Source organism: Oncorhynchus masou, chromosome 21 (assembly GCF_036934945.1).
Source record: "Oncorhynchus masou masou isolate Uvic2021 chromosome 21, UVic_Omas_1.1, whole genome shotgun sequence".
Taxonomy (NCBI): Eukaryota; Metazoa; Chordata; class Actinopteri; order Salmoniformes; family Salmonidae; genus Oncorhynchus; species Oncorhynchus masou.
Window position 1 is genome coordinate 9,879,838 of NC_088232.1, and position 144,179 is coordinate 10,024,016.

Here is a 144,179-nt window from a genome sequence, read left to right on the forward strand (position 1 = left end):
AGGAAGAGTTTTGGTGGTTCCAAACTTTTTCCATTTAAGAATGATGGAGGCCACTGTGTTCTTGGGGACCTTCAGTGCTGCATGCATTTTTTGGTACCCTTCCCTAGATCTGTGCCTCAACACAATCCTGTCTCAGAGCTCTACGGACAACTTTACTGTGTTAAATACGTGGTCAACCATACATCTGAAGCGCTACTGGGTATGCAGGCTTCTGATCCAGCCCTGAAAAACACCCTAGTCTGCTTATCAAGGTCATGCTGAGCAGCTTGATTTGTAGAATGTGCTGTGTCAGAGGACTGCTGGAACAAAAGCCTGCACACTCAGTAGCTCACTAGGAGGATGGTTGGCCACCCTTGAAATAAAACATTGCAACATTACAACCAATACAACAATAGATCATTGAGTAGTAACGTGTGTAGAAGTAAAGGGAGGATGGCAAGAACAGGTTGAACTTATTATCCGGTCGTAGCAGCTGTCCTCTGTCTCCATCAGCTGCACTCACATGTTTGACCTTTCATACATTTTTATTGCTGTTTAGGTGTTGAGGCATCAATCAAGAATGTGCAGGTACATGAATATGAATCTAATTTTGGACTCAAGTTCCTAGTGACTGCCGCCTGTGATGAGTGACTGCTTTTGTTCTTGTGTCCTCACTGACCCTTTCAGACAGCCCAACCTAAACTGGTCTTTCTGTGGGAGGTTTGTTGGGGAATGTGCACTCTGTGAAAAAGAGCTCCAGCTAATGAACTGAGATGATCGTTCAGATAGTGCAAGGCATTCCAAATATGCAAAAGGTGTAAAGGTAACGGAACTAATGATGCTCACAGCACAAAAATGCGAAATAATATTCTAGGTCTAGGACAACACATACAGTACGCACTGTATGTATCGACAGAATTGCTTTCTGAGGATACATGTTAGCTAATTCAGGATTGACAGGGTACATGACATTTTATGGTAGGAATTTCTGTAACCTGAAACCATATGTCAAGTCTTCTTTGCCTCGGGCAAATGGCCCATATTTCTCCCTTGCTGAGGAGTGAACAGACAGAATTGTCTGGATCAGGACAATGTCTTTCACTGAGTGGAGAAGGTTGTGCAGCTCAGTGAAAAATTCCAATGAAGGCACTGTAAGATGTTGATCTTTCTCTCTGTCCGTCCGTCCGTCTCTGTATGTGACTGTCCACCTGTCCGTCCGTCTATTTTTATTCTGTGAAATACAAGTGGACTACTGTAATATGAAGCATTGTAGGAAGTATACAGTATACTGCTTATATACAGTAACATTGGTGGACATATCTGTTCTCTCTTCGAAACGTTTGAACTATTGAGGACACGGTTGATCTCCCAATATTGGGCTGCACCCTTCGACCCGCCTCAGCCATTGTAAGGCCATGATTGACAACATGGTTTACAATAGTGGCCCTTATGTCATCAGATATGCGGCTTATGTCCTCTTCTGCCTCTTCCTCTGTTTTGCCTTCCACCACGCATCCTTGCTCCTCTTCTTCCTCCTCTTGGCTGTTGACCATGTTCATTTCCTGGTCCATCCATTATTGGAAAATTGCAACTCTGTGTTGTGGTCTGTCTATATATGCTTGCCAATTGATTCTTCATGAGATGCACCTTTGAGCAATTTAGACAACTGGTTGATTGTTGGTTGAACTAACACTTTACATTCCTTCATGGGTGAGGGTCAATTTCACCTGCACAATTCATCAATTCACGTTTTTGTACAAAAGGTCTAATAGAAATGTGCAAAACCATGCTTGACAGTTTATGACAAATAGTTCAACAATTTTGCATGTAATGGCTTATGCAAGGAACTAATGCCTAGATGTTTTGAGGGGTAAGACTATTCAACAGAGAACCATCTACTATATTTTGATCAACATGACATGAGCAATTGATGTGGAAAAAAGCTGACACTTGTACATTATTAATTGCAATTTGTTCAAAGGAATAAGAAATTGCTTTAATGATGTGCACAAGTGACTAGATGATTTGGAATTTGTACAAGTAGTATCAAGAATTGCACTTTTAATCTAAGAAATGCACCAAAGCGACTGAGGAAAACTGTAACATATGGAATCATGTAGCAATCAAAAAAGTGATAAACAAATCAGCACATATTTTATATTTTAGATTCTTCACTATTATTTTAGTGAAGCTTTGCACACTCTTGGCATTCTCTCAACCAGCTTTGCCTGGAATGCTTTTCCACATATGAGTCCCACATATGATGAGCACTTGTTGGCTGATTTTCATTCACTCTGTGGTCCGACTCATCCCAAAGCATCTCAATTGGGTTGAGGTCTGGATGGCGGATGTGGATGGCTGCAAACTTTCGACTTTTAAACTCGGACAAAACAGAGATGCTTGGTCTCGGTCCCAAGAAACAAAGAGATCTTCTGTTGAATCTGACAATTAATCTTGATGGTTGTACAGTCGTCTCAAATAGAGCTGTGAAGGACCTTAGCGTTTCTCTGGACCCTGATCTCTCTTTTGATGAACATATCAAGACTGTTTCAAGGACAGCTTTTTTCCATCTACGTAACATTGCAAAAATCTGAAACTTTCTGTCAAAAATAATGCAGAACACTTACTCCATGCTTTTGTCACTTCTAGGTTAAACTACTGCAATGCTCTACTTTCCGGCTACCTGGATTAAGCACTAAATAAACTTCAGTTAGTGTTAAACACGGCTGCTAGAATCTTGACTAGAACCAAAATATTTGATCATATTACCCCAGTGCTAGCCTCTCTCCACTGGCTTCCTGTTAAGGCAAGGGCTGATGTCAAGGTTTTACTGCTAACCTACAAAGCATTACATGGGCTTGCTCCTACCTATCTTTCCGATTTGGTCCTGTCGTACATACCTACACGTACGCTACGGTCACAAGACGCAGGCCTCCTAACTGTCCCTAGAATTTCTAAGCAAACAGCTGGAGGCAGGGCTTTCTCCTATAAAGCTCAATTTTTATGGAATGGTCTGCCTACCCATGTGAGAGATGCAGACTCTGCCTCAACCTTTAAGTCTTTATTGAAGACTCATCTCTCCAGTAGGTCCTATGATTGAGTGTAGTCTGGCCCAGGAGTGTGAAGGTGAACGGAAAGGCACTGCAGCAGTGAACCGCCCTTGCTGTCTCTGCCTGGCCGGTTCCCCTCTTTCCACTGGGATTCTCTGCCTCTAACCCTATTACATGGGCTGAGTCACTGGCTTACTGGTGCTCTTCCATGCCGTCCCAGGGGTTCGTCACTTGAATGGGTTGAGTCACTGACGTGATCTTCCTGTCTGGGTTGTCCCCTTCTTCCAAGGTTCTGGCATTTCTAGGGAGTTTTTCCTAGCCACCATGCTTCGACACCTGCATTTGCTTGCTGTTTGGGGTTTTAGGCTGTGTTTCTGTACAGCACTTTGAGATATCAGCTGAAAGGCTTTATAAATGCTTTTTAAATCAATTGGATTTGATGATTAGAGGTTGGGTGATTTGAGGAGGCCAGGTCATCTGATGCAGCACTCCATCACTCTCCTTAACACAGCCTGGAGGTGTGTTGGGTCATTGTCCTGTTGAAAAACAAATGATAGTCCCACTAAGCCCAAACCAGATGGGATGGCGTATCGCTGCAGAATGATGTGGTAGTCATGCTGTTTAAGTGTGCCTTGAATTCTAAATAAATCACAGACAGTGTCACCAGGAAAGCACCCCCACATGATAACACCTCCTCCTCCATGCTTTACGGTGTGAAATACACATGCAGAGATCATCCGTTCAACCACACCGTGTCTCACAAAGACACGGCGGTTGGAACCACCCGAACAGGGAGAGGAGCCACCTTCGGTAGGAGTCGTAACAGTTGCTCTTGCTGCTGGTGATTCTCTGATCCACCTCCACGCAGACGACACCATTCTGTATACTTCTGGCCCTTCTTTGGACACTGTGTTAACTCACCTCCAGACGAGCTTCAATGCCATACAACTCTCCTTCTGTGGCCTCCAACTGCTCTTAAATACAAGTAAAACTAAATGCATGCTCTTCAACCGATCGCTGCCCGCACCTACCCGCCCATCCAGCATCACCACTGTGACCTGTATGCTCTTGTTGGCTGGCCCTTGCTTCATATTCGTCACCAAACCCACTGGCTCCAGGTCATCTGTAATTCCTTGCTAGGTAAAGCTCCTCCTTATCTCAGGTCATTGGTCACCATAGCAGCACCCACCCGTAGCACGCGCTCCAGTAGGTATATTTCACTTGTCACCTCCAAAGCCAATTCCTCCTTTGGCCGCCTTTCCTTCCAGTTCTCTGCTGCCAATGACTGGAACGAATTGCAAAAATCACTGAAGCTGGAGATTCATATCTCCCTCACTTACTTTAAGCATCAGCTGTCAGAGCAGCTCACAGATCACTGCATCTGTACATAGCCCATCTGTAAATAGCCCATCCAACTACCTCATCCCCATATTATTATTATTTTTTGCTCCTTTGCACACCAGTATCTCTACTTGCACATTCATTTTCTGCACATCTATCACTCCAGTGTTTAATTGCTACCTTGTAATTACCTCACCACTACAGCCTATTTATTGCCTTACCTCCCTAATCTTACCTCATTTGCACACACTGTATATAGATTTTTTTCCCTTTTGTGTAATTGACTGTATGTTTGTTTATTCCATGTGTAACTCTGTGTTGTTGTTTGAGTCGAACTGAATTGTCTTGGCCAGATCGCAGTTGTTCTCAACTGGCCTACCTGGTTAAATAAAGGTGAAATAAATGTTTTTATTTTTTATTTTTTTTAAATAGGTCATAAATAACATCAGTACCACCAGTATTTTTTTTTCTTGAATTGCATTCTGAAAGTTGACCATTATTGCATTTCTGTATTGGATATTGATTTGCTTTATTTGTTATGTATTTGTTATATATATATTATATGATATCATTTATTTGTTACTAAATGTACTATTCCTATTGTTGTTGCTGTTGTTTTCATAATGTTTCACTTCGCTTTGACAACAGTGACCTTGTCATTACTGCCATTAAATCATATAGAATTTCAGAGTGTGAGAGTGAGAGAAAAAGCGAGAGAGAGAGAGAGAGAGAGAGAGAGAGAGAGAGAGAGAGAGAGAGAGAGAGAGAGAGAGAGAGAGAGAGAGATGTAGGGTGTGGTCACCACAAGGCACACGTGTTTGTGGCGGTCACATCTTAGATGTTGAGAAACCAGCCCTTCCCTGGGAACTTCCAGACATCAGAATGTACACTGCAATCAATGTGTACACCAGTGACGGTCGGTGACATTAAGATGATGGAGGACAATCATTTTTTTTTCTATTACAACATATTGGATTACTGTAATTCCTATTCCATTCACCCAGCTCAATGTAACATCGATAGGTTTAGGCTCAAGTTTCCCTATACCCACTATGAGGTTGCTACAACCTAACCAATAAATGAAAGTTTACAACGTAGGTGCACAGGTCGAGATATACATTTTAGTAATCAAGGTGACAGACAGTGACACATTCAATAGCACTGTCTTGTCTGCATCTATACCTGACATAGGGTGTAATCATTAGTCCAACAGTTGCAAACGAGAGTTTCTACTGAAGGTATGATAATCCCCGTTTCGTTCTGTTTGCTTCCATTTAAGGAACGTTTTTCAACCGAATCGGTCGAATGAATACACCCCTGATAACAAGCAAACACAGTTCACATATTAACAGCATGATCATTTTCCAATATAATTTATTTATAAAGACCTTTTACATCAGCAGTTATCACAAAGTGCTAATATAGAAACCCAGCCTTAAACCCCAAACAGCAAGCAATGCAGATGTAGAAGAAAGGTGGCTAGGAAAAACTCCCTAGAAAGGTAGGAACATAGGAAGAAACCTAGCAAGGAACCAGGCTCTTAGGGATGGCTAATCCTCTTCTGGCTGTGCCGGGTAGAAATTATAAAAGTACATGGCCTATAAGGCCAGATTGTTCTTCAATATGTTCAAACGTTCATAGATGACCAGCAGGGTCAAATAATAATCACAGTGGTTGTAGATGGTGCAACAGGTCAGTACCTCAGGAGTAAATGTCAGTTGGGTTTTTTCGTAGCCAAGCATTTAGAGGTTTAGACAACAGGTGTGGTAGAGAGAGAGCGTTGAAAACAGCAGGTCCGGTGAACAGGTCAGGGTTCCATAGCCGCAGGCAGAACAGAAATTGGACCAGCAGCACAACCAGGTGGACTGGGGACAGCCAGGAATCATCTGGCCAGGCAGTCCTGAGGGATGGTCCTTGGGCTCAGGTCCTAAGGGAGGGAAAGAGGGAGAGAGAGAGAGTTAAAGGAAGTATACTTAAATTCACACAGGACACCAGATAAGTGCTCGTTGTATAATTGTTTCTAGCATCTACTCGCTCTCCTCCTCTCACCTTTTCCCTTCGCTTGTGGACTTCAGTGCAGAACACATCAGATGTCTGTGACCAGGCGAACAAAAACATAGTTGTCACCATATGTGACCCGTTTCAAGAAACTAGGCGTATGTCGCACTTCACTTCAAAGGAGAGGCTTTTGATTCAATTAGATTTTTTTTTACCAATCTGGTCAACTGCAACCAATCTTCATTAGCCACAAGTCACAACTGTGGGAAACATTTGAGTCAACATGGTCCAGCATCATTGTGGAACATTTCCGACGCCTTGTAGAGTCCATGCGTCGACAACTCAACTAATGTTTGGTTTACTCAGTGTTTTTCAGCTATCACATCAATTATGAAAAATGGCAAAACAATACTTCTGAAAAATGAATTGTGACCAAAACTCAGCCGGGACTTGCTTTAAATGGTGTAATCCAACTCCTGCCTGAAACAAATGTAGTTCATCACAGGGGTACCCTATTTGGGACTCAAACCCTGTTACCTGTGACTGCCATTCTAAAACCATTATCAAAAGGCAACATTTTCTTGGTGAAGTCGTTAGGTGTTGTTCAAATGTTACTTAGTTTTTTTACAACAGGTTCAACCTTTATTTCGTTTTTTTTTATTCGCTTGCTCGCAATGCTATCAATAATAATGTTAACGAAGATAATCCCACTTATGACGATAAAAACTTTTTCAAAACATCAACATAGCAATTTCTCGTCTCCAGTCCAGACCCCATCTTGAATAATAGGTCTGACACAGATTTCCTGAACACATGTGACAGTAAGCGGCCAACTTCCCTGTTCTGTGAACATCATCATAAGGCAAACAGTGGTGAACAACACACAGAACTACACAAAGCCCGAATTATCCAGACCGAAAACCCCAGAGGCACGTCCTCCAAAAGCATCTCAGAACCACTTGCATCCTGTTTAGCCACCTTGCTGGGGAAAAACGAAAGTTTCCCAAAGAGGTACCACCCAATTGGCTCTACCCTGTAGGTGTATAACTCAGTGCACGCAGGAAGAGTGTGATCAGAAGAGATGAACCAACACCGAGGCTCAGTGCAGATATCGAAACTATGTGCCGAAAGTTCAAAATTCTTCAACAACAAAAGGAGCTCTGAAAGGTCTCGAAAGAAAATAAAAGAAAGGTTGTACAAACACATGACGTAGTTTGTAACCTGAGAATAAAAGAACATTTGTTTGATTCACAGTCATTAAGCAGGTGGCATTGTCTGCAGTGCCACCTGCTACCAGAGTTGCCGAGAGAGAGAGAGAGAGAGAGAGAGAGAGAGATTATGTGTTGCTACATAAGACACAAATGACCCTCTCTTTAACTGATCCGGTTCTAACCCTGTCTTTAACTGATGTGGTTCTAACCCTTTCTTTAACTAATGTGGTTCTAACCCTCTCTCTAAGTGATGTAGTTATAATCATCTCTGTAACTGATGTGGTTCTATCCCTCTCTTTAACTGATGTTGTTCTAACCCTCTCTTTAACTGATGTGGTTCTAACTCTCTCTTTAACTGATTTGTTTCTAACTCTCTCTTCAACTGATGTGGTTCTAACCCTCTCTTTAACTGATCCGGTTCTAACCCTGTCTTTAACTGATGTGGTTCTAACCCTTTCTTTAACTGATGTGGTTCTAACCCTCTCTCTAAGTGATGTAGTTATAATCATCTCTGTAAGAGATGTGGTTCTATCCCTCTCTTTAACTGATGTTGTTCTAACCCTCTCTTTAACTGATGTGGTTCTAACTCTCTCTTTAACTGATTTGTTTCTAACTCTCTCTTCAACTGATGTGGTTCTAACCCTCTCTTTAACTGATGTGGTTCTAACCCTGTCTTTAACTGATGTGGTTCTAACTCTCTCTTTAACTGATTTGTTTCTAACTCTCTCTTCAACTGATGTGGTTCTAACCCTCTCTTTAACTGATCCGGTTCTAACCCTGTCTTTAACTGATGTGGTTCTAACCCTTTCTTTAACTGATGTGGTTCTAACCCTCTCTCTAAGTGATGTAGTTATAATCATCTCTGTAACTGATGTGGTTCTAACCCTCTCTTTAACTGATGTGGTTCTAACCCTGTCTTTAACTGATGTGGTTCTAACCCTCTCTTTAACTGATGTTGTTCTAACCCTGTCTTTAACTGATGTGGTTCTAACCCTTTCTTTAACTGATGTGGTTCTAACCCTCTCTCTAAGTGGTGTAGTTATGATCATCTCTTTAACTGATGTGGTTCTAACCCTCTCTTTAACTGATGTGGTTCTATCCCTCTCTTTAACTGATGTGGTTCTATCCCTCTCTTTAACTGATGCGGTGCTATCCCTCTCTTTAACTGATGCGGTTCTATCCCTCTCTTTAACTGATGTGGTTCTAACCCTGTCTTTAACTGATGTGGTTCTAACCCTCTCTTCAACTGATGTGTTCTAACCCTCTCTTTAACTGATGTGGTTCTAACCCTTTCTTTAACTGATGTGGTTCTAACCCTCTCTTTAACTGATGTGGTTCTATCCCTCTCTTTAACTGATGTGGTTCTATCCCTCTCTTTAACTGATGTGGTTCTATCCCTCTCTTTAACTGATGTGGTTCTATCCCTCTCTTTAACTGATGTGGTTCTAACCCTGTCTTTAACTGATGTGGTTCTAAACCTGTCTTTAACTGATGTGTTCTAATCCTGTCTTTAACTGATGTTGTTCTAACTCTGTCTTTAACTGATGTGGTTCTAACTCTCTCTTTAACTGATTTGTTTCTAACTCTCTCTTCAACTGATGTGGTTCTAACCCTCTCTTTAACTGATGTGGTTCTAACCCTGTCTTTAACTGATGTGGTTCTAACTCTCTCTTTAACTGATTTGTTTCTAACTCTCTCTTCAACTGTTGTGGTTCTAACCCTCTCTTTAACTGATCCAGTTCTAACCCTGTTTTTAACTGATGTGGTTCTAACCCTTTCTTTAACTGATGTGGTTCTAACCCTCTCTCTAAGTGATGTAGTTATAATCATCTCTGTAACTGATGTGGTTCTATCCCTCTCTTTAACTGATGTTGTTCTAACCCTCTCTTTAACTGATGTGGTTCTAACTCTCTCTTTAACTGATTTGTTTCTAACTCTCTCTTCAACTGATGTGGTTCTAACCCTCTCTTTAACTGATGTGGTTCTAACCCTGTCTTTAACTGATGTGGTTCTAACTCTCTCTTTAACTGATTTGTTTCTAACCCTGTCTTTAACTGATGTGGTTCTAACCCTTTCTTTAACTGATGTGGTTCTAACCCTCTCTCTAAGTGATGTAGTTATAATCATCTCTGTAACTGATGTGGTTCTAACCCTCTCTTTAACTGATGTGGTTCTAACCCTGTCTTTAACTGATGTGGTTCTAACCCTCTCTTTAACTGATGTTGTTCTAACCCTGTCTTTAACTGATGTGGTTCTAACCCTTTCTTTAACTGCTGTGGTTCTAACCCTTTCTTTAACTGATGTGGTTCTAACCCTCTCTCTAAGTGGTGTAGTTATGATCATCTCTTTAACTGATGTGGTTCTAACCCTCTCTTTAACTGATGTGGTTCTATCCCTCTCTTTAACTGATGTGGTTCTATCCCTCTCTTTAACTGATGTGGTTCTATCCCTCTCTTTAACTGATGTGGTTCTAACCCTCTCTTTAACTGATGTGGTTCTAACCCTGTCTTTAACTGATGTGGTTCTAACCCTCTCTTCAACTGATGTGTTCTAACCCTCTCTTTAACTGATGTCGTTCTAACCCTTTCTTTAACTGATGTGGTTCTAACCCTTTCTTTAACTGATGTGGTTCTAACCCTCTCTTTAACTGATGTGGTTCTATCCCTCTCTTTAACTGATGTGGTTCTATCCCTCTCTTTAACTGATGTGGTTCTATCCCTCTCTTTAATTGATGTGGTTCTATCCCTCTCTTTAACTGATGTGGTTCTAACCCTGTCTTTAACTGATGTGGTTCTAACTCTCTCTTTAACTGATTTGTTTCTAACTCTCTCTTCAACTGATGTGGTTCTAACCCTCTCTTTAACTGATGTGGTTCTAACCCTGTCTTTAACTGATGTGGTTCTAACTCTATCTTTAACTGATTTGTTTCTAACTCTCTCTTCAACTGATGTGGTTCTAACCCTCTCTTTAACTGATCCGGTTCTAACCCTGTCTTTAACTGATGTGGTTCTAACCCTTTCTTTAACTGATGTGGTTCTAACCCTCTCTCTAAGTGATGTAGTTATAATCATCTCTGTAACTGATGTGGTTCTAACCCTCTCTTTAACTGATGTGGTTCTAACCCTGTCTTTAACTGATGTGGTTCTAACCCTCTCTTTAACTGATGTTGTTCTAACCCTGTCTTTAACTGATGTGGTTCTAACCCTTTCTTTAACTGATGTGGTTCTAACCCTCTCTCTAAGTGGTGTAGTTATGATCATCTCTTTAACTGATGTGGTTCTAACCCTCTCTTTAACTGATGTGGTTCTATCCCTCTCTTTAACTGATGTGGTTCTATCCCTCTCTTTAACTGATGCGGTGCTATCCCTCTCTTTAACTGATGCGGTTCTATCCCTCTCTTTAACTGATGTGGTTCTAACCCTGTCTTTAACTGATGTGGTTCTAACCCTCTCTTCAACTGATGTGTTCTAACCCTCTCTTTAACTGATGTGGTTCTAACCCTTTCTTTAACTGATGTGGTTCTAACCCTCTCTTTAACTGATGTGGTTCTATCCCTCTCTTTAACTGATGTGGTTCTATCCCTCTCTTTAACTGATGTGGTTCTATCCCTCTCTTTAACTGATGTGGTTCTATCCCTCTCTTTAACTGATGTGGTTCTAACCCTGTCTGTAACTGATGTGGTTCTAAACCTGTCTTTAACTGATGTGTTCTAATCCTGTCTTTAACTGATGTTGTTCTAACTCTGTCTTTAACTGATGTGGTTCTAACTCTCTCTTTAACTGATTTGTTTCTAACTCTCTCTTCAACTGATGTGGTTCTAACCCTCTCTTTAACTGATGTGGTTCTAACCCTGTCTTTAACTGATGTGGTTCTAACTCTCTCTTTAACTGATTTGTTTCTAACTCTCTCTTCAACTGTTGTGGTTCTAACCCTCTCTTTAACTGATCCAGTTCTAACCCTGTTTTTAACTGATGTGGTTCTAACCCTTTCTTTAACTGATGTGGTTCTAACCCTCTCTCTAAGTGATGTAGTTATAATCATCTCTGTAACTGATGTGGTTCTATCCCTCTCTTTAACTGATGTTGTTCTAACCCTCTCTTTAACTGATGTGGTTCTAACTCTCTCTTTAACTGATTTGTTTCTAACTCTCTCTTCAACTGATGTGGTTCTAACCCTCTCTTTAACTGATGTGGTTCTAACCCTGTCTTTAACTGATGTGGTTCTAACTCTCTCTTTAACTGATTTGTTTCTAACCCTGTCTTTAACTGATGTGGTTCTAACCCTTTCTTTAACTGATGTGGTTCTAACCCTCTCTCTAAGTGATGTAGTTATAATCATCTCTGTAACTGATGTGGTTCTAACCCTCTCTTTAACTGATGTGGTTCTAACCCTGTCTTTAACTGATGTGGTTCTAACCCTCTCTTTAACTGATGTTGTTCTAACCCTGTCTTTAACTGATGTGGTTCTAACCCTTTCTTTAACTGCTGTGGTTCTAACCCTTTCTTTAACTGATGTGGTTCTAACCCTCTCTCTAAGTGGTGTAGTTATGATCATCTCTTTAACTGATGTGGTTCTAACCCTCTCTTTAACTGATGTGGTTCTATCCCTCTCTTTAACTGATGTGGTTCTATCCCTCTCTTTAACTGATGAGGTTCTATCCCTCTCTTTAACTGATGTGGTTCTATCCCTCTCTTTAACTGATGTGGTTCTAACCCTCTCTTTAACTGATGTGGTTCTAACCCTGTCTTTAACTGATGTGGTTCTAACCCTCTCTTCAACTGATGTGTTCTAACCCTCTCTTTAACTGATGTCGTTCTAACCCTTTCTTTAACTGATGTGGTTCTAACCCTTTCTTTAACTGATGTGGTTCTAACCCTCTCTTTAACTGATGTGGTTCTATCCCTCTCTTTAACTGATGTGGTTCTATCCCTCTCTTTAACTGATGCGGTTCTATCCCTCTCTTTAATTGATGTGGTTCTATCCCTCTCTTTAACTGATGTGGTTCTAACCCTGTCTTTAACTGATGTGGTTCTAAACCTGTCTTTAACTGATGTGTTCTAATCCTGTCTTTAACTGATGTTGTTCTAACTCTGTCTTTAACTGATGTGGTTCTATCCCTCTCTTTAACTGATGTGGTTCTAACCCTCTCTCTAAGTGATGTAGTTATAATCATCTCTGTAACTGATGTGGTTCTAACCCTCTCTTTAACTGATGTGGTTCTAACCCTGTCTTTAACTGATGTGGTTCTAACCCTCTCTTTAACTGATGTTGTTCTAACCCTGTCTTTAACTGATGTGGTTCTAACCCTTTCTTTAACTGATGTGGTTCTAACCCTCTCTCTAAGTGGTGTAGTTATGATCATCTCTTTAACTGATGTGGTTCTAACCCTCTCTTTAACTGATGTGGTTCTATCCCTCTCTTTAACTGATGTGGTTCTATCCCTCTCTTTAACTGATGCGGTGCTATCCCTCTCTTTAACTGATGCGGTTCTATCCCTCTCTTTAACTGATGTGGTTCTAACCCTGTCTTTAACTGATGTGGTTCTAACCCTCTCTTCAACTGATGTGTTCTAACCCTCTCTTTAACTGATGTGGTTCTAACCCTTTCTTTAACTGATGTGGTTCTAACCCTCTCTTTAACTGATGTGGTTCTATCCCTCTCTTTAACTGATGTGGTTCTATCCCTCTCTTTAACTGATGTGGTTCTATCCCTCTCTTTAACTGATGTGGTTCTATCCCTCTCTTTAACTGATGTGGTTCTAACCCTGTCTGTAACTGATGTGGTTCTAAACCTGTCTTTAACTGATGTGTTCTAATCCTGTCTTTAACTGATGTTGTTCTAACTCTGTCTTTAACTGATGTGGTTCTAACTCTCTCTTTAACTGATTTGTTTCTAACTCTCTCTTCAACTGATGTGGTTCTAACCCTCTCTTTAACTGATGTGGTTCTAACCCTGTCTTTAACTGATGTGGTTCTAACTCTCTCTTTAACTGATTTGTTTCTAACTCTCTCTTCAACTGTTGTGGTTCTAACCCTCTCTTTAACTGATCCAGTTCTAACCCTGTTTTTAACTGATGTGGTTCTAACCCTTTCTTTAACTGATGTGGTTCTAACCCTCTCTCTAAGTGATGTAGTTATAATCATCTCTGTAACTGATGTGGTTCTATCCCTCTCTTTAACTGATGTTGTTCTAACCCTCTCTTTAACTGATGTGGTTCTAACTCTCTCTTTAACTGATTTGTTTCTAACTCTCTCTTCAACTGATGTGGTTCTAACCCTCTCTTTAACTGATGTGGTTCTAACCCTGTCTTTAACTGATGTGGTTCTAACTCTCTCTTTAACTGATTTGTTTCTAACCCTGTCTTTAACTGATGTGGTTCTAACCCTTTCTTTAACTGATGTGGTTCTAACCCTCTCTCTAAGTGATGTAGTTATAATCATCTCTGTAACTGATGTGGTTCTAACCCTCTCTTTAACTGATGTGGTTCTAACCCTGTCTTTAACTGATGTGGTTCTAACCCTCTCTTTAACTGATGTTGTTCTAACCCTGTCTTTAACTGATGTGGTTCTAACCCTTTCTTTAACTGCTGTGGTTCTAACCCTTTCTTTAACTGATGTGGTTCTAACCCTCTCTTTAACTGATGTGGTTCTAACCCTGTCTTTAACTGATGTGGTTCTAACTCTCTCTTTAACTGATTTGTTTCTAACTCTCTCTTCAACTGTTGTGGTTCTAACCCTCTCTTTAACTGATCCAGTTCTAACCCTGTTTTTAACTGATGTGGTTCTAACCCTTTCTTTAACTGATGTGGTTCTAACCCTCTCTCTAAGTGATGTAGTTATAATCATCTCTGTAACTGATGTGGTTCTATCCCTCTCTTTAACTGATGTTGTTCTAACCCTCTCTTTAACTGATGTGGTTCTAACTCTCTCTTTAACTGATTTGTTTCTAACTCTCTCTTCAACTGATGTGGTTCTAACCCTCTCTTTAACTGATGTGGTTCTAACCCTGTCTTTAACTGATGTGGTTCTAACTCTCTCTTTAACTGATTTGTTTCTAACCCTGTCTTTAACTGATGTGGTTCTAACCCTTTCTTTAACTGATGTGGTTCTAACCCTCTCTCTAAGTGATGTAGTTATAATCATCTCTGTAACTGATGTGGTTCTAACCCTCTCTTTAACTGATGTGGTTCTAACCCTGTCTTTAACTGATGTGGTTCTAACCCTCTCTTTAACTGATGTTGTTCTAACCCTGTCTTTAACTGATGTGGTTCTAACCCTTTCTTTAACTGCTGTGGTTCTAACCCTTTCTTTAACTGATGTGGTTCTAACCCTCTCTCTAAGTGGTGTAGTTATGATCATCTCTTTAACTGATGTGGTTCTAACCCTCTCTTTAACTGATGTGGTTCTATCCCTCTCTTTAACTGATGTGGTTCTATCCCTCTCTTTAACTGATGAGGTTCTATCCCTCTCTTTAACTGATGTGGTTCTATCCCTCTCTTTAACTGATGTGGTTCTAACCCTCTCTTTAACTGATGTGGTTCTAACCCTGTCTTTAACTGATGTGGTTCTAACCCTCTCTTCAACTGATGTGTTCTAACCCTCTCTTTAACTGATGTCGTTCTAACCCTTTCTTTAACTGATGTGGTTCTAACCCTTTCTTTAACTGATGTGGTTCTAACCCTCTCTTTAACTGATGTGGTTCTATCCCTCTCTTTAACTGATGTGGTTCTATCCCTCTCTTTAACTGATGCGGTTCTATCCCTCTCTTTAATTGATGTGGTTCTATCCCTCTCTTTAACTGATGTGGTTCTAACCCTGTCTTTAACTGATGTGGTTCTAAACCTGTCTTTAACTGATGTGTTCTAATCCTGTCTTTAACTGATGTTGTTCTAACTCTGTCTTTAACTGATGTGGTTCTAACCGTCTCTTTAACTTATGTGGTTCTAACCCTCTCTATAACTTATGTGGTTCTAAACCTGTCTTTGACTGATGTGGTTCTAAACCTGTCTTTAACTGATGTTGTTCTAACCCTGTCTTTAACTGATGTGGTTCTAACCCTCTCTTTAACTGATGTGGTTCTAACCCTCTCTATAACTGATGTGGTTCTAAACCTGTCTTTAACTGATGTGGTTCTAACCATTTCTTTAACTGATGTGGTTCTAACCCTCTCTATAACTGATGTGGTTCTAACCCTTTCTTTAACTGATGTGGTTCTAATCCTCTCTCTAAGTGATGTAGTTATAATCATCTCTCTTTAACTGATGTGGTTCTATCCCTCTCTTTAACTGATGTGGTTCTATCCCTCTCTTTAACTGATGTGGTTCTAAACTTGTTTTTAACTGATGTGGTTCTAACCCTGTCTTTAACTTATGTGGTTCTAAACCTGTCTTTAACTGATGTGGTTCTAACCCTCTCTTTAACTGATGTGTTCTAATCCTGTCTTTAACTGATGTTGTTCTAACTCTGTCTTTAACTGATGTGGTTCTAAACCTGTCTTTAACTGATGTGGTTCTAACCCTCTCTTTAACTGATGTGTTCTAATCCTGTCTTTAACTGATGTTGTTCTAACTCTGTCTTTAACTGATGTGGTTCTAACCCTTTCTTTAACTGATGTGGTTCTAACCCTCTCTCTAAGTGGTGTAGTTATGATCATCTCTTTAACTGATGTGGTTCTAACCCTCTCTTTAACTGATGTGGTTCTATCCCTCTCTTTAACTGATGTGGTTCTATCCCTCTCTTTAACTGATGCGGTTCTATCCCTCTCTTTAACTGATGCGGTTCTATCCCTCTCTTTAACTGATGTGGTTCTAACCCTGTCTTTAACTGATGTGGTTCTAACCCTCTCTTCAACTTATGTGTTCTAACCCTCTCTTTAACTAATGTGGTTCTAACCCTTTCTTTAACTGATGTGGTTCTAACCCTCTCTTTAACTGATGTGGTTCTATCCCTCTCTTTAACTGATGTGGTTCTATCCCTCTCTTTAACTGATGTGGTTCTATCCCTCTCTTTAACTGATGTGGTTCTATCCCTCTCTTTAACTGATGTGGTTCTAACCCTGTCTTTAACTGATGTGGTTCTAAACCTGTCTTTAACTGATGTGTTCTAATCCTGTCTTTAACTGATGTTGTTCTAACTCTGTCTTTAACTGATGTGGTTCTAACTCTCTTTTAACTGATTTGTTTCTAACTCTCTCTTCAACTGATGTGGTTCTAACCCTCTCTTTAACTGATGTGGTTCTAACCCTGTCTTTAACTGATGTGGTTCTAACTCTCTCTTTAACTGATTTGTTTCTAACTCTCTCTTCAACTGATGTGGTTCTAACCCTCTCTTTAACTGATCCGGTTCTAACCCTGTTTTTAACTGATGTGGTTCTAACCCTTTCTTTAACTGATGTGGTTCTAACCCTCTCTAAGTGATGTAGTTATAATCATCTCTGTAACTGATGTGGTTCTATCCCTCTCTTTAACTGATGTTGTTCTAACCCTCTCTTTAACTGATGTGGTTCTAACTCTCTCTTTAACTGATTTGTTTCTAACTCTCTCTTCAACTGATGTGGTTCTAACCCTCTCTTTAACTGATGTGGTTCTAACCCTGTCTTTAACTGATGTGGTTCTAACTCTCTCTTTAACTGATTTGTTTCTAACTCTCTCTTCAACTGATGTGGTTCTAACCCTCTCTTTAACTGATCCGGTTCTAACCCTGTCTTTAACTGATGTGGTTCTAACCCTTTCTTTAACTGATGTGGTTCTAACCCTCTCTCTAAGTGATGTAGTTATAATCATCTCTGTAACTGATGTGGTTCTAACCCTCTCTTTAACTGATGTGGTTCTAACCCTGTCTTTAACTGATGTGGTTCTAACCCTCTCTTTAACTGATGTTGTTCTAACCCTGTCTTTAACTGATGTGGTTCTAACCCTTTCTTTAACTGCTGTGGTTCTAACCCTTTCTTTAACTGATGTGGTTCTAACCCTCTCTCTAAGTGGTGTAGTTATGATCATCTCTTTAACTGATGTGGTTCTAACCCTCTCTTTAACTGATGTGGTTCTATCCCTCTCTTTAACTGATGTGGTTCTATCCCTCTCTTTAACTGATTTGTTTCTAACTCTCTCTTCAACTGATGTGGTTCTAACCCTCTCTTTAACTGATCCGGTTCTAACCCTGTTTTTAACTGATGTGGTTCTAACCCTTTCTTTAACTGATGTGGTTCTAACCCTCTCTCTAAGTGATGTAGTTATAATCATCTCTGTAACTGATGTGGTTCTATCCCTCTCTTTAACTGATGTTGTTCTAACCCTCTCTTTAACTGATGTGGTTCTAACTCTCTCTTTAACTGATTTGTTTCTAACTCTCTCTTCAACTGATGTGGTTCTAACCCTCTCTTTAACTGATGTGGTTCTAACCCTGTCTTTAACTGATGTGGTTCTAACTCTCTCTTTAACTGATTTGTTTCTAACTCTCTCTTCAACTGATGTGGTTCTAACCCTCTCTTTAACTGATCCGGTTCTAACCCTGTCTTTAACTGATGTGGTTCTAACCCTTTCTTTAACTGATGTGGTTCTAACCCTCTCTCTAAGTGATGTAGTTATAATCATCTCTGTAACTGATGTGGTTCTAACCCTCTCTTTAACTGATGTGGTTCTAACCCTGTCTTTAACTGATGTGGTTCTAACCCTCTCTTTAACTGATGTTGTTCTAACCCTGTCTTTAACTGATGTGGTTCTAACCCTTTCTTTAACTGCTGTGGTTCTAACCCTTTCTTTAACTGATGTGGTTCTAACCCTCTCTCTAAGTGGTGTAGTTATGATCATCTCTTTAACTGATGTGGTTCTAACCCTCTCTTTAACTGATGTGGTTCTATCCCTCTCTTTAACTGATGTGGTTCTATCCCTCTCTTTAACTGATGAGGTTCTATCCCTCTCTTTAACTGATGTGGTTCTATCCCTCTCTTTAACTGATGTGGTTCTAACCCTCTCTTTAACTGATGTGGTTCTAACCCTGTCTTTAACTGATGTGGTTCTAACACTCTCTTCAACTGATGTGTTCTAACCCTCTCTTTAACTGATGTCGTTCTAACCCTTTCTTTAACTGATGTGGTTCTAACCCTTTCTTTAACTGATGTGGTTCTATCCCTCTCTTTAACTGATGTGGTTCTAACCCTGTCTTTAACTGATGTGGTTCTAACCCTCTCTTCAACTTATGTGTTCTAACCCTCTCTTTAACTAATGTGGTTCTAACCCTTTCTTTAACTGATGTGGTTCTAACCCTCTCTTTAACTGATGTGGTTCTATCCCTCTCTTTAACTGATGTGGTTCTATCCCTCTCTTTAACTGATGTGGTTCTATCCCTCTCTTTAACTGATGTGGTTCTATCCCTCTCTTTAACTGATGTGGTTCTAACCCTGTCTTTAACTGATGTGGTTCTAAACCTGTCTTTAACTGATGTGTTCTAATCCTGTCTTTAACTGATGTTGTTCTAACTCTGTCTTTAACTGATGTGGTTCTAACTCTCTCTTTAACTGATTTGTTTCTAACTCTCTCTTCAACTGATGTGGTTCTAACCCTCTCTTTAACTGATGTGGTTCTAACCCTGTCTTTAACTGATGTGGTTCTAACTCTCTCTTTAACTGATTTGTTTCTAACTCTCTCTTCAACTGATGTGGTTCTAACCCTCTCTTTAACTGATCCGGTTCTAACCCTGTTTTTAACTGATGTGGTTCTAACCCTTTCTTTAACTGATGTGGTTCTAACCCTCTCTCTAAGTGATGTAGTTATAATCATCTCTGTAACTGATGTGGTTCTATCCCTCTCTTTAACTGATGTTGTTCTAACCCTCTCTTTAACTGATGTGGTTCTAACTCTCTCTTTAACTGATTTGTTTCTAACTCTCTCTTCAACTGATGTGGTTCTAACCCTCTCTTTAACTGATGTGGTTCTAACCCTGTCTTTAACTGATGTGGTTCTAACTCTCTCTTTAACTGATTTGTTTCTAACTCTCTCTTCAACTGATGTGGTTCTAACCCTCTCTTTAACTGATCCGGTTCTAACCCTGTCTTTAACTGATGTGGTTCTAACCCTTTCTTTAACTGATGTGGTTCTAACCCTCTCTCTAAGTGATGTAGTTATAATCATCTCTGTAACTGATGTGGTTCTAACCCTCTCTTTAACTGATGTGGTTCTAACCCTGTCTTTAACTGATGTGGTTCTAACCCTCTCTTTAACTGATGTTGTTCTAACCCTGTCTTTAACTGATGTGGTTCTAACCCTTTCTTTAACTGCTGTGGTTCTAACCCTTTCTTTAACTGATGTGGTTCTAACCCTCTCTCTAAGTGGTGTAGTTATGATCATCTCTTTAACTGATGTGGTTCTAACCCTCTCTTTAACTGATGTGGTTCTATCCCTCTCTTTAACTGATGTGGTTCTATCCCTCTCTTTAACTGATGAGGTTCTATCCCTCTCTTTAACTGATGTGGTTCTATCCCTCTCTTTAACTGATGTGGTTCTAACCCTGTCTTTAACTGATGTGGTTCTAACCCTGTCTTTAACTGATGTGGTTCTAACACTCTCTTCAACTGATGTGTTCTAACCCTCTCTTTAACTGATGTCGTTCTAACCCTTTCTTTAACTGATGTGGTTCTAACCCTTTCTTTAACTGATGTGGTTCTAACCCTCTCTTTAACTGATGTGGTTCTATCCCTCTCTTTAACTGATGTGGTTCTATCCCTCTCTTTAACTGATGTGGTTCTATCCCTCTCTTTAATTGATGTGGTTCTATCCCTCTCTTTAACTGATGTGGTTCTAACCCTGTCTTTAACTGATGTGGTTCTAAACCTGTCTTTAACTGATGTGTTCTAATCCTGTCTTTAACTGATGTTGTTCTAACTCTGTCTTTAACTGATGTGGTTCTAACTCTCTCTTTAACTGATTTGTTTCTAACTCTCTCTTCAACTGATGTGGTTCTAACCCTCTCTTTAACTGATGTGGTTCTAACCCTGTCTTTAACTGATGTGGTTCTAACTCTCTCTTTAACTGATTTGTTTCTAACTCTCTCTTCAACTGATGTGGTTCTAACCCTCTCTTTAACTGATCCGGTTCTAACCCTGTTTTTAACTGATGTGGTTCTAACCCTTTCTTTAACTGATGTGGTTCTAACCCTCTCTCTAAGTGATGTAGTTATAATCATCTCTGTAACTGATGTGGTTCTATCCCTCTCTTTAACTGATGTTGTTCTAACCCTCTCTTTAACTGATGTGGTTCTAACTCTCTCTTTAACTGATTTGTTTCTAACTCTCTCTTCAACTGATGTGGTTCTAACCCTCTCTTTAACTGATGTGGTTCTAACCCTGTCTTTAACTGATGTGGTTCTAACTCTCTCTTTAACTGATTTGTTTCTAACTCTCTCTTCAACTGATGTGGTTCTAACCCTCTCTTTAACTGATCCGGTTCTAACCCTGTCTTTAACTGATGTGGTTCTAACCCTTTCTTTAACTGATGTGGTTCTAACCCTCTCTCTAAGTGATGTAGTTATAATCATCTCTGTAACTGATGTGGTTCTAACCCTCTCTTTAACTGATGTGGTTCTAACCCTGTCTTTAACTGATGTGGTTCTAACCCTCTCTTTAACTGATGTTGTTCTAACCCTGTCTTTAACTGATGTGGTTCTAACCCTTTCTTTAACTGCTGTGGTTCTAACCCTTTCTTTAACTGATGTGGTTCTAACCCTCTCTCTAAGTGGTGTAGTTATGATCATCTCTTTAACTGATGTGGTTCTAACCCTCTCTTTAACTGATGTGGTTCTATCCCTCTCTTTAACTGATGTGGTTCTATCCCTCTCTTTAACTGATGAGGTTCTATCCCTCTCTTTAACTGATGTGGTTCTATCCCTCTCTTTAACTGATGTGGTTCTAACCCTCTCTTTAACTGATGTGGTTCTAACCCTGTCTTTAACTGATGTGGTTCTAACACTCTCTTCAACTGATGTGTTCTAACCCTCTCTTTAACTGATGTCGTTCTAACCCTTTCTTTAACTGATGTGGTTCTAACCCTTTCTTTAACTGATGTGGTTCTAACCCTCTCTTTAACTGATGTGGTTCTATCCCTCTCTTTAACTGATGTGGTTCTATCCCTCTCTTTAACTGATGTGGTTCTATCCCTCTCTTTAATTGATGTGGTTCTATCCCTCTCTTTAACTGATGTGGTTCTAACCCTGTCTTTAACTGATGTGGTTCTAAACCTGTCTTTAACTGATGTGTTCTAATCCTGTCTTTAACTGATGTTGTTCTAACTCTGTCTTTAACTGATGTGGTTCTAACCGTCTCTTTAACTTATGTGGTTCTAACCCTCTCTATAACTTATGTGGTTCTAAACCTGTCTTTGACTGATGTGGTTCTAAACCTGTCTTTAACTGATGTTGTTCTAACCCTGTCTTTAACTGATGTGGTTCTAACCCTCTCTTTAACTGATGTGGTTCTAACCCTCTCTATAACTGATGTGGTTCTAAACCTGTCTTTAACTGATGTGGTTCTAACCATTTCTTTAACTGATGTGGTTCTAACCCTCTCTATAACTGATGTGGTTCTAACCCTTTCTTTAACTGATGTGGTTCTAACCCTCTCTCTAAGTGATGTAGTTATAATCATCTCTCTTTAACTGATGTGGTTCTATCCCTCTCTTTAACTGATGTGGTTCTATCCCTCTCTTTAACTGATGTGGTTCTAAACTTGTTTTTAACTGATGTGGTTCTAACCCTGTCTTTAACTTATGTGGTTCTAAACCTGTCTTTAACTGATGTGGTTCTAACCCTCTCTTTAACTGATGTGTTCTAATCCTGTCTTTAACTGATGTTGTTCTAACTCTGTCTTTAACTGATGTGGTTCTAAACCTGTCTTTAACTGATGTGGTTCTAACCCTCTCTTTAACTGATGTGTTCTAATCCTGTCTTTAACTGATGTTGTTCTAACTCTGTCTTTAACTGATGTGGTTCTAACCATCTCTTTAACTTATGTGGTTCTAACCCTCTCTATAACTGATGTGGTTCTAAACCTGTCTTTGACTGATGTGGTTCTAAACCTGTCTTTAACTGATGTGGTTCTAACTGTTTCTTTAACTGATGTGGTTCTAACCCTCTCTATAACTGATGTGGTTCTAACCCTTTCTTTAACTGATGTGGTTCTAACCCTCTCTCTAAGTGATGTAGTTATAATCATCTCTCTAACTGATGTGGTTCTAACCCTCTCTTTAACTGATGTGGTTCTATCCCTCTCTTTAACTGATGTGCTTCTATCCCTCTCTTTAACTGATGTGGTTCTAAACCTGTCTTTAACTGACGTGGTTCTAACCCTCTCTTTAACTGATGTGGTTCTAACCCTCTCTTTAGCTGATGTGGTTCTAACCCTCTCTTTTACTGATGTGGTTCTAACCCTCTCTTTAACTCTCAGTCATGTATTTCTGTCACACAATATGGGATTAGGTGTACAGATGTACACAATGCAGCCATGGTGGGTCCTACAACTTTGTATCTACCAATCTCCATTTTAAAAATCACTGTACTAAATTGAATTGCAGCCAACTCACATCTTCTTCAGATATTCTGCAACTTTTGCTTTGTGGCGTTGGGCAGTCACTGTTACAGTACCTTCAGAAAGTATTGACACCCCTTTACTTTTTCCACATTTTGTTGTGTTTCAGCCTGCATTTAAAATTTATAAAAATTCTGATTTTATGTCACTAATCACACAATACCCAATCATGTCAAAGTCGAATGTTGTTTGTAGAACATTTTCTAAATTAATACAAATTAAAAGCTGAAATGTCTTAAGTCAATAAATATTCAACCACTTTGTTATGACAAGCCTAAATGAGTTCAGGAGTAAAAATGTGCCTAACAAATCACGTAATAAGTGCATGGACTCATTCTGTTCAATAATAGAGTAGCGAATTTCAAACACAGATACAACCACAAAGACCAGGGAGATGTTTCAATGCCTCGCAAAGAAGGCCATGATTGGTGTGTGAATATAACCCAAAAAATATATCCCTTTGAGCATGGTGAAGTTATTAATTAAACCCAGACCCTACAAAGATACAGGAGTCTTTCTTACTCATTTGCTGGAGATGAAGGGATTTCACCATGAGGCCAATGGTGATTTTAAAACAGTTATGGTGTTTATTAGTTGTGATATGAGAAAACGGAGGATGGATCCACAACATTGTCGTTACTCCACAATAGTAACCTAAATGACAGAGTGAAAGGAAGGAAGCCTGTACTGAATAGAAATATTAGTAAAGATGCATCCCGCTCGCAACAAGGTACTTAAGCAATACTGCAAAGAATGTGGCAAAAAAATTGACTTTTTGTCATGAATACAAAGTGTGGGGCCAATCCAACAGAACACATATATCACAGTATCGCTCTTCCTATTTTCACGCATGGTTGTGGCTGCATCATGTTGTGGGTATGCTTGTCATCGGCAAGGACTAGGGAGTTTTCTTGGGATAAAAAGAAACGGAATACAGCTAAGCACAGGCAAAATCAGAGAGGAAAACCTGATTCAGTCTGCTTTCAGCCTCCCTACCAAGATGGGCTGGCCCGGTTTTTCTGATAGTATGTGTGACCTCAACTCAGCCTCACATTCAAAATCAAACGCGACATCAGAAAAGAGACCTGCTACAATATCTTGAATCATGCATTCCCTCACTCAAAATGTCCTATTTTTTGGGCGTCTATAACCATGATTTAGTCAAACAGTAAAGTGAAATATACTCATGATTCCTGTAATGAAAGTGTCTGCCCTGCCCAATGTGCCTGTGCCCTTCGCTGGGGGCTGCTGCTATGATGATGGAGCCACTCTCCTCTCTCCCTATGCGCTCGAGAGAAAATGCGTTCTGATCATATAACATTTAAAAATGCAATTGCAGGAAATTCTGGAGTCCTATTTTGACAGTAAAATATAGCAACAATAGTCTAATTGTCAACCCAAAATTCCTCACAAATTCAATCACTGAATTAAGTTGCACATCAAAATATCTTGAATCATGCATTCCTGCTTGGACGTGTTAGATGAAAACGTATTTCTTGAATCAGTAGTTTATTTATTATAGTTCTTAATAAAGCACTATGAATGACTTTATAAGATGATTCCAAATCATGATTTGGGTCCAACCAAATCATGGGCTGCTGCCACCAACTGTAAAAGTTTGTGTCACCAGTGACACCAGGGGAAAATGTTAGACTGGAGCCCTGAAATAATAATTAACACTTAAGATCAATGTGGTCTCAGGCCAATTTGTAATATTATGTGTGTAAATCCGTGGCAGAACGAATCTTACAGCGGGACAAAAACCCCAAGCCCACATCAAAATCCACAAAATGGTTAATTGACCACAAAATCAAGGCGTCACCAGGAGTCACTACAGACCCTGGTTCGATCTCGTGCTGTATCACAACCAGCTGTGATCGGGAGTCCCATAGAGCGACGCACAATGGGCCCAGAGTCGTCAGGGTTAGGGGAGGGTTTGGCTGGGGTAGGCCTTCATTGGAAATAAGAATGAGTTCTTAACTGACTTGCTTAGTTAAATAAAGGTTAAATAAATAAAATAAACATTTGTCAGAAGAGGCAGTTGCCTCAGGCATCAGCATTGCCAGCAGCATACCACCCTGCATACCACTGCTGGCTTGCTTATGAAGCTAAGCAGGGTTGGTTCTGGTCAGTCCTTGGATGGGAGACCAGATGCTGCTGGAAGTGGTTTTGGAGGCCCAGTAGGAGGCCCTCTTTCCTCTGGTCTAAAAACAAATATCCCAATACCCCTGGGCAGTGATTGGGGACACTGCCCTAGGGTGCCGTCTTTCAGATGGGACATTAAAACAGGTGTCCTGACTCTCTGAGGTTATTAAAGATCCCATGGCACTTATTGTAAGAGTAGGGGTGTTAACCCCGGTGTCCTGGATAAATTCCCAATCTGGCCCTCAAACCATCACGGTTGCCTAATAATCCCCAGTTTACAATTGGCTCATTCATCCCCCACCTCTCCCCTGTGACTATTCCCTAGGTCGTTGCTGTAAATGAGAACATGTTCTCAGTTAACTTACCTGTTAAAATATCTGATAAATAAAATAAAAATCATATCATCAAGGGGCCTCGTTTGTGAGCGCAGCATAATTGAAAAAATAATACAGGTAACCTTTTATTGTTTTTACATAATTTCTCCACTTGAGTATCCCCATGATCCACTCGAGGCACCCCCAACCCTACATATAGTGAGACAGAGGGGTGCTGTTTTGCTCGCTCGGATGCTTTCTCCGGTGAGATAGTATCAGCCACTTGCAAATTGAAGGAAAGTTTGCCCCCGGACCGGCCTTTGCTCAGGCCTGGGCTGGAGGCAGAACTGAATCAGCTTCATGTAGTACACTGCTCCAAAAATGTTCTATTGTATTTTCTTGTATTGACATGCCACCAAGTGGCTGTGAAATGTAGAAAGGTGAGTCATCCATTCAGCATTCCAACAGGTGCCCTTTGTTGAAAAGCATCATACCGATCTCTCTCTCCCGACGGGTTACCAAAGCCGCATAGTGATAAAGATGGTGGTCAACACCGCAGCCCAGTGGTGTTCTTTGGGAATTAATAAGTTATTTATCCAGCCCTCCAACAGGTGCATGTCAGCTCTCATGTCAGAAGATTTCGGATTGATTTAGAATAGTTTATTTTAAGGGAAACCAATTTTAATATTAATTTGGAAGATTCTGATATTATGTTTTATTTTGACCCAACTGATATGGACCCCAATTCAATTGTTAATTTACTTATTTTTCTAGGAAGATTATTCAGAAGATTGAAGTGGGTGGAGAACAAACCGTTTTTTAAGATGCTTAAGGTGGAACTGAAACATTATTTTTGAATTGATCAGAAAATGTATAAACTAAAATGCAGTACATACCAAACTGTTTGACAAATGTACATTTTCTTTTGACATATAATACCCGTCTATGTTGAGTTTATGTACTCCTCTCAGTATATTTCAATGTTTTTATTTTTTGTTCATGTTCATGTTCAATATGTAAGCTAGGCGGGACCAGTGCTTAATTTGTAAATGGGGAGGTCCTGGAACACATTGAGAGAAAAAAAGTGTCAAACACAACGTAGCATCGCAACAGACAGAGTAAACAACCTACTATCTATGAGGGTGAAATGGACAGCACTCTCCAAGGTGCTGATTAATTCAAAGCATTTTAGACATCACTGCAGTATGCCTACATACTTGAATATAGCTGCTGGGCTAACACAAGTCTGACTTTCTTATAGCCTCATTTTCTAGATATCAATATACAGCAGCATTTTTAGACCTCACTGCAGAACACCGGCCATATGTATATGCACACATACTCCGCTGTGGGGCTCACAAGATCCACATTTCATATCATTTTCAAGACATCAATGTAGCAGTAGAACAAATATCACAATATCGGAATGTAAAACTTCAAACAAAACAAACCAATGTAGGCTACAGCAGAACACACATATGAGAATATATAAGCCTATACAGTGCCTTGCGAAATTATTCGGCCCCCTTGAACCTTGTGACCTTTTGCCACATTTCAGGCTTCAAACATAAAGATATAAAACTGTATTTTTTTGTGAAGAATCAACAACAAGTGGGACACAATCATGATGTGGAACGACATTTATTGGATATTTCAAACTTTTTTAGCAAATCAAAAACTGAAAAATTGGGCGTGCAAAATTATTCAGCCCCCTTAAGTTAATACTTTGTAGCGCCACCTTTTGCTGCGATTACAGCTTTAAGTCGCTTGGGGTATGTCTCTAACGTTTAGCTGTTCGGAAGACTCTGGCTGTGGAGTCTATTTTTTATTTTTTTTCATTTTGAGCGTTAACTATAACCTGGGTGTCCTCTTTAGCCTATTCTACAAGGCTTGCTGCCACCAAATGCGCCTTGGTTCGGGCATGTTGCAAAACCTTTTTTCTGAGGGCTCTTTGTTCGTTTCTTTTGTCTGAGGCAGATGATTTTACTGTACATTTCACCCACTTTTTTGCAAGTTGATTCCCTCCAGTCATCTTTTAGACCCAAGCTCCCTCCCTTTTTGCTTGCTGCACAGCCCAGCTTGGAATTCTACATGACAAGCCAGGGGTTATACATTTGCTTGTTCTTGATCTACAAATAGCACCTGCTCCGAGCACTTCGTCAGTAGATGAGGCACTGGCTCCCCGTCTCCCTCTCCCACTGAGTCAAGCTCGCCAGTAGGCCTACTAGCTAGTGGAGGTGCCGGCGGTGATGCTGAACTAGTGGGATTAGCAGCGCTGCTTAGCTAAGGCATCACCATCAAGAACAGTTTGCCCCTCACTCTTCTCCTCCAGCACTGACAGTTCTTTGGCTCGTTGTGGGTACGATTCACAATCTTTCTCTGGATTCTGGACATGAAACATTTGATTAAACTCGATTGCCTTTTCTTATACATTTTTTTTATTTGGCTTTCCCACATTTCAAATTCAGTTAGGGACACAACTAGCCTAGGCTACGTGTCGTGATTACATAGGGGCCTCTTCACGAGCTGACCAACACTACCAAGATCTGTGTCAAGAGCAGTTACTTACCCCACTGGCCCTCCCCAAAACCTCTATGTACAAATAAGAAAGTAGGTCTAGAATCAGGGAGGGAGGATAGGATGATTACACAGATCACCACGCTTTTACATCATGGTCTTTCTGGGGAGTGGGCGGAAGAAATAACAAGGAGCCAACTTAATTTAACGCTGATAGCTTTAATTCGAATATTTACAGTGTGAACAGTAAAACGATGAATAAATCATGACGCGAGAGGTACCTCAAATCTGAGAGGGCTCAAATTAAGCACTGGGCAGGATGCTAGATACTGTAGTGTGTGCAGACAGTATCGTCAGTTGAGGAGGAGGAGAGAGTCGAGTGGCGCACACAGCATTTGAATTGATTTTAGCTGCCGGTGATAGGCAGGACTCGCAGGAGGTATGCGGACGGCCCAGCGTATCACTGGGGGTGAGCTCCCAGCCATCCAGGACGTACATGCCAGGTGTTGTCTGAGAACACCCAAGACATAGACTGTTCTCCATGCTACTGTACGGCAGGCGGTGCCATCAAGTACCACACACACACACAAACACTCACCACCACGCACACTCACTGATGCCCTGATGACAGCTTTGCGCACTTTTGGCATTCTCTCAACCATCTTCACCTGGAATGATTTTCAAACAGTCTTGAAAGAGTTCCCACATATGCTGATTTCCCTTCACTCTGCTGTCCAACTCAATCAAATGTATTTATAGAGCCCTTCTTACATCAGCTGATATCACAATGTGCTGTACAGAAACCCAGCCTAAAACCCCAAACAGCAAGCAATGCAGGTGTAGAAGCACGGTGGCTAGGAAGAACTCCCTAGAAAGGCCGGAACCTATGAAGAAACCTAGAGAGGAACCAGGCTATGAGAGGTGGCCAGTCTTCTTCTGACTGTGCTGGGTGGAGATTATAACAGAACATAGCCAAGATGTTCAAATGTTCATAGATGACCAACAGGGTCAAAAAATAATAATCACAGTGGTTGTAGAGGGTGCAACAGGTCAGCACAACAGGAGAAAATGTTAGTTGGCTTTTCATAGCCGATCATCCAGAGTATCTCTACCACTCTTGCTGTCTCTAGAGAATTGAAAACAGCAGGTCTGGGACAAGGTAGCACGTCCGGTGAACAGGTCAGGGTTCCATAGCCGCAGGCAGAACAGTTGAAACTGGAGCAGCAGCACGGCCAGGTGGACTGGGGACAGCAAGGAGTCATCAGGCCAGGTAGTCCTGAGGCATGAACCTCGGGCTCAGGTCCTCCTCCTCCTCTTCCGAAAGAAAGAAAGAAAGAAAGAAAGAAAGAAAGAAAGAAAGAAAGAAAGAAAGAAAGAAAGAAAGAAAGAAAGAAAGAAAGAAAGAAAGAAAGAAAGAAAGAAAGAAAGAAAGAAAGAAAGAAAGAAAGAAAGAAAGAAAGAAAGAAAGAAAGAAAGAAAGAAAGAAAGAAAGAAAGAAAGAAAGAAAGAAAGAAAGAAAGAAAGAAAGAAAGAAAGAAAGAAAGAAAGAAAGAATTAGAGAGAGCATACTTAAATTCACACAGGACACCGGATAAGACAAGAGAAATACTCCAGATATAACATACTGACCCTTGCCCCACGACACAAACTATTGCAGCATAAATACTGGAAGCTGAGACAGGAGGGGACAGGAGACACTGTGGCCCCATCCGATGATATTCTGCCTTATTTGGCCCTGTCCGGGGTTATAACCCCACTCCGTCAATGTAGCACTCCTAGGTTATGCTTAGGGAGAGATAGAGAGGGGTGTGGTCGACCCAGAAGAGGAGAAAGAAACAGATTGGACTCACTTCCTGGTATGATTAATCAGGTTCCAGGCCTGCTCACTTCATTACACAAAAAAAATTAACTACCATTACTCAAAGCCACAAACGAGATATCTTTTTATTTGCAGCTATCCAGGATAACAAATGCCGAAAGCTCCATTTGTCACCCAGTTTTCCCAGAGGGTAAATTGCAAGTTAGTCACAAGGTTTGCACGGCAAAATCAAAAGAACTTAAAGAATTCGATATTTTGTGCAGGGGGCTGGTCTAGTACTTGGTACTGCTGCGCCCACACTACACATTGCTCTTGGAGGCATTCTATACTTCTTCACTGTACTATCTATATAGTGCCGTTTACAACACAGGTTTGGGGAGGAAAGCTTTAAGGTGGCTACAAGCTCCGCTCAGTTGATCTACATGCGTGCGTGTGGGTGGAGTCGTTTTTTTTGGGGGGGGGGTGACTCTTTTCGTTGAAGAGGAAGTCCACCATGTGTAGTGTATATCCACTAGGGGGCTTGGGAAGCCAGAGGAGCTTACCAAGCAAGAGGGACCAAGGCATTCTTTTTGACTCCAGCTCGCGACGACATTTGAACTTCCACATTCGGTGTTATGTGTCTGCTAACAAATACTAGCTAGCTACATGTCAACCTAGTCAGGTGTTCTATGCTTTACGACACTACTTTTTAGCCACATAAGCAGAAGCAAACATGTCCCTCTGTGAATTGCAATTGCTAGAGCTTGAACAGTTAGAACTGCTCTTAATACTCACGAGGAGAAGAAAAGAAATAGACTGAGAAAATGGCAAGTTCATCCACTAAACACTACAAGAGTGGGCGGTGGAGAATACACATCTCTTGTCCAACCAATGCGAAGCATTGACAAGGAAACACATTGTCAAATTTCTTTTGGATGTCAGTTGCCAAATTTGAAGACCTGCTTCAGCAGCTTGCCCCTCACATCTCGCACAAGCGAACGCACAGCTTGCCCTTAAGTGCTGCAGAAGGACTGTGACCCGCCAGCTTTTGGCGAGCGGCAGCACACAGCAAAGTATCACGGCGAGTTATAAGCTAGGAATCTCCACAGTTTGGGCCATCATCATGGAAGTGTGCCTGTCCTGAAGGAGGATTTTGTTTGCTTATCCCTCCCCGGCAAAATTGGCTTCGCCGTGGACAACGTGGGCGCATGTGGTCTGGAGGGAAATGCGGGAATCTTCTCATTGAAGCAAGCTCAGATTCCAAATCATTGCAGGCCAGCTGCCGCTACCAAGGCCTGAGTGCTTGCCGGGGACCCAAACACCACACCCATATGTCTTTGTGGGAGACGAGGCATTCCCTCTGACGGTAAACCTGATTTGACCATATCCAGGTAAGTTATGCTAAATATATGTGACTATACATATGATGTGAAAATTATACCAACGTAGACGTGGTAATTATATGCCTCACATGAGTAATCTGGCATTCCAGTAAGAGGATGGGGGCCTATGTGCAAAGCACAAGCATAGGCCACACAGTTGTTACGGTGCACATTTGATAGCCTTCGTGTTCCTGTTCAATACTAAATAGCTCATGTACAAAGCAAGTTTACTGAGTGACTGAACAGTAATATTTCGTGCCAAACTACAACGAACCAGACAAATACATTTGCAGATAGATATTAATTTAGGAAAATAGTGCAATGTGAAACACAATGTAATAAACATGTGAGAAGTGTGAATTAAAGGGGGAAAAAAACAACAACAAAAACAAAGTAACGTGAATTAGTAAATAAGTAAATGCAAAAACATGCAAAGAAAAAAATGAACACAACGACAGTTTTTAGGGTGAGGCAGAGGGCTCTGTCTCACTCGAGAGTGGACGGAGCGGACACACAGTACTGAACGATGGTCCTGTGAAAGTACATGGCCATGTCCCTGAGAAAAGAGAGACATTGATCAGGAGTAGACGCCATCCATGGTGCCATGACATCATAGCCAACCTTTGCTGGACACTGCTGCTGGGTTTGTTTTAAACTCATGCTGCCGTGTCTTTAAGTCGTCCACCCACTGCGTAATGTCAGTATCCAAATGATCCTCAGCCGTCTTCCTCTTCCAGCCATTGGTGGAGGTCGATGGGGTTGCAGGGCAGAGAGCAAGGGTGCGCCTGGATGGTGCGGTGCGTTGGGTGTCGATGCATTGGGTATTGGTGAGAAAGGGCCTGGGCGTTGGGGAGATGAGCCGGGGAGGTGATGAACCAGGCCGGAGAGAGAGCTGATTAACCAAGGGGCGATAAACCATCTGTAGATGGGCCCTCTGGGCTTAGCGCGGTCCCTGGGTTGTCCAAAAAAACGTACAATCACTTACCTACACCACTTACAAGCAGATAGCCAATACATGAGAATACATTGCAGGCAATCTTAAAACATCTCCATGGGTTCCAGTGAGTTAAAATGCTTACGCAAAATAACTGATTTCATAAACAGCTCAATCTAATTAGCACACACACACACCACAGTGTCTGTTTCCAGATGTTTGAACTAGCCCTGCTAATCATTATGACAACACAGGCACATAATGCTTCCCACTCACAATTTCTCCCATCCAGAAAAGAGCTGGTTTCACATGTTCTAACTACGTCTGCTAAACATGAGATCACAAACACTGTACAAAAGGACTCTGCTGCATGACGAGTACCATACCATATCTGGCATATTGGTGTGTTTCTAACGATGTTTCACGTGATCACAAAGGCAATCCAGTTATTGCACAATCGGTGGGACACACACACACCAGCAGCAGCCTCACTCCTCATCTCATTCACCCTTTTCAGATTGAGAACATACCGGTCCCAAATTGTTCTCCATGTTTCTTTGATACAGTATCAGTATCGATTTTCAAATTTCGTGATATCTCCCTCCAGCTGTTTGTCACACCAGCCTTCGCTTTGGCTGCCCCCTCCTGTCCAGCTCAGGCGTTCGGTGTCACCGGCCGGCCTTCTAGCTGCTGCCGAACCTGCTGCTGGCAAACGTCCTTCACTCATCAACTCCAGACTGGCCATCATTACACACACCTGGTTCCAATCCCCACTCTATCACTGTATATAGTCCCTCTGTCATTTGTCTTTGCCGGTCATTGTAAATGTTGCTTGTTTTTCCTGCAAGGAATCTCTCCTACTATTTCCTGGGTACTTTATTATTTTGCACTTTGGGTTTCGTCCTGCTTTTATAATTATAGTGCTTTAGTAAACTCAGTAGTTCTAAACCTGCGACTGCCTCCTCCTCACTACACTTGTGACACTGTTGTATTTTGCGCGATTCTCCGAATACAACCAAATTGCACGTATCAAATGTCAAAATAAAATCACAAAAAAGGAAGCTTACAAGCAGCAGAAGTGAAGTCGCAGAACATTGACCTCTTCTGAGTTTATACCAGATGTGATGTAGAGACAGGTGCAGGTCTTCCTTTGCAAAACTCATTCAATACTACCCCTCATTCTTCACAAGGAATGATAATTATGATTATAAATTAAATATAGTCTACTCGAGAAATGTTTAATTGCAGGAGTCAGGTCTCAGATTCCAGGTAGAAAAAAAACATTGGATGATGTAGCTGCAGTACGCTCCCTGTTTGTGTATTCTCTGTAGACCTCTTTAGGCTTCAGACAACCCATCTAATCCACAGCAGGAACGTGCATATATGGGCATTGACTGCCGTATTGGAATGCAGCCTTGGCGCAAGAACTCCATATATAGGCATAGACTTTAATTTTGGAATGTGGCACTGGAGCAGGAACTCCATATATGGCCCCAGACACAAATATTGGAATGCGGCCTATTAGTAAGGAATTCCATATATGGACATAGAGCGAGCCTCGACCATGCCAATCTGCTCAACTGCATCCAATCTTCATTATCCACAAGCCACAACTGTAGGAAGCATTGGAGTCAACATGGGCCAGCATCCTTGTGGAACGCTTTCAACACCTTGTAGAGTGCATGCCCCTATAAATTGAGACTGTTCCTAATGTTTGGTGTACTCAGCCAGCACATCAATCTTGAAAAATGAATTGTTACTAAAACTCGGCCAGGACTTGCTTTAAATAGTGCTATCCAACTGCTGAAACGAACGTAGTTAATCACAATACTCTGACTGGGACTCAAACCCTGGTACCTGTGACTGTCATTCCAAAACCATTCCCAAAAGGCTAAAAACTCTTGAAGTTGCTAGATGTTGTAGGAATGTTGTTTAGCATGTTTACAACAGATTCAACTTGTATTTTTATTTATTTTTTATTCGCTGGCTCGCAATGCAATCAATAACAGTGAAGACAATGATAATCCCACTTATGACGATAAAAGCATAATTGCTTTCAAAACATCAACATAACAAACTCTCGTCTCCAGTCCAGACCCCATCTTGAATAATAGGTCTGACACAGATTTCCTGAACACATGTGACAGTAAGCGACCAACTTCCCTGTTCTGTGAACATCATCATAAGGCAAACAGGGGTGAACAACACCCAGAACTACACAAAGCCCTAATTATCCAGCCCGAAAACCCCAGAGGCACGTCCTCCAAAAGCATCTCAGAACCACTTGCATCCTGTTTAGCCACCTTGCTGGGGAAAACGAAAGTTTCCCAAAGAGGTACCACTCCCTTCCTCTTCCACCCACCACCCCATTGGCTTCACCCTGTAGGTGCATACCTCAGTGCATGCAGGAAGAGTTTGATCAGAAGAGACAAACCAACACCGAGGCTCGGTGCAGATGTCAAAGCCATGTGCCGAAAGGTCGAAATTCTTCTACAACAAAAGGAGCTCTGAAAGGCCTGTCAAAAATGTTAGGAAAGGCTGCTCAAACACGACATAGCGTGTGACCTGAAATGAAAACATTTGATTCACAATCATTCCGTCCTGTTTCCTCATCTCAAGTGGTTATACTTGTATTGGAGCCAGGATGACATTTGTCTTGTGATGTAAAGATGGTTGCCTTTTCATTTGTTTTCTTTGACAGTCTCTATTGTTTTTCAAATACAATTCCCTAAAATGAATGCACTCTGTTTAATGTGATTTTCTCTGCATAGTAAAATACAGATTGGAGCTGCGCAAACACATGATGTAGCAGGTGACTTGAGAATGAAACAACATTTGTTTTATTAACAGTCATTCATCCTGTTTTCTTATCTCAAGTGGTTATAATTGTATTGTCTTGTACGGTGGCAGTGCCACCTGCTACCAGTGTTGCCAAGAACAAAAGGTAGCCTAAGCTACTGCTACTGTATGTTAGAGATGAAAAACTATGTTTTAAATTACATAACATGAGGGAAAGATTGAATAAAATGTAGAGGCTGAGAGAGAGTTAGAGAGAGAGAGAGAGAGAGAGAGAGAGAGAGAGAGAAAACGCATTTGCTACATAAGACACAAATGACCGGTGAACTGATGTGGTTCTAGCTCTCTCTTTAAAGAGCAGGTTAGAACCACATCAGTTAAAGAGAGGGATAGAACCACATCAGTTAAAGAGAGGGTTAGAACCACATCAGTTAAAGAGAGGGTTAGAACCACATCAGTTAAAGAGAGGGTTAGAACCACATCAGTTAAAGAGAGGGTTAGAACCACATCAGTTAAAGAGAGGGTTAGAATCACATCAGTTAAAGAGAGGGTTAAAACCACATCAGTTAAAGAGAGGGTTAAAACCACATCTGACTGTGGCCCGTCGCTGGAGACCCCGGACTGTGGCCCGTCTTTGGAGGTTCTGGACTGTGAAACGTAGCCGGAAGCTCTGGACTGGGAACTGTCGCCGGAAGCTCTGGACTGGGAATTGTCGCTGGAAGCTCTGGACTGGGAATTGTCGCCGGAAGCTCTGGACTGGGAACTGTCGCTGGAAGCTCTGGACTTGGAATGGTCGCTGGAAGCTCTGGACTGTGGAGGCGCACTGGAAGCCTGGTGCGTGGGACCGGTACAGGTGGCATCGGGCTGAAGACATGCACCTCAGGGCGAGTGCAGGGAGCAGGCACAGGAGGCACATGACTGTAGAGGCGCACTAGAGGCCTGGTGTGTGAGACCGGTACAGGTGGCATCGGGCTGAAGACATGCACCTCAGGGCGAGTGCAGGGAGCAGGCACAGGAGGCACATGACTGTAGAGGCGCACTAGAGGCCTGGTGTGTGGGACCGGTACAGGTGGCACCGGGCTGAAGACACGCACCTCAGGGCGAGTGCAGGGAGCAGGCACAGGATGTACTGGACTGTGGAGGCGCACTGGAGATCTGGAGCGTAGAGCTGGCACAATGCGTCCTGGATGGATGCTCACTTGAGCCCGGCAAGTGTGGGGCGCTGGCAGAGGACGCACTGGGCTGTGCAGACGCACCGGAGACACAGTGTGCAGAGCCGGCGCAGGATATCCTGGTCCAAGGAGGTGTACTGGAGATTAGGAGCGCTGAGCTGGCACCATCCGTCCTGGCTGGATGCCCATTCTAACCCGGCAAATGCGAGGAGCTGGAATAGAGCGCACCGGGCTATGAATGCGAACTGGAGACACCGTGCACATCACTGCTAACACAATGTCTGACCAGTCACACGCTCCCCAGGGTAAGCATGGGGAGCTGGCTCAGGTCTAACCCCTGACTCTGACAATCTCCCCGTGTTCCCCCCCCCCCAAAACATTTTTGGGGGAGCTGCCTCTCGAGCTTCCGTGCTAGCCTTGTCCCCTCGTATCGTCGCCATTTTCTCCACCTGCTTCCATGGCAGGGTCTTGTCCCCTGCCATTACCTCCTCCCAGGTCCAGGATGTCCTCCACTCATCTTGAAAACTGAGTCATGTACATCACCCTGTAGTGCATTTAAGTAAATCAGGATTAGATAGTCTCTTTTAGTACATCAATTTGGAGATTTAATTGAACTTAACCAAATCCCTACACACAGGGGAAGATTGACAATGGGGCAATGGGGCAAATGCCAGATCGGCTGGATAATTTCTTTGACACACACAAAATATTTTTTTATATAAAAATAAAATGATACAAAATTTGACATTTGTTAAGATGCATTTTGTAAAGATTTGTTTGCCATTTTTAATTTATACTAATCTATAATGAACCTTTGCCTGATCCGTCGGTAACGTCCTGCCCCCTTATTAAGATGGGCTGGCCCGGGTTCTTCTGATAGTTTGTATGACCTCAGCCTCACGTTCAAAGTCAAACATCAGCAAAGAGACCTGCTCTGACTCTGTCATCGGTTAGACAGCCAGGATCATTAAAAACGGAAAGGGTGCTTATTAATGTAAAAAGAACATATTCTACATTGGCACCTCACTCAAAACGTCCTCTTTTATGGGAGGCTAAAACTATGTTTTGGTCAAACAGTAAAGTGCAATATCCTCATGATTCCTGTAATGAAAGTGTCTGCCCTGCCCAATGTGCCTGTGCCCTTCGCTGGGGGCTGCTGCTATGATGATGGAGCCACTCTCCTCTCTCCCTATGCGCTCGAGAGAAAAATGCGTTCTGATCATATAACATTTAAAAATGTAATTGCAGGAAATTCTGGAGTCCTATTTTGACAGTAAAATATAGCAACTATAGTGTAATTGTCAACCCGAAATGCATCACAAATTCAATCACTGAATTAAGTTGCACATCAAAATATCTTGAATCATGCATTCCTGCTTGGACGTGTTAGATGAAAATGTATTTCTTGAATCAGTAGTTTATTTATTATAGTTCTTAATAAAGCACTATGAATGACTTTATAAGATGATTCCAAATCATGATTTGGGGCCAACCAAATCATGGGCTGATGCCACCAACTGTAAAAGTCAGTGGCACCAGGGGGAAATGTTAGTCTTGAGCCCTGTAATAATAATTAAAAATTTAGATCAATGTGGTCTCAGGCCAATTCGTAATATTATGTGTGTAAATCTGTGACAGTACGGCCCCCCAACCCTACATATAGTGAGACAGAGGGCCGCTGTTTAGTTAGCTCGGATGCTTTCTCCAGTGAGAGAGTATTAGCCACTTGCGAATTGAAGGAAAGTTGGCAGGTGCACAGTGCACTGTTCGGATGCTGGAACTTTTTGGGCTAAACGTGAAGTGATTTGTTTGACAAATCAGATGAAAACATAATGTTTGGTTGTGTTCATGGCACATTCAAATGTAATACATTTTTTGTCAAATTACATGTATTTACTCTAAAACCCATTTAAAAATGTAAGAGGGGGGGCCTCAGACTGGCCTCTGCCTGGGGTCTCCAAATCATTATGTCCGTCCCTGTTGAAGAGGGCAGTCCATAATTGCAGATGAAGGATATCAAGGATCTGAAAATATGATTTATGTAAGAATGGTCTAAGATCCCTCCCAATGTGTTCTTCAATCTCATAAACCATTTTAAAGTTGGCGGTGTCTGCAGTGATGTGGGCTGGTGTGGATAAACTACCAGGGCCAAATTCTTGTCTAGGTCAGCCCGTGCCCAAGCACATTAAGAGGCTGGAGGCAGCACAGAATCAGCAGCATGTAGCGTTCCACTCCAAAAATTCTATATTGTATTGACATGCCACCAAGTGGCTGGGAAATGTAGAAAGGTGAGTCATCCATTCAGCATTCCAACAGGTGCCCTTTGTTGAAAAGCATCATATCGAGCTCTCGCTCCCGACCGGTTACCAAAGCCGCATAGTGATAAAGATGGTGGTCAACACCGCAGCCCAGTGGTGTTCTTTGGGAATGAATAAGTTAATTATCCAGCCCTCCAACAGGTGCATGTCAGCTATCATGTCAGAAGATTTTGGATTGATTTAGAATAGTTTATTTTAAGGGAAACCACTTTTAATGTTTCTATGGAAAATACTGACATTATGTTTTATTTTGACCCCAACTTATATGGACCCCGATTCAATTGTTAATTTACTTATTTTTCTAGGAAGATTATTCAGAAGATTGAAGTGGGTGGAGAACAAACCGTTTTTTAAGATGTTTAAGGTGGAACTGAAACATTATTTTGAAATGATCAGAAAATGTATAAACTAAAATGCAGTACATACCAAACTGTTTGACAAATGTACATTTTCTGTTGACATATAATACCCGTCTATGTTGAGTTTATGTACTCCTCTCAGTATATTTCAACGTTTGTTTTTTTGTTCATGTTCAATATGTAATTAAATAAATACATTTAATGTAAAGTCCATTTTAAAGATCCAGTGCAGTCAAAAACGTGAATTGTACTTTATTTTTATTATTTGTATTGCAACAATAATAACAATATTACACATCAATGCAGGGACATTGTTGTGAATACAATGAAAAAAAAATCAATCAAATTGAACAACAGGCAAACCTGGTGGGATTGAGTTTGGGCCTGCCTGGTGATGTCACCAGGTGGTAAATGAATTAATAGACCAATAAGAAAGAGAGTTCCAAACCCCTCTGCCAATAACAGCTAGTTTTCGGTTTTCCCCTCCACACTCAGACCACTTCCAGATAGTCCTAGCAACCTTTTTGCTTGAGAAATCACTCTTTGCTAAGAAGCTATTTTTGTTAATGTTTTACCATTTTAATTGAAACCATCATAGTACTTAATTGTTACCCAGAAATTATTTGATATTGAGATAAAAACGTCTGCATATGACCTTTAAACAAGAAAATGTTACATCACTGGACTGAGGATGACATATGTCATTAGAGATGAAGCCAGCATATAGGCTTTATAATTCACTGTATTAAAGTGTAATACACGTTGTGTAAATGAACCCTTTTTTCGACTGATAAATTACAGATGTAATTACAAATCCAGCAATAGAAAGTTGTTTGATATGTTTGTTTCAAGTCTAACCTTTCCTTAAACATTCGGAGTTAATGCCTAAACTTAACCTTTGAAATGTTATATGTTTGAGAAACATGGATGAACGTCTAATTCTGACATAAAACTGTGAGAGGTTGTTGGTAGTGGCTTCCGGACAGCGCCCCCTGTCTGCTACCCACTCATTTTAGAACAGTCGTTCCACTTAAGGCTACACAGCCATCTAGTGGCGAAAAAACTTGAAAAACATACAATAATAAAACATTGTATAATTTACAAAGAAAGGACTGGATAACACAATGTACTATTCTTACATTCACTGTACTTTGTGTTAGACTTTACACTCAAAATAAAATAGCATGTATGATGTTTGCAGCCTACATTTCCCATGACTAGGAAGGCTGTCTGTGCGTGCGGACTCTTTGCACAGCTCCTGCTCGTCCGATTTCACAGATCTGTAAACACTCCGGATGGGACCAACACGTGCTATGTGTTCTGTATAGATAGGTTTTGGGGTGATGATGCTGCGAACGTGTGCAACTGCTGAACAATATGTTGCTTATGCATTTAACCTTGGTTTTATTTTGGCTTAAAGGAGACGCAACAAAGTGGTAACGCGACATGGCCCGTGCAAATAGTTAGGTTTACTATAGCTTTAAGAATGCAAAATCGTGTCTGGTTCTTTAAAAATGGATATCGGTTTATTATTATAGTAAGAATTAAGAAAGTTTTTTATTTATTATTATTGATCAATAAATGAATGCTTATAATTTGCGGACAAGGCCCGAATTCTGTGAATTATGTCACAGTCGGATTACGGCCTTTAGCTAGCAATCCAAGCGTTTGATCGATGTATCAAATGTAATAATTTTTTCCCTGTCAGTACAGTATCAGAGAAAGTCATAAATACGATCCGGGGCAAAAGGGTAGGAACCAGGAACACGCGGTGATGGAGCCGCAAATCGGCGATAACAATAAAAGGGAAGAGCCCGAAGACGACAAGGCCACGGTCCAATCCCCGACCTCGAGTGCAGCGGTCACCCCGCGCAGGACTTCGAGAGACCGCGGTGTCGGCCGGAAGAAGGGGGTTTCTCCTTCGCCGTGTACGAATGGAGCAACACCAGGCACTCCGAGTTCTGGACGAGTGTTACGAGACCGGTCTACACGAACGGTACCAGCTTGGTTGCAGAGCGAGAAGAGTGACGATGCAGAAGAATCGTGCCCCGACAAAGCCGTAAACCGCCGGAGGAAGGCTGCTTGTCCACGACCCAGGAAAAATGCCTCCTCCGCAGCTCCAACAGAGAGTACAGAAGAGGTCGGGAATGACGACAGTAGTCAAGCTCATGAGTACGTTCGTATACGCCTTTAGAACACCATACATTGCAATATAGCCGTGTCCTCTGCAATACACGTAACATCTTTAAATGCCTGTGAAATTGTTAGCCAGCAAAGTTTGCTTATCAACATTTTAATGCCATAAAACCGGTTGAATGCATTGCTGCTAATTGTATTATCTGAAATGTACGTTTTCCAGCACAGTTCCTTTTTATATAAGGGACGAGGAATGGGGAGGGGTAATACCTGGTTTTAATGTCTAATGTACTTTACCTGTTCTCTCCTCATTCCTGGTGCGAGCGGTTTTTGTCAAATTGTGACCTGTATGTAGCAGTCTTGAACAACATCAACTCATGATGATGTCACATTGCACATAGCTAGATTAACAGAGTTTGCAGAGAAGTTCACTACTTTGATAACTATCTTTCTCTGCAGCTCAGGGAACCCAAAGAAACCCACTGTTCAAGGTAGGTGACCACCCTCATACATTGCTTGATAAAACTAGACAGACATGTGTCTACAGTAACAAACGAATAAGACTTGTTGCAGTGTTCTAATTCAAGGTGTGTATGATGGCACTCACTTTGCCCCTTCCAGCCCCCCCTTACTCACAGAATGCTCAGGCGCGTGCCAAGGCCCCTTCTGCCCGGGGTGCCAAGGGTTCTGCCAAACCTGTGTGCAAGAGTGAGCCTGGCACCGACACCCCAACCGGTAGGCACACCAACCAGCTAAATTGTGTTTGGGATTAAACTGGGTGGGGCTAACAAGGTCTTGGGTTGCATGGACACCTGGGGTTCGATTTCTGGTCGGTTACCTCTTCTGTGGGGGTTGGGTCGTTCCCGAGACAGAGAGGAGTGTGGGATCCTGAAAAGCCCAATTAAATTGTAATTGTTGTATTCGCATTATGTGATTTATTTTTCCAGTGGAGGTGGAGGCAAAGGTAGTCGAAAAGAAGACAGTTGGGATGTGAGTATACACACACATTCTTACTCTCTCTGTGTGTGTGTGTGTGTGTGTGTGTGTGTGTGAGAGAGGGGCTTGGGGCTGTCTCTCTGTGCTACCGTAGTAACACTGCCTCCTCTCGCCTCAGTGAGAAAAAAGAGGAGGATGAGGAAGATGTTCTCTTGGGAGGAGAAGATGAGCCTCCTTTCCAAGATGACCCGAAAGACCTCAGCTTCCAGCCACGGTCACAGAGGTAATGTTGGTGAGACAGCACTGTGTGTTGATCAGAATAGGCAATAAGCAATGGTCCACAAATGTTTAGCTAGTGGAGGTGTGATAGGATCATTGTGTGTGTAAGGCTATGAGTTTGAGCACTGTGGTTGTTGCAGTGGGGAGGAGGTAATCAGCAGTGACGATGACATTCCCTTCAGAGATGACCTCAACGACCAGAGCTACAACCCAGAGGCTGAGACTACTAGGTGTGTGTGTGTATATGTGTCTGTCGTAATGCATTCCATTTGTGAGTGTGTGTATGTCAGCTTCAATGAATTATTCCCTTTTTGTGAATAGGGGTGTGTGCGTGCATATAAATGTTTGTTTTACCCATGTGACCTGACTGTTGACCTTCCAAATGGATCCTCCGTCTCTCAGGGATGTCCCCAAACCGCGGCGCAAACCCCCTCCGAGACAGAAAGAGAAGGAGCCAGGAATCAAGATAGAGGGCACAGATGTGAAGCTGGAGAATGAGTTCGGAGAGGGTGATGTGCCCAGAAAGTAAGCCCCCCCCCCCCCAACCTTCTCCCAAAGTGTGTACTTTCTCTCCCCATCATGTATTTAAAAGCTTTGGAAGTGGCTGGCGTTTCCACCATTGTTAAATCCATAACGGAGAGTGTGCAATTTCAAAGGAAGGGTGTGCAAGGGCAGACTTCTTTCACGTTAATGGACATTTTAATTGGATCTGGCATTGGTTTGGTCTCTTGATTTAACTACTTGCTTGAGTAGAGTTCTCCAACTTCTCTCCATTTCCCTCAGAAGAGGCAGGCGAAGGAAAGATGATAAAAGTCCCCGGCTCCCGAAAAGAAGGTAAAGTTGACATTGCTGTTCAACTGCAACAATACGCTTGATATATTTTTTTTACAGTCAACTAACAAAACATTAGTGAAATCATATGTATAAAAGCCAAACCCTCACCTCTGACATACATGATGATTGACAATTCTGTCATGTCCCGCCCCCACAGAAAGAAGCCCCCGGTGCAGTACGTGCGTTGTGAGATGGAGGGGTGTGGCACAGTCCTGGCTCACCCTCGCTACCTGCAGGTCTGCCATAGCAACTGTAGTGGTCGCCATGGCGACGATTAAGCACCCAAGCTATTCTAAGATTGCGTTGTGCACGTACGGGGTTGGGGTCGATTTTAAATTCAGAATTTTTTCAATGCATGCAATTGAATTTCACTTCCTGAATTGGGTGTGGAAATGGAATTGACCCCAACACTGGTGAATAGTATTTAGCTTTTTTTCCCCCATCCTTCGTCTCTCTCGGACTCTCTTTTTCCTGTAATTCCCAGCACCATATTAAGTACCAGCACCTGTTGAAGAAGAAGTTTGTATGTCCTCACCCATCCTGTGGAAGACTCTTCAGGCTGCAGAAACAGCTACTTCGCCATGCCAAGCACCACACAGGTAAACACACACGGAGAGATCCACATACACCCACACTGAATACTATGTCTCACTATCCTCACTTAACATTTACATTCACACACAGGTACATTATATATATACAATCACACATAACCAGGGCTTGACCTGTCATTGTTTTCTGTGTTGAGCTACTGCTAACTCACTCTGTTCCCTCTCTCAGACCAGAGAGACTACATCTGCGAGTTCTGCGCCCGCGCCTTCAAGAGCTCCCACAATCTGGCCGTGCACCGCATGATCCACACCGGAGAGAAACCACTGCAGTGAGTTTCCATCTCCAACCTCATTTACTTGGTTGTTCATTAATTCCATTTATTTACAGTTGAAGTTTACATACACCTTAGTCAAATACATTTAAAAAAGTTTTTCACAATTCCTGACATTTAATCCTAGTAAAAATTCCCTGTCTTAGGTCAGTTAGGATCACCATTTTATTTTAAGAATGTGAAATGGAGAATAGTAGAGTGATTTATTTCAGCTTTTATTTCTTTCATCACATTCCCAGTGGGTCAGACGTTTACATGCTACCAAATACTAATCAAGTGTATTGCCTTTAAATTGTTTAATTTGGGTCAAACGTTTCGAGTAGCTTCCCACAATAAGTTGGTTGAATTCCGGCCCATTCCTCCTGACAGAGCCGGTGTAACTGAGTCAGGTTTGCAGGCCTCCTACAAATGCTTTTTCAGTTTTGCTCACAAATTTTCTATAGGATTATGGTCAGGGCATTGTGATGGACACTACCTGACTTTGTTGTCCTTAAGCCATTTTGCCACAACTTTGGAAGTATGCTTGGGGTCATTGTCCATTTGGAAGACCCATTTGCAACCAAGCTTTAACTTCCTGACTGTTATCTTGAGATGTTGCTTCAGTATATACACATAATTGTCCTCCTCATGATGCCATCTATTGTGTGAAGTGCACCAGTCCTTCCTGTAGCAAAGCACCCCCACAACATGAGGCTGCCACCGCCGTTCGGATGGTGATCTTTGGCTTGCAAGCCTCCCCTTTCCCTCCAAACATAACTATGGTCAAACAGTTCTATTTTAGTTTCATCAGACCAGAGGACATCATTTTCTGGCATTTTCCAAGCTGTTTAGAGGCACAGTCTACTTAGTGTATGTAAACTTCTGACCCACTGGAATTGTGATTACGTGAAGTAATCGGTCAGTAAACAATTGTAAAAATTACTTGTGTCATGCACAAAGTAGATGTGCTAACCGACTTGCCAAAACTATAGTTTGAACAAGACATTTTTAGAGTGGTTGAAACACTTAGGTTGGAGTCATTAAACTAGTTTATGTAAACGTCCGACTTCAGCTGTAAATGTTGCACCTGTCTGCACCTGCACCTCATCTGACCCCCTGAATGTACCCTCCTCCTTTTCTCTCTTACATTCTACTTCACTCTCCCTCTTTCTCTCCCTCACTTCCTGTAGATGTGAGATCTGCGGCTTCACCTGTCGCCAGAAGGCCTCCCTCAACTGGCACATGAAGAAGCACGACGCTGATGCCACCTACCAGTTCTCCTGCTCCATCTGTAACAAGAAGTTTGAGAAGAAGGACAGTGTGGTGGCCCACAAGGCCAAGAGCCACCCAGAGGTGCTCATCGCCGAGGCCCTGGCGGCCAACGCAGGGGCCCTCATCACTACCCCCGCCTCCCTGCTGGAGGCCTCTGGAATGGGTTCTGTCGGGAACCAGGGGGAGCTGGTACGACTGGAGCCCGCCCAGCAGATGACTCAAGTGGGGCAACAGGTGGCTCCGCTGGGGCAGGTGACCCAAGTGGGCGAACAAGTGACCCACATGGGGCAACAGGTAGCTCAGATGAGTCAGGTCAGCCACCAGGTGGTAGTAGTGAGTCAGGACCAAGGCCTCCATGCCATGCAGATGCCCCTAACCATCGCCCTGTCTCCCATTGACCCCCCGTCGCCCTCCGACACCCAGCAGCAACCCCACCACACCCTCCAGCTCCAGATGCCCCTTCATTTTGTTCAGCAGCAGCAAGCCCAGATCCAGCAATTGGCCCTTCATTCCAGCTCGGTGGTAACCCAGCAGCATCAGCCCCACCAAATGACCCTGCAGTCTTATCAGCAGAATCAGCAGCCGCAGATTCTCCACATGACCTTCCAGAACGTCGACGGGTCACAGACCCATCTCAAGCAGATCCCCCTGTTAGCCACCCCCCAGCAACTCCAAACCCTCCAGAGTAGCTCCCATATTTCTACTGCCAACCTCCCTCTCATGGCCCAGGTCCAACCACAACCTCAGGACATTCAGCTTCAGGACCCAACCACTGTGGGTTGTAGCGAAAGCTATACTCTGGACGATTCTGTTCCCCCTGCCTCCTCTCCTTCCCCTAACACCCTTCAACAGTGTGAGACTGTAGGGGAGGGAGAGGTAGTTTGGGAAGGGGGCGGAGAGGGAGATGGAGTAGAAGAGGGGGATGTCTTGACTGATGCCACAGAAGTACACATGCAACATGTACTTATCTAGACTAGTCTGCGTGGGTGGGGGGGAGACTAGTCTGGAAATTCAAACTGAATTCAGCTCTTTTTCACTGTACTATCACTAATTAGGAAAGTGAAATAACATGATTCAGTCTGGATTGAGGTTCGGGGAAACTGCGAACGATGTGGAAAGACAGTAATTAAGGGAGAGGTCTAGCTATGTCCCTCCTAATGTATTGTGGCATCATTTGAAATATATAGGATCACAGAAATATGTATTTATAGTCACTTTTGGTAGCTTTTTAGATCTACCCGCATCAGGGCAGTTGTGTGTGAGTTGTTGCCTTTGTACATAAAGTGATGTAGCCATCTATACCCATCAACTGGTCTTCTGTGTTTGTTAGATTCGTGTTTTCATCAGGGGCTGGTGGGAGGAGCTATAGGAGGATGGGCTTATTCAAATCAAATGTATTTATATAGCCCTTCTTACATCACCTGATATCTCAAAGTGCTGTACAGAAACCCAGCCTAAAACAGCAAGCAATGCAGATGTAGAAGCACGGTGGCTAGGAAAAACTCCCTAGAAAGGCCAAAACTTAGGAAGAAACCTAGAGAGGAACCAGGCTATGAGGGGTGGCCAGTCCTCTTCTGCCTGGGCTGGGTGGAGATTATAACAGAACATGGCCAAAATGTTCAAATGTTCATAAATGACCAGCATGGTCAAATAATAATCACAGTAGTTGTCGAGGGTGCAACAAGTTAGCACCTCAGGAGTAAATGTCAGTTGCCTTTTCATAGCCGATCATTCAGAGTATCTCTACCGCACCTGCTGTCTCTAGGGAGTTGAAAACAACAGGTCTGGGACAGGTAGCACGTCCGGTGAACAGGTCAGGGTTCCATAGCCACAGGCAGAACAGTTGAAACTGGAGCAGCAGCACAGCCAGGTGGACTGGGGACAGGAGGGAGTCATGCCAGGTAGTCCTGAGGCGTGGTCCAAGGACTCAGGGCCTCCTCTGAAAGAAAGAGAATTAGAGAGAGCATACTTAAATTCACACAGGATGTCATTGTAATGGCTGGAATGGAATTGAGTCAAACACGTTGTTCCCGTGTGTTTGACTCTGTTCCAATATGCCATTACAATGAGCCCCTCCTCCCACCATCCTCCCCTGGTTCTCATGATACCAGTATCACAATACTACAGTCCTAAATTTTCCATGGCAAACAGAAAACAGGAACAAAACAGCCGTATGCACTGACATTAGGGCCTAGATTCTATCAGATCTGTGTTAGCCAACACCCTTATAGCGGTGTTGGAACTGCGTTATAGCTGTCCAATCCACAAGCGGCTTACGGCAATATACAAAGAGTTAACACTGGCTGCACAGAGTCACATTGAAAGAAATCCCCGTTGCAGCCTTGTTTACAAGTTCGAACACTGGAACTTGAGATCTAGCCCGAACCATGATCAGGTTGATAGGAATTCTCAAATTTGTTGAATGATTTTCAATCCAAGTCTCATTGTTTCTATATACCCTCTACACTTTCTCAGTCGGAACATCTAATGCAAGTGTGTCTTCGTGACAATGACCCCGCGAGCAGCTGCTCACTGACTCGACAGCTCTAACGCAGTTACACCACCGAAACACCAGCTGTGCGGGTGTCGGATATCACTTGATCTGATCGAATCAAGCTCGTAGATCAGGCATGAGATGTTTATGGCAGTTTATGGCGATGTTACAAAGGTTACCGAAATTACAAATTCAAGGTAAATGCTGCATATGTCGGCTCAATCGGAAATGACAACCACTTTCGAGAACTTCCATGGTCCACTCTAGATTGAATCCTGGCTTTATTTATCCACAGTAATCCAACTAAAAACATTATCTTACAAATGGTCAATATAAAAGGTAAATGATTAAGTTGATATGTTGTATGACAGCTATCCCCAGCTTCTGAGCAGCACAACATATAGAGGAATGTTCATGTATGTCTGCCCTCTTGTGGCCACATTGTGTATGGCATGTATAAGATTTCAGGAAGGCCTGCCTCCTTGCTTCAGCAAGGAATTGGGTCAAGTACATCGTAAGTCATTTGAATCTCAGTTTCGTGTCCGGCGTCTACCAGTGGTCCACAAATAACACCCTGTGGGACCCCGAGATAAGGTTTAAAGGACACTAAGCTACATCTTCTCATAGGACAGTTCGTGTCCACAGGTGTTACAGACCTTCCTGTAGAGATCCTCTTCATCCACCACTTCCTCAGGTCCGTGCTTGGTGAGCACTGGTGTCCTTTGTCTACACACTGGTCCTCACTGCACGACACATCTCTGTTCACAACAGAGTAAATAACAATCCAATCCATTTAATATGTACTGTAAGCTGAATAAACACAAGTGATACTTGGCAAACTTAGTGTGCAGGTGCTTTTAAATCAGTAAAGAAACAAAAACAGCATCACCCAATTCCCACAATCCACTGGAGCTGGTAGGTACTTATGAGTGTCCGAGTGAGGATCAGAAGAGTCGTTCTATAAAGCCTATTGTCTGTCCCAATACCAGTATTCAACTCGTGTTTATTAAAGAAAATTCACCAAAAAAAAAGTGTTACTGACCTTTGACCTTTTTGTTGAAGCGCTTCTGCACCTCCCTGGTCTCTCCGGACTCCTTAGCCTCCTCGGAACACCACTCCTCTAAGGAGGGTTTCTGCTCTCTAGTCAACTGCTTGTGGAATTGTCAGACCAAGAAGACATGGCGCCCAGGCTAACTCAACACGGTCTACGCTACTAGTACATTTACATGTGATATTTTAGTAATTTAGCAGATGCTTGTATCAAGAGCAACTTCACAATCAATGCAGAGAATGCTGGGAGTAAGTCAGCCAAGGTGCTTTAGTAAAATAAAAACATTATTGATTATTGTTGTTACTGATTGTCCTGTTTCTTGTGACAACCTTGATCATTTTTGGATGTTATCGATATTGAGGGTTTGTGGGTTCATCCCAAAAAGGCAGGAGCTAAGTGTGTGTGCTTACATTGTGACTGATGCCGGAGTGGGTTGCAACTGATCCAAAAAAGTAACCCTGTGCTGCCTCTTCTTTCAATCTTTCTCTAATCAAAGCAAAACCGTTTAAAATCCACTTTAAAATCAATAATTCTACATTTTCCTAAACTCGATCCATAACTTTATTCGTATCTCCAGTTCCTATTCATCATTAAGTGATCACAAACACAAGTTACAAACATTTAAAGCATTTATTTAACAATGATAAATTGTAGCTTATATTTCCAATGGACAGTTTCTGACAGAAAGGAATACGTTTTCAATGAAACTACAAAAAATGTTTCATGTAGAAACTACCAATCTGAAGTATATGTACTGGACTGAACAGAAGTTTGCTATAGGTATCCTATAGAATGCTCTCTGGCTGTGGTCTGATTATCTTCTCTTCTAACAGAAGGTTGCACGTGCTCACCCCATTACAGTGATGTAAATCATGAGTAGGGAGAAGTTTAAACCCTATTTTACACCAGTCCATTCCTTTTACATCCATGAGGGGGAGTAAATGAGTGCAGAATAAGGGTACAAAAATTGGAACACATTCCCATTTTCTCTGTCACACACTAAAACGATGTGACACACACACACACACACACACACACACACACACACACACACAGTATTGCTGCTGACAGTATTCCTTTGCAAGTCACTCAGTTCAATTTGACCTGTTCTCTCTTCCTCTGCATTGCATAATTCTTCATTGACCTTTTAGGAGGCACTAGGGTGTTACTCAGCCCTACTCTCCTCTTCCTAGACTGCTGACCCTCCTCTTCAGGGTCTCCTCCCTGGTTGTGGTGAAAGTTCTGGCGACCCATGTATGGAAAGCCGCCCGCGTTGGGGTCAGCTTGGTCCGATCCGGGATCGTCACCCGCAGGGGGGTCATAGTCATTGGGAATGATGGAGCTCTGGAGGTCGCTGTCATGGGCAAACTTGCATTTGATCCCGAACCTGCAGCGTCCGTCCTTCCTGTACGCCACGCACATCCTCTTGCCTCCTATCTGGGAGGGCCGGGCCAGCAGAGTGAGAGGGACGTGCTTCTGCAAGACGTTGAGCTTCTGGTCGGCTTGCGCCTTGAAGGGGTTGGCGAATACGCCACTCTTGGACGAGGCCCCGAGGGGTGGAGGGGGGAGTTTGTGGGAGAGGGAACTAGGGGGTGCAGGGAGGAGAGGGGTCCGGGACTCAGAGGGGGGTGCCATACAGGCAGGAGGAGGGCGTTTAGGTTTTAGTTGAGATACGGGGTCCCCCTCTTTCTCTGGGTCACAGTCACAGTCTGACTCACTGGAGGCTGACCCGGACTCTAGGAGGAAATTGCGGCCCTTCTTCTGGGTCTCTCCATCCACCTTGCTCTCAGTCCTTCAAATAAACAACATGTATAAATGAGCTGGTATACTAGCTGTAGTGTAAAGATCTTAGCCGAGAATTAACAAAGGATTCAAATATTTTAGCGGTTAACTGTATGGATAAAAGGCAACCTTGTGCTGCCCTCTTCATTGACCTGTCAAAGGCTTTCCATATTTGCGGTCACTCACTGCTAATCCAGAGGCTTTCCTCAAAATGGTCTAGACCAGGCTGCATGTAACTGGTTTAAAAATAACTCGTCATGTGTATCTACTTAACGGTGTTAAATCAGGTTTCCCGGATATTAAAGAAGGTGTCCCGCAGTTGTCGATTTTGGGTCCTGTACTTTTTACTGTTTACATTCAATTACAACCTGCACTTAATATGACGATGATGTGTTGGTGTTGTGGTGTTGGGTACGCTATACTGCCCCCACGGTTGAGCAGGCTCTGTCTGAACTAGTCTGCCTTCATTGTACTACAGAAAAACAAGATTGACCTAAAATGAGTAATGAATGCAGGTAAAACTAAACTTTTCTAGAGCGCATAAAAATAACTCTGATGATCAAAGCATATGTACTTTGGTTGGTGCCCATATCGCTCGTGTCCCGGCTTACAAATATCTAGGCGTCTGGATAGATGAGAAGCTGTCTTTCAAAAAGCATATCGACAAATTAGTTCAGAAGCGGAGAGTAAAAACGGGATTCTTCTATAGAAATGCTGATAGTCTAGGACCGACAGGAACAGCATCTATTGGCGACGTCATCTATAGGAACACAGCTGCCACTTCATTAAAGCCGTTCGATGCAGTTTATCATAGCGCACTACGCTTTACTACGGCCCGACAATTTTAGGACTCATCACTGCATTCTCTACCAGAAAGTTGGCTGGCCCTCGATTGGTGTCACGTAGGTTGATACATTGCTATGTTTTTGTTTATAAAAGCTCTTTTACAAAAAGTCCCACTGTACCTAACCTCTTTACTAAACTTCAGACATGCGAGTTACCACACCTGGTCTCAGGGCTGGTTAACCCAGGAAATTCCTTTGGTCTCTACGGAGTTAGGTGAATTAGCTTTTAGTTAGTAATCTTCTAAAATGTTCTTAAAATAATGTTTTGGTGCCTCGAAGGCAATTCTGAAAGCTGATTGAGGACCTTATTACTGATGAATATGTTTGTTTTTTATGACCATGTCTTTATTTCTGCTTGCATTTTGTGTATATTTTTTGAAGTGTGTATTTTCTTTAATTTATGTAATTCTGAGAGATCTTGGTCTCAATATGACTCCCTGATAAAAATGGTATCAGGGAGACATATAAAATGGTAAAAATCAATAACTAATTTACTGATTGTCACAGAAAAAGAAAAATAGATATGGTTTATTCTATAAATGTCTAGCATACTTTTACAACCTTAGTTTTGAATAAACATTCCAGTTTTGATTTGATATAAATACATAAAATCTATAAAATGCCATTTAAAGCAGTATAAATCAATAACTAATTCACCATTTGTCACAGAAACATCACACTATGCATGATTTACTCTATAAAATGTCTAGCATACTTTCACAACTTTCGTTTTAAGTAAAAATTCAGTCTAGAGGGCATGTGGTCAAAGTTCTAACGACTGTTATACCCTATTAGAAGGGGCCTGGCATAAAATTCTGCATCTTCAGTCATGTTAAATTAGATTACAGGAAAAAACTACAGGATGAAGGGGTCAGGTCTGACTAACAAAGACAGGTGGTTGGATCAAGAGGACCAAGACAACCAAGAGGATCAACATGGACATTCCATAGTGGAGATAAGGATAACTAAGAGTGAACCATAACATACTCCACCGTTCAAAAGTTTGGGGTCACTTAGAAACGTCCTTGTTTTTTTGTCCATTAAAATGACATCAAAATCAAAAACATTGTCAATGTTGTAAATGACTATTGTAGCTGGAAACGGCTGATTTTTAATGGAATATCTACAAAGGCATACAGAGGCCCATTATCAGCAACCATCACTCCTGTGTTCCAGTTGTGTTCCAGTTGTGTTAGCTAATCCAAGTGTATCATTTCGAAATGCTAATTGATCATTAGAAAACCCTTTTGCAATTATGTTAGCATGGCTGAAAACTGTTGTTCTAATTAAAGAAGCAAAAAACTGGCCTTCTTTAGACTACTTGAGTATCTGGAGCATCAGCATTTGTGGGTTTGATTAAAACTCAAAATGGCCAGAAACAAAGAACTTTCCTCTGAAACTAGTTAGTCTGTTCTTGTTCTGAGAAATGAAGGCTATTCTGTGCGTGAAATTGCCAAGAAACTGAAGATCTCATACAACGATGTGTACTACTCAAACCAGAATAGAAAGGAGTGGGAGGCCCCGGTGCACAACTGAGCAAGAGGACAATTACATTAGTGTCTAGTTTGAGAAACAGACGCCTCACAAGTCCTCACCTGGCAGCTTCATTAAATAGTACCAGCAAAACACGGCGACTCTGGGATGCTGGCCTTCTAGGCAGAGTTACAAAGAAAAAGCCATATCTCAGACTGGCCAATAAAAAGAAAAGATTAAGATGGGCAAAAGAACAGACACTGGACATGGCTTTTTCTTTGGATCTCTGCCTAGAAGGCCAGCATCCTGGATTTGCCTCTTCACTGTTGACGTTGAGACTGGTGTTTTGTGGGTAATATATGAAGCTGCCCTCAATCAAATCCAAACTGGAATTTCTCATTTAAAAAAAAAAGATTGTAAAAGTATGCTAAACATTTATAGAATAACTCATACCTAGTTTGATGTTTGTGACAAACGGTGAGTTAGTTTATACAGCTTTAAATTGCATGTAATAGATTATGTATTTCTATCAAATTAAACTGGAATTTGTATTCAAAACAAAGGTTGTAAAAGTATGCTGGACATTTATAGAATACATCATATCTAGTTTAATGATTCTGTGATAAACGGTAAATTGCTTTTGAAGAATGTCAATGTGTGAATACAAAAACCAACTTTACCTCGGTCTGAACGAACCAGAGGTAACTAATTTCCGGGTTTAGGACAACTTGGCGAGCTCGCGTCTATCTTTTCAATGATTCTTCCACAAAGAAATATTTGCTCAATTGTATTCCTGAATTGTAACTTACTTCTTGTTGTTTCCAATATCCCCATCGCTGTCAGAATCAGAGGACACGCCATAGCCAACGAGAGAATTCATGTGTCAGCCTGCTGCTAGCCTTACGATAGCTAGCTAACTGGTATCTATATTTTTTTCCGTCTCTTCGTCCTTCTTTCGCTTTAATCCAGTCACAATTTGCGGTCTGCGTCTTATGTTTGATTGAACGAGCACTTATACTCCGTATGAAGGTATTTGTTGCTCAATACATTTATGAATTGTTGTAGTTCTGTTGTTGTAGCTACAACTTGCTAATCCAAATGAAAGTGTAAGCACCTCTAGGTCACCGAATTTCGAAAAACTTCAAAATAAAAGTTCCCCGCGTACTACTACTTCTTATTCGATTAGGTTTAACGGCGGTTGGCATCCAGTTAATGATGCATTGCCGCATCCTACTAGACTGAAGTACAACTCCCTTGTACTTTATTTGAAAAAACACAACAACAAAAAATAACACCTCCCTACTCCACTAATCAAATCTATTTAGTCCTACCTCAGGCCAACAACCTGAAAGGAAGGGGCACCACCACCACCTAAGACACCCTGTAACTCTTCTGATGTCAAGTCTAGGGCACCCAAATACCTCTCTGCAGCTGCCGCCACAACCTCAATTTTCTGCGACTTTACGTTCCATCCCTGCAGTACAGTTGATAACCATTGCTATAAAATTTTAAAAATCCAATCTTACTGAAAGTTATATCACTTGTTGGCCTATCCCTCTTTACTAGTACAGATCTACTACTCACACCACTCCTCTTAGGATTCCTTGACCCGACTTCCTCTACTTTCTTCACTGCCTCAGCATATGACAACTTCTGCACTACTCTAACCCAGGAAATCTCAACCTGCCTCTCTCGCACGGGACATTTCAGATCCCCAGCCCCATGGGCACCCCTTCAATCAACACATACCACTACTTTCCCCAATGCTACACATTCCTTTGTCTCATGTCCTTCTGCACACTTCTCACACCTAGGAACCTCCCTCCTACACACTGCTGCCACATGCCCATAAGCTTGACACCTGTAACAATGTAATGTATTCGTCACAAAAGCTCATACAAGATAACATATATCCTAATATCACTTTGTTGGGCAAAGACTGGTTTGGGATGTTTTGGCAAGTGAAGGAAAAGCAGGAAAACTAGTGCTCAGCATATGTGGGAACTCCTTCAAGATTGTTGGAAAAGCATTCCAGATGAAGATGGTTGAGAGAATGCCAAGATTGTGCAAAGCTGTCATCAAGGCAAAGGGTTGCTACTTTGAAGAATCTCAAATATAAACTATATTTTGATTTGTTTAACACTTTTTTGGTTACTACGTGATTCCATATGTGTTATTTTATAGTTTTGATGTCTTCACAATTATTTTACAATGTAGAAAATAGTAAAAATAAAGAAAAACCCTTGAATGAGTAGGTGTGTCCAAACTTTTGACTGGCACTGTGCACACACACACTCATCACCACGCACACACCCACCCACCACTAGTGATGTGCACCTTGATCTTGTAACATCTCATTTGGAGGATCACATTGTATTTATGTGCTTCTTGTTCTTTTGTTAGCCAACAGTTACAGAATTTCTGTTCTGAGAATATTGATGCTCTGCCTAAGGTACCTAGAATAGCAAGCAATTGGTGGCTTTTAAAATATTTAATAATACCTGTGAATTTAAAAGCACTTTGGATGGCCATAGCAATACAAATTAAAAAGAAAGTAATGTGCTCGCAATAGTATTACATTGAGTGTTAAAATAATGCACTCCATAAAGCAGTATGAGAAGGAAATGGAGAGCATTCTTCACGCACAACAGAAATATCTGTCTCTACAGTATTTGGCATTACATGGAAAGGTTTGTGGACATTGTTCTGAAATATGAATTTTCAAATATTTGTGGGAATTTCAAAGCTCGGGTAGAGGATGATGATAAAAATGATAATGCTTAGTGCTTTTCAAGGACCCAAAGTCACTACAATTATAGAAATGAAAAGACAAATAAATAGGAGTCAAACATCAGACTATACAATACATGAATGAAGACGGCAAGCAAAGAGTGATGTATGAGTGTATGGGGAGGGTAGGGTCGGGGTTTTTGATACGAACCCAGTTTAGGGTAAGGGGCAGGATTGGGGTTAGGACACGAACCCGGTTGTGGGTCAGGGTTTGGTTTTGGTGCGGCTCAGTATGGTGAAGAGAGGAGTAGATGGAAGTAGTTGTAGTCCCTATGTGTGTTTGTTTACGTAAGCAGTCCTATTTGGAGATAACATCAATGAATTCATTCACAACAATATGAGATTTTGTATGAATTATCAGGAAAAAAAAGATTATTGCATTAATGTTATGTAAGAATGTGTATATCATGTTCATTGAGTATAATGGTGACTCCAGGCACTGAGATCAGCTAGGAAATAGACCGTGAGTGAGGATGGCCAGCTATCTGCACTGACTATCTGCACTATATGCCACTCAGGGGTCTCTAACCACACACTCACACATGCACGTACTGATACTCCTGCACACACACTGACACCAACACTCACACACTCATCACCATGCACGCACACCCCAGCACCCACACCCACCACTAAAGCCTGTATTTATCTTTGATTGATTAGGAATATTTTGAGGAAGTGGTATGGCAATGTTATTGCTGCGGTGTCTCAAGAGGGACAAACTATAATATTGCATTTTTTTTCTCGTTTTGCAAGCAAATGTATATTTAAGGGATTATGCAAAGCACACACGTTCGCTTCAGCTAGCCAAGTTCTGGTAGGTGCAAACCGAACCTCGTATTAGGGCTCCTTTATGCTGCTGCTATGTTGAATGTTATTATTATTTATCCTGCTACCAGTCACTTACTCCTTACCCTTGCCTACATGTACCCATCTACCTTAACCATGCCAGTGTCCCTGGTACTGACCCTGTATATAGCTTACTTTCTCATCTTTTTCTTGTTTCTTGTGTGTTAAAAAAAAGACTTTATACTATTTGTTATTTGAATACTGCATTGTTGGGAAAGAGCTAGCAAGTCAGTGTTTCACTGTACTTGTGTACATGACAATAAAACTTGAAACTAATTTGAAACCTGTGTAATTGTTGATGATCAATTAGATTAATTAATAACGTCATTGTAATATTTTATGAATAAAGTATACTTTTATGGACCTAATTTACTTGCATCTCTCTTGATCTTCTAAATAAACATATTGTATGTTGTATTTTTTTCTTAAGTTTCCACCAAAAGGAAGTTTGTAAGATATTTGTATTTTGCGTTGTACAGTATTTGGGTATGACAATATACTATATGCATCCTATGTCACTGTGCTATATTTGAACCGTATAGTGTCCAGGCACCCCATTTTAGCTGTTTGACCTGCTAAAAGTCCAGCAACACTTCTTATGACATAGCTTTTTGTACAAACTCAACACTATTGAGTGTTTTCCACCCCACTTTAGCTGAAACAGGTAGTAGACAGTCCAATACAGGGAATTGCATAGGAGGCTATGAATGGGGCAGAGTAAAAAGCTAGCAACAGCCTGTAGGACACAGTACCCTTGAAAACTTAAGCATATTCGGTTAGTAGAGACCCTACTGAGTCTTTAGGTGAGACAGGTAGTAAACTTTTTCCTCTAAAGTCAAATATGTATTCCAGTCAATTGCTATTTTCTGTTGCATGGGTAAAATAGTCACAAGATTACATTTTCCCTGATGTAGTTTTACATGTGAAACATCATTTTAATATTATGCACAATGTGAAGCTGCATTTTTTTTTTCGTTATCATACACATTGCGTTTTACTGCAAACTTTGATTTTGAAGGCAAAAGCGGAAACGCTGTAAGTCTTAATGTTGCTGGCGGGACGCTAATGTTGCTGAAATGACGCTAATAAGGAACTTGTCCGTATAGTAACATTAAGTAGCCTAGGTTAATTTAGCTGACCTTCAATTGTGGGAATTCAGCAGAGTTCTCTGAGACATTTTTACAACTCATCCAAACTCTGAAAATAAATACATGGGCAAATGCTATCAAACATGGTAATAATAGGCCTGCATTACGGTAGGCAGCTAATTGTTACCTTGGAAGGCCACTGTCTCTGCGCTGAATAGCCGGGCGTAGTTTTGGCTCAACTGCGTTGAGAAAAAGAAAGACGCGTCCATATAAACCAAAATGGCTTCTCTGTGAATTGGACACTATGTCACCTGGAGTATCGAAGTAGTATTACACTTTGGAACATACCTGAATGATGCAAGTCGAGACACATCTGACATTTTGGAAGGAATAAACCGTCTGACATTTTAGCTAATATATTTAATCCTCAAAATTTCCCATTGAACTGTTTTTGCGTGATTTTAGCTTAAGAATTACACTGAAATAGCCGCCCCTCGAGGTGTTATATTTCACACTCAAGGCCTCAAGACAATATATGCATTTATATTTTTATTATTGAACCTTTATTTAACTCGGCGAGTCAGTTAAGAACAAATTCTTATTTACAATGACGGTCTATATAAAGTCGATATCACCCCTGGCCTACCAAAACTACATAATCAACTGTTCCATTATTAGAAACTATTTATCACCGAGCATTTAAAAAATGATTCGTTTGTTTCTGGCTGTAGGCTATTATTGCGAACGCATTCTAGATGTTTACAGACCTTGAGCCCTCGTTATTTCTCTAATGCATTGACACAACAGGCTTCCTCTATCCTCCGCGATTGGACACTATGTCACCTGGAGTATCGAAGTAGTATTACACTTTGGAACATACCTGAATGATGCAAGTCGAGACACATCTGACATTTTAGTTAATACATTTAATCCTCAAAATTTCCCATTGAACTGGTTTAGCGTGATTTTAGCGTAAGAATTACACTGAAATAGCGCCCCTCGAGGTGTTATATTTCACACTCAAAGCCTCAAGACAATATATGCATTTATATTTTTATTATTGAACCTTTATTTAACTCGGCGAGTCAGTTAAGAACAAATTCTTATTTACAATGACGGTCTATATAAAGTCGATATCACCCCTGGCCTACCAAAACTACATAATCAACTGTTCCATTATTAGAAACTATTTATCACCGATCATTTAAAAAATGATTCGTTTGTTTCTGGCTGTAGGCTATTATTGCGAACGCATTCTAGATGTTTACAGACCTTGAGCCCTCGTTATTTCTCTAATGCATTGACACAACAGGCTTCCTCTATCCTCCGCGATTGACAACAATGTTACTAATCCCGTCCTAGCAGCAGTATAGAACGTTCCGGGAAAGGGAAAAGAAAAACGCGCACCCAACGGTTCAGAAATGTTATTTTTTAAGCCTATGCAAATTAGCCTATGATAAATATTGCAAGCCATGAGGCCCGATGCTATGGTTAAAAACCCACTTTCCCGCCTATTGACAAGCAATAACTATAGAGCCACACAATAACCTAATAATAAAGACTACTTGATCATCACATCAGCTGAGTTACTAATTTAGGCAGTAACCTGTGACGGACTTTCCCCTGACGTAGCCTATGCCTAGTAAACAAAGGTTTATAAAAAAAATAATGTCGCGTTCGAGTGCTTGTCGGAACTAGGAAACTAGGGGAAATGCCAGACTTGTTAACTGGTTGAACGCGGGACGTGTATAACTACACCCAATTAGCAAGTCTGACATTTCCGAGTTTCCCAGTCCCGACTAGCGCGTCAACGGGTCACTAGTCTTGTTGAATAGATTCGTCATTATGTCAGGCTCATTCGTTTAAACTCGTCATGAATAAATAATAGCTTACCAACGTGCGACTCCTCCCATTCCCACGCCTCCGCTTGAGTTATCCCGTTAAATTCCACATGCCTGCCTGACATAAGCCTACCGGGGCAAAGGGAGGTGTGGCACTCGACAAGGATATTTAATACTGTAACATAGTAACACAACGGGTAAAGTTGTGGAAGTAAGGGAAGGAATTCGTACACAGAAAGGTATTGAATTAACGGGCTTGGTTGAAGCCTGAGAAAGGGCGGAGACTCGCTTCTTTATGGCTGTCTAACTTTGAGCACTATGAAACGGGAAAACTAGCAGACATTAGGGAAAGTTAAAAAAATATATATATATATTAAAAAACCTTATTGCTATTCGGTGCCTGTCTGTTGCTTCTCTACTGAATATGGCAGGGACACGTACAAGAAGAGTGGCTGGTTCGGAACAGTCCCGAACTGCGAGGGCAGCTGCTCTTGCTGAGGAGTTGCACCATGAATGCACTCTCTTATTGGAACTTTATGTAAGTATTTCGTCTAGTGTTGAGTCTGGACAGGCTATTGCATTCTGCTTCGCAGTAATTAACCTGTTATTAGGCCTACTGGTTGCTTGACAAAACATGTTATTTAGCCAGTAGCCTAGCCTTTGAAAGGGATATGGAAGATTGGCATATGGAAATGTGTTGATGCACATGGATTGCGATAATGGACATGTATTGATGTGTTTGTGTGTGTGTGTGTGTGTGTGTGTGTGTGTGTGTGTGTGTGTGTGTGTGTGTGTGTGTGTGTGTGTGTGTGTGTGTGTGGCATCCGATCCAGGAGTGAGGGTCCAGGAATGTAACTAGATAAGGAGGGGGTGAATATGTGAATACTAATGTACGCCCCATATAACAAGAATGACAGAGGTGGGGGGGTTTCTGGCGCACAGGTCGATGTCCGGACATGCACGTTTTTTTCCATGTGCATCTCGTTCTCACTCAATTAATGAACTATGTAAATGATGGGGTGCGAATGATGAAATTCTTCTTGGTTTTCCGCCAAATAGCCAGATACAGTATGTCCTCCCTCTCATACGCACACATCTCAACCTGCAGCTCCCTTCCTCTTTTGCTGCGAGGACGGGAGTGGTTAGGAATGTAACCTTTGTCTATTAGCCGACTAATTATACGGCCATTAACCGAAAGATTGCTGGATCAAATCCCCTAGCTGGCAAGGTAAAAATCTGTCGTTCTTCCCCTGAGCAAGGCAGTTAACCAGCTGTTCCCCGGGCGCCAAAGACGCGGATGTCAATTAAGGCACCTCTGACTTAGAGGGGTTGGGTTAAATGCCGAAGGCATTCAGTTGTACGACTGACTAGGTATCCCCCCAGTGGCGTTTCTAGCTGATATGGCTCCCTTTGTGAACCACCACCTCAGCCCCCTCTCGCCATTCTGCACTAACTGTTAGTTTTATTCAGTCATTTGGATCAACACAAATAAATAATCATAACATTTAAAAGTATATAAATATAAAAATGAATACAAAAACAAGACTCATAAATATCAAAAAGAATTAACAAATACAAATAGAAATAAATTGTAGTATATAAATACAAATAAAAAATACAATTGAATTATTACACTACCTTATTGCTAACAAAATACACACACAACACACACAACACTAAGTTGCACAAATCCTATAACACACAAATACACACATAGAATAACACACGTATAAAGAAGAGAACCTGATTATTACACTATTGCACTTCAAACAAGAAACACACAAACTAAATTGCACAACTAATTGCATTAGTACTGTAAAAAGTTAGAGGTGCTCTATTTGATAGATTTCCCCCACTCCCCTACCTCGGGCTTCCAGTGGGGAGGACTGAGGTCAACCTACCCCCACCCCCTCCCCATCTCGTACTTCTGAGTGGGACACGTTCCCAGGCAGTAGCCTGCCTAGCTCACAAACTAGAATCAGAGCGCCCACTCCGACAAGGTTAATTGACCCACAGTCCCACGCGGTGACATGATATCATTGATGTGATGTGCAAATGAAAAATATAAAATAATACTTTTTAAATATTTTTTATTTAAAATATATATATATATATATTTTTTTTTTTGTGCGGGTGCCCCATGCCGCCCCGGCAAGATGCCGCCTTGGGCGGCTGCCCATGTCACCTGTGCCAAAATTTGTCACTGCCCCTTTCCCAATAGCCTGCAAAATATTAGGCAATAAGATATCTGCTAAGGTTATAGTGGAACTGTGAAAGTCTAACTAATCATAAAAAACTATAATAAAATAATTAACAAACCCATTTGAAAAATGTTGGACGCACTGCCAAGTTCTCTGAAATGACATTGGAGGTGGCTTACGGTAGAGAAATTAACATTAAATTCTCTGGCAACAACTCTGGTGGAAATTCCTGTAGTCAGCATTGCAATTGCATGCTCCCTCAAAATTGTGGCATTGTGTTGTGTGACAAACTATTTATTTCAACTCATGAAACATGGAACCAACACTTTACATGTTGCGTTTTGGGCTTTCACATTTTTCTTATGGGAGTGTCAAGCTTCTGAATCTGACGGTTCACATTGAGATTGAATTCGTAATTGAAAGGTATTCTCGGCAAGATGACACAAACAACACCATATCAGGCGTTTTTGAGTTGTACGGCTAAAGCACCCGACAGTAGACGAAAGTCGAGGAGTTAGTCTGGGGGAGGTGCATCTGTGACAAATGAAAGTCGGACACTAAAGTGATTTTCCAACAGCAAGGCTCAAATCAACATGACAGTGTTGCCATTTATTATAAAAGGTTTTCTTCGTAATGATGAAATAAACATGTATCTAACCCCCATATCACACAAACTGAAATCATAATATAATATTGTGTGTTTACACATTGTACAATCAATTAGTGAGAGAGAGATTCAAATATCCCATTGATTTTGTATATCCACTGTACACATAAAGCAAATTGGTTCTTGTTTTTGGTCACATGGGTCAAACAAAAACCACCTAATGATTGGTTGACAATAGAGCCTTCACAATGCAGTCAATGGCTGCAGGATGAACTTGGTGAAGAGCAACTGCAGCAACTTGCATTCGATTGCAGTCAAAATTCATGCCCCTTGAACACATGATTTTTGTCAAGTTTATGCAGGCTCAAGTCAAAAAATTCTTTACCTCAGAAAGCAACACAATTTGAAAGGCGGTGAACAACGATTGTCACCAACTTGACAAAAATGATCCACTCAAAAGTGTCCATTGAGATGAGCATGATGCAAGACTAGTGTCACGCCCTGGCCATAGAGAGGTTTTTATTCTCTATTTTGGTTAGGTCAGGGTGTGACTAGGGTGGGCATTCTAGTTTCCTTATTTCTATGTTAGTGTGTTCGCCTCCACTGATGATCCATGGCACGGAGCCTGCAGTGATGATCCATGGCACGAAGCCTCCAGTGATGATCCATGGCACGAAGCCTCCAGTGATGATCCATGGCCCGGAGCCTGCAGTGATGATCCATGGCCCGGAGCCTGCAGTGATGATCCATGGCCCGGCACCTGCAGTGATGATCCATGGCCCGGAGCCTGCAGTGAGGATCCATGGCACAAAGCCTCCAGTGATGATCCATGGCACAAAGCCTCCAGTGATGATCCAGTGATGATCCATGGCACGAAAGTGATAACCCAGTGATGATCCAGGCACGAAACATCCAGTGATGATCCATGGCACGAAGCCTCCAGTGATGATCCATGGCACGAAGCCTCCAGTGATGATCCATGGCACAAAGCCTCCAGTGATGATCCATGGCACGGAGCCTCCAGTGATGATCCATGGCCCGGAGCCTCCAGTGATGATCCATGGCCCGGGGCCTCCAGTGATGATCCATGGCCCGGGGCCTCCAGTGATAATCCATGGCCCGGAGCCTCCAGTGATGATCCATGGCACAAAGCCTCCAGTGATGATCCATGGCACGAAGCCTGCAGTGAGGATCCATGGCCCGGAGCCTCCAGTGATGATCCATGGCCCGGAGCCTCCAGTGATGATCCATGGCCCGAAGCCTCCAGTGATGATCCATGGCCCGGAGCCTCCAGTGATGATCCATGGCACGAAGCCTCCAGTGATGATCCATGGCACGAAGCCTGCAGTGAGGATCCATGGCACGAAGCCTCTAGTGATGATCCATGGCCCAGAGCCTCCAGTGATGATCCATGGCACGAAGCCTCCAGTGATGATCCATGGCACGAAGCCTGCAGTGAGGATCCGTGGCCCGGAGCCTCTAGTGATGATCCGTGACCCGGAGCCTCCAGTGTTGATCCGTGGCCCGAAGCCTCCAGTGATGATCCATGGCCCGGAGCCTCCAGTGATGATCCATGGCCCGGAGCCTCCAGTGATGATCCATGGCCCGGAGCCTCCAGTGATGATCCATGGCTCGGAGCCTCCAGTGATGATCCATGGCCCGGAGCCTCCAGTGATGATCCATGGCACGAAGCCTCCAGTGATGATCCATGGCACGAAGCCTGCAGTGAGGATCCATGGCACGAAGCCTCTAGTGATGATCCATGGCCCGGAGCCTCCAGTGATGATCCATGGCACGAAGCCTGCAGTGAGGATCCATGGCCCGGAGCCTCTAGTGATTATCCATGGCACGAAGCCTCCAGTGATGATCCATGGCACGAAGCCTCCAGTGATGATCCATGGCACGAAGCCTCCAGTGATGATCCATGGCCCGGAGCCTCCAGTGATGATCCATGGCCCGGAGCCTCTAGTGATTATCCATGGCACGAAGCTTCCAGTGATGATCCATGGCCCGGAGCCTCTAGTGATGATCCATGGCCCGGAGCCTCCAGTGATGATCCATGGCCCGGAGCCTCTAGTGATGATCCATGGCACGAAGCCTCCAGTGATGATCCATGACCCGGAGCCTCCAGTGATGATCCATGGCACGAAGCCTCCAGTGATGATCCATGGCACGAATCCTCCAGTGATGATCCATAGCACGAAGCCTCCAGTGATGATCCATGGCACGAAGCCTCCAGTGATGATCCCTGGCACGAAGCCTCTAGTGATGATTCGTGGCCCGGAGCCTCTAGTGCTGATCCGTGGCCCGGAGCCTCTAGTGATGATCCGTGGCCTGGAGCCTCCAGTGATGATCCATGGCACGAAGCCTCCAGTGATGATCCGTGGCCCGAAGCCTCCAGTGATGATCCATGGCCCGGAGCCTCCAGTGATTATCCATGGCCCGAAGCCTCCAGTGATGATCCATGGCCCGGAGCCTCTAGTGATGATCCATGGCCCGGAGCCTCCAGTGATGATCCATGGCACGAAGCCTGCAGTGAGGATACATGGCACGAAGCCTGCAGCGATGATCCATGGCACGAAGCCTGCAGTGAGGTTACATGGCCCGGAGCCTCTAGTGATTATCCATGGCACGAAGACTCCAGTGATGATCCATGGCACGAAGCCTGCAGTTAGGATCCATGGCCCGGAGCCTCCAGTGATGATCCATGGCCCGGAGCCTCCAGTGATTATTCATAGCACGAAGCCTCCAGTGATGATCCATGGCCCGGAGCCTCCAGTGATGATCCATGGCACGAAGCCTCCAGTGATGATCCATGGCACGAAGCCTGCAGTAAGGATCCATGGCCCGGAGCCTCCAGCGACGGTCCCCGGTCCGGAGCCTCCAGCGACGGTTCCCAATCTGGAGCCTCCGGCGATGATCGGTGGTCTGGTTTCTCTGGCGATGATCTGCTGCCCGGTTCCTCCAGTGAAGGTCCATGCACCAGGGCCGCCACCAAAGAATAGGGATCTACGGGCGGAGGGGGGTATACGTCCCGCACTGGAGCTGCCGCCGTGAATGGATGCACACTGGACCCTCCCCTTTAGAGTCAGGTTTTGCAGCCCGAGTCCGCACCTTTGGGGGGGTACTGTCACGCCCTGGCCATAGAGAGGTTTTTATTCTCTATGTTGGTTAGGTCAGGGTGTGACTAGTGTGGGCATTCTAGTTTCCTTATTTCTATGTTAGTGTGGTTCCCAATCAGAGGCAGCTGTCTATCGTTGTCTCTGATTGGTGATCATATATAAGTTGTCATTTTCCGTTTGGGTTTTGTGGGATGTTGTTTTCTGTTTAGTGTTTTTTCCTTACAGAACTGTTCGCTTTCGTTTTCACCTTTTGTCATTTTGTTTGAGTGTTTTTTGAACATTAAATCATGAACACTTTCCACGCTGCGCTTTGGTCTCATTCCGACGACAGCCGTTACAACTATGCTCATACACAGTCACACATAGTATCTGCGTATTGGCACAGGTGCACTTCACGCTGCTACAACATGGCAGCTACGGGACTAAAACAGCAGAGATGTTTTGCCTCACTCTTCAGTGCTCTTGGTTGTTGCAAAAATGTTTACTGTTTACTTCGTGCATCTATATTATCTCACTGAGTCTACTTTTTAACCTAACCTATGACCTGACCCATCACCTTAGAGCATATCCATCTTAACGGACCCATGAGCACCAACATGTGAAGTTCATAGGAGCATGTCAAATTGGGTGTCAAATGAAAGCCAAGAGTTTTTTTAAATTAAGGTATATATACATTTTCCAACCTAAAAATTAGGCAAAAATAAGCAAAGGCTTTGATTTCTTGTCAAATAGCTGGAAAACTGGTCTTAAACAGCGTCTAACATCTTACAAAAGGTATTAGAAATACACAAATCTACTGTGATCTGCTGTGCTGTACTGTGACATAGACGTCTATGATTGGTTCAGATTTGGTCTGGTCCGGAAAAAACAAACGTGGTCTTGTTTGGGGGCAGAATTCTATATATTTTTTTAAATAAACAAGTTTATGTACAGAGTCAATGTGCGGGGGCACAGGTTAGTTGAGGAAATTTATGTAATATGTACATGTAGGTAATATGTACAAGTAGGTGACTATTCATAGATAATTAACAGAGTAGCAGCAGTGTAAAAATGGGGTGGGGGAGGGGGGTGTCAATGCAAATAGTCTAGGTAGCCATTTTGTTACCTATTCAAGAGTCTTTTTGCTTGGTGGTAGAAGCTGTTATGAAGCCTTTTGGACCTAGACTTGGCGCTCTGGTACCGCTTGCCGTGCGGTGGCAGAGAGAACAGTCTATGACTTGGGTGGCTGGCGTCTTTGACAATTTTTAGGGCTTTCCTTTGACACCGCCTGGTATAGAGGTCCTGGACGGCAGAAAGCTTGGCCCCAGTGATGTACTGGGCTGTACACATTACCCTCTGTAGTGCCTTGCGGTCGGAGGCCGAGCAGTTGCCATACCAGGTGGTTATGCAACCAGTCAGGATGCTCTCGATGGTGCATCTGTATAAATTTGAGGATCTGAGGACCCATACCAAATCTTTTCAGTCTGCTGAGGGGGAATAGGCTTTGTTGTGCCCTCTTCACGACTGTCTTGGTGTGTTTGGACCATGACAGTTTGTTGGTGATGTGGACACCAAGGAACTTGAAGCTCTCAACCTGCTCCACTACAGCCCCATCAAAGAGAATGGGGGCGTGCTCGGGCCTCCTTTCCCTGTAGTTCACTATCTCCTAATATTAAACAAGAGTTTTTGGAAAATTTAGTTAAATTCTTTGGAAATGATTCAAACTAGTCCGTGTGCGTAGAATCGTATGGTTTGTTCAACTTTGAGATCAATATTTTGTTTGGCATGTATTTTAAAGAGAATAATCTGAGTCAAAGCATAATTCCTTTACCATGGAATTGCCCCTTATATAAGGGCACAAGGCAAGACCAAATTTCAGACACAGGAGGCAGATGGTTGAGCTCCAATATTTATTATACCAAAAGGGGTAGGAAAAAAGCAGGTCGGAGACAGGAGAGATTTCATAAACCAGGTAAGAGTCCAAACAGTACCAGGCGATAGGCAGGCTCGACAATCAAAAAAGACAGGTGAAACAGATCAGGGTGTGACACCTTATGCATTACTTCCCCACAGTTGCAAGAAGTTACATCCCAAAAAACACTGAAACTATACAACACATACATGTCTCCTAGCCTCCAACACATAGGCTTCTTTCTGTCACTAACACACACACACACAAAAAAATATGTTTTAATAAAACAAGTAAGGTTTATGTAAAAACAAACTAAACTGAATATAAAACACAAATCTTAAAGCTACTATAAATAAAAATGAATATAAAAACACAAATCTATAATAATCTTTGTTTAGGCAGATTACTCAACATAATACACACATGCGGTTTACATAAATTCACTCAAGATATAGCCCACAATTTTCAACTTATCTATTACCACGTAGTCCTTACTCATAATAAGGTGTTGAAATAGATCATGACAGTCAGATCAAGAGCTTGCTGTCTCCGGTTTGCCTTACCTCTGCCTCTCCCTCTAAGACAGGCCTATCTATACAATATAGGCCTATCCCTCAAAGTTCATAACCCACTCCACTGCTCCCTGTCTAGTAGCCTATTACAAACCAATATACACATTTACTTGACCATTGCTCTTGTATAAGCAGGGCTGCCTTGTCAATGTTACACAGTAATCATTCTACCACACAGGCACAGTATAATTTTCACAGTGGTCAGAATGTCAGCACCTTGGTATAATGTCCTGACTGGGGGTTAAGTACTCGAGGGAATCTCAGCTCACTCACTATTCTCTGATCTAGATGCAATAGAATATAATAACTTCCTACCACACACACACACACACACACACACACACACACACACACACACACACACACACACACACACACACACACACACACACACACACACACACACACACACACACACACACACACACACACACACACACACCTGTGATGTCACACATCCTGCCTGTTTTTCCCCCTGGAGTGGTTGGGGAAGGTTGGTTCTGGTAGTTGAACCAGCCATCCCTTTGAACCACTAACCCCCTCTGTTCCAATGGGGCCAGGGCGGATGTTGTCCTAACCGCAATAGGGTTTAAACATTTGCCCGTTGTTGCTCATCAAGGAAAATTGCTAGACTATCATCGGAAAATGGTCAAACATGCTCTTTACTGCACAGTCTCTTAGGTCAGCTCTTTTGTACTTCCTTGAACATCCCACGTGCAGTTTGGTTTCAATACTAACTCGGAATGAGTGACTTATTCATATATGATTCCTCATGGCCACAGCTTCCCATTACTACGGTGTCCGTATTCAGACAGACTCAGGAGCAGTTAAACGTGGTGTCCATGATGGTATTTCAAAATACAAAATAGTGGTGTCTTAGAAAGGCTTTTCCAAATGTGTTAAGGCTGTGACTAGCACTTTATATTTTATGAACAAAATACAGTAGTGGCCGTAAACCTTTGTCAATGCCTCGTCTCTTTTAGAGAAATGGATTAGCAGTGCTGCCTTTGAGTTGCATTAGCATATTGAGTTCGGTTGTGCACTAATTGTTGTGTTCTGCCTGACTTTGGTCATCTGTGGTGATTCCTTTGCAGTGTAACCGTTTCGTTGTGCAAAAAATATATTTTTTTCTCCACTCACTTTCATGGAAATGTACTTTTAAACACTGCTAATGTGTTTTTTCTTTTGCACGGCATCACCCACCTCTTCCTCTCCACCTCCATACCTCCTCCTCACTCCCCACTTCAGAGAAAAAAGGAGACGTTTGCAGTGGAACTCACCGTCGGCGGGGAGCGCCTGGTGACCGTGCCGCCGCTCTCCTCCCAGCTCTCGCCGAATGACAGGTTGTGGCGCCTCTACTCCGCCCTGCAACAGTGCCGGAACCTCCTGGAGCGTGCCATTGGCCTGGAAGAGGGGGTGGGAAACGGCGGGGACAGGGCCGAATACGAAAGCCTGAGGAAAACAGTGAGGGACCGGCTGGGGCACCTGCTAGCGAGCACACTGCTCCTCCTGGAGGACGGAGCTGGAACTACAGCCTTCACTCCTGATCCGAAGAATACTGAGGTACAGAATCACTGGTGTACGGTAAAGTTGCCCCTAGACACTAATCTGGGGTCAGTTTTGAATTTCCCCCACAGATGTTTAAGGTTAAGATACAGTACCTACTGGAAACCCTCAGTTAACCCAGCAGGCCTCATTTCAGTACTTGAATACCTGTAAAATCCTACCTCCTTCCTCCTTACTTGGAAGTCATCCTTGATCTGACATGGCTGGTGTGGTGAACATAATGTAGTGTAAACCCTGATGAAAGCTACTGGCCGAAACATGTTGGTTTTTAACAATAACAAAGCAGTTTATCAACTGACATGTATAGAAGACAGATAAGACTGGTGGAAACATTTTGCTTTCAGATATCCCTAATATTTCAGATCACTGATGAGTTCAAGGAGGAGAGGAAGAAATTAGGCTTTTGTTATTCAGAACTTATGATATGCCTATAAACTGTTTATGCAAGGACAATACTTTTTACTGATTATATTGTATTGTTTATTAATCATAGTTTGTTAATAATTATTTATATAGGATTCGGTCAAATCAGTTGTTTATATGTAGTGTATACAGTTGAAGTCGGACGTTTACATACACCGTAGCCAAATACAGTTAAACAAAGTTTTTCACAATTCCTGACATTTAATCCTAGTAAAAACGCCCTGTCTTAGGTCAGTTAGGATCACCACTTTATTTTAAGAATGTGAAATGTCAGAATAATAGTAGAGAGAATGAGTTATTTCAGCTTTTATTTCTTTCATCACATTCCCAGTGGGTCAGAAGTTTACCTACACTCAATAGTAGTATTGTAGTAGTATTTGGTAGCATTGCCTTTAAATTGTTTAACTTGGGTCAAACATTTCGCGTAGCCTTCCACAAGCTTCCCACAATAAGTTGGGTGAATTTTTGCGCAATCTTCCTGACAGAGCTGGTGTAACTGAATCGGGTTTGTAGGCCTCCTTGCTCGCACACGCTTTTTCAGTTCTGCCCACACATTTTCTATGGGATTGAGGTCAGGGCTTTGTGATGGCCACTCCAATACCTTGACATTGTTATCCTTAAGCCATTTTGCCACAACTTTGGAAGTATGCTTGGGGTCATTGTCCATTTGGAAGACCCATTTGCAACCAAGCTTTAACTTCCTGACTGATGTCTTGAGATGTTGCTTCAGTATATACACATAATTGTCTACCCCATGATGCCATCTATTTTGTTTAGTGCACCAGTCCCTCCTGCAGCAAAGCACCCCCACAACATGATGCTGTCGTCTCGGTGCTTCACGGTTGGGATGGTGTTCTTCGGCTTTCGAGCATCCCCCTTTTTCCTCCAAACATAACAATGGTCATTACGGCCAAACAGTTCAATTTTTGCTTCATCAGACCATAGAATATTTCCCCAAAAAGTATGATTTTTGTCCCCATGTGCAGTTGCAAACCATAGTCTGACTTTTTTATGGCGGTTTTGGAGCAGTGGCTTTTTCCTTGCTGAGCGGCCTTTCAGGATTTTCTCGAAATAGGACTTGTTTTACTGTGGATATAGATACGTTTGTATCTGTTTCCTCCAGCATCTTCACAAGGTCCTTTGCTGTTGTTCTGGGATTGATTTGCACTTTTCGCACCAAAGTACGTTCATCTCTAGGAGACAGAACGCGTCTCCTTCCTGTGCGGTATGACTGCTGCGTGGTCCCATGGTGTTTATACTTGCGTACTATTGTTTGTACAGATGAACGTGATACCTTCAGGCATTTGGAAATTGCTCCCGATGATGAACCAGACTTGTGGAGATCTACAATTTTTTTCTGAGGTCTTGGCTGATTTCTTTTGATTTTCCCATGATGTTGTCACACCCTGGCCATAGAGAGGCTTTTATTCTCAATTTTGGTTAGGCCAGGGTGTGACTAGGATGGGCATTCTAGTTTCTTTATTTCTATGTTTTCTATTTCTTTGTTTTTGGCCGAGTGTGGTTCCCAATCAGAAGCAGCTGCCCCACCTGTGTTTTGTGGGCAGTTGTTTTCTGTATAGTTTATTTGCCTTACGGAACTCTTTGTTTTTCACTTTGTTATTTTGTTTGAGTGTTTTGATCAATAAATATCATGAACACTTACCACGCTGCCCTTTGGTCGATGCCTTCCGACGACGAGAGACGTAACAGATGTCAAGCAAAGAGGCACTGGGTTTGAAGGTAGTCCTTGAAATACATCCACAGGTACACCTCCAATTTCCTCAAATTATGTCAATTAGCCTATCAGAAGCTTCTAAAGCCATGACATCATTTTTTCTGGAATTTTCCAAGCTGTTTTTAAAGGCACAGTCAACTTAGTGAATGTAAACTTCTGACCCACTGGAATTGTGATACAGTGAATTATTAGTTATATATTCTGTCTGTAAACAATTGTTGGAAAAATTACTTGTGTCATGCACAAAGTCCTAACCAACTTGCCTAAACTATAGTTTGCTAACATGAAATTTGTAGAGTGGCTGAAAAACGAGGTTTTAATGACTACAACCTAAGTGTATGTAAACTTCCGACTTCAACTGTATATACAATGGGGTTTGAAATTATTGACACCCTTAATAAAGATGAACAATAATGCTGTATAAAATAAATAATTCAAACACTAAGCTATATATTATGCTACAAAAAATGGGAAATTATATTGTTTTATACTAATACAATTGCTCAGAGAAATAGTTTTAGTGTAAGATTTTTATTTTATTTTAAAAAGGTAAGGTTCAACATTTTTGACACCCCTTTTTCGAAACCTTTCAATACCTCAGCTTATAACAGCACTTAACCTTTTTGAAAATGTTTTATGAGTTGGAGATCCCATTGGGAGGGATCTTAGACTATTCCTCCATACAGAATCCTTCCCAATGGGTTTCAAGTCCGGAGACATAACTCTCTGCATTTATAAAAGGTACTTCACAGGTGTTGCTCTGTTGGAAACAATATGAGGGTTTGGAGTGGATGAGGCACAGTAACAGTGGATTTTTTTTTATATTGTCACACCAGATAGGTGGGGTGAAACAAGTTGTTTTATGGGGTCAGCCATAGTATTACAAACAATTTTACGGCCAATGAACAATTTCTGTGGATTTTCAAATCAAATCCCATTTTATTTGTCACATGCTCAAAATACAACAGCTGTAGATAGACCTTACCGTGAAATGCTGACTTACAAGCCCTTAACCAACAATGCAGTTTCAAGAAAAATAGGAGTTAAGAAAATATTTACTAATTAAACAAAAGTTTAAAAAAATAAAAGAGTAACAGCAAAATAACAATAACGAGGCAAAATAAAGGGCGTACCGGTACCGAGTCAACTTGAATTTGATGTGTGCTTGGGGTTATTGTCTTGCTGGAAGATCCACTTGCAGCACTGGTGTGCGTGGCCAAAGACCTCATTTTCATGTAATCTGACCAAAACAGTGGCTCGAATACAAGTGGCAATTTGTTGGACATTTGCTGGATGACATGGAAATAGAGCTCTTTGGCCACACACACCAGTGGTGGGGTTGGCATCGAAATGAGAATGTCTGAGCAGAAAATCCCATACCTATTGTAAAAATATGGTGGGGGATCTTTGATGTTATAGGGCTATTTTGCTTCCACTGGTCCTGGGGTCCTTGTTAAGGTCAACGGCATCATGAACTTTACCAAGAACCAGGACATTTTAGACAAAAACTTGGTTGCCTCTGCCAGGAGGCTGAAACTTGGCCACAAGTGGATCTTCCAGCAATACAATAACCCCAAGCACACATCAAAATCCACAAATAAATTGTTAAATTGGCCATAAAATCAACATTTTGCAATGGCCATCTCAGTCTCCGAACTTGAAACGCAAATCAAATCAAATTGTATTGGTCACATACACATTTTTAGCAGATGTTATTGCAGGTGTAGCGAAATGCTTGTGTTCCTAGGTACAACAGTCGTGTAGTGTCTAACAATTCACAACAATACACACAAATCTAAAAGTTAAAGAATGAAATTAAGAAATATATACACTACCGTTGAAAAGTTTGGGGTCACTTAGACATTTTCTTGTTTTCCATGAAAACATACATGAAATGAGTTGCAAAATGAATAGGAAATATACGGTCAAGCTGCTCCCACAGCAGCTCAATAGGGTTGAGATCCGGCGACTGTGCTGGCCACTCCATAATAGACAGAAAACCAGCTGACTGCCTCCTCCCTAAATAGTTCTTGCATAGTTTGGAGCTGTGGTTTGGGTTGTTGTCCTGTTGTAGGAGGAAATTGCATTCAATTATGCGCCATCCACAGGGTATGGCATGGCATTGCAAAATGGAGTGATAGCCTTCCTTCTTCAGGATCCCTTCTACCCTTTACAAATCTCCCACTTTACCACCACCAAAGCACCCCTAGACCATCACATTGCCTCCACCATCTCACAATGTTCATCTTTGTGAACCGAACACCTCAAACTTAGATTTGTCTGTCCATAACACTTTTTTTCATATCTTCCTCTATCCAGTGTATGTGTTCTTTTGCCCATCTTAATATTTAATTTTTATTGGCCAGTCTGAGATACGGCTTTTTCTTTGCAACTCTGCCTAGAAGGCAAGCATCCCAGAGTTGCCTCTTCACTGTTGACGTTGAGACTGGTGTTTTGCTGGTACTATTTAATGAAGCTGCCAGTTGAGGACTTGTGAGGCGTCTGTTTCTCAAACTAGACACTCAAATGTACTTGTCCTCTTGCTCAATTGTGCACCGGGGCCTCCCACTCCTCTTTCTATTCTGGTTAGAGCCAGTTTGATCTGTTCTGTAAAGGGAGTCATACATAGCATTGTACGAGATCTTCAGTTTCTTGGCAATTTCTCACATGGAATAGCCTTCATTTCTCAGAACAAGAATAGACTGTCAAGTTTCAAAAGAAAGTGCTTTGTTTCTGGCCATTTTGAGTCTGTAATCGAACCCACAAATGCTGATGCTCCAGATACTCAACTAGTCTAAAGAGCGGCAGGGTAGCCTAGCCGTCTTTGTATCTAAGTCAATTGTTTAGCCTAGAGCGATTTTCTAGGTTAGCTACATCGCAGCCACTACCAGCTAGCCTACTCCAGCAGTACTGTACCATTTCAATCATTTTAGTCTATAAGATTCTTGCTACGTAAGCTTAACTTTCTGAACATTCGAGACGTGTAGTCCACTTGTCATTCCAATCTCCTTTGCATTAGCGTAGCCTCTTCTGTACCCTGTCAACTATGTGTCTATCTATCCCTGTTCTCTCCTCTCTGCACAGACCATACAAACGCTCCACACCGCGTGGCCGCGGCCACCCTAATCTGGTGGTCCCAGCGCGCACGACCCACGTGGAGTTCCTGGTCTCCGGTAGCCTCTGGAACTGCCGATCTGCGGCCAACAAGGCAGAGTTCATCTCAGCCTATGCCTCCCTCCAGTCCCTCGACTTCCTGGCACTGACGGAAACATGGATCACCACAGATAACACTGCTACTCCTACTGCTCTCTCTTCGTCCGCCCACGTGTTCTCGCACACCCCGAGAGCTTCTGGTCAGCGGGGTGGTGGCACCGGGATCCTCATCTCTCCCAAGTGGTCATTCTCTCTCTCTCCCTTACCCATCTATCTATCGCCTCCTTTGAATTCCATGCTGTCACAGTTACCAGCCCTTTCAAGCTTAACATCCTTATCATTTATCGCCCTCCAGGTTCCCTCGGAGAGTTCATCAATGAGCTTGATGCCTTGATAAGCTCCTTTCCTGAGGACGGCTCACCTCTCACAGTCCTGGGCGACTTTAACCTCCCCACGTCTACCTTTGACTCATTCCTCTCTGCCTCCTTCTTTCCACTCCTCTCCTCTTTTGACCTCACCCTCTCACCTTCCCCCCTACTCACAAGGCAGGCAATACGCTCGACCTCATCTTTACTAGATGCTGTTCTTCCACTAACCTCATTGCAACTCCCCTCCAAGTCTCCGACCACTACCTTGTATCCTTTTCCCTCTCGCTCTCATCCAACACTTCCCACACTGCCCCTACTCGGATGGTATCGCGCCGTCCCAACCTTCGCTCTCTCTCCCCCCGCTACTCTCTCCTCTTCCATCCTATCATCTCTTCCCTCTGCTCATACCTTCTCCAACCTTTCTCCTGAGTCTGCCTCCTCAACCCTCCTCTCTTCCCTTTCTGCATCCTTTGACTCTCTATGTCCCCTATCCTCCAGGCCGGCTCGGTCCTCCCCTCCCGCTCCGTGGCTCGATGACTCATTGCGAGCTCACAGAACAGAGCTCCGGGCAGCCGAGCGGAAATGGAGGAAAACTCGCCTCCCTGCGGACCTGGCATCCTTTCACTCCCTCCTCTCTACATTTTCCTCCTCTGTCTCTGCTGCTAAAGCCACTTTCTACCACTCTAAATTCCAAGCATCTGCCTCTAACCCTAGGAAGCTCTTTGCCACCTTCTCCTCCCTCCTGAATCCTCCTCCCCCTCCCCCCCTCCTCCCTCTCTGCAGATGACTTCGTCAACCATTTTGAAAAGAAGGTCGACGACATCCGATCCTCGTTTGCTAAGTCAAACGACACCGCTGGTTCTGCTCACACTGCCCTACCCTGTGCTCTGACCTCTTTCTCCCCTCTCTCTCCAGATGAAATCTCGCTTCTTGTGACGGCCGGCCGCCCAACAACCTGCCCGCTTGACCCTATCCCCTCCTCTCTTCTCCAGACCATTTCCGGGGACCTTCTCCCTTACCTCACCTCGCTCATCAACTCATCCCTGACCGCTGGCTACGTCCCTTCCGTCTTCAAGAGAGCGAGAGTTGCACCCCTTCTGAAAAAACCTACACTCGATCCCTCCGAAGTCAACAACTACAGACCAGTATCCCTTCTTTCTTTTCTCTCCAAAACTCTTGAACGTGCCGTCCTTGGCCAGCTCTCCCACTATCTCTCTCAGAATGACCTTCTTGATCCAAATCAGTCAGGTTTCAAGACTAGTCATTCAACTGAGACTGCTCTTCTCTGTATCACGGAGGCGCTCCGCACTGCTAAAGCTAACTCTCTCTCCTCTGCTCTCATCCTTCTAGACCTATCGGCTGCCTTCGATACTGTGAACCATCAGATCCTCCTCTCCACCCTCTCCGAGTTGGGCATCTCCGGCGCGGCCCACGCTTGGATTGCGTCCTACCTGACAGGTCGCTCCTACCAGGTGGCGTGGCGAGAATCTGTCTCCTCGCCACGCGCTCTCACCACTGGTGTCCCCCAGGGCTCTGTTCTAGGCCCTCTCCTATTCTCGCTATACACCAAGTCACTTGGCTCTGTCATAACCTCACATGGTCTCTCCTATCATTGCTATGCAGACGACACACAATTAATCTTCTCCTTTCCCCCTTCTGATGACCAGGTGGCGAATCGCATCTCTGCATGTCTGGCAGACATATCAGTGTGGATGACGGATCACCACCTCAAGCTGAACCTCGGCAAGACGGAGCTGCTCTTCCTCCCGGGGAAGGACTGCCCGTTCCATGACCTCGCCATCACGGTTGACAACTCCGTTGTGTCGTCCTCCCAGAGCGCTAAGAACCTTGGCGTGATCCTGGACAACACCCTGTCGTTCTCAACCAACATCATGGCGGTGGCCCGTTCCTGTAGGTTCATGCTCTACAACATCCGCAGAGTACGACCCTGCCTCACACAGGAAGCGGCGCAGGTCCTAATCCAGGCACTTGTCATCTCCCGTCTGGATTACTGCAACTCGCTGTTGGCTGGGCTCCCTGCCTGTGCCATTAAACCCCTACAACTCATCCAGAATGCCGCAGCCCGTCTGGTGTTCAACCTTCCCAAGTTCTCTCACGTCACCCCGCTCCTCCGCTCTCTCCACTGGCTTCCAGTTGAAGCTCGCATCCGCTACAAGACCATGGTGCTTGCCTACGGAGCTGTGAGGGGAACGGCACCGCAGTACCTCCAGGCTCTGATCAGGCCCTACACCCAAGCAAGGGCACTGCGTTCATCCACCTCTGGCCTGCTCGCCTCCCTACCATTGAGGAAGTACAGTTCCCGCTCAGCCCAGTCAAAACTGTTCGCTGCTCTGGCCCCCCAATGGTGGAACAAACTCCCTCACGACGCCAGGACAGCGGAGTCAATCACCACCTTCCGGAGACACCTGAAACCCCACCTCTTCAAGGAATACCTAGGATAAGATAAGTAATCCTTCTCACCCCCCCCCTTAATGATTTAGATGCACTATTGTAAAGTGGCTGTTCCACTGGATGTCAGAAGGTGAATTCACCAATTTGTAGTCGCTCTGGATAAGAGCGTCTGCTAAATGACTTAAATGTGGTTAGAGCGTTGGACTAGTAACCGGAAGGTTGCAAATTCAAACCCCTGAGCTGACAAGGTAGAAATCTGTCGTTCTGCCCCTGAACAGGCTGTTAACCCACTGTTCCTAGGCCATCATTGAAAATAAGAATATGTTCTTAACTGACTTGCCTGGTTAAATAAAGTTAAAATAAAAAAATATATAAAAAAAGGCCAGTTTTATTTCTTCTTTAATCAGGACAACAGTTTTCAGCTGTGGTAACATAATTGCAAAAGGGTTTTTTAACAATCAACTAGCCTTTTAAAATGATGAACTTGGATGAGCTAACATAACGTGCCATCTTTATGCCACGGTTGTCATAAAGAGGAGAACAAGGCGCAGCGTGGTAAGCAAACATAACTCTTTAATTAAAGAGAGAACACTGAACAGAACTAAACAAAACAACAAAATGAGCCGTGAAACAACATGGCTAGTGCAGAACAGTCAACTAAACAGAATAACAACCCACAAAATAACCAAGGAATATGGCTACCTAAATATGGTTCCCAATCAGAGACAACGATAAACAGCTGCCTCTGATTGAGAACCAATCTAGGCAACCATAGACATAGACCCCCCCCCCCCAAAAAAAAAAAAAATGTGCGGACTCCCGGCCGCAAACCTAAACCTATATGGGAGGGTCTGAGTGGGCATCTCATCGCCGGATGTTCTGGACCAGGGGCCGTCGCTGGAGACCCCGGACCATCGATGGAGACCCCAGACCGGGGACCGTCGCTGGAGACCCCGGACCGTCGCTGGAGACCCCAGACCGGGGACCGTCGCTGGAGACTCAGGACCGTCGTTGGAGACCCCGAGCTGGGGACCGTCGTTGGAGGCTCCGGACTGTGGCCCGGATGGCTGATGTCCTTGATGATCTTTTTGTCCTTTCTGTGACATCGGGTGCTGTAGGTGTCCTGGAGGGCAGGTAGTGTTCCCCCGGTGATGCATTGGGCAGACCGCACCACCCTCTGGAGAGCCCTGCGGTTGCGGGCGGTGCAGTTGCCGTACCTTCTCCACTGCAGTCCCATTGATGTGGATAGAGGCGTGCTCCCTCTGCTGTTTCCCGAAGTCCACGATCATCTCCTTCGTTTTGTTGACGTTAAGGGAGAGGTTAATTTCCTGGCACATCTCCGGCCAGGACCCTCACCTCCTCCCTGTAGGCTGTCTCGTCATTATTGGTAATCAGGCCTACTGCTGTTGTGTCATCTGCAAACTTGATGATTGAGCTGGAGGCATGCATGGCCACACAGTCATGGGTGAATAGGGAGTACAGGAGGGGGCTGAGCATGCATCCTTGTGGGGCCCCAGTGTTGAGGATCAGCAAAGTGGAGGTGTTGTTTCCTACCTTCACCACCTGGGGGTGGCCCGTCAGGAAGTCCAGGACCCAGTTGCACAGAGCGGGGTTCAGACCCAAGGCCCTGAGCTTAATGATGAGCTTGGAGGGTACTAAGGTGTTGAAGACTGAGCTATAGTCAATGAACAGCATTCTGACGTAGGTATTCTTTTCGTCCAGATGGGATAGGGCAGTGTGCAGTCCGATGGCGATTGCATTGTCTGTAGATCTATTGTGGTGGTCTGCAAATTGAAGTGGGTCTAGGTTGTCAGGTAAGGTAGAGGTGATATGATCCTTAACTAGCCTTTCAAAGCACTCCATGATGGGAGTGGGAGATAGTAATTTAGTTCAGTTACCTTTGCTTTCTTGGGTACAGGAACAAGGGTGGATATCACATGTCTTGCCCTTGTCACTGATGTCTCTCTGGAAGCAGATCCTCATCCTGAGCTTGTCTACTTTATTGTCATGAGACTGAACATTAACAACTAATATACTCGGAAGCAGTGGATGGTGTGCACGCCTCCTTATTCGGACTAGAAGTCCACTCCGAATACCTCTTCTCCACCGGCGGCGTCTTGGAGCAGCCTTTGGGATAAGTTCAATTGCTCTGGGGGGTACAATCAAAGGATCCAATTCTGGAAAGTTGTATTCCTGGTCGTAATGCTGGTGAGTTACCGCCGCACTGATATGCAAAAATGATTTCCGTCTGTATGTAATAACACAAAAAACATTCTGATAATGTAATAAATAACACACAAACAAATCATAATACTGCAAAGTTGCTTAGGAGCTAGAAGCAGAGCTGACATGTCTGTTAGCGCCATCTTGCTAAACCATTGAAAACCTGTGGTTTGAATAGAAGAGTGCAGTTTATAAGTGCAGATGAAGGATATCAATGAGGAATGGTCTAAGATCATTCCTCATTGGAGGAAAAATATTACTTGTAAAGCAAAATCTCTTTCTCTGAGCAATTGTATTATTATAAAAAAATGTCTTTTCCCCGTTTTTTTGAGGTTACAATATAGCTCAGTATTTGAATTATTTATTTTATACAGACATGTATGATCATCTTTATCAATAATTTCAGACCCCACTGTATGTTCTAGTGCAGTGTTTCCTAATCTATTCATGGTGCATGTCCCGGGGTTGACCAGGCGTTAGTTAGTCCACCAGCTTAATCGAGTGTGCTAGTGCTAGAACAAAAATATTACAGCCCTCGGGATCTCCGGAAAACAGATTGGGAAATACTGTCCTAACACATCTTTCTCTTCCTCTCTCTTCCTCTCCCTCTCTCTGTCTGCTCCCCCCCCCCTGAGTAGACAGCTAGTCCGGTGAACGGCAGCCCGTTTGCGCTAAAGCTCTGGATCTACCGCATATTCAGCGAGCTGGTGCACTGGACGCTCACCACCTCCAGGACCCTGAAGGCCCTGCACCCCGATGGAGCCACCCCCAAGGAGAGCAGAACGAGGGGGAGGCCAAGAGGGAGGAGGACCCGGAGATGAGATAGTAGAGATGGGAAAGAGTAGCCTGTGAGTGAGGAACGAGAGAGCAGGGGAGAGAGAGGGAGAGAGAGAGGTAGCGATGGAAAGAATGGGAGAGAGATAGAGAAGTAGCTTGAGAAGATGAGGTAGGAGGGTCTGATGTGGAAGAAGAAAGAGTGAAGGCAGGCAGGAGTCTGAAAGTCTGAGAGAGAGATGGAAACAATAGGAGAAGGAAAAGAGTGACAACAGCCAGTATAAAGATTCTGTGAAAAGAGGGAGAGGAGTATATGTTTAAGTTAATAAATAAATATATACAGTGGTGACAAGGGCATAAGAGAAAGCATGAGAAAGTATATTACTACATACTGTACAACCAATGTGTGACTTAACAGTGTTGATTTTGAAGCAATTTTGGTCATTCAAGACATACTTTTCTAACAAGGGCCCTGCGCTGTAGCTCCGCTTGCTGCTAGCAGACATAGGACACTGGTTGGCACGTAGCCTAGCGGTTAGAACATTAGGCTAGTAACTAGCTAAAATGTGTCAATAACAAACAAAAAAATCGCTGTAGTTCAACACGGTTTGATGCAGTAAAAATCAAGTAAAGTTATTACAGAAGAAGTTCGCTGTTTACACCTGGTATCAAGATGTGTTCTCTGCCTGGTTTTACAGCCTACAGTCAAAGTATTCAACCATGACCTTCCTTTGGCCTACGCCAGACATACAAGGACCAGTATTTCAGAACATTTAATTTAGTCTCCTCCCACTGGGCACACACTAGTTGAATCAACGCTGTCTTCACGTCATTTCAATGAAATTACGTTGAACCAACGTGGAATAGGCGTCGAACTGACGTCTGTGCCCGGTCGGCTGTTCTCTCTTTATGCTAACTGAATGGCAATATTCATATGTCATGTGGTCATTAATATAAGCATGATCTTGATTGTAACATTTGGTGTGGTTATTGTAAGAGATTTGGTTTGGCATTGCCTTACAATTTCCAATCTGATTAGGGAAACAGAATTTTATACAACACAGGATCATTTTGATATGGATTAAATGTTCTGATAAACTGACCCCTTGATCCCAAAACAATCCCACAAATGAGATGTGTTGGTGACAGCTACAGGATCCACTTTGATAATGGAGTGTAGATTTCCGGTTCAAGACGATGGTTTATGTGATATCAATTTCCAGTCCTTGTGAGCCGGTACAAGGACCAGCATTAGATGGAAATCACCACAAATTGTTTCACATTTAAGATGCATCCCAATAGTCTTAAATGGCTTCCTACCCATTTAGAGACTACAAAAAATGTAACATTGGTCATTTTGGGGTTATGACAAGGTATGAGATAGGGTAGGCTATTTCATTGGGTGTATTCGCCCTTTAAAGCAGATCTTGGGTCAGTTTTGCATTTTTCCCCACTAATGGTTAAGGTTAGGAATGGGGAGCGGAAGTTGATCCTAGATCTGTACCCAGGGGAAACTTTGTCCCAGAACTTTTCATTACTGGTGGATGGTAATCTCACATATTGTGCCTTGAAGTGATGTGATGAGTTCAGCTGTCCAATACAGACTGTGCCTTGCCCTCTAGTGGTGAGTAGAGGAACCAAAACAAAACATCCCAGCTGTGCAGCTCCTCCTACTGGAGAACCACTGAGAATGCAGGCTTTAGCTCCAGCCCTGCTCTAACACCAGACTCTGCTAATCCAGTTCTGAACCTGTTAAAGCTATAAAAAAAAACGACTGTCTGCATTCAATATATATATATATATATATATATATAGTACCAGTCAAACGTTTGGACACACCTAATTGTTCAAGGGTTTTTAATTATTTTAGTATTTTCTACATTTTCTACATTTAGAATAATAGTGAAGACATCAAAACTATGAAACAACACACCAACAAAGTGTTACACAAGTCAAAATATAGTTTATAATTGAGATTCTTCAAAGTAGCCACCCTTTGCTTTGATGACAGCTTTGCACACTCTTGGCATTCTCTCAACCAGCTTCATGAGGTAGTCACCTGGAATGCGTATCAATTAACAGGTGTGCCTTGTTAAAAGTTAATTTGTGGAATTTCTTTCCTTCTTAATGCTTTTGAGCCAATCAGTTGTGTTGTGACAAGGTAGGGCTGGTATGCAGAAGATAGCCCTATTTGGTAAAAGACCAGGTCCATATTATGGCAAGAACAGCTCAAATAAGCAAAGAGAAACAACAGTCCATCATTACTTTAAGACATGAATGTCAGTCAATGTAGAAAATGTTAAGAACTTTGAACGTTTCTTCAAGTGCAGTTGCAAAAACCATCAAGCGCTATGATGAAATGGGCTCTCATGAGGACCGCCACAGGAAAGGAAGACCCAGAGTTACCTCTACTGCAGAGGATGAGTTCATCAGAGTTAACTGCACCTCAGATTGCAGCCCAAATAAATGCTTCACAGAGTTCAAGTAGCAGACACATCTCAACATCAACTGTTCAGAGGAGACTGCATGATTCAGGCCTTCGTGGTGGAATTGCTGCAAAGAAACCACTACTAAAAGGACACCAATAATAAGAAGAGACTTGCTTTGGCCAAGAAACATGAGCAATGGACATTAGACAAGTGGAAATCTGTGCTTTGGTCTTTCGAGTCCAAATTTGAGATTTTTGGTTCTTAGTGAGATGCAGAGTAGGTGAACGGATGATCTCCGTATGTGTGGTTTCCACCGTGAAGCATGGAGGAGAAGGTGTGTTGGAGTGGGGGTGCTTTGCTGCTGACAGTCTGTGATTTATTTAGAATTAAAGGCACACTTGACCAGCATGGCTACCACAGCATTCTGCAGCGATCCACCATCCCATCTGGTTTGCGCTTAGTGGGACTATCAATGGTTTTTCAACAGGACAATGACCCAACACACCTTCAGGCTGTGTAAGGGCTATTTGACCAAGAAGGAGAGGGATGGAGTGCTGCATCAGATGACCTGGCCTCCACAATCACCTGACCTCAACCCAATTGAGATGGTTTGGGATGAGTTAGAAAGCAGAGTGAAGGAAAAGCAGCCAACAAGTGCTCAGCATATGTGGGAACTCCTTCAAAACTGTTGGAAAAGCAGTCCAGGTGAAGTTGGTTGGGAGAATGCCAAGAGTGTGCAAAGCTGGCGTCTAGGCAAAGAGTGGCTACTTTGAAGAATATAAAATATATTTTGATTTGTTAACACTTTTTGGTTGCTACATGATTCCATATGTGTTATGGAACCCCTGAATGAGTAGGTGTGTCCAAACATATGACTGGTACTGTACACACACACACACACACACACACACACACACAAATATATATATATATATATATATTTTAAACCCAATCATTACTATATGACCCCCGTTGAAACAGACCCTTTTAATATCATTGCGTAGCCGTCAAATTGGTAGCGCTGGGAGGTGGGATGTTGTTAAACCATGTTCGCAATTCAAATTAGAGCGGATTGAGCAGCTGATCAGTAGAATTAGGTGTGGTCGTGCAGGGTTGGAGCAAAAGCCTGCAGACAATAGCTCTCCAAGCGGAGGGATGGCCATCCCTATTCTTGTGTATGTGACTTTGAAGGAAAATTGAAATTGCCAGACTGGATTGTTTTTAGTACCTTTGTAGACAGAGATGCACTGTAGCAAAGTCTCCTCCATTTTTACGCTGAGTTGAGTACACACGGTTGCTGGAGCAACTAGCCCTTTCCATGACCTCTTGGTATAGTGCCAGTTGCCCCTAACCACAGATCTAGGATCAGATGACCTTATCCCCAATCCTAATTTTAACCAGTAGGAGGATGCAAACAGATCTAACCCTGTATCCTTTGGTTAGGCACATTGATGAGATTGAGAGACAGTCGTTTAATTTTTTTTTATTTGACCTTTATTTAACCAGGAAGGGCTCATTGAGATTTGAAATCTCTTTTTCAAGAGTGTCCTGGCCAAGATAGGCAGCACCAAGTCATTACACAATTACAGACAGACAACATGAAAAACTACAGGTAATCTAGTAAAACAACATAGAATTCACAAGAGTATAACAAAATTATAAAACAGCGAATTAAAAACATTGACAGGTCAGGGAATCCGCCTCAATCCTTCATCAATGATTTACAAACACCAATTGGGACAAGTTCTTCCAGTTTGAAAGTATTTTTGTAAGGCGTTCCAAGACGATGGCGCAGAGTACATAAAAGCCCTTTTTCCAAATTCAGTTCAGAAATTTGGAACAGTTAGCAGGATAAAGTCCAGCAAACGCAGAGAGTGCTCACCACATTTCTGAACAATAGAAAAGCACAAATAAAATGTTAGTAAACCCAAAATGACTTTGTAAATTAAAGTTTACCAGTGACTGAGCCTACGAGTGACGAGAGAAGGCCAGCCAACCCTGGTATATAAAGTAGTTAGACATAGGACTGATGGATACTTTGTTAACACACTCCAAACTAATGTACAAACATTTCCTGTTTCTGATTTTCTTTTGTTGTGTTTCATATTAACTCTGGTCTGGTGTGGGAAGATATAGAAACCATATTTATTATTAATGTATGACTTTGAGATATGCAGAAAGGATGAAATAAATGTCTGTGGATTATATTTTGAATTGTCTCTTGGATCTGTTTGGCTTAAGGACTGGATGGCTTACGAACATTCTCGATGCAAGTGATGAGTAGTGTGTGTGTGTATGTGTGGGGGTGGATTTGTGTGGGTGAGTGTGTGTGTGTGTGCGCATTAATGATTTTGGAGCAGGAGGGAGAGGCTCATGTAAGAAAAAAAAGGCTGGGTTACATTTGAGTTTGTGTATGTGTGTTTGTGTGTGTGTGTGTGTGTGTGTGTGTATGTTTAACTTTAAAGGAAAGGCAGGGTGTATGTTTGGGTAAAATAGGTGGGGTGTGTGTTTTAGGGGTGTGTGTGTGTGTGTGTGTGTGTGTGTGTGTGTGTGTGTGTGTGTGTGTGTGTGTGTGTGTGTGTGTGTGTGTGTGTGTGTGTGTGTGTGTGTGTGTGTGTGTGTGTGTGAGAGAGGGGGGGGTGTTTGTGTGCACAGATAGTAGGGGGAATGTGTGTGTGTGAGTGTGTGGTTGTTAGAGAAGGAGTGGCAGCCAGGATGCCTGTGGAAGGGGGGGTGAGAGACAGAGGTAAGGAGAGAGGAGGAGAGAGTAAAAGCGAGCAAGAGAGAAAATGTGTGTGTGGAGAGAGAGCGAGAGAGAGAGAGAGAGAGAGAGAGAGAATGTATGTGTGTGTTGTGAGGGAGGGAGGGAGGGGGAGCAAGCAGGAGAGAAAATGTGTGTGCGCATACATGTGACTGCATGTGTTTGTGTGTGAGGGAGAGCAAGCGGGAGAGAGAATGTGTGCATGCCTCTGTGTGTGAGTGTGTGTCTGTATGTGTGTTTTTGTGTGTGTGTGTGTGTGTGTGTGTGTGTGTGTGTGTGTGTGTGTGTGTGTGTGTGTGTGTGTGTGTGTGTGTGTGTGTGTGTGTGTGTGTGTGTGTGTGTGTGCCTATGTGTGTGTGAGTGAGGGAGAGAGAGATAGATAGAGAGGATGTGCGTGTATGCGAGTGAGTGAGAGAGAGAGAAAGGACATGTGTGTGTGAGAAAGAAAGGGGGATGGGTGTATGAGAGAGCTGTGTGTGTGAAAGGCGAGAGAGGGAAACGTGTATGTGTGTGTCTGTCTGGCTGTGTGTGTGCGTGTGTCTGTCTGTGCGCTTGCGTAGGAGGGAGAATGAGTGTGTCTGTGCGTGTGTATTTGTGTGTGTCTGACAGAGATAGAGGGGGAGAGAGGAGCTCTGCAAATGGCGCGTGTGTGTGTGTGTGTGTGTGTGTGTGTGTGTGTGTGTGTGTGTGTGTGTGTGTGTGTGCGTGCGCGTGCGCGTGCGTGTGCGTGTGTGTGTGTGTGTGTGTGCGTGGGTATCCATGTATATGTGTGTATCTGTGTGTGTATGTGTGTATCTGTGTGTGTATTCGTGTGTGTGTGTTACAGTGCAATAATATCTGTACTATATGTCAGGGAAAATATGTGTGGAGTGTGTGTTTGTGTGTTACAGTGCAACAAAATTATGTTAGCCTACTCTTCTATTATAAAGGTTTGTGTGTGTGTGACTATTGTTTGACGTGTGTGTATGTGCACGTGGATGAGAGCACACAGTGAATTTTCTCATCTTACAGGAGGCTACACACACCACTGCTCACAAATTAAATATATTAGCTTAGAAATGAAATATGTCAATCCAACCTGACAAATATAAAGTGGTCAGTGTGACTTTTCAACTTTTTAGAGACCCGAATTCACCTATTATTCACTTGTATTTTTTATTCAATCTTTATATAGGCAAGTCAGTTGAGAAAATATTCTTATTTACAATTACAGCCTACCCCAGCCAAGCCCTAACCCAGACATTGCCGTACCAATTGTGCACCTCCCTATGGGACTCCCAATCACGGCTGGTTGTGATAGAGCCTGGAATCGAACCAGGTCTGTGGTGACGCCTCTAGAACAAAGATGCACTGCCTTAGACCGCTGCACCACTCGGAGCTCTAAAAGGGATAGCAGAGGATGGTTACGTGAGCCTATGTCCATCTTCAATGGTAATTGTAACCGGTGGCGACCTGTCATTCAGGGCAGGTGGGGCAGAGTCACACCTGTTTTGAGCCCCACATTTTATGCAAAAAGGTTTTGTTTTTTAATGGGGGGGGGGCTTGCCTGTTCTGCATGTTATTTTGGCATTAATATGTGTCACATATCAGTTTGCAAATAATGTAAAAAAATAAATATAGAATTGAGTTAATAAAGCTGCATTCAAACATGGTCACTTTTTTGTTTCTTGTGTAAGGCAGCTCCAAAAGTTAGGTGTTTCAGCCTAGCTCATTGCTTTCTGTGGTGGTGCTTTCATGGGGACACTACGTCACTGCCAAGTCTAAGGGTAGACCTTGAAAATTCAAGCCCCTTGGGTGCTGCCATAGAGTTACATTAGAAGTGCCTATCCAAGAAGGCTCAAGGTGACTGGCCACCGATTTGTGCTCCCGAGTAGTGCAGTGGTTCAAGGCACTGCATCTCAGTGCAAGAGGCATCACTACAGTCCCTGGTTTGAATCCAGGCTGAATCACATCTGGCCGTGATTGGGAGTCCCATAGGGCGGCGCACAATTGGCCCAACATTGTCCGGGTTTGGCCGGGGGAGGCCATCATTGTAAATAAGAATTTGTTCTTAACTCAAATCAAATTATATTTGTCACATACACATGGTTAGCAGATGTTAATGCGAGTGTAGCGAAATGCTTGTGCTTCTAGTTCCGACAATGCAGTAATAACCAACAAGTAATCTAACTAACAATTCCTAAACTACTGTCTTATACACAGTGTAAGGGGATAAAGAATATGTACATAAGGATATATGAATGAGTGATGGTACAGAGCAGCATAGGCAAGATACAGTAGATGGTATCGAGTACAGTATATACATATGAGATGAGTATGTAAACAAAGTGGCATAGTTAAAGTGGCTAGTGATACATGTATTACATAAGGATGCAGTCGATGATATAGAGTACAGTATATATGTATGCATATGAGAAGAATAATGTAGGGTAAGCAACATTATATAAGGTAGCATTGTTTAAAGTGGCTAGTGATATATTTACATCATTTCCCATCAATTCCCATTATTAAAGTGGCTGGAGTTGAGTCAGTGTCAGTGTGTTGGCAGCAGCCACTCAATGTTAGTGGTGGCTGTTTAACAGTATGATGGCCTTGAGATAGAAGCTGTTTTTCAGTCTCTCGGTCCCAGCTTTGATGCACCTGTACTGACCTCGCCTTCTGGATGATAGCGGGGTGAACAGGCAGTGGCTCGGGTGGTTGATGTCCTTGATGATCTTTATGGCCTTCCTGTAACATCGGGTGGTGTAGGTGTCCTGGAGGGCAGGTAGTTTGCCCCCGGTGATGCGTTGTGCAGACCTCACTACCCTCGGGAGAGCCTTACGGTTGAGGGCGGAGCAGTTGCCGTACCAGGCGGTGATACAGCCCGCCAGGATGCTCTCGATTGTGCATCTGTAGAAGTTTGTGAGTGCTTTTGGTGACAAGCCGAATTTCTTCAGCCTCCTGAGGTTGAAGAGGCGCTGCTGCGCCTTCTTCACGATGCTTTCTGTGTGAGTGGACCAATTCAGTTTGTCTGAGATGTGTATGCCGAGGAACTTAAAACTTGCTACTCTCTCCACTACTGTTCCATCGATGTGGATGGGGGGTGTTCCCTCTGCTGTTTCCTGAAGTCCACAATCATCTCCTTAGTTTTGTTGACGTTGAGTGTGAGGTTATTTTCCTGACACCACACTCTGACTTGCCTAGTTAAATAAAAGTTACATAAAAATAAAATAATATAAAATCACGTTATATCTACAATAGATTTAATTGGACTGATCAAGTCAACATCGTACTTTCAAAATCTTAGCTAGCAGTCATCATTATGAATCAAGTCAACAATCTACTAGCAAATCCTTTTTATTCTTTGTCATATAAAGAGAAATAATGAAGAGAAATTATAGATAAAACGTATCGGTGCTCATCGACCATTGGACATAAACATTACACAACAAGTTGGAAATCGCGAATTCAACAATGAGTGGTTTGGAAGGAATCAGTGGCTAACTGCAAGCATTGCAAAACAATCATTAGCCTGCTATTCAGTGGAATGACTGTGTGGTCCCAAGTCTAAGATTGAGAGTCTCTTTTCCTAGTTTAAAATGATAAACATTCAACATTGGCCATGCTGTCAACAAAGTATGAAATGTGCTGCGGTCAAAACAATTGTTAACTCGGAACTGCAAAATCTGACTTTAATGAGTTCAAAACAATTGTGAACTCTGGAAAAATTAGCTACGACTGGGAAACTTTGGGAACTTTTATCCAACTCACAATTGTAAATCTGGAACTCGGGCCTCTTTCTGGAACTACAACCTGAAGATCACTGACGTCATCATGATTCAACTTTTTGTTGTTGTTGTTCCCAGTTGTTTTGAAACCACCATAAATCCAGAGAATGGCAGACTTTGATGACAAAGTTTGATAACATAATTTGCACACGAAGGACCGCCACACCACCTTCCTGTTCAAGTGAGCACAGCACAACAAGGTGAGTCCAAAAATGTATTGTATGCTGCTGCATAAATGATTTAATATAACAGGGAGATATGTATACTGTAGCTAAGAAAGTAATACTAAGTGTATGTTGTGTAGTAAGCTGTTCGTAGCCTATGTGCCTCACCCTAATAATTTAGTCTATTTTCACCTCTTAATTTCTCCTACTGTTCTGACTTGGTGGTGCACATGTAGCCTATAACCTGTTTTTGAGAAATATAATCATTGAATATTATAAGAGCTTTCATTGTCTGCTTTATTCATATGCCCCCTTTATTTATACTACGGTTCTGACTTGGTGTACAGGGAGAACACTGTAAGAATGGCCCATTTCAAAAGTGCTGAATAAATAGTTCTATTGAAATTATGGATTGCCACTTATCCGCTTGTTATCCCTTTTATGCCATAGTTTGTACATCTCAACCACATTGGTTAAGCAAGTCAGCCATATCAGCTATGTTTTTTTCAAAGGCAGTAAATGGGTCTGAATGAACTGTTTCACTGCCAGATAAGGCTCTGATGATAGCCAGGTGTAGCAGTGGTAAGGTGTTGGGACTCTGCTGTTGGGACAGCATTATGTAGGCCGTTACAGTTTGTGGGCACCGTTTGTCACCGGTATAGTGCAATTCGTGTATTGTTTAGTGTTGTGTAGTGGCTTTGCAGACATGCATCCCAATTTATTATTATTTTTGCCCCACCAAGATTTACATGCTAAAATCGCCGCTGATTGTACCAGAATAACTCAAACTGGAGATGGGATAGGGGTGCTGGTAAATAACGTTGATGTAGGGTAATAAACTAGATGGCGCTACTGAGCACAAACAAGTTGCACCAGCAGTTTAATTCAGTCAACTCTGGTGATATCTTGGAGTTCTTGCAGAGGTAATAACATTACTCCCAGCAAGAAAACGTGTTTAAATTCGCTGGTCAATCCAGAAAGAGACCAAGGCAGATGCTGTTTCCCCTTCTTCCAGTTACAGTGAACAAGATAATCAAGTCTTCCCCTAGAAACGGGTAGGCAGTAGGCAACAACAATTTTTTTTCGTCCTCTCTCCGCGGACGAGTCCATTGCTTATATATGTAGGGTTGGATCTTTACCGCACTTCCAAAGAATCAGCATTCTAAGCACACTCCCTTTAAACGGCACTACTACCACAATGTGTGGATGTTCTTCTTCTTTTTAACAGTCACCAACTACGTGTTATATATGAGCTAAACACTATGTGAGCTAAACGTATCGTTTAGTAGCGTGTTGTTGATGTGTTTGTTCATCCCTCCGCTCTGAGGCAATGGGAGTGGCTAGAATAACCTTCGGGTGAGCCAGTCGAGAGAGCCGGAGAGCGAGAAACTGACGGAGAAGACTAGTCGGTTTTTAACATGGCGGAGACCGTACGCTCGCTCTTCGACTACCGGGAGCCACCGACCCTGGACAGCGACGGAGAGGGAACCAAACCGGCGCCGACACCTCGGGGGTGAGGGTTTTAGTCAGTCAGTTAGTTAATTAGTTGCCATGGCGACATTTAAAGGTATTTTTTTCTGAGGTGACTGTGTGACAGCGCGAGCGAGATGGCGTGTTTGAGCTAACGCCGTGTTGAAGGAAAGTTGTAATGCGTAACACATTCGTTATTAACGTATTCTGTGCGAGACATTGTGTGAGAAACCAGTATAAATTATAGTCTATTGTTCATTAGTTGCAATAGTTGCTATCCACTTCACAAAGCAGCTATAAATATAACGGTGTGTGTGTGTGTGTGTGTGTGTGTGTGTGTGTGTGTGTGTGTGAGAGAGAGAGAGAGAACTGTACGAGCTATAGTAGCTAGCAAATTTAGCAACTACTGTACTTGTGTAGTTATCAAATTGTGTGTGGTTGTGTGAGAAGAGAGCTCACACACACAGGGAGAGGAGAGAGCGTGAGAGAAAGGAATGAGCACTGTGTATGTGAGCTAGAGAGGAGGGCAAGGGGTGTGTGTGTGTGTGTGTGTGTGTGTGTGTGTGTGTGTGTGTGTGTGTGTGTGTGTGTGTGAGCAAGGGGGAGGAGTGTGTGTGTGTTGGAGAGAGGGAGAGTGTGTGCGTGACAAGAGACACTGTGTGTGTGTGTGTGTGTGTGTGTGTTGGAGAGAGGGAAAGTGTGTGCGTGACAGACACACAGTGTGTGTGTATGGCAAGGGGGAGTGGTGTGTGTTGGAGAGGGGGAGAGAGTGTGTTGGAGAGGGGGAGAGTGTGTGCGTGACAGACACAGTATGTGTGTGTGAGGGGGGGTGCGTGTTGTGGAGAGACTGTGTGACAAAGAGAACAAGAGTGTGTGTGTGAGAGGAATGAGCACAGAGAGTGTGTGTGTGTGTGTGTGTGTGAGAGAGAGAGAGGGGGGGGTGGTGTGTGTGCTAGAGGGGGTGGCATGTGTGGATGAATGTGTGTGAGAGAAAGGAGGGGAGGAGTTGTGTGTGTTTAAGAGAGGGTGTGTGCGTGTGTGTGTGTGTGTGTGTGTGTGTGTGTGTGTGTGTGTGAGAGAGAGAAAGGAGGGGAGGAGTTGTGTGTGTGTGTGTGTGTTTAAGAGAGGGAGTGTGTGTGAGAGAGAAAGAAGGGAGGAGTTGTGTGTGTGTGTGTGTGTGTGTGTGTGTGTGTAAGGGAGAGGAAGGGGGAAAAGTGAAAAGGTGTGTTTTTCAGAGATTGTGTGAGAGAAAGGGTTGGGGGAGAGCTGCAGTGTGAGGAAAAGGGGAGAGAAAAAATAAATAAGGTGTGTTTTTTTGGAGAGTGTGTGTGAGGTGAGAGCTGTGAGAGAGACTGTGAAGGACATGTGTGTACGTGAGGGTGAGCATATTTGTGTAATAAAGGGGGAGTGTGTATGTGTGAGGGAGGGATAGAGGGGAAGTGTGTGAGAGAGGTACAGGGAAGGGGAGGGAAGAGTGTGTTTGTGCATACATGTGTGTTGCTTAGTGGGGGAGGGTGTATGAGTGTTTGTTTGTGGTGTGTGTGTGAGAGGGAGAGAGGAGTGGTCTGTGTGAGGGACTAGTGTGTTTATGTGTAACCAAGAAATGTGTGGGTGTGTGTGTGTTTGTAGAAGGGATAAAGCAAAGGGGATGAGAGAGAGAGAGAATGTGTTTCTGACTTTCCATTAGTGTGTTGTCTTCTAAGTAGAAAGAATAGTTTAGTAAGAGACTAACATTTTGTGGTATCATATTTTGTGTGTGTGAGAGATTTGAGTTTTTGTTTAGTTATTTTAAACTGACAGTGAAGACGGGTGAAGAAAAGTGTGTGTGTCTGTCTTTAAGAAATGGAGGGATAGAGTGTGTTTGTGACGAAGAGAGAAGGGGAGGGTGTGTGTGTTACACACACACCGAGAGGGAGAGTGTGTGTGTTTGTGTTTAAAGGGAAGAGAGCAAGATGAGGGAGGGTGTGTGTGAGAGGGAAAGAGAAGGGGAGGGTGTGTGATGGAGAGAGGGTGAGGAAGTGTGTGTGTGTGTGTGTGTGTGTGTGTGTGTTTGTGCGTGCGTGCGTGCACTTTTGAAACAGAAGGGAGGGAGAATGTGTCTGTCTGGGAAGGAAAAAAAAGGCTTTGTGTGTGTGTGTGTGTGTGTGTGTGTGTGTGTGTGTGTGTGTGTGTGTGTGTGTGTGTGTGTGAGAGAGAGCAAGCAGGAGAGAGAATGAGTGTGTCTGTTCTGGAGGCATAGGGAGAAGGGGTGTGTGTGTGTGTGTGTGTGTGTGTGTGTGTGTGTGTGTGTGTGTGTGTGTGTGTGTGTGTTCTGCAGGCAGAGAGAAAAAGGGAAGGGTGTGTGTGAAAGGGGGATACAGAGAGAAGGTGTGTGTGTGTGTGTCTGTGTGATTTAGACAGGGCAGTGTGCTTGCTTGTGTGTACGAGACAGGAAAGGAGAGTATTTATGCATCTACTTTGTTTATGAAAGAGGGAAGGACAGTGTGTGTGACTGAGTGGGGGGAGGGTGGGAGTGTGCGTGTAGAGAGAATGTTATCCATGGAGGAGGGAGAGTGTGCGAAGAGGATTGCGTGAGTGTGTACATGCGTGCCTTATGGAGACTTGTGTAGTGTGTGAGAGAATGTGTGTGTATTAAAAAGTACTGTCGTTCATGAGAGAAATACATGGCTCATGTGTTCTGGAGATTGAGTGTGTGTGTTAGAGTAAGAAAAGAGGTGTATTGCAGGAAAAATGAAGAAGTCTAGGAGTGTGTATAGTGCAGATTGTATGTGTGTGTTTTTGTGTGTGTGTGTGTGTGTGTGTGTGTGCGTTTTGTGTGTGTGAGAGGGAGGGAGGGAACATGAGACTGTGGGTTTGGATATTTGAGAGTGTGTGTGTGTGTGTGTGTGTGTGTGTGTGTGTGTGTGTGTGTGTGTGTGTGTGTGTGTGTGTGTGTGTGTGTGTGTGTGTGTGTGAGAGAGAGCGAGCATGTGAGCTTTAGAGAGGGGGAGGGGTGTGTGTGAGTGCATGTGAGCTTGGCTGGAGAGAATGTGTGTGTGCCTGAGAGGGTGTGTGTTTGTGTGTGCACATGTTGGTCTTCAGTGAGGACTTGTTTGTATATTTGTGTGTGTATGTGGGTTGGTAAAGGAGGATGGCTGTGTGTGTGTTTGTGGGAGAGGGAGAGATGTTCAGGGATAGGGGAATGGAGAGAATCAATGGTAGGAAGAGAAAGAGATTGATAGAGTGAAGGACAGATGGAATGGAGAAGAGAGACATCTGATTAGACAGTGCTAGAATAGACCACACACACACACACAATGGACTATCACCAAGAGAAACACTCCTATGGACGTACTTCCTCAATCCTGGTTGGGCTTACGTAAACATGTCATGATAAATCCAAGAGACTGGCGATATGCCGTAGTCGTAACTGGTCCCTGGTCAAAAGTAGTGCACTATATAATGTGTGGTCATAGTGCATTGAATCATGTAGAATTTACAAACACACATAGTAGTAGACAATTTCACACTTGTCCCCCCTGCTGTATTTGAAGACCCGTAAAACCATCAAGGAGATATAAGCAAGATTCCATTGGAACATATTGGTTAGGAAATACATTATATTAACAAAAGTATGTGGACACCCCTTAGAATTAGTGTATTTGGTTATTTTAGCCACACCATTGCCGACAGGTGTATAAAATCGAGCATGCAACCATGCAATCTTCATAGACAAACATTGGCAGTAGAATGGTCTTACTGGAGAGCTCAGTGACTTTCAGCGGTGGTACCGTCATAGGATGCCACTGAGTCAGTTTGTCAAATTTCTGTCCTGCTGGAGCTGCCCTAGTCAACTATAAGGGCTGTTATTGTGAAGCGGAAAAGGCAAGGAGTAACAACGACTGACCCGCAAGGTGGTAGGCCACACAAGCTCATAGAACGGGACCGCGGAATGCGGAAGCGCATAACAATCGCCTGTCCCCGATTGCAACACTCACTACCGAGTTCCAAACTGCCTCTGGAAGCAGTGTCAGCACAAGAACTGTTTGTCAGGTGATTCATGAAATGGGTTTCCATGTCCGAGCAGCCACACACAAGCCTAAAACCACTATGCGCAATGCCAAGTGTCAACTGGAGTGGTGTAAAACTCGTCGCCATTGGACTCTGGAGGTCCCGTGTGGCTCAGTTGGTAGAGCATGGCGCTTGCAACGCCAAGGGTTGCGGGTTTGATTTCCACGGTTGGAGAATGTTTGCACTCATGCCCTCTGGATAAGAGCGTCTGTTAAATGACAAAATATATTTTTTTAAGTAAAAATAAAATAAAAAATAGAAGCACCATCTGGCAAAGGACGAATCTGGGTTTGGCGGAAGCCAGGAGAACGCTACCTGCCCCAATGCATAGTGCCAATTGTAAAGTTTGGTGGAGCAGGAATGATGGTCTGGGGCTGTTTTCATGGTTCAGGCTAGGCCCCTTTGTTCCAGTGAAGGGAAATCTTAATGCTCCAGCATACAATGACATTCTAGATGTTTATGTGCTTCCAACTTTGTGGCAACAGTTTGGGGAAGGCCATTTCCTGTTTCAGCATGACAATGCCCCCATGCACAAATCAAGGTCCATACAGAAATGGCCTGTTGAGATTGGTGTGGAAGAACTTGACTGGCCTGCATAGAACCCTGACCTCAACCCCGTCGAACACCTTTGGGATGAATTGGAACGCCGAATGCGAGCCAGGTGTAATCGCCCATCATCAGTGCCCGACCTCACTAACACTTCGATCACACCGACAGTGTCCTTGCGCAAAATAGTACGCAGCGTCTGCAACAAAAGTTCAACGTCTTCTTCAAATCTTCTGCTACCATTTCCGTCAAGCCACCTATGCATACAGTTTGACGCATACGTTTGATAAATTCATGGAGGCTGTTATAGCAGCAAAGGGGGGACCAACTCCATATTAATGCCCAAGATTTTGGAATGAGATGTTCGACGAACAAGTGTCCACATACTTTTGGTCCATGTAGTGTATGCAACCTAACGGGAAGAATTGACCAGGCTAGGAAGGCTGTGGTACTGTACCACACACACACACACACACACACACACACACACACACACACACACACACACACACACACACACACACACACACACACACACACACACACACACACACACACACACTATGAACCACTGTACTGTATGTAAATCAGTTGTTGCTAATGCCTCTTATAATGTAATTACCTTATACAATGGGGAATGGGTGGAAAGCATTTAAAAGAACGCTGTTACTTTAAGAAAGAGCAACTAGGCCCAAGCTTAGTAGACAAAAGTATGTGCATACATGAGTGACCATGCAGACATACACACTCGCACGAGAGAGTGTGCACACAAGAAAGTGCAGGCGAGCATGCACGCGCGCGCACACACACGTTATCACGAGTCCAGATGGAGAGCGAGAGGCAGATCAATACAAAGACAGCAAGTCTGGTTGATATCTCTGCTCAAAGAGTCTCTCTCTCTCTCTCTCTCACACACACACACACCTCTCGCTCCCACACACACATACGCACAAACACACACGCAGTAATGAACACTTGAGAAACCAAGGCACTGTCTTCCTATGGCCTAGTTTTAAGAGCGTTCAATGTCATGTAAGGAAAAAATAGAAAGAATTACAGAAAACAGCGTGTGTGTGTGTGTGTGTGTGGAAAAACTGCCCTAAATCACATTGATCCAAAGCCAGTTTCTAGTGCTTGGATTTGAATGGTTACGGCTAGGCTTGAGGCAAAGAAAGATTAGCTCAGATCAGCTCCTAGTGTATCCTCTGCTCTTACTTACAAGTGGCTTTACGCTATGGCTAGAATCTGCACCGTAGCACGGATCTTGGATCAGTTTACCATCCCTGAATCCCTGGTAGTGGAGTGAAACTCAACACAGACCTTGGATCAGTGTCTTGTATTGTGGCATGTGATTCACAAATGTCCCTTCAACACCAATTTACCCAGTAAGAATTTGGCCCAATTCTCCCCAAATTCTGTCCAGTCAGCATTCAGCATAGTCTAAATGAATCAATGATTCAGTTGTTATTGGTTGAAAGTAATTGGATGCAGAAATTGAGACTGGGTTCCTATTGGTAATCAGTGTATTGATTGCTTTTCCTACTGGATTGAAATTAAGATTGGTCCGCCTGGGGCATTGATAAAATGATTCTGTCTCTCTCTGTCTCTCTCTCTGTGTGTGTGTTCCACAGACGCGGTTGCGGTAGAAAAAGGAAGGGAACGCCGGTGAAAGTGTGTGACCGCGTCTTTGTCACAGAGGATGAGGAGGAGAGCTCCGAACACAGCTACGGTCCAGGTGTGTGATTGTCCTTTATGGACGTTTCTTCTGTTGACGCGTGTGTCTTATAGTTGTGTAGTGCTTGTCCTTTTGAGTGTGTGTGCATGCGTCCGGGATTGTGCGTGTTATGGGTGGAAGAGGGGCGGGGTGGGGGTGCGTGCTGACCTATATAAATGTTTGTGTGACTGACTGTTGGTGTGTGATGTGCATATGTGTTTAGGTGGGGAAAGGGTGATGACCTTGTGTTTGTGTGTCCTTTCGAGCATGTCAGTGTGTGTGTGTGCAGTCGTGCATGTGTGTCTGTGTGCATTTGCTTGTGTGCTCGTGTGTAATCCTTTTATACTCTTCTCTCAGGTGATGGTAAGGGGGCTGCAGAGAACAAACGACCAACCCTCGATGGCCCTTGCTACATCAATGACCCTGTTCAGATCTGGTAAGTGGGATTTCATTTCATGGTGTTATTTTTATGATAAAATGTTTTTTATTTGATAACATTTGTGTACTTTTTATTGTGTGTGTCATGTATAGTACAAGGTGTCGAAAGCATTCCACAGGGATGCTGGCCCATGTTGACTCCAATGCTTCCAACAGTTGTGTCAAGTTGGCTGGATGTCCTTTTGGGTGGTGGACCATTCTTGATACACACAGGAAACTGTTGAGCGGGAAAAACCCAGCAGCGTTGCAGTTCTTTACACAAAGCGTCTGACACCTACTACCATACCCGGTTCGAAGGCAAACTTTTGTCTTGCCCATTCACCCTCTGAATGGCACACATACACAATTCATGTCTCAATTGTCTCAAGGCTTAAAAATCCTTATTTAACCTGTCTCCTCCCCTTCATCTACACCGATTGAAGTGGATTTAACAAGTGACATCAATAAGGGATCATAGCTTTCACCTGTTCAGTCTATTACATGGAAAGAGCAGGTGTTCCTAATGTTTTGTATAGTTGTGCTGTTTTGCGTGGGGTAGCTTTGTGTGTGTGTGTGTGTGTGTGTGTGTGTGTGTGTGTGTGTGTGTGTTAGCTTCAGATAGCAGACACAATTTTTGCTGATTTTGTATGCATTGGTCCACGTGTGCTGATCTACCTCCCTCCCTCTCCTTCTCTATCTCTCTTTCCCCATCTCACCTCCTCCCCCCTTTCAGTAGTGGGTCTTCAGAGCTGGGTGAGGAGGGATCCAGCGGGGGCAGGGGGGCGGCGGTGATGTACCCCCCTCCTCCAAACTGCCGCATCCGAGAGGTACACTGTGGGAGCCAGGTGCGTCTGGTCGTCATAGCGATCCGAGACATCACCAAGGGAGAGGAGATCACCGTTGACTACAGCCTGACCGAGTGGGGAGACAACACTATGGTGAGTAACCATGGCGACATACATGTAAGAGCCTAAGTAACTGTTGCCATGGTGAGTAACCATGAGGATGTACCTGTTAGAGCCTAAGTAACTGTAGCCATAGCGATGGCTGGTACCGATATAGCCTGGGATGTAATGGACCGTAAATGCAAGTCAAGTGCAGTCAACGTACAGCTTACATTTCCTAATCGAAATAACCACAAAATAGTTACATTTTGAATAGACAGTATGCCACAATATCCATGATTTGTTTATCCAAGGCAAGTTGTAAGTACTGCAACTAGCGACTGGAACACGTGCAACACATTTCTGCACTGTTTACTTTTACTTTGATGAAATGATCCTCTTTTTCCTCGCAGAAGTTGTTGAGTCGTTGTTTTTTGTGCCGTAATACATATCTGGGTCTTTTCACCTGGGATGACTACTGCATTTGACTGATTATAGTATCTAGTGCTTTTTGAGTAGCTACTGTAATTGGTTTGACCGCCTGATTGACAGCACTGGGGGGGGGGTAATTAATGGATGTTAATGGAGCCTGTATCCCTCCAGGGTTTCCGTGGTACTGTCTCCTCAGGGAGATATGAGTGTATCGCTGACCCTGAGAACAACCGTATCAAAAAGGTACGAAAATACGCCTGTTGCCTACATACACCTACTATATTTCTACAACACTCAATATTATACTGGTGTGCTTGTTTTATATTTATACACTCCATACACCTGTCTAATATACCCTCAACGGTTGTAATATTGCTCACTCAATGCTCTCATTGGACACTCCTCATTCAGGCACCCACCATTCACAGTCACTCTAAACCAGTGGTACTCAACCCTGGTCCCGGGGACCCAAAGGGGTGCACATTTTAGTTTTTACCTTAGCACTACACAGCTGATTCAAACGATCAACTCATCATCAATGCTTTAAGTTTTGATGATTTGAATCAGGTGTGCAGTGCTAAGGAAAAATGCAAATATGCACCCCTTTTGGGTCCCCGGGACCAGGGTTGAGAACCGCTGCTCTAAACAGTCTGTCTTATGTACTTGTCTGTACTCTACACACACAACTGGCTCAAACACCACTCATCTCTTGGTCTCGCTGTCTCTCTCCCTCTCCTTTCTCCCTCATTCTTTCTCCTGTCTCTCTCTCTCCCTCATTCTTTCTCTCTCTCTCTCTCTCTCTCTCTCTCTCTCTCAGGAGGAAGAGTCTGGGCTCGTGCCCTCCTCTCTCTCAGCCCAGGACTACCTCACCCCTTCCTGGCCCCTGTCCCCCTCCTCCTCCCCCCTCTCCCACTCCAATGCCAGCGACTCGGATCCCCAGAATGAGGAGGACGGGGGTCAGAGACGCACACCTCGCCGCCGAAAACGCCGCCGGACCACCACCCCTTCCAAAAAGAGAACCACCCCTCACCGGACATCCCCGGGCCGCCCTCCCCTCTCCTCTTCATACCGCCCCCTCACCTTCTCTCCCCCTCCCTCCTCCTCCACCTCTTCTCGCCCTTCTCTGTTCAAATCCCCCGCTCCGTTGGGGCCCAACACGACGGCGAACATCAGTATTAATATCGCCAGGGGGGTCGGCATGGGTGTGCCCCCCCCAGAAGCTGAGCTGTGCATACTGCGGCCGCCACTTCCGCTCACTGGGGCGCCACCTGGACAAGCACCACACCAACCAGCCTGAGATCCGCGCCGCGCTCATCGAGCGCTTTATGCCCCACCTGGCGGCCGCGCACGCCACACACCACACTCAGTCCCAGCAGCAACCTCGGTCATCATCAGGAGTGGAGCAAAACTCCCACAAGCCACCACCGGGGGGCACCACCGCGTTCTCCCTGTCTCCTCAACGTCCGGCCGCCCAATCCCCTTCCTCCGCCGTTGGGGGAAACTCCTCCCCCCTGCTTTTGACTCCACCCCGAGGGCGCAGTGCGGTGGCCGTGTCCGTTCTGAAGAGAAGCCCACCTCCGGCAGCTGTGACCCCGCCCAGAAAGGCGGGACTGCGCAAAGTGAAGGAGGAAAAAGAGGAGGAGGAAGAGGAGAACGATCTGGTGGAAGTTGAGGTGGTGAAGCCCAAAGAAGAGGCAGAGGCGGCTTTTCCCCACGTCTTTCAGCAGACGCCCAAGGAGATGGAACGGCTGCCGAAAGAGGATGAAAATGAAGAAGAGGAGGAGGCGAACGGTATGATGGAAGACGACAGTGGAGCGGAGGATAAGGAGAAGGAGTTATTGAGGTGAGGTACTCTGTTAAAGGACTCGTTCACCTAAATGACAGATTCACCTCATCAAATGGATATTGAGAAAGTAGTTGATGGATCAGCAAAGTGCCAGCAAACTGAACTGCTGCTCAGCTTTAGCATTGAGGAATGTGAAACAGCAGGAATGCTTTTATCATGCTTTAATTAGATGACTAAATCAGTCAACTGAGACTGACTTAAAATTAACTCCAAACTGCTGATGTGATGTTATCAATATATTAAATGGTATGAGTATCATACATACTTTAAATAGATGTTTTATTTTTTTGCTGTTCTTTGAATAAATTAATAACTGACGCCTGAAATTGAAACTAATCTCTCTCCCTCATTCTTTCTCTTCTTCCCTCCCTCTCCCTCAGTTCGGGACGTCTCCACATGCTGCCCCTCCTCTCCTCCCTGTCTTCCCTGGTCCTCTACCTCCGCAGGCTCCAGCACTCTGCCTTCCTCTCCCTGTCCCGCCAGCTCCAATCCGCCGAGGCCTGGCGCCTCCTGTGCCACTCCTCCCTCGCCCTGCTCATACTCTACAACCGTCGCCGCGAGTGCGAGGTCTCCAAACTGGCCATAGCCGAATACCGCTCCCGTGTCACCCCCCAGTGCCCCGTGCCAGTGCCCCCCGGCGCCCCGCCCGCCCTCACACCCCTGGAGGCATCGCTTTCGCCCTTTGAGCGTCTCGTGCTTCCACATTTGCCTCGAGTAGGTGTCCAGGGCAAACGAGGAAGAGTCCAGCCTCTTATCCTGCCACCGCACTGCGAGCCATGTCTGGAACTCCTCCTCCAGACCAGGCAAGATGTCGGCGTCGATCCCCAGAACCCGTACGTCTTCGCCCGGCCGTACCACTCCCCAGCCACCCCCCTCCGTGGCACCGACCTCCTCCGGAGCCTGGCCCGCTCCAGTGGCACCCGGAACCCCCGCGCCCTCACCCAGACCCGTGTCCGGCGCCAGGTCGCCATCTTGACGCAGCTGCTATTGCTCGGTGAGGGGGAGGAGCCAGGACAGCCGGGTGGGAACGCCGTAGAGCGCCTGGAACACTTCCTGGAGCGTGAGTACCACGTTACACAGAGCTGCGGTGGGATTGGCCAGGACCCGGGGCTGATGGGTAGAGTGGGGCGCGTGGTGCTGTGCGGGGAGAGAGACGGCGTGCTGTTCCGGGGGATGAGCCTCCACCACATCTGTCTGGAGCTTGACGGTAAGGAGACACTGAGGATTAACATGTACGTCAGACCTGAATAGTCAAGCTAGAAGTGGAGATATTTTTCTCTCCTTTACTGTGTATTAAGTACGCTTGATTCAACCTGCTTGATATAATGGAACGGATGGAACAAAACATGATGACCGTTAGAGAAAGGTTAGCTGTAGGTCAAACCGATCAGAAGTTTTTGTGAGACGACCAATTTTCGGGATGTCTCATGGTCTGACAAACACCGCTCTGGCTCTGCCACCTTTCACCGCAGATGCGGAAGTGCGACATCGGCGGATGCGGTGGATTGAAAAAGATATCTCTAGCTTAAACTGACATTTTGATGGGGATTTTTTTTTTATTGTGTTACTTCGGTCAATCAACTCTAGAGGGTTAAACAGTTTAGCGTCGTCTCATGATGATTGTTCATTTTGGACTGCCCTTTAGTATGATGAGGACCAGCGTTGTCGTTAAAGTTGAGAAACATTTACATGTATTTGACCCTTTCCTCTTTCTCCCCTTACAGTGATGTCAGGCAACTCGGCCGACTCGTACTCGGAGGGCGACTCTGACGGCGAGGGGCGGAAGGAGAAGGGCGAGGTGGCCCCTCCCAGCCTGCTGATGGTGCGGAAGGGCAGGACCAACAGCAGGACGCCGCGTGCCAGGAAACTCAAGGTCACGCCCTCCTCCACATCGCCCCTCTCCCCCTCGCTCCCCGGCCGCAGAAGAGGCTCAGGTGGGCCCAAATCAGGTGTGTGTTCATTCCATACTCAAACTCCGAAAGAGCTGAGACATTCAAGACCAATACAGAAGTGTGTTTCGTGTGTGTGTGTGTGTGTGTATGTACACAGTAGTGTGTGTGTACTGTATACAGCCCGCCACAAAGACATGTCTACACAGATCCATCCCTGTGTGTACTAACCCACCCCCTCCCCGCACAGGAAAACGCGGCGTCCTCAAGCGCCCGTGGTCGGACGCAGAGCGCGCCGCTGTGGAGGAGCACCTGACCTGCAACATCGCCGAGCTGCGCGTGCCTGCCAAGGCCGACTGCGAGCGCTGCCTGCAGAGCTGCCCGCTGCTGGTCACCAACCGGCGCGATTGGCGGGCCATCAAATTCTACTGTCACAACCGCATCCAGCTGCTTAAGAAGAACCAGCGGCGTGAGGACGACGGGACGCCCATCATGGTGTGCTGAGAAGACTGACGGAGAGACTGAGAGATTGATGGACAGACACAACAATAGCTCCACAGTATCCACAATAGCGTGCTACTTGGAATGAAGGAAGCCAAAACAGCAGCAGTAACGTTACAGCAGTGGCTGTCAACTCTGTAATATTTTTTCCGCTGACGGTCCAAAAACAAGAGTTGATGCTTAAGGAACAGAGTTGACGCTTAAGGAAACAATGTAGTTGGAGTGTCTTTGAAGTGGTACGCTAATGTGGGTATTGGAATGTAGCCTACATCTCATTAAGCAGGTTTCCATCCAACCTTTTTATGTAGTAAAGTACGGGTCAATGTCGGGTCAAAAATGTAGTGACAGACCTGATGGAAACAACATTTTTCGGTACACTTTTCAAATGTCAACAAAACTAAATACGCTAGACAAGGTGGGATATTTTGTGTCGGTAAAATTAAGTATGCGAGAAATGTCGGTGGAACTATTGATGTAATAACCATCATATCGAAGTAAACTTGGGGTCGCGCGATGACATGTGTGGCCCTCCCACTACGGCGCGTCAGGAAAGCATGCAGTTTCTTAGGCTACAGATTAAATACATTGGGATGAACTTCACAGGGTGGTGAAAGTGCAAGGTGATGAGCTTGATGCTCCTGTTTAATAAATATCAAGGGTCTTATTTTGGTGATCATCGATGCGTGGCAGCCGTTTGACAAATAAAGAAAACTCTTTTGGCCATAATAATCTCATGTAGCCTATACGTGTGTTCGAGCCAACAGCGCGCACGTGCCAGTACTAGAGTGGGCAGACTCGCTATATAACAGAACAGTTTTTGTGGGAAAACCATCTGTAGAGTTGAAAATGTGATGGAAACCCATTTAACTTTCTTTTTTTTATTTGGTACATGGGAATTTAACAGCAAAAGGTATTTGTATGTGCACTACATCATCACGCACAGTCAATTTGATGGAAACGCGTCTGGTGGGAAAATGTACAGATTGTTTTTGTGCGGATTTGAGAATATCTGTCACCAATTGGATGGAAACCTAGCTATTGATACCCTTATATATTGTCCTCTGAGACAAAAAGAGGGAGAGACTGGGGGAGTGAGAGAAGGAGTGACTGTGTAGGAGTGACAGCCTGTGTTGTGTATGTGGACATTTTAATTTAGTTTTCGCTTGAAAACGAGATGAACAATGTTCAGAACTCACCACAGATTGTTGTATTTAGAATTTTTTTGGACATACTCAAGTGTTGTATGGACGTTTCTGAACACACTCAAGTTAACACTATTAGGGTTTGAGGCTGTAGTGTGTGTGTGTGTGTTTCCAGTGCTGAGAAGATGTTATAGGGTCTCCCAACACCCAGTCCTGGAGAGTGCATGCTTTAGTTCCAGTACTAATTCACCCGATGAAACTACACCTGACTGAAAGACCATGGCTAGATCATTATTTAAAACGGGTGTGTTAATAGCGCTGAGCCGGAGCAAGAGCCTGCAGGAAACACCACCATCAGTGTGTTGTAAATTTTCTTTTTGGACTACCTAAGACACTGTATAGTCAATTTGGGGCTTTTCCCCACTCCCTCCTTCAAAATGAACACTGCAAGACAGCAGTTGAATACTGCTTTGCCTAAAATACACCAAGTATATTCTTGTTGTTGGCATCTTTCTTTTATTTTGTGCCTGTTGCACGTGTTTTCTTAAATGCGCTTTGAAAAGGTGCATTAGGCCGTCGGGCCATTCTTCTGCGACGAGCAGAGTTCTGTATTTAACTTGGCTGTGTTCTTCAAAGTGATTTTTGGGGGGCAATCTTTCAGAAGAGTGGGCATAGCTGAATACTATGCCACGCTATGGTTATTTTTTTACATGCAGTGTTGTTGCGTCATTTGTGTTGATTGTTTTGCCTTTTCAGACTGACCAGTGTAGCTCCAGTCTTTTTTCAGCAACGCTGGTTTCTATCGTTCACTGCTGTTAGATGATGAGCTGCTTGTAGCTCTAGTCCAGGGTGTTAGTGTGGTTTGCTAACGCTTAGGCTGGCATTCAATCCGATCAGTGGTAGATTTGCATTATAGCGCGCTTGACATTTTTAAAAGTCATTTCCGATTAAGCCGACATATACAGAGTTTGCGGAAACATTGCCTTTAAAAGGTGCATAGCTGACAAAGTGCGGTCGGGTGGAATCCCGGCTTGAGCCTTCACAGCTTTAGCTAGTCGCACTAACGCCCTGGACTAGAGCTAGGCTTCTTTGTAGGTCTGCTGGAGCCCCAAGTAACCCGGCATTTTGTTTTATTGGATTAAAACCGCACAACACCTCTTGATAGATAGTTGAATTTATTTAACATAATCACATATAATCTTACATTGTTTCATGCTATCATCTTGCCAGTTTCGGTGTACATAAAAAAAAATATGATCATTACGTAAACTGGTTTGTTTGTGCTGTCCGTATTTGTTCATTTGCGAGTTGGTATTGTACATAGGTCTATGGTTTTGTAAATATTCACAGAAATGCATAAAGGGGGAAAAAACTACACAATGGCTTGGTTTTTTGTGTTATGTTTTTATATAAGTCTGAAAAGTTCAAGTCGTATTTCTGAAGTTTGATTCTTTCAATGTACTAACAATGAGTGCATCCCAATAATATCTGCTTTTTTATGTTTTATATATTTTTATTTCACCTTTCTTTAACCAGGTAGAACAAGTTCTCATTTACAACTGCGACCTGGCCAAGAATAAAGCAAAGCAGTTCGACACATACAACAACACAGAGTTGCACATGGAATAAACAAACATACAGTCAATAATACAGTAGAAAAAAGTCTATATACAGTGTGTGCAAATGACGTAAGATAAGGGAGGTAAGGCAATAAATAGGCCATGGTGGCAAAGTAATTACAATATACCAATTAAACACTGGAGTGATTGATGTGCAGAAGATGAATGTGCAAGTAGAGTTACTGGGGTGCAAGATAAATAAATAAATACAGTATGGGGATGAGGTAGTTGTATGGGCTATTTACAGATGGGCTATGTACAGGTGCAGTGATCTGTGAGCTGCTCTGACAGCTGGTGCTTAAAGCTAGCGAGGGAGATATAAGTCTCCAGCTTCAGTGATGTTTGCCATTTGTTCCAGTCATTGGCAGCAGAGAACTGTAAGGAGAGGCAGCCAAAGGAGGAATTGGCTTTGGGGGTGACCAGTGAGATATACCTTCTGGAGCACGTGCTACGGGTGGGTGCTGCTATGGTGACCAGTGAGCTGAGATAAAGCGGGGCTTTACCTAGCAGAGACTTGTAGACCTGGAGCCAGTGAGTTTGGCGACGAGTATGAAGCGAGGGCCAGCCAACGAGAGCATACAGGTCGCAGTGGTGGGTAGTATATGGGGCTTTGGTTACAAAACGGATGGCACTGTGATACACTGCATCCAATTTGTTGAGTAGAGTGTTGGAGGCTATTTTGTAAATGACATCGCCAAAGTCAATGATCGGTAGGATGGTCAGTTTTATGAGGGTATGTTTGGCAGCGGGAGTGAAGGATGCTTTGTTGCGAAATAGAAAGCCGATTCTAGATATAATTTTGGATTGTAGATGCTTAATGTGAGTCTGAAAGGAGAGTTTACAGTCTAACCAGACACCTAGGTATTTGTAGTTATCCACATATTCTAAGTCAGAACCGTCCAGAGTAGTGATGCTGGACAGGCGGGCAGGTGCAGGCTGCGATCGGTTGACGAGCATGCATTTAGTTTTACTTGCATTTAAGAGCAGTTGGAGGCAACGGAAGGAGAGTTGTATGGCATTGAAGCTCATCTGTCGGTTAGTTAACACAGTGTCCAAAGAAGGGCCAGAAGTATACCGAATAGTGTCGTCTGCGTAGTGGTGGATCAGAGAATCACCAGCAGCAAGAGCGACATCATTGATGTATACAGAGAAGAGAGTCGGCCCGAGGATTGAAACCTGTGGCACCCCCATAGAGACTGCCAGAGGTCCAGACAACAGGCCCTCCGCTTTGACACACTGAACTCTATCAGAGAAGTAGTTGGTGAACCAGGCAAGGCAGTCATTTGAGAAACCAAGGCTGTTTAGTCTGCCGATTAAGAATGTGGTGATTGACAGAGTCAAAAGCATTGGCCAGGTCGATGAAAATGGCTGCACAGTAATGTCTCTTATTGATGGTGGTTATGATATTGTTTTGGACCTTGAGGTGCACCCATGACCAGCTCTGAAACCAGATTGCATAGCGGAGAAGGTACGGTGGGAATCGAAATGGTCGGTAATCTGTTTGTTAACTTGGCTTTCGAAGACCTTAGAAAGGCAGGGTAGGATAGATATAGGTCTGTAGCAGTTTGGGTTTAGAGTGTCTCCCCATTTGAAGAGGGGGATGATCGTGGCAGCTTTCCAATCTTTGGGAATCTCAGACGATATGAAAGAGGATGAACAGGATAGTAATAGGGGTTGCAACAATCTTCTGAAGTGTACACTAGTTTAAAAACATTATTGTGGGAGTTTCCACAATATTTTTTTTCAAATTTCCTTTAATCGGTGAAGGAAAGTGAGCAGGTGCACATTTTGGGAGGAAGAAGCCATAATTAGTCCAAAAAGTAAACTTCCCCAGTATATCCCATGGGCGGAGTGCTTTATTTTTTCCACACCAACTGACTAGACCACTAGGTGGGAGTGTTGCCCTGGAATCAAACAGAACTAGACCCACATTCATATAGCATCTCGGAGTGTCCTATCCCATGTCATCTTAATCATTATGATCTAAAATGAAAACTGACCCTAGATCAGTATTGCATCTCTAGGAATTATGAATATGGGCCCTGATTTAGTGCAGCGTTTACCGTGAATGCGGTCTCTGCGACCACGGGCGCGGCCCACGCTTGGATTGCGTCCTACCTGACAGGTCGCTCCTACCAGGTGGCGTGGCGAGAATCTGTCTCCTCACCACGCGCTCTCACCACTGGTGTCCCCCGGGGCTCTGTTCTAGGCCCTCTCCTATTCTCGCTATACACCAAGTCACTTGGCTCTGTCATAACCTCACATGGTCTCTCCTATCATTGCTATGCAGACGACACACAATTAATCTTCTCCTTTCCCCCTTCTGATGACCAGGTGGCGAATCGCATCTCTGCATGTCTGGCAGACATATCAGTGTGGATGACGGATCACCACCTCAAGCTGAACCTCGGCAAGACGGAGCTGCTCTTCCTCCCGGGGAAGGACTGCCCGTTCCATGATCTCGCCATCACGGTTGACAACTCCATTGTGTCCTCCTCCCAGAGCGCTAAGAACCTTGGCGTGATCCTGGACAACACCCTGTCGTTCTCAACTAACATCAAGGCGGTGGCCCGTTCCTGTAGGTTCATGCTCTACAACATCCGCAGAGTACGACCCTGCCTCACACAGGAAGCGGCGCAGGTCCTAATCCAGGCACTTGTCATCTCCCGTCTGGATTACTGCAACTCGCTGTTGGCTGGGCTCCCTGCCTGTGCCATTAAACCCCTACAACTCATCCAGAACGCCGCAGCCCGTCTGGTGTTCAACCTTCCCAAGTTCTCTCACGTCACCCCGCTCCTCCGCTCTCTCCACTGGCTTCCAGTTGAAGCTCGCATCCGCTACAAGACCATGGTGCTTGCCTACGGAGCTGTGAGGGGAACGGCACCGCAGTACCTCCAGGCTCTGATCAGGCCCTACACCCAAACAAGGGCACTGCGTTCATCCACCTCTGGCCTGCTCGCCTCCCTACCACTGAGGAAGTACAGTTCCCGCTCAGCCCAGTCAAAACTGTTCGCTGCTCTGGCCCCCCAATGGTGGAACAAACTCCCTCACGACGCCAGGACAGCGGAGTCAATCACCACCTTCCGGAGACACCTGAAACCCCACCTCTTTAAGGAATACCTAGGATAGGATAAAGTAATCCTTCTCACCCCCCCCCCTTAAATGATTTAGATGCACTATTGTAAAGTGGCTGTTCCACTGGATGTCATAAGGTGAATTCACCAATTTGTAAGTCGCTCTGGATAAGAGCGTCTGCCAAATGACTTAAATGTAAATGTAAATGGGAATATTGTCTTTAATTGTCCAACATGCTACAAAGCTGAACTTCCACGATACAGATTGAATGGAGCCATTGGAAATGCATGCAGTTAGATGAGAATTGTTATTAGCTAAGAATGTTGGGTAAGGTTTTAAAACAAAAGAAACGCAATAGATAAAAGCATAAGTAGTGTGTCGTTTTTAAATGTGTGTACATTTCCTCCATTCCTTGTCTTCTCTCCTCACCTCCTCAAACGCATTGGAGGGAAAGGTCCAAGGGAGGGGCTTTATTCTTCTCAGCCATTGCAGTTGTTATGGGGCCTTGCAGTCTACAAAGGCAGCCGAATTCTGATAACCCCCCCCCCCCACTAGTTGGTCATTTGATGATCTGATGTAATTAGTCAAAATACTAATTAATGGAAAACGTATCAGAATTGGGCTGCCTGTGTGAACGCAGCCTCATTGTTTAAGAAAGGCTGTTCAACTGGCCAAACCTAACCCCAATTTCCTATATCTAGTCCCTTACCCTCAAGAGCAAGTGGTCACGACATTCTATGGAATCTTTCCTTATTAGTGCTTGTGACATTCCATGGAATCTTCTCTTCTTTCACTTCTCACATTTCTGTAAGAGCTCCAAAGCTAAAAAAAATAATAATACCAGCATTATTACAAACTTACCAGCTTCAATCAACTTGTCACTTGATTACTAGACATACTTGGAAGTTTAGAAATAAACACATCTTTTTGGTAGATGTGACCACTACTGCTCTTACACATCTTCGAACCATAATGTACATGGTACTTTCTAAAATATTGCCGCTCACTATGAATCCCACTTAGAATTGAAGTTTTATGCGCCCTACTATCCATAATCAAGTAGCCTGCATCTACTACTGCATAACACTGACATAACTACACTCAAACTTGCACACAACCCATATCTATCTGTAACAATGTACAACATTTAACAATAGATTAGCCCGACTGTACTACCACTCTCCTTGTCCACTTAAAATGACTATAACATAACCATATAGTGCCAGTCGAACATCCCTTCATAAATCCATTGGGGTCCTGAGGACCGAGTTTGGGAATCCCTGATCTAAGCCAAAGTAAACTGAACAAAAATATAAACACAATATGCAACAATTTCAACGATTTTACTGAGTAAAATTCATATATGGAAATCAGTCAATTGAAATAAATTCATTAGGACCTAATCTATGGATTTCGCATGACTGGGAATACAGATATGCATGATGATCACAGATACCTTAAAAACAATAGGTAGGGGCGTGGATCAGAAAACCGGTTAGTATCTGGTGTGACCACCATTTGCCTCATGCAGCGACACACATCTCCGTTGCATAGAGTTGATCCGGCTGTTGATTGTGGCCTGTGGAATGTTGTCCCACTCCTCTTCAATGGCTGTGCGAAGTTACTGGATATTGGTGGGAACTGGAACACGTTGATCCAGAGCATCCCAAACATGCTCAATGGGTGACATGTCTCATTAGTATGCAGACCATGGAAGAACTGGGACATTTTCAGCTTCCCAGAATTATGTACAGATCCTTGCGACATGGGGCTATGCATTATTATGCTGAAACATCAGGTTATGGCGGCGGATGAATAGCACGACAATTGAAATTGCAATTGATAAAATGCAATTGTGTTCATTGTCCGTAGCTTATGCCTGCCCATACCATAACCCCACCTTTACCATGGGGCACTTGATTCACAACGTTGACATCAGCAAACCGCTCGCCCACACGATGCCCTACACGTGGTTTGCAGTTGTGAGGCTGGTTGGATATACTGCCATATTCTCTAAAATGACATTGGAGGTGGCTTATGGTAGAGAAATTAACATTCAAATCTCTGGCAATAGCTCTGGTGGACATTACTGCAGTCGGCATGCCAATTGCACGCTCCCTCAATACTAAAGACTTCTGTGGCATTGTGTTGTGTGACCAAACTGCACTTTTTAGAGTGTAATGATCATGCTTTTTAATCAGCTTCTTGATATGCCATACCTGAAATAAGCTTTTTGTGAGTATGAAAAATTCCTGGGATCTTTCAGCTCATGAAACATCGTTGTAGCCGCGTGAGCTAATATAGTAAAAATGTTTGCTTTGGGGAAAATTGAGCCAATGACCACCATACCCCATTCAAATGATGATTACATTTAGTCAGTTTTATGCAATGTATCGTGCATATGAATTCAAGCTAGTGCACTTTTATTGTTACAGAGCGGACATCATGCCCCCCCTTGAGGTCCTTGATAGAGCAGCCAAGGAAGTAAGAGAAGGCAAGAAGTCCATTCGAGCAGCAGCAAGAGATGTGTATTTTTTATTTTAAATATGACTGAATGACACTGAAGGGGGTACATTGACTAAAAAATGGAAACAAAACATGCACCTGTGTGACAGAGAGGCTGTGAGAGAGCAGCAGAGACGCAGAAGAGCTAATCTGATGACATGGAGTCGGCTTGATAAACATATCATTGGGCGTAGTAAGCTCAAATGCAGAGAACCTGCCTGCAAACACACCATGGCACATCGAAACAGCATCGCTGTCCCAGACAACTGGTGAAGAAATGGAAGTGTAAGTGATATTGAACAGAGAGCTCTATATCTGAATGTAGGTATATTTACGATATACAGCGGGGTCTGAAATGATTGACACCATTGATAAAGATGAGCAACAATGGCTGTATAAAATAAATTATTCAAATACTGAGCTATGTTGTATTCTACATTTTTGGGGGAAATTATGTTATTTTATACAAACTTGTTGGATGGATTTGCAGTTTAGGTTGCGTTTCAGATTAGTTTGTGCCCAATACAAATAATTGGTAAATGATGTAGTGTCAGTTTGGAGCCACTTTTATGACATTTGACCATCTAATTTTCTCACTCATCATTCTTCACGATTCAATTAGGATTATCTGTAATCATGGTACATTATTTACAGTGAAAGAGACTCCAAAATAACACAATACATTATTTACCATTAATTTCTATTGGACACAAAATAATCAGAAACACAACCAAAACAAACTGAAAATGCATCCAATAAGTTTGTAGAGTCACAAGCTTGATGTAGTCATTGCGTGCTACAGTATGAATATGGGAACAAATACTGAACGTTTGACTACTTTATTTATACAAAAATCTTTAGGGGTGTCAATTTGGACCCCTACCTTTTTGAGATGTTTAACAATACATGAATAAAAACTCTCAGCAATTGTATTAGTATAAAATAATAACAGCCACATGTTGAGCATACACTGTAGCTCAGTATTTTAATTACTTATTTTATACAGTCATTATTTCTCATCTTTATCAAGGTGGTCAATTTCAGACCCCACTATACAATATACCACATCCCCATTCCATAAATTAAACTTCGACCTACCAGCACCATCACAGGACACCATCACCCACATACCCCAAGGAGGCTCAACATATCCCATACCCAGGGTAAATTGTGCCAAGAGACCACTTTTTTTAGACAAGCTTTGTTTTTAAAACAATTATGTTTACATGCTTTCTGATTATTTCTAGGGATACACAACATCCTGAAATATATACAGTATGTAGATGTCTTTGTTTGAAAGAGTACTATATTTCTCTTGATGCAGTGATGCTGAATGTAAAAAACGGCTTACCACACACTCTCCCCTATTGGGTAAGGTTTATTTTCTGTCGCCACCCACCAGAACAGTGCACAACTCAGGGAGTCCAACCAATACACAGACTCCCAATGTTGTTTCCCAAAGCTAGTTATAGTATGTTACGTGAGGGTGTGTGTCTACCTTGGTGTATACATGGAAGGAGAAGAAGCTACTTGAAAGTATTGAGATGTACCCCATGTGAGACTTCCTATAGGAACTTTCCCACTGGTGGGCAGTGAGACCTCAGAAGTGTGTGCGTGATGGCAGCGCTCTCAAAACACATGCCTCCCTTCTCATAGTGCGCATGGTTCATTTGGATATAATCACACACTTGTCAAACTACAAAGCCCTACGCATCAGCAATGATTGCCTGTTGATGTGTGTTTGATGAGAAATGCTGAAGTTAGAGCCCTATTTCTGTGGGGATGACAGCTGGGTGGGCAGGAAGACTGATGAATGGGTGGGTGGGTGGGAGTATGGATTGATGGATGGATGGGTAAATGGATGTCTTGAGGCAACATGGTTGGGTGGATGAGGATGAGTGGCTGGGAAATGAAAGGCTGAATGTTTGGGAGGCTGGGTAGCAACATGAATGAGAGGCTGAGTGGCTCGGGAATAGAAGGCTGGTGGGTTTGGAGGCCGGGTGGCAACATTGATGGATAGTTGGGAGGCGGGGTAGATGGAAAGCTGGGGGCTAAGGAGTGAGTCTAGGGGAAGGGGGGTCTAATATCTTTGGCTCCTCTGCTAGAAGACTGGGAGGCTGGGTGGGTGTTGGATGGCTGGAGGAATGAGGGGGTAGAGCTAAGTTCTGAGTCTGGGGATGTGTAGATAATGGGGTCTAGGGGGGCGAGCCATAGTGTAGCACTGTCTTGTAGGTTCCGGCTCACAGCTCTATGCACTTATTTTGGTAATCCGTTATTTAAGTAGGGAGAGACACAACTTAAACATTGAATTAACAAGAATCCGATGCATCGCACTTAAGAGTGACACTAACTTTAAGGTTTGTCCCTAGATTACTTATACCAGGGAAGGGCAGCTTTGATGGGGGTGGGGGCCACAATTGTTTAACTCACCATGAGGGGCCACAGTTGCTTGCAGGTCTGCGTACCCACATACATTTTTTTCTTTGGTGCAATTCTACACATTTTGCCATGTGGTGGGAGAGAAGATTTTGCCATTTTATAACTCATTTCATGCAATTGTACTAATTTTGCCATATAGCAGAGAGGAAAATGAGTTGTTTTACAGGGCTTTCCCGAGAGCCATCAAAAGGGGTGTCGCCGCCAGTTGTCCATCCCTGACGAGCACTGAGTGAACAAAACAGTCGGACCATTCTTGATACACACGGGAAACTGTTGAGCGTGACAAACACAGCTGCGTTGCAGTTCTTGATGCACTCAAACCGGTGCGCCTGGCACCTACTACCTAGGATACCCCGTTCAAAGGCACTTAAATCTTTTGTCTTGTCTGTTCACCCTCTGAATGGCACACAGAAGCAATCTCAATTGTCTCAGGGCTTAAAAATCTAACCTGTCTCCTCCCCTTCGTCTACACTGATTGAAGTGGATTTAACAAGTGAAGTCAATAATAGTATCATAGACTGACCAAGTGAAGTCTATGTCATGGAAAGAGCAGATGTTCCTAATGTTTTGTACACTGTGTATATGGACAATCAAAGTTGGGTACCGACTATGAACTAATTGAGGCAATGTCTTGAGGAAAATAATTTTAGAATATGCATAAGATTAGTCATCCAAATGAAAGATCCAGGGAAATGTTACATCTGTCAAACACTAACAATTTCCAGATTGGCAGTCACTGACAAGCATGACAATTCTTGCATTCTACAACTGAAACTAGTCGCTTCTAGGTCGACCTGGTGATGTTTTTCAGCAATTTCACAGGAAGAAAAGCTATGTATTTAGCTGTCGGTGTGTGGTAGCCTGCTGTGCATGCTGAACATTTCCAAGCACATTTGATTTGATTCCAGAGACTTGTTGTGGTTGAGTTCGGGATGGGAAAAGTGCTTTCGAATGCATCGGTGAACATTTACCATAATTGGTAAATAGTCTCCCAAAGAAATGTCAGACTGAGTTGCGTCCCAAATGGCACCCTATTCCATTTACAGTGCACTACTCTAAAGGGACACACTATATTCCATCTCAGGTCTGCTGCATGTATGATAAGTGGTTATCTTTCCATACAGTATTTGCCTCAGGGACATACATTCATTGCGAGAGACTGACTCACCTGAGCACCGTTTAACTGAGAAGTGGTGGAGTACCGCTCCAAAGCGCTCTGCTAGTACTACCCCCTAGGGGGCAGTGTGTCATAGAAATACAATCCAAGAATCTATTTCTATGGTGTGTCTAGCCTCGAGGGGGATTTGTATTCAAATCTGGGGGTGTGTTCCAAATGGTGCGGTATTCTCTATATAGTTCCCCTATGGGACCATGGTCAAAAGTAGTGCACTAACAGGGTGCTATTTGGGACGCATCCTGGGAGTATGGAGAGTTGGAGGTGGGGTTTGGGATGTGGGATTTGTGGAGCCTGGGGGCTGAGAGGCTGGGGAAGTGGGGATATGGGTCTGCGATGCTTTTAAAAGGTTAACTGACTAATCAGTGGGTATGTTTACATGCACATTAATAATTAGATATTAAACTGATTATTTCAGTAGGCCGAGTATGGCAATAGTCATGTAAACAATTGACTCTGCTTATCTTAATTGGCATAATGTCAAAATCGAAGTAAGCATACGCCGATTACAGCAACAGGTTTTAGAATTATTAAGAAGTGTAAATAGCTTAAATTGGCATCCAGCGGTGTATTTGATCTGCACAAGTCTCCCTCAGAATCAAATTGACTTCGCTAAAATAACATGGTCGCTGTGGTAGATTTTGATTGCCGATTTTCTGCATTTATTTATCAGATGTGTCCATGTGAAGAGGATCATTGGGGAAATCGTTCTTCTAGCAAAACATGTACATTTTTTAAAATAAAATAAACTGAGAAAAAAAAGAAATGTCCCTTTTTCAGAACACTGTCTTTCAAAGACAATTTGTAAAAATACAAATAACTTCACAGATCTTAAATGTAATGGGTTTAAACACTGTTGTCGTGTCTTTGGCTATGCCGGATTAAGTGATATGACATGCTATTCTATAAAATAATTTATCCGTAATTAATATTACCTGATTAGGCTAATCATGTAAATGTAATTAACTAGAGAGTCGGGGCACCACTAAATAAAATTTATAGAGCTGTTATCTTCCGAATAAACTCTTAAAGACCTAGTAATATTTTACTAGGTCTTTAAGCCTCACCCAAGGACACTACACTTGGCGTCACAACCAAGTCCTTAAAAACCTTGCGTCCGCCCTGGAGGACAAGCGAGCTGCCACCAACTCCCTACCACCCCCAGCAGCATCACACCCCTTACCACCCTAAGACCTGACATGGTGCTCTGGTCCTGTTCGCTCAAGAAGGTCTTCTTCATTGAGCTCACATTACCCTGGGAGGACTCAGTAGATGAGGCTTATGAGCGAAAACATCTGCGCTATGCCGATCTAGCTGCCGAAGCATGGCATCATGGCTGGAACACAGAAGTCCGACCAGCGGAGGTGGGCTGCAAAGGTTTTGTGGCAACATCTACAACCAGACTGCTTAGAGACCTGGGAATTAAGGGCCAGAGCCAGCGTTCGGCAATCAAAGCTGTATCGGAGGCGGGAGAAGGCAGCAGTCAGTGGCTCTGGATGAAGAGGAAAGACCCCAGCTGGGCCCCGAAGTGAGAGGGCCAGGAAGTATGCGGTCAACAATGCTTGACTCAGGGAGGAGGACGCCCCTGCCATGCATAGTCCCATGGGATGTTGGCTACCAACAACAAGGCAACTCCTATGACTAATTGGGAATGGGACGCAAGCGTAGGATTGATCACCCTGTCGCTGGCCGCCTTTTGGGAGGGTGTATAGTGTGAAAGGCCGAAACACCCTAGGAACCAAAGGTACACTACTGACGATGCGCTCCCCAAATTTCACCAGGTTCACTGTTCATGAACTCTTGGAAGTGCTTGCACAAAGGATAGTAACATCTCATCCTGTGTTCTTGGAATCTTACATCAATAGCAGTCCACCTTAATTCAGTCTCATCTGAAAGTTGTAAATTCTTGGTTATCTGCACGAACCCTGGCTAACAAGTTGAATCAGCAATACACATTGGGTTTAATTATGTATTTACTAAACACCTAACTAATCACACAGAATTACATATACACATAATTAATCATAACTTGATTACAAATTACGTCATAAAGGAAAACGTCCCTAGCGGGCGGAACAGATATGACAGCTTGTTACACAAAAGAAAAGGGGCGGGTATGAGTGAAAGAGCGGGAAGACTGAGGAACAAAGGGCGAAGCTGTGCTATCGTAAATACAGTATCTTATGCATTCTAAATTACCGCACATTTGGAAAAGGAAAATGCAATAAATATTTACTCTGAGCTGCGCTTCAGTAGGTTGGTGGTAGATGGAAGACCGTGTTGCCAAACCGAGTCCTTTGTCCTTTGAAGAATGTCTCTGGTTGTCAATTGGATACGTTGTAGTAACGTTGTTGTGTGATAGATGGGATACTCTGTCTGTTCCTTCCTAACCCTCGTTTGCAGCGGCTGTTGCTAACTCAATGGCTAGGAGGTATCACTTATGTAGTGAATAAGAGTTCAAAGTTCATACCATTCGCAACCAAAGCTCACACTGATGTTGGCTTCGTTCTGTAGATATTATCTGAACCTTTCTGACATCGGACCATCGTCCTCACATCCTCGGAACAGGAGGTTATTTTGTCGTCAAGGCTTTATATATGAAGGGAGAGGAGGGCGTTTGAAAAGTTTTATAGCCCATGTCCCTTCACAGGGGCGGGCCACTGATTGAGCATAGCCCTAACCATATGATAACCCAATTCTCACATTTTAGAAGCTAAAATCACATTACATCCCATCACGAACAATTTCATATTCAAGCATTTAAATTGATAAACAATTCCATGTGAATCCGATAACTATGATGTGTAGACTTTCCAGATGACAACCGAACTGACATCATATTCATTAAGTACCACCGCGTATGTTCAATTGGTCGGATTACCAGAATATAGTTAATTTCCCCCCACCTTCTGTTGTTCCCAGAATCTCTATGTTAACCAAAGGTGTTTGCAAATGTAACATCAGTAGAGAGAGGAAAAAGGGGGGAAGAGGTATTTATGACTGTCATAAACCTACCCCCAGACCAACGTCATGACAGTCCCCCCATGTTGGGTTCAATCTTGCGATTAACCTGCATGTTGCAAATCAACATAAAAATGACCGAGGGTTGTCTTGGTTGTGGACCAACAGGATGCCCAACAGGATGCTCTCGATTGTGCATCTGTAAAAAGTCTGTGAGTGTTTTAGGTGACTGGCCCAATTTCTTCAGCCTCTTGAGGATGAAGCGGTGCTGTTGAACCTTCACCACACTGTCTGTGTGGGTGGACCATTTCAGTTTGTCCGTGATGTGTACGCCGAGGAACTTAAAACTTCCACCTTCTCCACTACTGTCCTGTTGATGTGGATAGAGGGGTGCTCCCTCTGCTGTTTCCTGAAGTCCATGATCATCTCCTTTGTTTTGTTGACGTTGAGTGAGATGTTATTTTCCTGACACCACACTCCAAGGGCCCTCACCTCCTCCCTTTAGGCTGTCTCGTTGTTGTTGGTAATCAAGCCTACCACTGTAGTGTCGTCTGCAAACTTGATGATTGAGTTGTCATGGGTGAACAGGGAGTACAGGAGAGGCTGAGAGCGCACGCTTGTGGGGCCCCAGTGTTAGGGATTAGCGGGGTAGAGATGTCGTTTCCAACCCTCACCACCTGGGGGCGGCCCATCAGACAGTCCAGGACCCAGTTGCACAGGGCGGGGTCGAGTTTGGAGGGTACTATGGTGTTAAATGCTGAGCTGTAGTCAATGAAGAGCATTCATCTTGTCCGGATGGTTTAGGGGAGTGTGCAGTGTGATGGCGATTGCATCATCCGTGGACCTATTGGAGTAGGTCTTGGTCATCAGGTAGGGTGGAGGTGATATGATCCTTGACTAGTCTCTCAAAACACTCCATGATGACAGAAGTGAGTGCTACGAGACGATAGTCATTTAGTTCAGTCACCTTAGCTTTCTTGGGAACAGGAACAATGGTGGCCATCTTGAAGCACGTAGGCACAACACCAGACAGCTGGTTTGCGCATGCTCTGGGGACGTGGCGAGTGATGATCATGGGGGCCGCTCCCTCTGCCTCTCCTGCGGCGACCGCGTTGTTTTGGTTCGGCCTCTGGGATAAGATCCCATGTCCAGGGTGGAGGACCAAACAGAGGATCCGCTTCGGGAAAGTCGTATTCCTTTGACGTCGCTTTTATATCCAGTATTTCTTCCTGGCTGCATGTAATAACACTTGAGATTTTCTGGGCTAACAATGTAAGACATAATACATTGTAAAAAATACTGCACAGTTTCCTAAGGACCTGAAGAGAGGCGACCATCTGTCGACGCCATCAGGATTTAATGTATGGCACAGAGTGTCCATGTCCCGTGTTTTGATCTGCAGCCACTTGCCTACCAATAGAGGACCACAATGGAACATTGATCCTATCATGTTCTAACTTTCCCAACTCTAATTTCATAAGATCTGTCTCCATGGTAATGCCATGTGCACCGTGTTCCTTGACTCCCTTCAAAGTCCTTATCCAAACCACAGCAATGGAAGGGCACACACAAACACACAAGTGTTGAAATACAAGTTCTCTCTAACCCTAACCCTATTTATTTGAAGTTTTTTAATACATTTGATTATTTGAAGCTACTTTATAAGCGCACAACGACGAGATACCGGAGCCTTGTGAGTCACTCACTGTTGTGCAGCACTATATAGATCCAAGGGATCTATATAGTTACAGTATGGAACTCATAACTAAATGTTTACCAGCTAGATATCTTATAACTATTAAATTAACTGTATAAAATGTGCTAAATACTCTGTAGTTGTGCATTTGGTTTGCTAATTTAGTAGCTAGTTAGCTATCTAGCTAAGTGCTAACCTTTGGATTACAGAGGCTCAGTTGGGTTTGACAATAGCGCTGCTTGTTCAGCGCAGGTATTAGCGGAAGGTCAGTATGAAGGTCAGTATGAAGGTATCTGGATACCGCTCAATCCTAGTTCTCATGCACGCGTACACCGACATTTTCAAAAACACACTCTCTCTCTCTCACACAAGCACACCAGGGTTTCTGTTAGCCGTTAACATCTGGCTTTCATCCGTTTAAAGAAATTCTAAAGTTTATCAATAAAATTGGTTGGGAGAAGAAGAAAAAAATCCCATCGCAACGTTTTTTTATATATATTTTTTAATACTTTCTACCCCTTTTTCGCTCCAATTTCATGATATCCAATTTGTAGTTACAGTCTTGTCCCATCAATGTAACTCCCAAACAGACTCGGGAGAGGTGAAGGTCGAGAGCCATGCGTCCCCCGAAACACAACCTTGCCAAGCCGCACTGCTTCTTGACACACTGCCCGCTTAACCCGGAAGACAGCCTTACCAAATGTCAGAGTAAACATCGTACACCTGACAAACGAAGTCAGCTTGCGGCCAAACCCTCCCATAAGCCGGACGATGCTGGGCCAATTGTGCGCCGCCTCATGGGTCTCCCGGTCACGGCTGGCTGTGACAGAGCCTGGGATCGAACCTGGGTCTGTCGTGATGCCTTAGACCACTGCGCCACTAGGGAGGTGCAAAATGTTTTTTTAAACCTATTCATTGATGGAAATACATTTGACTGGTCATGCTTGTCGGTCTATAGATTAATTAGCTGCATTTAGTGGAATTAAATTGGCTAGTGTGTGCAGCATACAGATACAGAGCCTTTAAATGGAAAATCTGTCAGACACCACCATCTTGTCAGTGATCTTCAGGTCTGTAAATCAGAGCTCTAGAAAGAGGCCCGAGTTCCCGATGTTTAAATTCCGAGTTGGACTGTTCAAAATTATTTTTATGAGTCAGAGCTTGTTTTATCTCTCCAGTTATCTTGAACGCACTGAAGTCGGAATTTGGATATTTCTGAGTTGCAAATTGTTTTGAACACGGCATCAAACGGCAACGGAAGGCAGGCTTCATCAGTGCATCACACACCACTTTGTAATGAGCTGGAGGGAGTAGGCCTGTGCATTTGTAATAAAACATATACTTCAATTGTTGAAACCTGAATGCATTTGGAAAGTATTCAGACCCCTTAACCATTTTCACATTTTGTTATGTAACAGCCTTATTCTAAAATTGATTCAAATATTCCCCCCCCTCATCAATCTACACACAATACCCCATAATGACAAAGCAAAAACAGGTTTTTAGAAATGTTTTTGCAAATGTATTCAAAAAATATCTGGGGCAGGTATTCATCAAGGATCTCTTTGCTCCATTCATCTTTCCCTCTATCCTGACTAGTCTCCCAGTCCCTACCACTGAAAAACATCTACACAGCATGATGCTGCAGCCACCATGCTTCAACGTAGGGATGGTGCCATGTTTTTCCTCCAGACGTGACCCTGGGCATTCAGCCCAAAGAGTTCCATTTTGGTTTCATCAAATCAGAGAATCTTGTTTCTCATAGTCTGAGAGTCTTTTAGGTGCCTTTTTGGCAAACTCCAAGTGGGCTGTCATGTGCCTTTTACTGAGGAGTGGCTTCCGTTTGGCCACTCTACCCTAAAGGCCTGATTGGTGGAGTGCTGCAGAGATGGTTGTCCTTCTGGAAGGTTCTCCCATCTCCACAGAGGAACTCTAGAGCTTTGTCAGAGTGACCATCGGGTTCTTGGTCACCTCCCCGACCGAGGCCCTTCTTCCCCGATTGCTCAGTTTGGCCAGGTGGCCAACTCTAGGAAGAAACTTGGTGGTTCCAAACTTCTTCCATTGAAGAATGATGGAGGCCACTGTGTTCTTGGGCACCTTCAATGCTGCAGAAATGTTTTGGTACACTTCCCCAGATCTGTGCCTCGACAATCCTGTCTTGGAGCTCTACAGACAATTCCATCAACCTCACGGCTTGGTTTTTGCTCTGATATGCGCTGTTAACTGTGAGTCCTTATATAGACAGGTGTGTGCCTTTCCACATCATTTCCAACAATTGAATTTACCACAGGTGGACTCCAATCAAGTTGTAGAAACATCTCAAGGATGATCAATGGAAACAGGATGCACCTGAGCTCAATTTCGAGTCTCATAGCAAAGGGACTGAATACTTATGTAAATAAGCAAAAAATATATATACATTTGCTCACATTTGTATGGGGTATTGTATGTAGATTGGTAAGGATTTTTTTCATATAACATATTTTAGAATAAGACTGTAACGTAACAAAATGTGGGGGAAAGGAAGGGGTCTGAATACTTTCCGAATGCAATTAATAAACTAGGAGCAGATGCCTAAGTATTGTTGTCCATTGGTTTACTCAAATTAGGGGAGGTAGGCTTGGGGGGAAATAATAAAGAAGTCAAATGTTTTTAAAATATATATGGGGGATGGGAAATGATGAAGACAATTACATTGATAGAACCCACAATCTTTCTGCAATATTAAAGCTGATCTCCCCTGTGATTACTCTTCAAAGCCAACTTCTGCCTGTTTGAAGTCGGGGTTCTACATGATGCTTGATCACTCAAGGACATTAGGAATCTGTGTGTGTAGGGTTTCCATGTTTAATTTCGAGATGCGAGTTATGCCAAACAGATCTAGCTAGTGCCCATTAGTATTCTGCAACCTTCCGTAGGCTCTGTGGTTTAGTCACATTTTGATCCCTTACATAGGAAATCTTTGCGATCGACTTCACAAATGCAGCTTGAATGCTTCGTTTGCATGACGTGGCAAAGGGTTCGCCCCAAATGGCACCCTATTTTTTGTGCAATATTCCCTTTTAGTGCAGAGCCCCATAATGGCTGGTCAAAAATAATGCACTATAAAGGAAATAAGTTGTCATTTGGCACACAGACAAGCTTTCTCCTAGTGTAGTTGTGGGATCTGCTACATTAGAAGAGTATCCTGAAGGAAGAACTTTGAAAAAGACAGTTGTGTACTAAAACAATTTTAGGGATAAAAATGTGTCAAGTTTTGAAGTGCTGCTGCTTTGAGAACAGAGGGTATATCTGTTGCATCTCACAGTCAAAGCATACCGGTCTCAATCGGAGAAGGAACCAGACGAGGTTCATGTGGAATGTATTGCTTGTTCCAATTTGCATATGCACTATGAAGATTGAAAACGGAGATTTGAACAAAGATGTATTTGTCTTTCCACAGCGAGCGTGGATTACAACTTGTCAATGAGCAGCAAAAGATTCAGCAGACATTAAACAATGATCAAGCTTGATTTCTTTTCTTTTCAAATGTGCAGTTTTAACATGCATATTCAGTGGTTGCTATCTGAACGAGCACCTTGAAGAAGTCGCAGGGCTTCTACTGTTTAGCATATCAGTTGCATCTCACAGTCAAACATGAGAGCAGAGGGCTGTTAGTCCCTCTGCTCTCACTCCAAGGTGAAGTATCCTTTAGGTACAGATCTAGGTTCAGCCCCCCCCAATCCTAACCTTAACCATTAGTGGTGAAAATGCAAAACTGACCCAAGATCAGCATCTAGGGACAACTTCACCCCACTTCTCTGCTCTCACACAGAAACAAACAGGGGTCAAATAGCCATTTTGGGTCATATCTGAGAGGCCTTACCTCAACAGCAGCAGGGTTGTATACACTAGGCCCAAAATGGAAGGAAACGGACAAAAATGGGGATGTACTATCTTGACTTGTCCAATAAGAAACAGTCATTTTCGTTTTCCGTTGCAAAACATTTTGGTACGGTGTGCCCCAATTAGTATGACCCAGGGTCCATTATACTGCAGATGCTCGATTCCAAATCCATTTGCAATCCCTATCCCCTTAGTGCCCAGGCATTTGAAAGGCTAATGGACTGTAGGTACAAACAATCCTTTGTACATAAATACCCAAGGGCTAGGGTTGTGTGTGTGTGTGTGTGTGTGTGTGTGTGTGTGTGTGTGTGTGTGTGTGTGGGGAGGAAACAGGACAGTGTGAGTGTTGAGTATTTTAACATGGCTGCGCCCACAGATGTACCGCAGAACAGCAGACTCTCCCAGTTCCCATGACAACAGGTAGGAGTCACTCAGATCTTACGTACTTGTAGTTGCACACGCTGTGCACAAAGTAACCCAACTTTTTAAACAGACAGGACAATTATCTTGCGATTGAATGTGCATGAATAAAATCAGCCCCGTCTCACAGACATTGATGGAGCCGTAGAGAAGTTCTGGGGTTTGAAGATATGCTGCTTAAAGGGGGACTGAACACAAGGTTTCTGCATTGTGTTTTTCTGGTGCTAATTAACCAAAGAAAACATGAGATTTGGGTCTTGGGGGAGTGGTTTGATGTGGGTGTGTTGTGTTCGCACATCGTACCCTGGCACTTACTGTTGTTTTGTCCCTCCCGAGTCACCGTAGCAACAACAGTCACTCGCTTCCTCCAAATAGAGGAAAATCAAGAAATCTGTCATTCATTTTGACGCTTTTGCCAAGGTCTTAATAGCACAATTTTACACCTAGCTAAGTTGTTTGGTGCAGTATTTCTCAAGTAAGAAAATGTGCATGAAAAACTAGTCAGTGCCCTGCATACAGTTTATTTGTCAATGAAGCTAGTAGTAGCTAGCAGGCACATTGAGCAACCAGGCCATGTCAGCTAAATCAGCTTATCAAGTCACTTGCGAGGGGCCATGTGTATGCTTCGTGACGTTTTTTACATTTTTTATAACTTTCTCACTATCCAGTGTGTCTGTCTGGCAGTGTTTGATAGCAAATTATGTTACAAAACAGGTCACGGCTCGCAAATGGAATATTGAGACGTGGCAGTGCATCACCTCAGTTCTCCTTTTGCCCCAAAAATTTGGCAGACACAAGTGATCACTATCAAAAACATTAGCAATTGGCCACCCCATAAAGGGCTTAGAGGCCAAGTGTTCTTTCAGCAACATAACATTGGCGCTGGGTTGTCTTATGTCAACAAAGTCGGTGGCGCTGCGTAATGGGCAGGTCTGTCTCAATAGCAGTGTTCGAGAGCATCAAATCCATGATGCATTGTGGTGACTGACTGCTCTACAAATAATATTGAGTAGTTATTTACGGTGCTAAATGATTTGTAGATCAGTCAGCAGTTGCACTGTCGTCTGCAATGTCGAACAAGCCCAATGTCTGTAGATTCTGGCTGCTATGATTGGATGGAGCGTAATCAGCGCAGCTGTTTCTCTGTTCATGACTATTCTACCATCTTGTGTTTGTGGGAAAGTGGGCATGATTGTAATCCAAACCCAACCCTCATGTAAAGTCATGACGAACTCCGTTACACAAATCTCACAAAACTCTGTTTTGGAATATACTGACTTATATGATCAAAATGATCCTACTTATACTTCAGTCAGTTTTGCCACTGAATGTTTGACTAAAATTGATGTTTTCAACCCGAGAAGTTGGTTATTATATTCAGTTGCGCTTTAAAGTTGTGTGTAGCCGAATATGTTTTTTTACATTTTTTTAAATTAGAAGTTAAACTGTCACGCTCAAAGTTGACCCTCAGAGTAGGCTGAAGTTGACCCTAGACACTGATCTTGGGTCAATTCTGCATTTACCTCAATGATGGTTGAGTTAGGATAGAGGGAGGGGAAGCTGATCCTAGATCTGTACATAGGGGAAACATCACCGCGGAGGATAGACTCTCCTTCTGTTTACCTCCAGTGACCTTTTGATGACCATACTTCCAAATCAAATCAAATTTTATTTGTCACATACATATGATTAGCAGATGTTAATGTGAGACAATGCAGTAATAACCAACAAGTAATCTAACTAACAATTCCAAAACTACTGTCTTATACACAAGTGTAAGGGGATAAAGAATATGTGCATAAAGATATATGAATGAGTGATGGTACAGAGCAGCATAGGCAAGATACAGTAGATGGTATCGAGTACAGTATATACATATGAGATGAGTAATGTAGGGTATGTAAACAAAGTGGCATAGTTTAAAGTGGCTAGTGATACATGTATTACATAAGGATGCAGTAGATGATATAGAGTACAGTATATACGTATACATATGAGATGAATAATGTAGGGTATGTAAACTTGTACTGACCTCGCCTTCTGGATGATAGCGGGGTGAACAGGCAGTTGCTCGGGTGGTTGTTGTCCTTGATAATCTTTATGGCCTTCCTGTAACATCGGGTGGTGTAGGTGTCCTGGAGGGCAGGTAGTTTGCCCCCGGTTGTGTAGACCTCACTACCCTCTGGAGAGCCTTACGGTTGTGGGCGGAGCAGTTGCCGTACCAGGCGGTGATACAGCCCGCCAGGATGCTCTCGATTGTGCATCTGTAGAAGTTTGTGAGTGCTTTTGGTGACAAGCCAAATTTCTTCAGCCGTCCTTTTTAGCACGGCTGGATAGTGACAGGTCTGACTACCCGTTTTAAGATCAAATAATAGGTGATCAAGGTGATCTTATCAAAAACAACCACAAGTTGCCATAACATGGGACAGCACTTCATCCCAAGCGAGTTTGAAACACCGCCGTTCAGGCACTATGCTTTTTGAATTGACTGTGCGCAGGGCATAGGCACACTTTAGACATCTTCTCATGGACATCCCGGGGGAAAACAAACATTTGGAAATTAATGCGGTTCTGAATAATGTCCTCAGGTTGGGTTTGGTTAAGTGCTATCAAAATGATGGCCATTATTTTTAAAGGAAGATGGGACATTCAAAGGCATTAAGGGAAAACATACCTAGTCCAATGTATACTGATTTTATTTGTATTTCTACAGCGAGCACGGATGACATTTGGATGACTAACAAATGAGCTGTAACCATAGCATTAGAATGAATAATTCTATTTCTAATGGCCACAACGCTCGACAATCAATTCAATAAATGAGTTGAATACAGCCCAAATGCTCAGAAACCAATGAGAAACATTACTCCAGCACACACTATTTAGCCTGGAACCCAAACTGATCTGCTTCAATTCACAATGTTAGTCATCCCACCATTGAAACCCATTTGAGCCTGCGTCTGTAATGACAGACATTATTTTAAAAAATGTATGTCAACAATTGGATGAGTTGGATCACCTTCGACCAATCAAAAGATGACCTAATCCAAAGTACAGTATCTGACCGTGTGGGTTTCCATGCTAAAATCTCCCCGTTTCTGAGAGGATGCTAATTGGACCAGTTAATTTCAACCCATTGCAAGTACACGGATATTAGGGTCTGCATCCCAAATGGCACCCTATTCCCTTACATAGTGACCAGGGAAGGGCCTAAAAGTAGTGCACTATGTACAGAATATGTTGGCATTTGGGACAAATAAAACGTGCAGAGGACACATAAGAGAAACTGTCATCATACTGATAATTGATGTTTCCTCCCAGGACTGCAAAGAAAGACAATGTGGTGGTGTCCATGACTGTTCATATATTCATAAGACACTTCTTGGAACACTGTCTTCTCTTCCATGAAGTCCCCTGGGTAGAGGGAAAGGAGGGCTGATGTATGTGTGTGAAAGGGGGTGGGGTGGGGGGTCACCGGGGAGACAGCACGCTGTTACAGTTCTCCGCCATCTCAAACAGGAAGTCATGCGGTCCACTTCGGCTAGTGATTTCACTGGCCTTCTCCTAGCTTTTGCTCTGAAGCGCCGCCTTGATGGAGCACAGCGATAGGAGGAACTCCAGCATGTGGGCGGGAGGCAGCTAGGTGGAGCGCTGTGAGGCCACCGTTGGGCTGGGCGTACAGCTCCGCCCCTTGGCTCAACATGAGGGCTGCGGTGGCGACTTGGCCCCAGCGACAGGCGCCGTTTAGGGGCGTCCAGCCGTCGGCAGTGCGGGAGTTAACTTCGGTGCCCGCTGGCTGCAGGGTAGAGGCCGTGGCGGCGTGGCCTCCGTAGGCCGCATGGTGCAACGAAGTATAGCCGTCCTCGTCCTGGCAATGCGCAAGCAAGGGGTCAACCGAGAGCAGCCGCTTGACCGTCGACAGCTTAACGAGGCAGAGAGAGAGAATATTTGAATTTTAACTGACCTTTATCGAACTCTTCAACATATCATGAAACAGCCGAAAGGCAGATGCATTTTCATAGAAATCAAAAAACAAGGCCGGAGCTTAAAATAGTTAAAACCACCCAACATTATCCCAACGACAGATGACAATCAACTCACAACTATTATTCAGCTTGTTCTATGCAAAATCAAACCTCCATCAAGCCGCCAACAAAAACCTGTTCTTGTCTCTGGATTCACTGAGAGATGGAGATTTAAAGTTATTTCTGCACAGTTTTGACAGGGGGAACAAACAAGAGCTCTAGAGGATTATCTTGCCCCCTCCCCTCCCCCTTCCATTTGCTAAAATCTCACCACCTCTCTGGCTGTGGGCGATACCAGTGAGACACATCACGACACACGCACAAACTAGGACACACACAGTAATCAAAAGCTTACCGTGCTGTTCTGTTCCAATCTTAAGCAGTGATCTCACAGCTCATGCTCAGTCACTTTTACACCGCAACCACCTTGGATTTGAACAAATCTTTCTATACATATTGGCCCAGTGACGAAGAAAATGGATGTCTCATGATAGGCTGTGGTGTGCAAAATAGGTCAACTATGAGCACCTGATGACCAGCTCCAGGATAGCAGGGTCAACGCCAAAACTTGTTGTACACTTTTAATAAAGCTTTTCACGGTCACAGGTCTCTCTGGGTAAACTACAAATTATTAAGTAAACATTCATTCATAATTCATACTTGTTTTCAGCACTTTTCTTTCCATGACTGGTCAAAACTAGCTTTCTCCTGGCTCTCTCTTGTCCCTCTGCAGCAGACATAAGGTGACAAATATGTTTGGAATATCAAATCCCAATTAAATCACAGTATCGAATCAGCAACACATAGAATCGTGCGAATCACAATACATATCATATTGGCACGTAAGTATCATGAAAACATTGTATCATGAGGTCCCTGGCAATTCCCAGCCCTAGTGCGTCACACTCCCTCTGTTATTCTCCGCCGCCCACAGCTCCTCCGGTCTGTCTTTCAGCTTCTCCTCCTTCTGCTGATACCAGTCTTCACCCCACCCCCCACCCTCCTCGTCTCCCTGCCAGAGGCTGAATGCTCCGCGGGAGATCAGGTGGTCGTGGGTCTTCAGCAGTTCCAGCTGGTTAAAGCTCTCTGGGAACTCGTCCACACTGTACTAACTGCCTATGCACACTCACAGTCAACTCAGTGGATGCTGATATAGAGAGGAGATATCAGGTCATTTGTATTCATTATCAACAACTTAATTAACTGCAGAGAGAAAGAGAGCGATCGAACAACACACCAATATTTATCAACAACTTAATTAGGCTACTGTGAGAAAGACCGACAGCTACTTTTTAGTAAGGGATCCAACATGACTGATCAAAACAAGTCTGAACAATAGTATCAAGGTGTAGGTCCCGTTTCATGAGCTGAAATAGAAGATCAGAGATTTCACCTTGAATAAAGGAATATGTGAACATGTTGACTTCTGAATCTAGATATTCACCATGTTCGACAGAACACAAGTATAATGACACCAATGTCTGTATCATGTATGGTTCACAGATCGTAGGGTCTTAGAGGAGGAATGTACAGGTCTAAAAAGGGCCTAAAATTGCCACTTTCATCATAATTTTCCCCCAAACCTGTTTGTGATACAAATGTAAAAATTATGTCAAAGATCCAATGTTACTATGTGAGAATTGCCAGAACAATCTGATTTAACAATTATATTTTTGGACTATGCTGGTGTGGAATTTTTATTTAACTAGGCAAGTCAGTGTAGAACAAATTCTTATTTTCAATGATGGCCTAGGAACAGTGGGTTAACTGTCTTGTTCAGGGGCAGAACAACAGATTTATACCTTGTCAGCTCGGGGATTCGATCTTGAAACCTTTCGGTTACGAGTCCAACACTCTAACCACTAGGCGACGCTGCCACCCCAATTCCCCCCAATTCATTCAAAGTATTTTGTCCCCCTTTAATGTTAGGGATAGGCCCCATGTCGTCATGGAAATGTTGCATTGAGAGTTGGGAAGCGCAGAGAAAAGATATCAAGTTGTTAATGCTTAATGACTACACTAAGTGTAGAGCAGTGGTTCCCAACCTTTTTATAGTCCCGTACCCCTTCAAACATTCAACCTCCCGCTGAGTGCCTCTTCTACCACCACTGGGGTCAGCTCACTCTCAAATGTTGTTTTTTTGCCATCATTGTAAGCCTGCCACACACACACTATATGATGTGTTTATTAAACATAAGAATGAGTATGAGTTTTTGTCACAACCCGGCTCGTGGGAATTGACCAAGAGCTCTTATAGGACCAGGGCACAAATATTAATATAATAATAATCAATCATTTTGCTCTTTATTTAGCCATCTTACATATAAAACCTTATTTGTGAATAACTCACCACAGGTTAATGAGAAGGGTGTGCTTGAAAGGATGCACATAACTCTGCAATGTTGGGTTGTATTGGAGAGAGTCTCAGTCTTAAATAATTTTCCACACAAAGCCTGTGCCTGTATTCGTTGTCATGTTAGTGAGGGCTGAGAATCCACTCTCACTTAGGTACATGGTTGCAAAGGGCATCAGTGTCTTAACAGCGCGATTTGCCAAGGCAAGAAACTCAGAGCTCCCTATTCAGAAATCTGGCAGTGGCTTCTGATTAAATGACATTTTCACAGAACAGCTTGTTGCAATTTCGATGAGGCTCTCTTGTTCAGATATCGGTAAGTGGACTGGAGGCCGGGGATGAAAGGGATGACGAATCCTGTTTGAGTCGTCCGTTTTGGGAAAGTACCTGCGTAATTGCTCATCCAGCTCACTCAGGTGCTTCACTATATCACATTATTTACATTGTCCGTATGCTTGAGTTCATTTGCACACAAATCATACAATGATGGAAAGACCTGTGTGATGTCCTTGTTAATGCAGACAGAAAAGAGCTCCAACTTCTTAAATCATAGCCTCAATTTTGTCCCGCACATTAAATGTAATTGTGGAGAGTCCTTGGAATCCTAGATTCAGATCATTCAGGTAAGAAAAAACATCACCCAGATAGGCCAGTCGTGTGAGAAACCATCATGCAAGTGAAAATTATGGTCAGTAAATAAAACTTTAAGCTCGTCTCTCAATTTAAAAAAAACGTGTCAATACTTTGCCCCTTGATAACCAGCGCACTTCTGTATGCTGTAAAAACTTTACATGGTCGCTGCCCATATCATTGCATAATGCAGAAAATACACAAGAGTTCAGGGGTCTTGCTTTAAGAAAGTTAATCATTTTCACTGTTTGGGTCCAAAATGTAATTCAAGCTGTCAGGCATTCCCTTGGCAGCAATAGTCTCTCGGTGGATGCTGCAGTGGACCCAAGTGGCGTCGGGAGCAACTGCTTGCAACTGCTTTCCACTCCACTATGTCTCCCCTGTCATGGCTTTTGCGCCATCAGTACAGATACCAACACATCTTGACCACCAAAGTCCATTTGATGTCACAAAGTTGTCCAGTACTTGAAAAATATCATATCATGTTGCCCTGGTTTCCAGTGGTTTGCAGAAGAGGATGTCTTCCATAATTGACCCCCCATAAACGTAACGGACATATACGAGGAGCTGTGCGTGGCCCGCCACATCTGTTGACTCTAACGCATAACGACTCTAGCTATAACGCATATAATTCATTGGCTTGTAGGTGAAGCAGTAATTCACTGATGCATCGTGAAACAGAGTTGTTTGATGAAGGCATTGTCTGTATAGTTTTTTTAGCCTTTCTCCCTCCCAGCATTGTCCCAGCCATATCCGCAGTAGCAGGAAGAATTAAGTCCTCCACGATAGTATTGGTCTTGCCTGTCCTAGCCACTCGGTAGCTCACCATATCAGACGCTTCTAGCACCTTCTTATTAATGGTATCTGTTGCTTTTATACATGTCTTACTACTTGACAGTCATCTTTATTCTCGCTCAAAAAAGTCCCTTGGCTTATTTTTCAAATTGTCATGATTCATTTCTAAATGTCTACACAAGAGTGAAGGTTTCCTGCAAGAGAGTAACGTTTAATGTGATTGGATGTTAATTGTTTGACTAGGCTACCTGTATTTGACATTGTGGTGTTATTTCGCTGAACACTAGATGGTTTAATTTTATTTTTCGCAGCGAAACGAAGCTACTCAGGTGAGAGACCTTACCCAAATGTATAGCCCCATTGGAAAATATAAATGTACTGTTTGAAAATGTGAAGATCGTTTTTTTTAAATCAAAAATAAATATATATCGTTTAAAAGGTTTGTTTTGGCGTACCCCCGAAGGCATTTTTGGCTTACCCCCCGACGACATTGCGTGTACCCCAGTTGGAGAATACCTGCTGTAGAGAGTGTGCGAGAGAGAAAGTAGAGAGCGTGCGTGTCACGAACGTCGTCAGGGAAATGACCGGACCAAGGTGCAGCATGGTGAGTGTACATTTCTCTTTATTATAAATGTCGCCAACAAAACAAGAAACAACAAAAAACGAACGTGAAGCTTACTAGGGCTATACAGGCCACTAACAAAATCAACTACCCACAAATACCCAAAGGAAAAAAGGCTGCCTAAGTAATTCATCCCAACATAGACAGCTGTCCCTGATTGAGAACCATACCCGGTCAAAACACAGAAACAGAAAACATAGAAATAAAGAAACTAGAATGCCCACCCTAGTCACACCCTGGCCTACCCAAAATAGAGAATAAACGCTTCTCTATGGCAAGGGCATGACAGTGCGAGAGAGAGAAAGAAAGATCAAGAGAGAGGAAAGAGAAACAGAGAAGAGATGCAACAATTATGTGCTTGACATAATAATTATGATTTTAAACTAAGATTACTGAAGGTGTGTGTGCGAGAAAGAGAGAAGGCATGGAGAAAATACATCAATATACCTAAACAACTTAATTAGGCTACTGTGAGAAAGACAGACATCGAGAACAAGAGACATAAGAAAAGAGAATAAAATATAGAGTCCTATTGTGCGATTCCATGCCAGCGTATCATAAATTATTTTTTATATCTCCGATTGTTCTGGCAATTTTTAGATAGTAACTACATTGGGAGGAAGGATGTGCTTTTTTTGTCGGGGGGATATTATTTTTGACGATAAAAAAATGGAGTATGTCCTAATTCTGAAATAAAATTGTTCACATTCATTTAATCATTATAAAAAAATAATAGTAATATTTCAAAACTACCCTTTTTGATTTAGTTAATTTTAAGATATAATTGTTTGGAGCAATATACTCTACAGGTAAATCACATTTCCAGAGTGGGCTCTCAGCTAATACTGAAGGTATGATCAATTTATGAGCACCACCAACACAGTGAAAGGGAAAATTGATTTAATGGACACTCCCTCTGGTGACATGCTGAATGTGCAATCCTAAAGGAGGGCTGTGATTGGTTAATGACTTATAACTTCAATTTCTATTTATAAAATAAAATTAAACGTACCAGAGAGCCTACTTTGGAAATGTGATATGTTTGAAGAGTATATTGTTACAAACAATGTCGAAAAATAAGCTAAATCAAATTAGGGTCGTTTTAAGATATGAATATTTATAAATGCTGAATAAAGTGATGAACATTTGTATTTCAGAATCAAGACATACTCCATATTTGAGAGAACATTATAAGTAGTATATTGACAGCAAAATGTTGTCTGTGTCGTGCATGGTTCACAGATCATAGGGCAGGGTTTCCCATAGTCGGTCCTCGGGTAATCAAAAGATGCACGTTTTGCTTTTTGCCCTAGCACATCACAGCTGATTCTAATAATCAACTAATTAAAAAAAAAAAACGTGCACCGCTTGAAGGACAGAGTTTGGGGAACGCTGTCATAGAGTCTTACAGGAGACATAGGTCCAAAAACAGCCTAAAACGGACACTTTCATCATAATTCTCAAAAAAAAAAATTGGTTGTGATACACATGTAAAAAGCATGTCAAACATCCTTCCTCCTAATGAAGCTACTGTGTGAGAATTACCAGAACAATCTGAGATACATATATGTTCATACTATGCTGGTGTGAAATCACCCCATTCATTCAAAGTAATTGGTCCCCTTTTGATGTTAGAGAAAGGCACCCTGTAGTCATGGAAATGTTGCATTGAGAGATGAGAAGCAGAGAGAAAAGATAATGGCTGTACTAAGCATGAACAACTTGATTACTGAGAGAGACACTAAATATATAACCTAGGCCTATTTGGGTCATTTGTCCCAATATTATGTTATCATGTTAATGCACCAATTATATAATCAGGGTAGTCTAGCATAATATCTGAGTTTTCACCCAAATGAAGGCAGTACACAAATGGCAATAAAAGCACATTATGCCAAAAAGCCTATCTGATTAGGTTGTTAGTGTCTAATGGATTCCCATTTGAAGCTAGCCACAATAAGGATGAGCCACACAATACTGGGTGGGTTCGTTAAGCCACTCTAGCTATCTACTCTGATTTCAGAGCACTCTCATCCGAGCAGGGTAGCAGGTTTTTGGGCTACTTCTAAGATGCAGTGCAGCCGCTATGGCATTTCTCTTAAAATATGTCGATTTTTATTTAAATATGTAGATATTTCCCTGTGAACTGCTGCTGTCAACTACCAGGCAGTGAGGCAGGCTGCTGCTGAGTGAGTGAGTGGTGGGGAGGGCCGGAGGGCCGCAGCTTAGTCCGCTATTGGCTGGGTCACCTGAGTGAGAGGGGACAGAGCATCATGCGCGCATGTCGTGACAACTTTTTTTTACCAGTTGTCATTATGGAAACACCTATTTTTTTCCATAAAACATTTGAACACTTGTGCATCTGTAAAAGTTTGTGAGGGTCTTAGGGGCCAAGTGGAATTTCTTCAGCCTCCTGAAGTTGAACAGGCGCTGTTGCGCCTTCTTCACCGCACTGTCTGTGTGGGTGGACCATTTCAGATTGTCAGTGATGTGTTTTCCCCCTGAGGAACATGAAGCTTTCCACCTTCTCCACTGCGGTCCTGTCGATGTGGTTAGGGGCGTGCTCCCTCTGCTGTTTCCTGAAGTCCACGATCAGCTCCTTTGTTTTGTTGACGTTGAGGGAGAGGTTATTTTCCTAGCACCACTCCGCCAGGGCCCTCACCTCCTCTTTGTTTGCTGTCTCGTCATTGTTGGTAATCCGGACTACTACTGTTATGTTGTCTACAAACTTTATGATAGATTTGGAGGCGTGCGTGATAAGGCAGTGTGCAGTGCAATGGCATCGTCAATTGGGGCGGTAAGCAAATTGAAGTGGGTCTAGGGTGTCAGGTAAGGTAGAAGTGATGTGATCCTTAATAACTAGCCTCTCAAAGCACTTCATGATGACAGACCTGAGTTCTAAGGGGCGATAGTCATTTAGTTCAATTACGTTTGATGGACATCTTGAAGAAAGTGGGGACAGCAGACTGGGATAGAGAGACATTGAATATGTCTGTTAACACTCCAGCCAACTGGTCTGTGCATGCTCTGAGGACACGGCTAGAGATGCCGTCTGGGCCAGCAGCCTTGGGAGGGTTAACATGCTTAAATGTCTTACTCATGTCAGCCACTGAGAACGAAAGCTCACAGTGCTTGGGAGTGGGCCGCATCGGTGGCACTGTATTGTTTTCAAAGCGGGCAAAGAAGGTGTTTAGCTTGTCCGGGAGCAAGATGTCGGTGTCCACGGTGATTGAATGTTTCACCAGAGCGAGTACTACAGTCAATGTGTTGATAGAACTTTGGCGGTGTTTTCCTCAAATTTGCTTTGTTAAAATCCCCAGCTACAATAAATGCAGCCTTGGGATATGTGTTTTCCAGTTTGCATGAATTCCAGCGTAGTTCCTTGAGGGCAGTCTTGGCATCGGCTTGAGGGGGAATATACACGGCTGTGACTTTAACCGAAGAGAATTCTCTTGGGAGGTAATACGGTCGGCATTTGATTGTGAGGCATTCTAGGTCGTGTGAACAAAAGGACTTCAGTTTCTGTATGTTATCACAATCACACCATGAGTAGTTAATCATGAAACATACATCCCACCCTTCCTCTTCCCGTAGAGTTCTTTATTTCTGTCTGTACGATGAACTGAGAACCCAGCTAGCTGTATGGATGGGGACAGTATATCCCGAGAGAGTATGTTATAGTCCTCGCCCTGACCTTGTCTACTTTATTATCCAGAGACTGAACATTAGCAAGTAATATACTCAGAAGCAGTGGATGGTGTGCACGCTTCCTGAGTGAGACTGGAAGTCCACTCCGAATACCTCTTCTCTGCTGGCGGCGTCTTGGAGCAGCCTCTGGGATAAGTTCAATTGCACCGGGGGGTGCAAACAAAGGATCTAATTTGGGAAAGTTGTATTCCTGGTCATAATGCTGGTGAGTGGCTTTAGTACCCTACAAATACGACTTGACTTACCGCGCTAATAGTAAAAACAAAGGTTATGTGGTTTGGTAAGAAGAATACCCCTCTTCTCACAGGTGTGATTACTACCTCTGAGGGTTTAGAGGTTGAGATAGTCACCTCATAAAAGTACTTGGGAGTATGGCTAGACGGTACACTGTCCTTCTCGCAGCACATATCAAAGCTGCAGGCTGAAGTTAAATCTAGACTTGGTTTCCTCTATCATAATCGCTTCTCTTTCACCCCAGCTGCCAAATTAACCCTGATTCAGATGACCATCCTACCCATACTAGATTACGGAGACATAATTTATAGATCAGCAGGTAAGGGTCCTCTCGAGCGGCTAGATGTTCTTTACCATTCGGCCATCAGATTTGCCAGCAATCATCCTTATGGTACACATAAATCACTGCACTCTATACTCTTCTGTAAACTGGTTATCTCTGTATACCTGTCGCAAGACCCACTGGTTGTTGGTTATTTATAAAAACCCTCTTTGGCGTCACTCCCCCCTATCTGAGATATCTACTGCAGCCCTCATCCTCCGCATACAACACTCGTTCTGCCAGTCACATTCTGTTAAAGGTCCCCAAAGCACACACATCCCTGAGTCGCTCCTCTTTTCAGTTTGCTGCAGGTGGCGACTGGAACGATCTGCAACACTCAAACTGGACAGTTTTATCTCAATCTCTTCATTCAAAGACTCAATCATGGACACTCTTACTGACAGTTGTGGCTGTTTTGCATGATGTATTGCTGTCTCTACCTTCCTGCCCTTTGTGCTGTTGTCTGTGCCCAACAATGTTTGTACCCTTTTTTGTGCTGCTACCATGTTGTACTGCTGCCATGTTGTGTTGCTACCATGTTGTTGTCATGTTGTGTTGCTACCATGCTGTGTTGTCATGTGTTTCTGCCATGTTGTGTTGCTACCATGTTGTTGTCATGCTGCTATCATGCTGTGTTAGCATGGCAGCAACACATGGCATGTTGTCGTCATAGGTTTCTCTTTATGTAGTGTTGTCTCTCTTGTTGTGATGTGTGTGTTTTCCTATATTTTTATTTAATACATTTTTAATCCCAGCCCACAAAAGGCCTTTGGTAGGCCGTCATTGTAAATAAAATTGTGTTCTTCATTGACTTGCCTAGTTAAATAAAGGATACGTTTAAAAAAATAGCTTCAAACAAAACCCTCCTCGAACAGCGCTTTCCGGGTTTCTCTGGGATATGTTGTCCGTATTTGTTGCATCTAGTGTTGCAGTGCAGAACAATTTTTAACATATAAAATTACATTTCCCGTTTCCAATAACCACTTCATAGCACATGTGCTTGGAAGTAATAACACGACTGTTGTTATGTTCCGTGTCGTCTATCGAGTATTTGCGCTGCGGAAGTTATCAAAAGTTTGAGAGAAGCGCCAATAATATGACTTTCATAGCTTATAATATTTTATAAATGTACGAGAGATGAGAGAAAAAAAACACGACACGAAAACAAACTACAATCAGTTTCACCACAAGGACAAGTTACAAGCAGAACTGTGTATCAGCATATCAGAAACATAGACACATTTTGAGTAAGTTGTTGTATGTTTTACATCATTAACCTTATTATTCATTTTCACAGTTTAATGGAAATAAAATAGTATGCAATATTTCATCTAATTGAACATAATAAGTAAGTCGTAATTACATGTAACAATACTAAGTAGCCTGCATGTGAGTGCGTGGGTGGGTTTGTGTGTCTATCTGCTAAAGCCGTGTCAATGTATTTGCATTGTGTGTCTTTCGAGGCTAGCACAGAGGCTGGATATACCTATTAGTCAAAGGGTGTATTCAGTGAGGAGAAATGTTCAGAATATTACAGGAAAGAAATGTTCTTTTGTCCTATTCTACATGAAAGACAATCATGCCGGTTCTACACATTTCCATCTGAAACTCCTGCAGTCTAACTTTACATCCTCCCCATCCAACCCATAGAATTACAAGGTTGCACTGAACTCCCTTTCCCCAGATGAGGGCACGCATATGTGGCACACAGTCAGACAGACAAACAAACGTTTTACATACTTGAACATCTTCAGATTCGTGGTAACCATGACTACCTGAAAAAAGAAAAGGAGAGCCTCAAACTCTAGGAGCTCAGATGCAACCAATGTTTCGACAGAGACGCTGTCTTCATCAGGTTATTACGACAAACACTGTAGGTTACTAATTTATATAATTTGGAGGGACACACAGGTGTCTGTAATCATGGCTGGGTGTGGCTTGATGTCGCTGGTTGATTCAGATATAAATAGAATATGTAAAAAGCATGAATTGATAACAGAAGTACAATTTGACTAGATAGGCCTACAAACATTTATAATGAATAGCAAAATCACAATAATCATAAGAATGGCTTCAGATGGAAGTCCACGCTGAGACCAAAGGGAGCAAGGGTGTTTAAATTAAAGTTCCAAGCAGCCTATCCTTTTAACAATAAATTGTTAAGGTCTCCCCCTCTCCCAGGGCGGGTGATGTGTTTGATGCCGTTATAGATGCCGTGATAGCGAAGGGACGAAATAAAGTGGTTCGCTTCCAAAAAGTGGGCCGCAACTGGGTACGTCAGGTTTTTGCACCTTACGGTGCTACGATGCTCCAAGATTTTAATTTACATTTTCCGCATCAGTTTCACCACAAGGACAAGTTAAGATATGTGGAGCATATGAATTTAGGAGAAAGCCCTGCCTCCAGCTGTCTGCTTAGAAATTCTAGAGACAATTAGGAGGCCTGCGTCTTGTGACCATAGCGTACGTGTAGGTATGTACGGCAAGACCAAATTGGAAAGATAGGTAGGAGCAAGCCCATGTAATGCTTTGTAGGTTAGCAGTAAAACCTTGAAATCAGCCTTTGCCTTAACAGCAAGCCCGTGTAGGGAGGCTAGCACTGGAGTAATACGCTAAAAAAAATGGTTCTAGGCAGAATTCTAGCAGCAGTATTTCGCACTAACTGAAGTTTATTTAACGCTTTATCCGGGTAGCCGGAAAGTAGAGCATTGCATTAGTCTAACCTAGAAGTAACAAAAGCATGGATTAATTTTTTCTGCATAATTTTTGGACAGAAAATTTCAGATTTTTGCAAAAAACTGTCCTTGAAACAGTTTTGATATGTTCGTCAAAAGAGAGATCAGGGTCCAGAGTAACGCCGAGGTCCTTCACTGTTTCATTTGAGACGGCTGTACAACCATCAAGATTAATTGTCAGATTCAACTGAAGATCTCTTTGATTCTTGGGACCTAGAACAAGCATCTCTGTTTTGTCTGAGTTTAATAGTAGAACATTTGCAGCCATCCACTTCCTTATGTCTGAAACCCAGGCTTCCAGCAAGGGATATTTTGGGGCTTCACCATGTTTCATTGAAATGTACAGCTGTGTGTCATCCGCATAGCAGTGAAAGTTGACATTATGTTTTCGAATGACATCCCCAAGAGGTAAAATATATAGTGAAAACAATAGTGGTCCTAAAACAGAACCTTGAGGAACACCAAACTTTACAGCTGATTTGTCAGAGTACAAACCATTCACAGAGACAAACTGATATCTTTCTGACAGAGAAGATCTAAACCAGGCCAGAACTTGTCCGTGTAGACCAATTTGGGTTCCCCATCTCTCCAAAAGAATGTGGTGATCGATGGTATCAAAAGCAGCACTAAGGTCTAGGAGCACGAGGACAGATGCAGAGCCTCGGTCTGACGCCATTAAAAGTCATTTACAACCTTCACAAGTGCTGTCTCAGTGTTATGATGGGGTCTAAACCCAGACTGAAGCATTTTGTAAACATTGTTTGTCTTCAGGAAGGCAGTGAGTTGCTGCGCAACAGCTTTTTCCCAACATTTTGAGAGGAATGGGAGATTCGATATAGGCCGATAGTTTTTAAAATATTTTCTGGGTCAAGTTTTGGCTTTTTCAAGAGAGGCTTTATTACTGCCACTTTTAGTGAGTTTGGTACACATCCGGTAGATAGAGAACTGTCTATTATGTTTAACATAGGAGGGCCAAGCACAGGAAGCAGCTCTTTCAGTAGTTTAGTTGGAATAGGGTCCAGTATGCAGCTTGAAGGTTAAGAGGCCATGATTGTTTTCATCATTGTCTCCTTGAATTTTATTTGCATCTCAAACATATTTCTGTCAAAATCTGGTGGTTTTTTTGCTAACTATTTTAATTAGAGGGGATTGGCTGTATGACAAACTGTTTTTCAAGGTAAGCGGGTGACAGCTATCAGCCCTCAACAAACTGTTATGATCAGTAGGTTTCATGTAAAGATCAGTGTGAAGGACATTATCCTCACACAGAATCCAAAGTTCAATAAAGCTGTTTTGATGGGTGTCTGATTGCATAGCAAATCTCAAGTGCTCAGAACAGGAGTTAAGAAAAGCATGGAACGCCTGGAGCTGTTTTGCATCACCCCTCCATAAAACAAAAATATCATCAGCGTACGGTTTCCACATAATAACGTTAGGCAAAAAAAATACTACCCCTTAGGGTTAAAGCACAGTAGCCATGACTACCTAAGATGGCAAGTGAAGTTGGACAGGTGTTATAATTTGAAGGTAGCCTACACAATGAGACAATTTTGAAGACATACATTGTTTGTCTACATTCTTGTAAACATGGCATCCCAAAGTGTCAATGTAGGCTATGATTTGAATCCTGTACTAAAAACAATGAAGCAATAAAACCATGTTGTTTTGCGTTATGATAGAGAAAGACAGTTGTGCTAAATTCACAAGGTATTTAGAAGTTATCATCTTTAAAAAATCTAAGGGTAAACGTAAAGAAATGACCATTGCACACATTCCCAGATCCCAGACTGTGACTTTAAGGCAGATAAATTCAATTTGAAATTAAATCCAAAAATAATACCCTTGTACAAGATCTAGACCCATTATATCATATTAAGAAATCAATTAAAATCAGTTGCTCTGACTATATCAGAGCAGGTCAGTCTGATCCAAACCTTAGCCACGACATTTTTTAACTTAGCATGGATTTTGCACAGAGGGTCCACTTCCTCACTCAAATTAGCTGTTTTTCAGAACATTTGCATACTAGTCGGCTGTGGTTGATATCCTCAATAAATCAATTCTGGACAAATTATTTTGTCCACAGTTGAGGCAACAGGGCTCCCTTTCATGCCTCCTATACTTCAGATGAAGAAATCCCTGAATCTCACACATTGGAGAAAAGGATCACCCCCTTTTCCTTAAACCGCTGATCATTTGGGGGCTGCCCCAAAGTGTACGCCTATGTGTACTGAAGTTAATCTCGTCTTTAAAACCGTTACTCATTGAACCACTCGGAACCAGTTCCACTAGTAGTAGTTCCTAGCGATAGTAGTCTTGAGGAAGTAGAGGGGGCAGATGTGTCAATTGGACAAGCTGGAAGAGATTATAGGTGACTGTGTGGTCATCCTGTCTGGGCTGGCGGGTTGGCGCCCCCCCCCCCCCTTGGGTTGTGCCATGGCGGAGATCTTTGTGGGCCATACTCAACCTTGTCTCAGGATGGTAAGTTGGTGGTTGAAGATATCCCTCTCGTGGTGTGGGGGCTGTGCTTTGGCAAAGTGGGTGGGGTTATATCCTTCCTGTTTGGTCCTGTCTGGGGGTGTCCTCGGATGGGGCCACAGTGTCTCCTGACCCCTCCTGTCTCAGCCTCCAGTATTTATGCTGCAGTAGTTTATGTGTCGGGGGGCTAGGGTCAGGGGGGCTCCTGCCCTATTTGGTGTCCTGTGTGAATCTAAGTGTGCGTTCTCTAATTCTCTCCTTCTCTCTCTCTTTCTCTCTCTCGGATGACCTGAGCCCTAGGACCATGCCCCAGGACTACCTGACATGATGATTCCTTGCTGTCCCCAGTCCACCTGGCCGTGCTGCTGCTCCAGTTTCAACTGTTCTGCCTTATTATTATTCGACTATGCTGGTCATTTATGAACATTTGAACATCTTGGCCATGTTCTGTTATAATCTCCACCTGGCACAGCCAGAAGAGGACTGGCCATCCCACATAGCCTGGTTCCTCTCTAGGTTTCTTCCTAGGTTTTGGCCTTTCTAAGGAGTTTTTCCTAGCCACCGTGCTTCTACACCTGCATTGCTTGCTGTTTGGGGTTTTAGGCTGGGTTTCTGTACAGCACTTTGAGATATCAGCTGATGTACGAAGGGCTATACAAATAAATTGGATTTGATTTGATTTTGATTTGATTTGACTGTGGTTTCATAAGGGGTCAGCCTTGGTCAAAACACAGCTATACAATAAAAACAAAAGATGAATTGAACCAAATAGTTCAAATAGCAGAGTGCAAGAATGGTGATGCTAGAAGGTAAGGCTGTCAGGCTCCCATTCTTCAGATGAGGCCTGACTCTGTCATTAGCCATCAGCCATTCTTAGGCACTTATTACAAGACTAGGGCTGTCCTGGCTCAACCTCGCCCCCTTATACAACCATTCCCACCTATAATCACCTCCAGCTAGCTTCCAATTAATGGACCAGACACCTCTACTTCACCTCGACACGAGGAGCTGCCACCATAGTGCATGTGTTTAATTTGTCTATTTTTTTCTCTTATAGGGGAGAGTGGGGTAAGTTGATCCACCCTTGTTTCTTGGAAACCACACACAAAATGATTAATTTGACCAAATGATTTGGGAAGAGGTCATCATTTCATGGAGTCTTTGAAGGAAAAAAACACGTGGACAACGTGATAAGCAAGTTAGGTCCAAATAAAAACAGATTTTCACCAAGTCAAATGAATTGATTGTGTCCGAGGTTTCATGATGCTTGTATCTAAACCTAAGTAGATAATTTTAATCATGTTCTATACGTCAGCTGGGGTCTCTATAAGCTTCTCTATAAGAGTCCCAAGATGCTTGTGGGGGTCCTAGAGCAAACCGGAGAACAAACAGCGCTCTGGCTCTGTCACCTTTCACTGCAGATGTGGAAGTGCGACAACGGCGGATGCGATGGATTGAGCTTACATTGACAGATTTCTCTCGGGGGCTTTAAGCCTGTGTATAAAAAGATGTGGGAAATGACTAAAGGACAAAAAAGGTGATTGTAATTGTGTTGAATTGTGTTTGGGAAATAAAGATAGACATGGCTTTAAAAAGGTAGTGGTAACATTTCATTCATTACAGAAACATGTAGGCGGCTTCATGGGCAGATTGGCCACCTGGCAATTCGTGGGTGGGCTGGTAAAGAAAATATATATATATAAATAATGGACACTGCCAGTGACCGTTGGACCTCTTTCTTTAATGACTTTTGTGCTGTTTTTCTTTGTCATAATCATCTATATTTAGCATTTACCATACCAGTGGGCAACGGCCGGCCCCTCTCCCAAGATGGACCAGTTCTGACTCTGTCAGTCCCGGAAAGGTGACGGCAAAAAAAAATTTTTAGCGACTTATTGGCTAAAAGTTTTGGTTCTACTGGTCTGAGTGCTGTATGCATGTCTGTAAGAAATTACAAATCAGCTGCTGTGCAGTCAAGGTAGGAAGAAAACAGAAAAATACACATTCACGCACACTGACGCAGCTC

General features: G+C 43.4%; 4 protein-coding genes and 1 pseudogene across 5 annotated transcripts; 3 read left to right on the top strand and 2 right to left on the bottom strand.

Annotated features, from left to right (window-relative positions):
• The first annotated feature begins 40,251 nt into the window (after positions 1-40,251).
• LOC135507784 (E3 ubiquitin-protein ligase ZFP91-like) lies at positions 40,252-46,511 on the top strand. The gene is made up of 12 exons (XM_064927443.1): positions 40,252-41,059; positions 41,483-41,514; positions 41,645-41,758; positions 41,971-42,013; positions 42,138-42,242; positions 42,379-42,468; positions 42,641-42,763; positions 43,022-43,072; positions 43,230-43,308; positions 43,557-43,671; positions 43,853-43,952; positions 45,125-46,511. The coding sequence occupies exons 1-12, from the start codon at positions 40,662-40,664 to the stop codon at positions 46,176-46,178; spliced, it is 2,304 nt and encodes a 767-aa protein (XP_064783515.1). The 5' UTR covers positions 40,252-40,661; the 3' UTR covers positions 46,179-46,511.
• Positions 46,512-49,362: 2,851 nt separating this feature from the next.
• Positions 49,363-59,165, bottom strand: LOC135507785 (uncharacterized). Of its 2 annotated transcripts, XM_064927444.1 has the most exons (3): positions 57,927-59,165; positions 57,766-57,817; positions 49,363-50,543 (listed from the first exon to the last, which is right to left on the bottom strand). In XM_064927444.1, exons 1-3 carry the CDS (start codon positions 57,982-57,984, stop codon positions 49,841-49,843), a joined length of 813 nt encoding a protein of 270 aa, XP_064783516.1. In that variant the 5' UTR covers positions 57,985-59,165; the 3' UTR covers positions 49,363-49,840. The 2 variants fall into 2 exon arrangements, with proteins under 2 accessions (XP_064783516.1, XP_064783517.1); XM_064927445.1 differs by lacking the exons at positions 57,766-57,817; positions 57,927-59,165 and adding an exon at positions 53,661-55,891.
• A 445-nt stretch (positions 59,166-59,610) lies between these two features.
• Positions 59,611-85,109, top strand: LOC135507787 (uncharacterized). Its single transcript, XM_064927446.1, has 3 exons — positions 59,611-59,957; positions 69,061-69,375; positions 80,331-85,109. The coding sequence occupies exons 1-3, from the start codon at positions 59,844-59,846 to the stop codon at positions 80,511-80,513; spliced, it is 612 nt and encodes a 203-aa protein (XP_064783518.1). The 5' UTR covers positions 59,611-59,843; the 3' UTR covers positions 80,514-85,109.
• Positions 85,110-98,632: 13,523 nt separating this feature from the next.
• On the top strand, positions 98,633-105,860 carry LOC135507788 (uncharacterized). Its single transcript, XM_064927447.1, has 6 exons — positions 98,633-98,722; positions 99,272-99,343; positions 99,918-100,943; positions 101,327-102,153; positions 102,671-102,895; positions 103,086-105,860. The coding sequence occupies exons 2-6, from the start codon at positions 99,303-99,305 to the stop codon at positions 103,337-103,339; spliced, it is 2,373 nt and encodes a 790-aa protein (XP_064783519.1). The 5' UTR covers positions 98,633-98,722; positions 99,272-99,302; the 3' UTR covers positions 103,340-105,860.
• Positions 105,861-127,723: 21,863 nt separating this feature from the next.
• Positions 127,724-135,826, bottom strand: LOC135508584 (ankyrin repeat domain-containing protein 49-like; annotated as a pseudogene).
• Positions 135,827-144,179: the final 8,353 nt, after the last annotated feature.

Bases quoted from the DNA above. Each gene is read 5' to 3' on its own strand.
- LOC135507784 (XM_064927443.1), top strand. From the start codon at position 40,662: ATGGAGCCGCAAATCGGCGATAACAATAAAAGGGAAGAGCCCGAAGAC. The intron at 41,759-41,970 runs GTAGGCACACCA...TTATTTTTCCAG, and splicing joins TGGCACCGACACCCCAACCG to TGGAGGTGGAGGCAAAGGTA. The intron at 43,953-45,124 runs GTGAGTTTCCAT...CACTTCCTGTAG, and splicing joins ACCGGAGAGAAACCACTGCA to ATGTGAGATCTGCGGCTTCA.
- LOC135507785 (XM_064927444.1), bottom strand. From the start codon at position 57,984: ATGTCAGACGGTTTATTCCTTCCAAAATGTCAGATGTGTCTCGACTTG. The intron at 57,818-57,926 runs GTATGTTCCAAA...TTCTCAACGCAG, and splicing joins TCTCGACTTGCATCATTCAG to TTGAGCCAAAACTACGCCCG. The intron at 50,544-57,765 runs GTAACAATTAGC...GTTTATTTGAAG, and splicing joins AGAGACAGTGGCCTTCCAAG to GACTGAGAGCAAGGTGGATG.
- LOC135507787 (XM_064927446.1), top strand. From the start codon at position 59,844: ATGGCAGGGACACGTACAAGAAGAGTGGCTGGTTCGGAACAGTCCCGA. The intron at 59,958-69,060 runs GTAAGTATTTCG...TCCCCACTTCAG, and splicing joins CTCTCTTATTGGAACTTTAT to AGAAAAAAGGAGACGTTTGC. The intron at 69,376-80,330 runs GTACAGAATCAC...CCCCCTGAGTAG, and splicing joins CTGATCCGAAGAATACTGAG to ACAGCTAGTCCGGTGAACGG.
- LOC135507788 (XM_064927447.1), top strand. From the start codon at position 99,303: ATGAGTGTATCGCTGACCCTGAGAACAACCGTATCAAAAAG. The intron at 102,154-102,670 runs GTAAGGAGACAC...CTCCCCTTACAG, and splicing joins CATCTGTCTGGAGCTTGACG to TGATGTCAGGCAACTCGGCC. The intron at 102,896-103,085 runs GTGTGTGTTCAT...CTCCCCGCACAG, and splicing joins CTCAGGTGGGCCCAAATCAG to GAAAACGCGGCGTCCTCAAG.